General features: G+C 41.2%; 4 protein-coding genes across 20 annotated transcripts; 2 read left to right on the top strand and 2 right to left on the bottom strand.

Annotated features, from left to right (window-relative positions):
- Nucleotides 1-3,001: 3,001 nt before the first annotated feature.
- Nucleotides 3,002-31,786, bottom strand: LOC112931422 (uncharacterized). 8 transcript variants are annotated; one of them, XM_072760239.1, is made up of 7 exons: nt 31,280-31,786; nt 30,808-30,850; nt 21,639-21,730; nt 13,443-13,640; nt 12,341-12,467; nt 11,976-12,071; nt 3,002-6,179 (listed from the first exon to the last, which is right to left on the bottom strand). In XM_072760239.1, the coding sequence occupies exons 4-7, from the start codon at nt 13,455-13,457 to the stop codon at nt 4,825-4,827; spliced, it is 1,593 nt and encodes a 530-aa protein (XP_072616340.1). In that variant the 5' UTR covers nt 13,458-13,640; nt 21,639-21,730; nt 30,808-30,850; nt 31,280-31,786; the 3' UTR covers nt 3,002-4,824. The 8 variants fall into 8 exon arrangements, with proteins under 8 accessions (XP_072616340.1, XP_072616506.1, XP_072616429.1 ...); XM_072760405.1 differs by lacking the exon at nt 21,639-21,730; XM_072760328.1 differs by lacking the exon at nt 30,808-30,850 and having other exon boundaries at nt 30,851-31,291.
- A 5,133-nt stretch (nt 31,787-36,919) lies between these two features.
- Nucleotides 36,920-47,361, bottom strand: LOC112931431 (uncharacterized). The gene is given in 4 exon segments (XM_072747306.1): nt 36,920-37,717; nt 37,719-39,415; nt 40,449-40,601; nt 46,754-47,361. Coding segments are annotated over 4 exon segments (2,076 nt in total). The 5' UTR covers nt 46,886-47,361; the 3' UTR covers nt 36,920-37,623.
- A 3,098-nt stretch (nt 47,362-50,459) lies between these two features.
- ZNF613 (zinc finger protein 613) lies at nt 50,460-81,526 on the top strand. 10 transcript variants are annotated; one of them, XM_072758885.1, is made up of 10 exons: nt 50,460-50,584; nt 57,501-57,703; nt 59,380-59,506; nt 59,787-59,879; nt 63,511-64,893; nt 67,338-67,423; nt 70,778-70,849; nt 70,954-71,112; nt 71,551-71,646; nt 77,089-77,302. In XM_072758885.1, exons 2-6 carry the CDS (start codon nt 57,692-57,694, stop codon nt 67,346-67,348), a joined length of 1,626 nt encoding a protein of 541 aa, XP_072614986.1. In that variant the 5' UTR covers nt 50,460-50,584; nt 57,501-57,691; the 3' UTR covers nt 67,349-67,423; nt 70,778-70,849; nt 70,954-71,112; nt 71,551-71,646; nt 77,089-77,302. The 10 variants fall into 10 exon arrangements, with proteins under 10 accessions (XP_072614986.1, XP_025869893.2, XP_025869892.2 ...); XM_026014108.2 differs by having other exon boundaries at nt 63,511-67,423; nt 70,778-70,852; XM_026014107.2 differs by having other exon boundaries at nt 63,511-67,423.
- A 1,463-nt stretch (nt 81,527-82,989) lies between these two features.
- Nucleotides 82,990-120,729, top strand: LOC112931430 (uncharacterized). Its single transcript, XM_026014126.2, is given in 8 exon segments — nt 82,990-83,112; nt 83,443-83,505; nt 84,923-85,111; nt 90,718-90,844; nt 92,023-92,118; nt 95,290-96,926; nt 117,861-118,696; nt 118,698-120,729. Coding segments are annotated over 6 exon segments (2,949 nt in total). The 5' UTR covers nt 82,990-83,112; nt 83,443-83,505; nt 84,923-85,096; the 3' UTR covers nt 118,936-120,729.
- The last annotated feature ends 1,124 nt before the right edge of the window (nt 120,730-121,853 follow it).

A 121,853-nucleotide genomic window follows, 5' to 3' on the forward strand; every position in this document is an offset into this window, starting at 1 on the left:
ATATATATATCTCCCTCTCTCCCTCTCCCTGTAGTTCCCTCTGCCTGTCAAATAAATTTTTAAAATCTTAAAAATATATATATCCAGGGCAGAGAAATTAGCCAAGACAATCCAGATTTCTGACTTAAAGAATGTGGAATAATAAATTTGCATTAAGTTGCTAAAAGTTCCTGAGAATTTGTTTTGGCACCAAGAGAAAACTAACATATTACTGATACTGTAAACATTATAAACTATTTATAATTAAACTTAAATACGTCATACATTATGTATCTCTATTCACCTGTATTCATTTAGGCAAACTCAATGATCTACATTTCATTATTCTACCTTTGTCTTGATGTTGCTTTTATGACTTATTTTTCCTAAATTCTGAATTTAGAAATGTGTGTATGTTTCCATTTGATAATTATTTTTATAAGCCTCTGTAAACCCATGACAATGAAGGGCAAAACACAGAAACAAGAACCCACCAGGGCCTTAGTCATTTTCTTCTGTTCTTAGGAAATGGCTATCATTTTTTAGTCTACTGTCTTTTCTGGTTCTGAACATCTGACAAAATAGCTCTGATCGAGGATAAAGGAGATATTTCAATGAAAAGCTTTTAGTTTCAACAATTACTCAACATCCCTCTTTTCATGAAGGAAGAACTCTTCTTTTTCTTTCTTCTTATTTTTTAAGAGAGAGAGCATGTGAGTGCATGGGGTGGGGTGGGCAGAGGAAGAGGGAGAATCCCAAGCAGGCTTAATGTTCAGTGTGGAGCCTGAGTCGGAGCTCAATCCCACAATCCTGTCATCATGATCTGAGCCAAAATCAAGAGCTGGATGCTCAACTGACTGAGCCAATCAGGTGCCCCATAAAGGATGAATTCTTAAATGCACAAAGCTGGAGTTAGAAAAAGGAGCCCTCAGAGAGCCAACTAATCAGCTCACACACCAAGTAGGAACTTCTAATCCTCTACCTTCATTCCTAAAACACAAAACACAGAGAAAGCCAAACCAGGAGCTACTGCTCACTTGTACAGCACCAGGCAACTATGGGATACCTTATTCTGGACTTCTTAAGGTCTGGCAGGTTCTAAATTCTAGAGAGCCAAGTTCTAGACTGGAAATCAAGACCAAGTAGGTGGAATCTGTAAACCTGTACAGACTGTTGTAGGTTCTAAAGTATGTAAATCAAATTTCTTTCTGCCTAAATCACCTCCCTGTTCATAACAATACTATTGGAAAGTTGCTTGCTTAGTCCTCAAGGCACTGCATGGCAGACATTGTTCAAGAAATTTTCTGCTCATGGTGACAGAACTGGTGAGGGGAGGTCAGGACAAGACACCCCTTAGAGGACACAGATACCCACAGTTTTTTCTGAGAACCAAGAGGGGAAGTGATGGGATAAGAGGCAGTCAAGTTCAGTAGGACCTACAACCAAATTCCTCTCCCTAGCTCCAAGATGGGGTCCATCTAGTCCCCTAGAGCAGGAGGAATGGGGACAAATGTCTCCCATAAAACAAAGTTGCTCTCTAAAGCCATCTCCTGCCCCAGCCACACAGCAGGACAAACCTACCAAGACCTGCCCTTGTCCACACTGAGCCACAGGATAAGCTTGGATTCGACCCACGGACAACCAATTCCCTCACATGCTACATAAGAGAAACCATGGATGTCTTTGATAGGGTTCTGACAGGCACTCTCTTCACCAGCCACTTGAACTCAAGCAGAATTCTCATGTGAAGAAAAATAGACAAAAGCAGATGAACTGCATGTCCCAGAACCCCTGTAGCAACCAAACAGCCAAGGACCAGCCACTCACTAGAAAAACAATGTATCCCAAACTGTCACTCTCAGAAACCTGTGGTGTGGCACACATGCCTCAGTTCTCAGAAAAACCAGAGGGCCAAGACAGAAACCAAACTACACTCTCCAACTTTAGTTGGGCCTGGGTTTCTTCCTCATGGGACCTGGTCCTCACTGATGGAAATTACCTCCTTCTGACTTCTTTTTGGGAGGCTGAACAACCTGGGATTGGTGGCTCCAGTGACTAGACTGGGCCTCATCTACTCTTTTGCTCATGTGGAGAGAAATCCCACAGTAAATTATAATTTTTATCATCTACTTGATACAACTTTCTTGAGCATACAGAATATTTGTAATAGCTGTTTTTAACATCATTTTCTGTAACCTATGCCAATTCTGGGACTCTACTGACTTTTCTTCATGTTGCAGACCTGGTTAGGTTTTGAGTAGATGCCAGACATTGTGATTTTGACATTGTTGATTTTCTTGATGGATTGCTTTCTTTTCTCTAAATACTACTGGGTATAGGTCTGGGAAGCAATTAATTTACTTGGAAACAGTTTGGTTTTGTAGTGGTTTGCATTTATGCTTTGTCAGGAGGGTTCAGAGCAGCCATTAGTCTAGAGCCAATTTGAGTGACCCACTGAGGCACTATTTTTCTGAAGTTCCATTGTGATTTTCCAAATGTTGGGCCGGGGCAGGGAGGGGGGGTCCATTCCAATGGGTGGAAACACAAATTACTTCCAACCTGTGCAAGTTCCAAGGATGGCTCTGCCTGTTCCTTTCCAGTAGTTCTTTCTCCAGCCGAGGGAGCTTCCTCACATATGTGTGATCACAACTTCAAATCATGTGGGGAATGTGCTACATCTGGGTGCAGCTCCTCTCTGTAACCTACCCCATAAATTTGAGCCACCTTAAATTCTCCAAACTCTAAACTCTCAATTCAGAGACTGCCAGAATCTGATTAGATTCTCCCTCCTATGCTGAATGGAAACTCTCTCCAGGCTGGAGGTAGTCATAAGGCTCCCTTCATTTGTTTCTTTTCTCTTGAGATAGCTATCCTGATCTCCCTATTGCCCAATGTCTGAAAACAGCCCACTCGTATTTTTTTATTATTAATAAGAGTACATAAGCATTTGTTAAAAAAATTGTTGGAATTGGCTGTGAAGAATTCTGGTACTTAGGCACATTATGGAATATGCATTCTATACTCAGAATAGGATGTTAATTTATACAATTTCAGAATAGATACAAATACATTTGGCAGCATTTGCAGCACATAAATCTCATGTTCCTTTAGGGCATTTATAAGTTATTTTCCAGTGCTGATCATTTGATTTACATATTTCAAAAGTATTCCTTGCTGGTCACATATAATGACACAAGTGTTAAGATTCCCTGATTGTAGAAAAAGTTACTTCTTGTGCACACTTCCATAAATTTAATGGCTAGGTAGGAATTTACCATAGTATGAATTCTCTGAAATCTAATGTTTTTGTAGACAGAATGGCCTCCCAAAGATGTTCATGTCCTAATCCCCAGAACCTGTAACTATGTTCCACTACACTGCAAAGGTCATTTAAAGTAAAAGATGCAATTAGGTATTCTAGGGCCATCTGACTTGTTTATAGAGTTTCACATGCTCACAGAGGAATTGTGCCTCAGGACAAATTATATGCAGAGCCTCCCCAATGCTTGATTTAGAGCTTTTGAGCTCTTAGATTTTTTATATTTTTTAAAAAGATTTTATTTATTCATGAGAGACACAGAGAGAGGGGCAGAGACACACAGGCAGAGAAAGAAGCAGGCTCCACACAGGAGCCCCATGTGGTACTCAATCCCGGGACTCGAGGATCACGCCCTGGGCCAAAGGGAGGCGCTCAACTGCTGAGCCACCCAGGTGTCCCTGAGCTCTTGATTTAGATGAGATTTTGGACTTGGATGGGATTGAGATGCTAGGAGAGAGTGAATATATTTTGCATGGGGTATGGACACAAATAATTGGATGCCAGAGAATGATCTGCAGTTGGCAGATAATACCCACCCACCCCCCAAAAAAATGTCCACATCCTAATCTCCAGGACCTGTGAATATGTCACAGTATAAGGCAAGGGGGAATTAAGGTAGTAGGCAGAGTGATTTTAAGATAAGAAGGTTATCCTGATTATCTGGGTGGGCCCAATGTAGTCATACAGGTCTGTAAATGTAGGAAAGAGGTAGACATCAGTGCCAGAGTGATGGAAGAACTGATCAGCTATTGCTGACTTTGAAGGTGGAAGGGGTCTGCAAGCCACAAATTTAGGCAGCTTCTAGCAGATGGAAGAGCAAAGGAAAACGGGTTCTCCTAGAGCATCCAAAATTAAATATAGCCCTGCCAACACCTTGTATTTAGTCCAGTGGGATACATCTCAGACTTCAGACCCCCAGAGCTGTAATACATGTGAGTTGTTTTAAACCACCAAATTTATGGTTGTTACAGCAGCCTCTTATCACATTCATCATATTCATACGTTTTTGCTACAGGATGCAATTCCTAGTCCCAAGATTTCATTTATTAGAAAAGACCCAGATTCCCAAGGTATAAAATTGTGACATATTAGTTTGGCAATAGAATTCCCAACTTAGAATTTCCATCTTTTATTGCATTCAGGGGTTTTCTCCTTCCTATAAGTTCTTCCACATTTTACTAAAAATGTTGTCCATATTTGGTGTCTCTAGAGGTGTATTTCTACATTTCTGTGATGTGATGAGGTAGAACTTATCATTGAAAACATTATCACATTCTTTCCTAATATTCTGGTCCTGTGGGAATTCTTTGATGCCAATGGAAAAGGCTTCCCTACAATAGCTGCATTTCTGCCCAGTGGGATTTCATAGATATTTAATAAGTCTGAATTCTCACAGACTTATCCTCTACCACCAGTAGAGCCATTGTATTCCTACCCAAAATGAGCTCTGACATATAATGTGTGGAATATCCTTGCTAAAGGCTTTTCTAGTATCAGATAAATTATGGTATCAGAGATTTTCTTTCCTACACAATGTCTGTAACATAGAAGACATAATTTATTACAGAAGGTGTCACATTCACTGCATTTGCAAGACTTATTCCCTGTGCAAATTCCTGACTATCTACTGAGGCCTGATTTCTTTGAAAAGGCTGCTCCACAAACATTACATTTCTATCCCCAAGGAACTCACGGAGGTTTAACAAGGGCTGAGTTCCCAAGGAAGGTATTTCCACAGGCACTGTGTTCATCTGGTTTTGTTCCTGTGCAAGTTCACTCATGTATAAAGAGCTGTGACTCCCTGATGAAGGTTTCTCCACCTTCAGTGAATTTATAGCTTTCTCTCTTGTATGAGTTTTCTTGTGTTTAATGAGGACTGACATGTGGGCAAAGGCTTTGCCACATTCACTGCACACATATGGTCTCTCTCCAGTATGAGTCCGCTGATGCTGAATGAGCTTTGACTTGCTCCTGAAAGCTTTTTTGCACTCACTGCATTCATAAGGTTTCTCTCCCGTATGAATTCTCTGATGCTTGGTCAGATCTGACTTAAAAAAGAAAGTTCTTCCACATTCACTGCATTCATAAGGCTTCTCTCCTGTGTGAAGTCTCTGATGTGCAATGAGGTATGCCTTCTGGGAAAAGGCTTTCCCACACACGCTACATCCATAGAGTTTCTCCCCAGTGTGAGATCGCTGATGTCTATTGAGCCGGCACTTTCGGCTGAATGCTTTGCCGCACTCACTGCATCCATAGGGTTTCTCTCCTGTATGAGTTCTCTGATGTACCATAAGCTGTGACTTTCTGGAGAAGGCTTTTCCACATTCATTACATTCATGGGGTTTCTCTCCAGTGTGAGTTCTCTGGTGTTCAGTGAGCTGAATCTTCCTCATGAATGTTTTCCCACATTCACTGCATCTGTGAGGCTTCTCTCCTCTTTCAGTTCTCTGATGCCTAATGAGCTGTGCCTTCCTGGAGAAGGCTTTTCCGCACTCACTGCATTCATGTGGTTTCTCTTCTGTATAAGTTTTTTGATGTTCATTGAGCTTTGATTTAGAGCTACTGGGTTTAATGCATCCACGGCATTTAATTCCAGTAACAGTTGTATCCTGCTGGATGGAGACTGATGATTTCCCACATCTACCAAACTTATCAGAATTCTCTCCTGCATATCTTCTATTCTGGGTAACAAAACCTAAGTGTGATCTCAAACTTTTATAACATGAGCCAAACTTATTGTGTCTTTGTATTAAAGGAACAAGACTTTTGCATAAATCGAAATTATTTCCAAGTGCATAACTTTGCTGACATCTTTCCAAAGTTTTACTCCTGTTTTGGTTTTCTGGGTGCCACTGCATATGGTCAATCTCCCATATTTCTTCTAGGAAAAAGAAGAATGAAAACATCCATGATAATTTTAGGGGGAAAAAAATGTAAAAAAAAAAAAAAAAAAAAAAAAAGCCATGGTTTGGGCCAGCTCTCTGTAAGATCCTAGTCTAAGAGAAATATACCCTGTGCTCTGTGAAAAAAAGACAGTATTATAAAACAGCAAAAGGAAAAACAGACTACTTCAGAAACAGCCTAGAATGAATAAATATAACTTGGGATTCTTTCCAAATAGGACCTTGCAAAATGGTGACAGAAGTAAAAATAGAACCACACTGTGATTGGAAAAGAACAAAAGAAGATGGAGGGGATGGATCCATTCATCCAACAAACACTGAATGTGCTGGTATTTGGGAATATACTACAATATGATATTTAAGCGTTAGAATAATATTAGAATATCAAAATCAGAATAAATCAATGACACTAAGGTACCTTATATAATCTGTCTCTCTGGAGCTGTCATTCTAATAAAAAGAGAGAGAGCAAGATTGAGGGGGGAAAGAGCAGATCAACAAGTAACCAAAGAAAAAAATTACAGAATGTGCAAAATGATATGTATATTGAAGGTGATAGAGCAGTGGTAGGTTAATCTTAGATAAAATAGTTATCCACGGGGATCTCTGGGTGGCTCAGCAGTTTAGCACCTGTTTTTGGCTCAGGGTATGATCCTGGAGTCCTGGAATCAAGCCCCTCATTGGGCTCCCAACATGGAGCCTGCTTCTCCCTCTGCCTGTGTCTCTGCCTTTCTCTCTCTCTGTGTATGTCTCTCATGAATAAATGAATACAATCTTTAAAAAAAAAAAAGCTATCCACGAGACAAGGAAAGTTAAGGTGACATCATAAGATAAGAATGAGCAAATGTTATGCAAATAACTTGATGAAGAACATCCTTAGAAGGAACAGCCAATGCAAAAACCCAAAGGCAGAAAAACTTAGGCATGATCAAGAAACATAAGAGAGGCTGATGTACCTGCATTGTCTTGAGCTTGAGTGAAGTGGAAATAGATAAGTTTCAAAAGGGAGGAAGAATTGAGAACATATAGATGATGTCTTCCTCTAGTCTTCCTCTAGTCTTCCTCTAGGAAGACTTTGTTAGAAATTAGATTTTAGCTAAGAGCAATGGCCATAGGCGACTGAATGTCTTTTGGCAGGAATACAATATTTTCCCAAATACCAATAATCACGTATCTGTTGTATGAAGAATGAACTGGAGAGATGAAGTTGTTGAGAGAATACACAAGAGGCCACAGCAGAGTTCAGGCAAGAAGTAACAGCATTAGCATGAATGACCATCATGGAGATGGAGAAATAGACAAGGACAATGACATAGTATAGAGAAGGGAAAGACAATGACAGGACAAAAAGATAAGGCTCAGTGTAAGAATGGATGCCAAAGGAAGAAAGAATCATCAAGAATAACTTCTTGATATGTGGCTTACACATCTCTATAGATGCTGGTGCCATTTTATACGACGAGGAAGATTAGGGAGACAGGTTTGGCACTGGTGGGGAATCAAGTGCTTCATTTTGAGGGACACATTAGGTTTTATATAATATATACGTTCAAGAACAAATATGAAGTACCTGGTTAGATCTATGAGTGTGGAGAAAGTTCCAGACTTCAGATAACATTTAAGTGGGGCTCCATGAGTGGAGCCCAATGCAAGGCTTGAACTCACAGCCCTGATATCAAGACCTGACCTGAGATCAAAAGTCAGCCACTTAACCAACTGAGCCATCCAGGCACCCTTTCAGATAACAATTTTAAGTCATGAGTTTATAAATAGTACTTAAATATCTGGACTACACAGAACCAGATGAGATAATATAGGAAGGATGGACAGAGAAAGAGGAAAGCACAGGACAAGAATTTCATGGATTCTACGTCTTAAGAGTTTTGGGAGAGGGCTATGCAAAGAGAATATGAAAATCCCATCCAGAGACATCAAAAAAAGTGTGTGTGTGGTTTTTTTAAAGATTTTATTTATTTATTCATGAGAAACACAGAGAGAAAAAGGCACAGACACAGGCAGAGGGAGAAGTAGGCTCCATGAAGAGAGCCCGATACAGAACTCGATCCCGGGGCTCCAGGATCATGCCATGGGCCAAAGGCAAGTGCCAAACCACTGAGCCACCAAGGGATTCCCCCAAACATCAAAAAAATGTTGATCAAACATATAAACAATGTGGGTTTTCGTAACAAAGGGCTAGAACTGGAAAATCAGAATGTAGGACCTACAGAATTTCATCCCAAGATCATTGAGGTAAAATATTCAACAATCATCTTGTTACTTAGTCTTTCCTTCACATTCCACCTGCACACCAAAACTAAATTTATATAAAACACCAATCACCTATTTAGAGTAATACTGTAGTCAATACTTGAATTTTCTTTGTAGAAATGATGCAACCTCATCCAGTCCAATATATCCAGACACATATATGTCCATCTAGAATTTAAAAATAGGTCTTTAGGGGCACCTGGGTAGCTCAGTCAAGCATCCAACTCTTGATTTCGCTCAAGTCATGATCTCAGGGTCATGAGCTCAAGCCCCATGTCTAGCTCCATGCTGAGTGTGGATCCTGCTTAAGATTCTCTTTCTCTCTCCCTCTCCCTCTTGCCCCAACCCTACCACCTGCATGTGTGCACATTTTCTCTATTAAAAAAAAAAGTCCTTAAGCCATTTGCCCTTGTCCTAGAGAAGAGTACAGTTTATTGACTGATGGAAACATCACCTTCTCCAATCAGTTTAATCACACTATAACTGTGTACTGTGCTGTTCAATAAAATTTTCTGCAATAATGGGAATGTTCTATATCTATGTTTTCTAATATGGTACCCACTAGCCACACTGACTATTGAGTACCTGAATGTGAGTGACTAGAGTAATGGCAGAACTGAATTTGTAATTTTACTTAATGTTAATTAAATTTATGTAGGCACATGGGGCCAGTGGCCAACACACTGGATAGCACAGGTATAGGCCATCTATATTCATATAAACCATATTCATTATTTGCCATTATAACCTATTTGATATACTCATTCCCAAAATTTCTTCTTTCAACTGATGCCACATTCTTCCTTCATCTCTCTGTTCCTACATCATCTCTGACACCAACCAATTAAGAGAATCCCCAATCAAGAACAAAACATTGACCTGCCTTATCTTCCATATATCCTAGAACTCCAAACTCAAACTTGCCATGTTTCGATGCTACTATCCCGCTATCAAGACTCAAGCAAGCTATCAAGCAAGGCTGTCTAAAAATAGCACAAAAGATAAAATAGAACTAAACTCACCCTCTACGCCAATTATTAACATAAAATCCACAGTAATCAGCCATTTCCTTTCACATAGTCTCCTAGAGGCCAATCTGTTAAGAATCTCCTACATTACCTTCCTCATTTCCATCTCCAAAAACTTTTTACTGACTCATATCATTTTTATTTGAAACTCAGCTATCTTTCTCGAAGAAATTATTTTATCAATCTTCTAAAAAGTATTTTATTCTTTCTGTAACACTTTACCAAAGTGTTTACCAAATCAATTTCTCTAATTTTGCAAAAACAGTCCCTGTCTATGCCTCATAATCAAATGCTAAAAATCTTAGGATTTTAGGCACATACATCAACCTAAGACTTTGACATTTGGAAGGGACTTCCATCCTGCATTAGACTCAAATCTTTCAGGGTGTATTAGAGTGGTCGTTCTTCAACTACAGGGATCAAAGCACAGTCTTTCCAATTTCATATGCTCAGGGCACTCTCCATATTGAGTAGAGTAGAAGCCAAATCTCAAGATGAAGCCTGTGGTCTGAAAAAGTTCCCACATAGTTTATACACACATCTCTGATTTAAACACACACACACACACACACACACACAAGAAGAAGAAAAGAAAGAAAGAAAGAAAGAAAGAAAGAAAGAAAGAAAGAAAGAAAGAAAGAAAGAAAGAAAAAATAAGACCTACTTTCAAGATGTAATGAACAGATCCAAGTGATGCTGTGAGTGATTATGTAGTCTATACACAGCAAAGAAGAGTAAGATAGAGACCTTTTCTCTATATGGAAAAAAGCCTCATATCAACCAGTAAAACAATAAAATAACATGTGATCATTACTGAGTCAATGCAGTGTAGACACAAAGTACAGAGAAATCAGAAAAGAGGGAGTTCCAAGTGTGCACTGGACTTTGTAGAGATAAAAAGAGCTCAAGGTGAAAGAAGCCAGTATCTGGCCAGAAAAATCCAACACAATCAAATGCACAGGTGCCAGTCCTCCAGCTTATTGGACATTATATTATCCACTTCCTCCTCTTTGGAATGAGTTTGTCACTTGTTTTCAGGACATTTTCTGACCCTCCTCCTACCACAGCCCAATACTTCTCACTCTACCCAGCTGGGTTCTTATCTTCTCAACCTCTAAATATATGTGGACCTCTTGTTTTTTTAACCAGTTCTTGTTCCTCCTGTTTTCTCATCAAGTTCCAGTTCCCCTTCTTTAATGCCCCATGCCCACAGAGGAATACAGCCATACAGCATTAAAAGGGACTAAATGAACACAGTCAATGTGTGTAGCAACCGCTGCAACGCAAGACCAAATGATCACAGCCTACTCAGGGGTGGGAATTGAGAGTGTACAATTTCCAAGGGCCTTTCCAAAACAACAAAATTTAACAGAAATAGCAGAGACCATCAGAAATAGTACAGAAAATTCAAGGGAAGTCACAGGTGACCAAGCACCAACATGTACTGCAGCACAGCAGAACCTAAGTAAAATGCACTTGGAGTAAAAAGATTCACTAAGAGGAAAAATGATCTCAGGTTACAACACTAAAGCTGAGGGGTAAAGGACTTCTCGGGAAAATTATTCTTGGTGCAGACAAAATATAGAATTAGAGATCAGATCAGACTACAGAAGGGGAGGTGTCAATTTGGAAATAACTGTCAGACTACAGACAGCTTAACTCTTCAAATATATATGAGTACACTCTATTATGGTGAAATCATTATGCGAGAGGAAGGAGGACTCTGCTTTTGCATACAGGAAGGAAGACATCAAAGGGCGGCTGCCCTGGGGGCTGGCAACAGACCAGGGATTACATGCAGATTAGACTTCAGCAGAAGAGGTCACTTTGGTACTCTCCAGCAGAGAAAGAAGAGTTTAGGCCTAGAGAATGAATGAAACTCTTAATATGAGAATCAAGCAGAAGATTAAAACAAAAACAAAAACAAAAAACAAACCCAGGACCAGGAAGTTGGGGAAGCAAAGACTGAATAAGTAGACAGAGGTGCCCTAAGAGTAAAGGTATGTGTAATTTTCAAATGCCTTCAGGTGAGGTGGGGTGTCAGTGAGGGATTTCAGCCCTTTTGAAAGGGGCAGGGATGTGCAGAAGATGAGGACTGTGCCAAGTGCAAAGCCGTCTGTACAGAAGAAAATCGTCAAAGAACAGGTGGTGGGAACTCTGCAGAAAAAGAAGGGGAGAAGACACACACAAGCTGGGCAGGAGGGAACCAGGTAAGAAATCTGGATCCTAGATGAAAGGCTGTAATCAGATCTAGAAATGAGAAAAAAAGAAAGACCTCATCCTTTCACAGCAGGCAAAGAACAGCCCTAATGAAGAAGAGAGATACAGAAAGGAGTTGATCAGATATCTGTGTCACCAACTGGTATAAAAAAAAAAAAAAAAGCTCCCCACACACTAATTCCAGAGTGTTAACCTTTCACTGATCAACCGGAATTTTAGTGTCCTTTCTCCCCATTTTCCTGATTTTCACTCACTCACCTGGACAGGTTTGACTATGAGCTACTCCCTCTACTGTCCATGGCAGTCCTCCTTGCTCCAACTGAAAGAGTGAATCTTGTTTGCTGGCTTGATAACCTGTAAAATGGGAAATCATGGACAACTTGGCACCAAGTACTTAAGCCTGAGGAATCTATGAAAACTGGAGAGAGGTTGTACATCATTTGTACTTCAGTAAAGTAAAATCCTTTTCCCAGGGAAGGGAGAACATCTACACTCTAGGGCCAAAGAGGAGAGTAAGAGTCTATACCCTACAATGTTTAGTCCAAACCAGGAGATATTTCAGGAATACTACAGATTTTATTGAATGAGAAAGAAAAGGCAACCGATTGTGATGCTGTCCTCACCCAGGGACACCAGGTTATTGTAGTTCTCCAACATCACGTCCCAGTACAGGTCCTTCTGAGACAGAGTCAGTAATTGCCACTCCTCCCAGGAGAAGCTCACAGCCACATCCTCAAATGATAATGATGCCTGTAACAACAAATGTCAATGCAAGCTAAGGTAGAACAGATGATGTGGAAGAGAGGAACAGGAACAGATTCTGGTCATTTTCCCATGATACATTATGCACACTGTGGGTATTTCACATACCACATACACCATGTATCTTAGTCCACTCAGATTGCTATAACAAAATACCACACACTGGGTAGCTTACAAAAAACAGAAATTTAACCAGTGATTAAGAAGGTATAAAGGGAGCATGGCTACTATCTGTACTCCAAGCTGTTATTAAAGAATGGAATTTTCAGCTGTCTTCTGCCAAATGGCAAAATTCTCCTTCATGGAGGACCACTCACAGATCAAGCACCCATTCATTCTATTAAATAATTCAGGTTTTATTCCTGGGTAAAGTGTGGACTGCTAGAAGGTTGTATCATCCAGGTGCACAGCTTTTGAAGAATTTATCCAATCGAGTTCTGCTTTGGCATTTACCCCCTTAGCTTACTCTGAGGAACACAATGAGAAAAAGCCAAAGGAAACATCCTGTGTCTTTATTACATGACTGATACTGAGGACACTGTCTACCACAAAATTTCGGTGAAGAGTGAGGAAAAGAAATTTAAGTACTAAGAGCAACAAAATTACTTTCCCTGAAGAACTGGTTTGCTTTCTCCTCATAGATAGTACACATCATGTAGCTTTTCATGTTTTTCTCGTTATTACAGGTACCAAGAAATGAGACACAAATTCAAAGCTAAGGCAGCCCACAAAGTCTTACACAGTCTTTTACCTTGGTTCCATCCTTAAGAGCTTTGTATGAATCCTATGACCTATATATTTTCCTTCCTAACCTACCCAGATTTTAAGATTATCACCTAAACTTATTTTCCAACAGATGCTGATTTTTATCAACTATGGTGTCTCATTTTATCAGACCCTGTTTTAGAGGCTTCCACAAATCCACTGGGAAACAAAGGACAAAATAGGTAAAATAAACCTTACCTGGGCATTGGTCATTTTCCTGTTCTAAAGAAAGGGCTAGCAATCCAGGATATGCTCTGTCTTCTGTCTGCTCTGGGCCTGCCTGGAGGTTATGGTCAGATATCTCAAGTCAGGCTGCTGCCAGAAATGATGATCTCCTAAGCCTGGACCTTCTCCTTCTTCCAGTACTGATAATGTCTTGTTCCCGTATCCTAGAACCTGTAGATTCAAGAGCAAATTCAACTGTAAGACTACATGCACCCAAGACTCACAGCTTTCCCTTGCCATGCTGACTCACTCTAACAAAAGGCCCTAACATTTCCTCTGCATCTTTAACACCAGGGAAGCTTTTATATCATGGGGCTGTGCTCCATAGGTAGATAAGGAATAGGCAAGAGGAATGCCTTTTTTGGGGGTGGGAAACTAGAAAAAAAGTTGGACTAGAATGGGTATGAAAGAGATGGGGGGGGGGGGGACCCAGCTCACGATCTTGTCCATTGCCAAGTTCTCATACACATCAATTTTAGGAAAGATAATATATACAAGTGGTGGTCCTGGAAACTGCCTTAAAACCACCTGTGCCCATACATTCCTAAAATTTTTGTTAATTGCACTGGAGCAATTATCCCATGTGAAAACCAAGATCTATACAAATCCTCAATACTACTCTATAAGGTACGCATTATCTCCATTTTATACACAAGTAAGCTGAGGCTTAATCAAGTGAAGTGTGTTGTCCACATAACTTCTTCCCTAAGGGGATGTTAGGTGGTGGTTCAGCGGTTTAGTGCCTGCCTTTGGCCCAGGGTGTGATCCTGGAGTCCCACAACAGGCTCCCCACAGGGAGCCTGCTTCTCCCTCTGCCTATGTCTCTGCCTCTCTCTCTCTGTGTGTCTCTCATGAATAAATAAATAAAATCTTAAAAAAAAAAAATCCCCAAGTAGCAACTGAGAATCTGAATCCACATCTGCCCGTCTTCATGATGACACATCCCTTTTCCAACAGTCTCAAAATACAATTTTCTTTTCTTGTGCATTTTAAGAACTTCATTCTGTAGCACATTATACAGTGGAGTGGCCATATGGCCAAAGTTGCAAGAATAGAACCTCTGGAACCAGTTCTTGTAATATTTGCTATGCACATCCAGCCAGCTCCTTCCACACAAGCCAGAATGCAAAGGCAGACCCATCCTTGCCTCAGCAGCAGCAGATCAGAAATCAGTATCCCCAAAGGCCAAGCCCTGGACCCATGCTAGAAACTCACACTCTGAGGACACAAACACCATGAAGTCAATTTGAATTTTGTTTCACCCTGCAAGGCAGCAAATTATTCTCAAAGACTCTCTAGCTCTCCTGAATCCTCCACACCTAGACAGCTGATCTCTGACCCATCCTCTGGTGGACTGGTAAACATGGTGAACAAGGATAACTACCCACTTCCATGTCTAATCCTGACAATGCTTTATCCCAGTCTTGGCCTTTCATCCAGTCTGAGTGCTGGCCTACAAAGGATGGTATACAGCTCAAGTGCAGAACTCCATACAGGCAGGAGAGAGGTAGGAAGAGGGGGTTAGACATGAATGAATTTACAACTGAGATCTCTAAGACTGGAGATCAAGGACTCAACCATTTCTCAGAAGCCCTTGACAGACTTTCCTTCACACTTAACGGATTAGAATTACACCAAATGTTCATGCCTAGAACACTGCAATGAAACTGAAAATGGCAATGGAACTACCCTGATTGGTAGGACTACTCTATATTTCCTACAGAACTGTGGTTAAGGTCAAGTTCCCAAATGGATGGCTGCCTAAATAAGAGATTTTCTTAACCAAAGGGGTATGGATGTCAGGTTGGCAGCTAAAAGTAGCTAATAAAATAAATTAATAGGTTAGAGGAGGAAAGCCTAAATTGATATTGAAAAAACAGCTCATAAAATTCAATATTCCTTTTGTTACAAACCTATAATAGCCTAGGAATGGAGTGGCTACTTCCTTAGGCTTATTATGGTACAATGGGAAATAGATATTTGGTTTATGTCCCAGGTTTCTGGCACACAGCTCCTAAAATCCTTGGATTCTGTGGAGTGACAAGAGTAGCTTTTATACGCCAATGAGATTATCAGTGACTGGGGATCCCCAGATAGCTTCGGGATAGGAGGAGGTTCCCAGAAAGACCAAGGCATAATTAGTGGGTTAGAACATTCAGCCTCACCCCTGGAACCTCTGGGAAGTGGAGGGAGCTGGAGATTGAGTTTAATCACTAGTGGCCTACATAATTCACAAAATCTCCTAAAGTACACAGTTAGGAGAGCTTCTGAGTTGGTAAACACTTTGAGGTGCCAGGGGTGTGTGTACCCCTACCCCTACTCCACAGGGACAGAAGCTCCTGTACTCAGGATCCTTCTGGATCTCACCCTCTTCAACTGGCTATTCATTTTTATCTCTTATAATAATTTGGTGATAGAAAATAAAGTATCTTCCTGAGTTCTGTGTACTGTTCTAGTAAATTATTAAACTTGGGGGGGTGTAGAAATCCCTGATTTATTTATTTTAAAGATTTATTTATTTGAGACAGAAAGAGTCTGCACATGTGTGAGTAGGGAGAAGGGCAAAGGAAGAGGGAGAGAGAGAGACAATCTCAAGCAGACTTCCAGCTGAATGCAGAGCCCAGCCCCAGGCTCTGTCTCACAACCCTGAGATCATGACCTGAACCAAAAGCAAGAGTCAGATGCCCAACTGACTGAGATACTGAGGTGCCCCTGAAACCCGATTTATAGCCAGCTGGTCAGAAGTACAAATGGCAACCTGAGAATTGTGACTGGCATCTGAAGCGTGGTCAGTCTTGTGAAACGAAGTCCTTAACCTGTGGGATCTGCACTAACTGCTGGTAGTTAGCATCAAAACCGAGTTGAATTTTAGAAAACCCAGGGATGCCTGGGTGACTCAGCAGTTGAGGATCCGGCTTCGATTCAGGACATGATCCTGATGTCCCACATTGGGCTCCTTGTGGGAAACTGCTTCTTCCTCTATGTCTCAGCCTCTCTCTTGGTGTCTCTCATGAATAAATAAATAAAATCTATATATAAAAAAGAATTTTAGGGGGATCCCTGGGTGGCTCAGCGGTTTGGCACCTGCCTTTGACCCAGGGCATGGTCCTAGAGTCCCAGGATCAAGTCCCACATCAGGCTCCTGGCATTGGAGCCTGCTTCTCCCTCTGCCTGTGTCTCTGCCTCTCTCTCTAAGTCTATCATGAATGAATAAATAAAATCTTAAAAAAAAAAAAAAAAAGAATTTTAGGATACCTAGTTGGTGTCCAGGGAGTTGGGAGAATTGGCTGGTATGGGGAGGACCCCCATACATGGGATGTCAATAATGTTGGGGGCGGGGAGGAACAGCCTGCTGATAAAACAAGAATAAAATCCTATGAAGTTCTTGTAAAAGGATACCTCAAGTATAACACCATTTGCATAAATTTCTTAAATGCACACAGAATAGATATTGTTTGAAGATAGATACTTAAAGTCCAAAAATCATTATAATGTAAATTTCAAGTTAGAGTTTACTTCTAGGGATGAAGAGGAACGAATGGAGTTGGGACTTGTAGTTGACACATTAGGTGGATGTCACACTTTCTTTCCAAAAGATAAGAAGACAAGAGGAAAAACATCTGAAGCAAAACAAAACCAAAGCAAAAATGTAACACTTTACATGCTCAATTGAGAGCCAATGAGATGCTGGAAGCATTTCTATGAAGCACGGAAAGGATTAATTACTACCATTCTCATTCATCACTGATCTTACTATGTCATTAGAGAAAAGAATCAAATAGCAATCATCAATATGAAAGAAAAGGCAATAAATTATCAACATTTGCACAATATTAGTGTAGATCCAGCAAACTCAAGTAATTGAAATGGACAATAGTAAAAAATAAGAGTTAGTCATGATGAACACAGTAATGTATAAACTCCTCAAATCACTAATAGAACATTGTGTGTTGATGTACTAAAATAAAAAAAGTTTAGTCAGTGGTTGAAAAATTATAACATTTCTTTACATATATTAAATACCATCAGCGTTATTATTTTTGGTGTAATTGACATATATCAGTTTCAGGTGTACAACATAACAATTCAGTATCTATATATTATGAAATAATCACCATAATAAATATGGTTAATAACTATCACCATATGGTTATAAAAATTTTTATCTGGTGATGAAGAGTTTTAAGATCTATTCTCCTAGCAACTTTCAAATATGCAGTACAGGGACACTTGGTGGCTCAGCAGTTGAGTGTCTGCCTCTGGCTTGGGGTGGGCATGATCCCAGCACCCTGGGGAGGCCGCTTCTACCTCTGCCTATGTCTCTGCCTCTCTCTGTGTCTTTCATGAATAAATAAAATATTTTTTTAAAAACCAAAAAAATATGCAATACAGTATTATTAACTATAGCCACCATTCTGTACATTACATCCCTATGACGTATTTATTCTATAAATGGAAATTTAGGTCTTTTGATTCCCTTGACTCATTTCACCTACCCCCATGCCCCAACCTCTAGCACCCACCAATCTGTTCACTATCTATAAACTTGGGTCTTTTGGTTTTGTTTCATTTTTTTTAAGATTCCCTACATATAAATGAGATAATACAATATTTGTCTTCCTCTGATTTATTTCAATTAGCATAATGCCCTCAAAGTCCATCCATACGGTTGCAAATGGAAAGGTTTCCTTCTTTCTTATGGCTGAATAATATTCGTGTGCGTGTGTATATATATATATACTGACTGAGCCACCTATCAGGTGCCCTTCTGATATATGCACTTCTAATACATGTCTAAATTCCCTCCCTTGAATGCTTTAGTTGCATTCATCAGAAGTTGACATGTAGGATTATTAAAATGCAATTCAAAACATTTCCACTGTAATATTTTTTGAATATGGATTATTTAAACTTGTATGGTATGCTTACCAAAAAAATGGAGATTTTCTAGTTTTCAGTTTGATAATGCTTTATGAGCTTAATTCCACTGTAGTCAGAGAAAATATTCTGTGTGATTTCAATACTTTGAAATTTGTTTAGACTGGATTCATGACCCATCATATACTAAGTTTTTATAGTTGTTCTATGTGCATTTGAGAAAATTGTTGAGTGGAGTGTTTTACACTGGTCAAGTTTGTTAATCATGTTCTTCTAATTGCTCAGGAGTTGGTGGTATAGTGGGCTGGTGACATGTTTTTGTAAATAATGTTTTCCTGGAACACAACCATACCGATTTGTATGCAGTCTCTAGGCTACTTTCATTTTATAATGGCAGAGTTCAGCAGGTGCAGGACTATCTGGCCTGCAAAGCCTAAAGTATTTACTTTCTCACTGCTCTTTACAGAAACCTTGCTGACCACTGTTAAACTATAGCCTTCTAGCTTTCTGTCTCCTTGTTCTTTGTTACTGAGTGAAGTGTGCTAAGAACCTCCTGTTGTGACTGGCCATTTGTCATTTCTCCTTGTATCTATCATACCCTACACTTCAGAAATTCTACTAAGTAGGGGAGCCCGGGTGGCTCAGCAGTTTAGCACCGCCTTCAGCCCAGGGAGACCCGGGATCGAGTCCTGCATCGGGCTCCCTGAGTGGAGCCTGCTTCTCCCTTTGCCTATGTCTCTGCCTCTCTCTTGCTCTCTCTGTGTCTCTCATGAATAAGTAAATAAAATCCTTAAAAAAAAAAAAAAAGGAATTCTACTAAGTATATACCCAACAGAAATTTCATCCATCAAAATGCATGTAGAAAAATATTTGTGTCAGCATTATTTATAATAGACATAAGCCAGTAACAACCAAAATGTCTATTAATAGCAGATGCATAAATAAATTAGGGTAGGGCAGCCTGGGTGGCTCAGCGGTTCAACGCTGCCTTCAGCCAGAGGCCTGATCCTGGAGACCCTGGATTGAGTCCCATGTCAGGCTCCCTGCATGGAGCCTGCTTCTCCCTCTGCCTGTGTCTCTGCCTCTCTCTCTGTGTGTGTGTGTGTCTCTCATGAATAAATACATAAAAATCTTAAAAATAAATAAATAAATAAATTTTAAAAATTGGGGTATAATCACACCAAAGAATACCATACAGCAATGAAAAGAAAATGAACTACTGCTATATGGAAAACTTAGATGAATTTCACAACAAAATACTAAGCAAAAGAAGCCAGATACAAAAGGACATGTACCCTATGATTCTATTTGCATAAAGTTCTTTTAAAGATTTTATTTATTTACTTGAGAGACAAAGAGAGAGCCAAGGGAGCAGCAGAGGGATAGAGAGAAGCAGGCTCAGCTGAGCAGGGAGCCAGATGCAGGGCTGGATCCCAGGACCGTGGGATCATGACCTGAGCCGGTCAGATGCCCAACTGACTGAGCCATCTAGGCACCCCTCCATTTGTATAAAGTTGACAGCCAGGAAAATTTAATATGATATCTTCAGATAATAATTACCTCTGGGGAGAAGGAAGGAGATTAGAATAAGGTGGAGCTCCTAGGGTACAATAGTCCATTTTCTCATTTTTTTAGGTTATACTTGAAAAATACTCTTACAGACAAGTAAGGATTGGAATGCCTAGGTGGCTCAGTGGTTGAGCATCTGTCTTTGGCTCAGGGTGTGATCCCGGGGTCTGGGTGTCGAGTCCCACATCAGGCTCCCTGTGGGGACCCTGCTTCTTCCTCTGCCTGTGTCTCTGCTTCCTCTGTCTTTCATGAATAAATAAAATCTTTAAAAAAATAAAAAGTAAGGATCAGTTTTACTTATAAATATAGAAGCAATTTTTTTAAATTTTATTATGAAAAAAGTTCAAGCCGAAGAAGAAGAAACAGTGTAATTAAACCCCATGTACAAAGAGGAGGGGTACAGGGACGGCTCAGTGGGTTAAGATGAGACTCTTGATTTCAGCTCAGGTCATGATCCTAGAGTCATGGGATTGAGCCCCATATGAGGCTCCTTGCTGAGTGGGGCCTGCTTGAGATTCTCTTTCCTTCTTCTGCCTCTGCCCCAGAGTGGAGTGGAGTGGAGTGGAGTGGAGTGGAAAGGAAAGGAAAGGAAGAAGGAAAAGAAGGAAAGAAAAGAAAGAAATCAAAGTATAATCAAACTCCTCATATCAATTATATACCTTCAATAATTATCAACTCAAACCTAATTTTTATGATCTACAACACCACTCATCTCCCTTCACCAATGGATTATTTTGAAGCAAATCTAAGACATCTTTTTATTTCTAGATGCAAAAATATTAAATAAAATATTAGCAAATGGAACCCAGCCACATATTAAAAGAACAAAACATTATGGATAAATATGGTTTTTTTCAAGGAATATAAGACAGTGGGAAATCTAGCAATCTATAAATCAAATATTAAAGACAGAGAAGAAAAATATAAATGATGGGCTTTAATGTACAGCATGATGATTACAGTTAAGACTGTATTATATAACCGAAAGCTGCCAAGAGAGTAGACCTTAAATGTTTTCACCACATAAAAAAATGATAATTGGGGAGGTGGGTGCGGAGATGGGGTAATTGGGTGATGGGCCTCCTCATTAAGGAGGAGGGCAGGTGATGTGATGAGCACTGGGTGTTATATGCAACTGATAAATTACTGAACACTACATCTGAAACTAATGATGTGCTATAAGTTGGCTAATTGGATTTAAATTTAAAAAAGAAGTAGTAATTAGGTGTGACATGATGCAAACGTTAGCTAACGTATGGTGGTAATTATTTTGCAATAAATGAGTGTATTAAATCAACATGTTGTATACCTTAAACTTACAGAACCATTATATGGCAATTATATCTCAATAAAGCCAGGGGGAAAAAATCCTTGAGAAAGAGGAACAAAACCCTGATAAATCAGTTACCAGGGCACCTGGGTAGCTCAGTGGTTGAGCGTCTGCCTTTGGCTCAGGTCGTAATCCTGGAGTCCTCGGATCAAGTCCCGCATCATGTCCCTCACAGGAAGCCTGCTTCTCCCTCTGCCTATCTATTTCTCTCTCTCATGAATAAATAAAATATTTCTTAAAAATCATAGTTACAAATTATTCAGACTATACTAGGTACCAGGGACTACACTTTGTACTTAAAGAACATTTGCTAATTTAATCTTTATAACAACTCTATGACAGTTTTGTTTTGTTTTGTTTTCACAAAGAAACTGACTCAGACATTAACCTACCCAAGTCAGAAGCAGAAGCAGATTCTTCTTACTCCACAGTTCATACACTTGCCACCTGGCCATAATTATTTGCAGATAACAAAAATAATCAACTAGAAAATATAAAGGAATCAAGGTATAAGCTAGTAGCAGTAACATTAGTAGACTGAGGTGACAAAAATAGTGTATTTTTAAAATTTTTGCTTTTGTATGAATAAAATTTTTGCATTATATGAGAACAAAAAGAGGGAGTGGCATCATACAGGAAAAACTCACACCATTTACGATTAAAACAACAATATAGACCATTTAGTTATAAACATAAACAGGTATGTCTAAAACAGTGGAAAATCACCACAACCGCTGGCCAAGGAAACAAAAACACTTGGGTTAAAGGAAATCCATCACATATTCCTGAAAGTATTGGACCTAGACCTACATCAGTTTTACCCAAATTATCATCATTAAAGATTTTATTTATTTATTCATGAGAGACACAGAGAGAGAGTCAGAGACATAGGCAGAGGGAGAAGCAGGCTCCCTCCGGGGAGCCCCATGTGGGACTCATCCCAGGACCTAGGGATCATGCCCTGAGCCGAAGGCAGACACTGAGCTACCCAGGCTTCCCCAGTTTTACCCAAATTAAGTCACCCACGCGATGGTACATAACTTCAATAGTTAAAAAAAGAAAAGAAGGCAGCCCGGGTGGCTCAGAGGTTTGGCGCCGCCTTCAGCCCAGGGCGAGATCCTGAAGTCCCAGGATTGAGTCCCACATCGGGCTCCCTGCATGGAGCCTGCTTCTCCCTCAGCCTGTGTCTCTGCCTGCCCCTCTCTCTCTTTCATGAATGAATAAATAAAATCTTAAAAAAAAAAAAAAAGGAAGAAAGACAAAAAGTTCCAAATAGTAATATAGAAATAGCTGATAGGATATTAGATTCACAATGTATAAAATTATATCAGTACCTACACAAATCATCCCAACACTAAAATTGAAATATTCTAAAATCTAACCAGGGTTATTTTCTGGACTTAGGAGTTTGACCATGTCATTACATGGGTCGGAAATAAAACTGAAAACACCTTTTCAGTAAGAATATACAGTAAACGTGGGAGCAATAGGCCCAAAACTCCCATGTTTAAAAGTCAGGATGTGACAGCATCAACAACCGAGCTCCCCAACACCGACACGACTCCCGCTTCCCTCAACCAGACACCCCAAAACGCTACTCTCCCCACGTTCTCGTCCCAAAACGGAGTCTCACACGCTCCCCCTGCACAGGGAACCCCCAAATGATCCTCCCACACAGCAACCCCCAGGGAGAATTCCCACTCGCTTCCTCAACACCGACGCCTCACGCGCTCCGGACAAAAAAACAAACAAAACCCAACGCGCTCTCCGTGGCCCCGAAACACCCCCAGAACCGACACCGACCTGGTGATAACCCCGATCTTCATCGCTGGAGACCAATCACCGTGCCACTTCCTCAAACACTTTGCTCAGCGTCTACCGCCCCCGAGTCTCACCTCAGCGGCTGACAGACCCTCAGAAGCGCAGAGGACGGCGGCCGACGAGGGCCAGCGCGCTTGTGCCAGAGATCCGGAATCTGGCGCGGGGCTCGGCCTCTGTGGCGTCATAATGCAGCGCGCGCTGCAGACTGTTAGACGGGAGCTACCGTTTCTTCGCTTACTACCTTGTGGCGGGTACCTCTCTTTTTACACCTTTTCTGGGAAGGCACTAGACGGTGAGAAGCTATTGAAAACGCTTTGGTTCACTTCATTTCTACGCCACTTTACCCATTTGGCCCTGAATCTGTAACATTCACGACGGGCGGTGCGTATACCGCTTAGCCTCTCAGACACTCAGGCCTGCCCAGATCTCTCCCCAGGACCCTCCGAGAGGGTCGCGGACTTGAAGGCACTTTGATTTAAAGGAAAGGGGGAAGCTAAGTGAGCGCGGCCCACGTAGGAGTTTGCGGAGGAGAGGGGCCCAGCCAATCCTGAGTAACAGTTGGGAGGGGAGCAGGCTGGTATCCTGGGAATGGGGGCTGCAGGGGGCCTTATGGAGAAAGCGGCGCGTGAGGCCAGGCGAGATTTTAGAGAACTCGGAAAAAGGCATTAAAGGCATTAGCCAGAGTGGACAAATAGAATTATAAAGCTCTTGGTATTGATTAGGTTCTTGTCTCAGAGTCGAAGAATGAGTCTCCCAGACAAAGGAGAGTGAGTAAAGCGATAGAAGTTTAAGGAAAGATAACAGAGAAAGCTCTCAGAAGTGACAGCAGTCACTCAACCCCCCAAGGGTTGCCACTGAGGGTTGGTAGGGTTGGTCTTTTATTGAAAGCCAATCTGGGAACGTAAATATTTTTTTAAGATTTTATTATTGTTTTAAATTATTTATTCATGAGAGACACAGAGAGGCAGAGACATAGGCAGAGGGAGAAGCAGGCTCCATGCAGGGAGCCCCATGTGGGACTCGATCCTGGACTCCAGGATCACGCCCTGGGCTGAAGGCAGGCGTTAAACGCTGAGCCACCCAGGCGTCCCTAAATAAATAAAATCTAAAATTAAATTAAATTAAAAAACAACCTCTCCCCTCTCTTCCCCTCTGCTTGTGTTCTCTCATAAATAAACAAATACTCTTAAAAAAAAAAAAAAAAGCTTGTAACTTTCAGACCTGCCCATTCTCTTGAGAAGGGAGAGGCGTTTGGAAATAGAATTAATGATCAGTCATGCCTATGTGAGGAAGCCTCCATAAAATAGCAAAAGTATAGAGTTCGGAGAGCTTCTGGGTTGCTGAACTTGTAGAGGTGCTGGGAGTAGTGCCTGGAGAAGGAATGGAAACTTGTGCGCCGTGCCACATACTTCACCCTTCACATCTCTTCCACCAGGCTGTTCATCTCTATTCTTTATCATATCCTTTTATGATAAACTGGTAATTGTGTTTCCAAATTCTGTGATCCACTCTAGCAAAATAATTGAAACTGAATTTGAACCCAAGGAAGGGTTGTAGAAAACTTCCAACTTGTAGCCAAGTCAGACAAGTTGTAAGGTGGGGACCTAATTTTCAGTTAACATCTGAATGGGGGAGTTTTGTGGGAGTAAACCCTTAACTTGGGATCTGACACTAACTCCAGATAGGTAGTGTCAGAATTGATTTGAATTGTAGGCCACCCAGCTGGTTAGAGAATTGCTTGGGAGGATGGAACTCTCCACACATCTGGCATCAGATGTGATTAAGTATGGTAGTGATGTGAGAATAAAGGAAACACAAAGGAGGGAGGGCAAGGTTCTCCCTATTCAAGAGCAACATGAAGGAAGTTACTCTCATTTTCACCTTGTGGGCTCCAACTATATTCCTACTTTATTTCAATTATTTGCAAAAGAAGGAAAGTCATTAAAATGTTCAGTCATCCTTTCACTCAACAAATCACAGATTTCTGTAATATGCAGCCATCAAATCCTCTTGCTGACCTGAGGTCATTTGCAATTTGTGTTTCAGCACTTTTTGATCAGTCACTATACTAAATGCTAGTGACATCAGAATGATGTAGTACAATTCCACTCACATAAAAATGTCTTAATAGATGTACTTACCTAAATTCAATGTATATGTATGCATATACATGCAGGCACACATAAACCTACACATAGATATAGATGTTCACATAGGTAAATACAGGAAACACACTACCACACATTTGTTAATGATGTGTCAGAGAATTAAGGGGAACAATGTATAGAGGGGTACTTTGTTTTATCATCATGTGTACTATATAATGACTCTTTTACATTGAAAATGTGACTCTGAGTCTGTGGTTCTAACACCAAATACATGGTGTCTTTTCCAATACCAATTTTCCAAGTCTCTGATTCTCCAATTATAGTGTCCTATAATTCAATCCTACCTAACACTAACTACTCAGAGTTATTAGCATCAGACTAAACAGCTTAAGGGCTCAGTTCCACAAGACTGCCTTCAGTTCAGATACCAGTCACAAGTACCAGGTCCCCAGGTTACTTCTGTCCAGTGTAGCTATAAATTTAGGGGTTCCCACAACCTCTCCTCTTGGGTTTGATAATTTGCTAGGACTCAGAGCACTAAGGAAAATGTACCTAAAATTATTATAAATTATACAAATAGACTGCCACACGAAGAGGTACACAGGTGAGGTCCAAAAAGGTCCTGAGTGTAGGAGCCTCTGTCCCTGTGGAGTTAGGGCACACCAATCTACAAGTAGGCAGATGTGCTGGCCCACTTGGAACCTCTCTGAACCCTGCTGGGTTTCTTTGGAGGTTCCATTACATAGGCATGATTGATTAACTCACTGGTTACTGGTGACAACTCAATTTCCAGCTCCTCTCCTGTCACTAGAGGTCCCAGGTGGTGGTAAAAGTTCCAATCCTCTAATGGAGGCTTGTTCTTTTTGGGGACCAGCCCCTATGCTGAAGCATTCGGGGTTTACCGGGCATCACCTCATTAGCATGAATTCAGATACGTTCAAAGGGGCTTGTTATGAAAACAGAAGACATTCCTACCACCCGCAATAACAGGGATTTAGGAGCTCTACCAGGAATCAAAGACATATATATATATATATATATATAACACAGAATATTCTATATATAGAATATATTTTATATATGTATATATTTGATATATATATATAATACAATAAGTCATTTGGGTAATTAAAGGTAATAAAACGGTGGGAGATAACAACTAGATTTTGAACACAGAAGGAAAGGCTCTATTTTCTAAGCTAAGCTGAAGTTCTAAAGCAACCTGTATGGATCCCAAGAACCCAAGCCATTACCAGACAACAGAACTTATAATTCCCTATGGTCAAATCTTTACTCAAACAACACTTCAGCCACCTGTTCACAAAGGACCTCTGAAAGCTGTACAAATCTTCCATTTTACTGGGCACCTTAGGTCTACCCAGGGGTAAATCCAGATGGCAGCAAGGCTGGGTATGCAAGTCACCAGGCTGTGGTCTCCTCAAAACCTGTGTCTACTCAATTCTACTTTATCTGATCCCACAGGGGACTCAATAATCATGTAAGAAACAGCCATGCTGGTACATCGATTAGAAGGCTGCTGAGAACACAGAGCCTACTGTCTCACCTCTGGAAAGAAACCAGTTCCTAGCTTGAGTGCCACAAAATGGTGACCTCTCCTCAGAAATTGATCTGCTTTGTCCTAAGTCAGTGCCTATAATGTAATTTATCGTGATTTTCTGGTTGTAATGCCTGTCAGATATAGATGCACACTGACGGTTTATGTCACCAACAGGATCCTGCAGAGCCATATGCTATATTCTAGCACTGGTCATGTACAAAATCTAGGAACACATTTCTGATCCCACTTTTTCCTGATTTTGAAGGTAGTCTGCTTGTCTCCAGAGCCCATTTTCCCCCAATTTATGATTTTATGTAGTTGAGCTGATTTTTTCAGGCCTCCACAAATCCATGAAGGACTCAAATTACCAATAAAACAAACCAAAAGTCACCTGGGCCTTTCATCATTTTCTTGTTTCAGGAAGTGCCCAGTAAGAGGGGCATTAAGTCTCTTCTGGATCTGCCCTTATTTTCTGTTCAAAAATCTCAGTCTTAGGACAAGGATGTCCCATGAATGGCCAAATGCAACTCCAGGAGCTTCCCTCTTGTCCTTTACTGAATCTCTTACTCCTGGGAATCCAGGACCTGTGGGGTGAAGAGCAATTTCATTTTGAATGACACACCCACTCTGGGCCCAGACACCAATACTGCTGCTGTGCACCCACCTTAAGTCAAGGCCATTATTTGTAAATATCTCTTTACTTGGTGCCCCCAAAGCCTTTATAACCTAGGGAAATAAAACATAACAATCTGAATGTGGGGGAGGTATGCCTTTTTTTTGTGAAGTAGAAGTAGCATGAATGAGAAAGGGAAGGTGGGAAAGAAAGATTAAGCTCTGGACATATTTTCCCTTAAAATCTATACCCATTTGTACTGGGTTGAATGGTGCACCCACCCCAAAAAAAGATATGTCCATGTATTAACTCCCATGAACCTGTGAATGTGACTTCATGTGGAAAAAGGGTCTTCGCAGATGTAATTAAGGATCTTGATATAAGAAAATCCAGGAGTGGGCAGCCTGGGTGGCTCAGCGGTTTAGCACCTGCCTTCAGCCCAGGGCCTGATCCTGGAGACCCGGGATTGAGTCCCGCGTCGGGCTCCCTGCATGGAACCTGCTTCTCCCTCTGCCTGTGTCTCTGCCTCTCTCTGTGTGTCTCTCATGAATAAATAAATAAAATCTTAAAAAAAAAAAAAAAAAAAAGAAAATCCAAGAGTGTCTAGATGAGCCCCAAATCCAGTAAGTGCCCCTCTATACCAGACACACAGGGAAGATGAGACCATGTGAAGATGGAGACAGAGAATAGAGACATCTTGCCATAAGTTGAGGAACACCTGGAGAATCTGTTAGAAAAGGAGAAGGAAGGGATGCCTGGGTGGCTCAGTGGTTGAGCCTCTGCCTTTGGCTTAGGTTGTGATCCTGGGGTCCTGGGATCGAGTCCCATATCAGGCTTCTCTCACAGAGCCTGTTTCTCCCTCTGCCTATGTCTGTCTGTCTCTCATGAATAAATACATAAATCTTTTTTTTTTTAAAGGATTAGGAAGTGAATGGATGTTGGGCAGATATTATGAGAAAACCCAAGACTACCCCCAGGTTCAGTGATTAAGTAGGACTCACAGGCCTCAGCATATAATTTATTACCATAAAAATATACAAAGCAAAATCAGCAAAGAAAAAAGGTCCAAATGGCAAAATCTGGAGGAAACCAGGTACCAGCTCCCACAAGTCATGTCTCTGAAGTCACACGATACACTTACTTCTCCTAGCAACAGGTTGTAACACACATGAAATGTGTTAGATTAGAAACACAGTGCCCATGGCTTTTACTGGGGAGGTTCATGTAGGCACTCACTGCCTAGCACATATCAAAATTCCAGAATCCGGGATCCCTGGGTGGCGCAGCGGTTTGGCGCCTGCCTTTGACCCAGGGCGCGATCCTGGAGACCCAGGATCGAATCCCACGTCAGGCTCCCGGTGCATGGAGCCTGTTTCTCCCTCTGCCTGTGTCTCTGCCTCTCTCTCTCTCTCTCTCTCTGACTATCATAAATAAATAAAAATTAAAAAAAAAAAATTCAAAATTCCAGAATCCAAGAGGAGAGCAAATGTTTAGGATAAACCATACTGTTTGAAAGAACAAGTTAGGCATAGTGAGCCATTCAATAGAGAATGAGGGGCAGCCCGGGGGGCTCAGCGGTTTAGCTAGCACCGCCTTCAGCCCAGGTCATGATCCTGGAGACCTGGGATCGCGTCCCATGTTGGGCTCCCTGTGTGGAGCCTGCTTCTCCCTCTGCCTGTGTCTCTGCCTCTCTCTCCTCTGTGTCTCTCCTAAATAAATAAAATCTTAAAAAAAAAAAAATAGAGAATGAGAACTCTCCCCAAATCTAAATTCCCTTGCAAGAAGGCCCTTCTAAGATGAGCTGTGTTAACACTTCTCTGCAACAGCAAGTAACCAACAGTGTCTGCTATATTAGAAAAGTCCTAGAATCACTGATGCTGAAAAAAAATTCCATAAAAATCCAATAACTTTCATATTTGGGCCCTTGGTGGATTAGGAATTTATTATTTCCATACCATGAAGAACAAAACACTACCTATAATTTTTATTATTTACTTATTTTAATTTTGAAAGATTTTATTTATATATTTATGTATTAAAGAGAGATAGTGAGGTGCACCTGGGTGGCTTAGTGGTTGAGCATCTGCCTTTGCCTCAGTCCAGGATCCCATGGTCCTGGGATCGAGTCCCACATCAGGCTCCCTGCAGGGAAGAGGCTCCCTCTGCCTATGTCTTTGCCTCTCTCTGTGTGTCTCTCATGAATAAATAAATAAAATCTTAAAAAGAAATAAAGAGAGATAGCAAGAGAAAGCATGGGGGGTGGGGAGAAAAGAAGCAGGTTCCCCACTGAGCAGGGAGCCCCACGCAGGACTGTTCCCAGAATCCTGGAGCCAAAGGCAGACACTTAACCGACTGAGCCACCCCTTTAATAATATATACATATTTTTTTAAGTAACCCCTCCACCCAATGTGGATCTCAAATTTACAACGTCAAGATCAAAAATTGCATGCTCTATGACTGAGCCAGCCAGCTGCCCCTAATATTTTAAAATTATTTTACCACCTAAAGAAAATTAGGAGAGGGCAGCCCCGGTGGCTCAGCGGTTTAGCGCCGCCTGCAGCCCAGGGTGTGATCCTGGAGACCCTTGATCAAGTCCCACGTCAGGCTCCCTGCATGAAGCCTGCTTCTCCCTCTGCTGTGTCTGCCTCTCTCTCCTCTCTCTGTATTCTCATGAATAAATAAATAAAATCTTAAAAAAAAAAAGTAAATTAGGAGAAAAGAAAAATTAGAGATTAAAGGTTAGAAAAAAAGACTATTTACAATTACAACAAAGGCCAAAAACAAACAAAAAAACGGAAAGGAGATGAGAGTTGTAAATACACCACTGAACAAATGCCAAATCCTAACATAATCGTAAGATAACTAAATATTTCAAATATTCCAAAGCCATCCAAACAGATGGGAGTATTTAATCAGATTCTAGTCACAGTGTCACGCCTTCTCTTACCTGTTTATGAATTAGTGTAGCCATTAGAAAAATTCTTTTTAAAAAAGATTATTTATTTATTTATTCATGAGAGACACAGAGAGAGGTAGAGACATAGCAGAGGGAGAAGCAGGCTCCCTGCGAGGAGCCAGATATGGGACTCGATCTCTGGACCCGGGGATCACGCCCTGAGCCAAAGTCAGTCGCTCAACCACTGAGCCACCAGGTGCCCAGAAAAATTCTTAATAAGATCATTTGTTTTATGGAAATGTTTACAATATGAAATTAATTTTAAAAAGCAGATTATCTCAATGTTTCCAGAGTTTATCTGAATTATGAAAATAAAGCAGAGAAAATAAAAGACAAAATCTGAAATATACTAACATTTGAGTAAAAATTACCTTTGGGAAATAGAATTAGGGGGCTCAAAATGCTGTTTTACTGGTGTCAGAATCTGAAAGTAAATATCCTAGTAAACTTAAAGTGAGAAGGAAAGTTTAGTTACAGTGAACTCATCTTTAACGGAATGCTTACCAGTTTAGATTCGCTTAATCCTTGATCTCCATAAAATTCTTACCTGTGGGAACGAGAGGAGAGGGTGATGTGGGGGCCTAAGGAGACTTGCAAGCTAGTCTGGAAGAGTGAAGGCTGAGGGGAAGGTAACGGTCGTCAGGTCTGTGTCACCGCCTGCTCCTCTATCACTGAGCCCCGCGTTCAGTGGAGATCACGCTTTCCTCGACAAATCACCACTCCCCTCCAGTTCTCAATCACTACGCGCCCCTGGCACGGTGACCTGCACGGACCCCAAACTCTGACCTCACGAGTCTCAGTCCTTGATCTCCACACGGCCGGAATGCCTGACCACCGCAGCCCCGCAAGCCCATCCGAGCCTCAGAGCCACGGACGCCCGTAGAGCCTTTCCCGTCCTTAACCTCCTCCTTGAAGACTCTCACACGCTACCTAGGTTTCCCCCACCCCACTGCAACCTCCATCCGCCATGTCCCACCTCTGCGAACTCGTAGGTTACCCGCCCGGCGCCGAGGTCCGGAGAACCAGCTACGGCAGCCGCGGGGGGCCGAGCGACCCCACTTCCGGCGTCTCCTCGGGCCAGGGCGTCCGCGGCGGGGCTCCTTGGATGCCCCAGTCTTAAGTCTTGGCTGCTCCGACGCCTCAACCACCTGCGTGCCGCTCTCCGGGGGGCTCCAGGCCATGCACCATCCTGTTCTCACCCCGCCCTTTCAGCTCCTACGCCGCGCTGCTCGGGGGTTACAAACAAACTGTACAGACAAACGCCAAACTGTCGGAAACGCGCGGCCCGTGAGCGCGGCCATGTTGGCGGAATGTCAGGGATCCGTACAGCGGGGAACAAGCTCCAGGAAAAGGGCGAGGGGAAGGGTCTGAACGGCTAGGATCTAGTGGTCATCCCAGCCAGCGAGGTTAGGCTTGGAAGATGTGCGTGAGGGTCACAATATAAACTCACAGCCAGAGTCTGGCAGCCCCGGTGGTGCAGCAGTTTAGCGCCGCCTGCAGCCCGGGGTGTGATCCTGGAAACCTGGGATCGGGCTCCCTGCATGGAACCTACTTCTCCCTGCTTGTGTCTCTGCCTCTATCTGAATTTAAAAAAAAAAAAAAAAATTAAATTCACAGCTAAGGCCGCCTTTTGTTCCAGGCCTGCTTGGGAAACACCAAGAGTTGAAATTTTAAAGTGTGTTCTCTGAAATAAGCGGATACAAAAGCAACTGTGAGGGGCTCCTAAGTGGCTCAGTGGGTTAAGCCACAGACTCTTGGTTTCAACTCAGATCAAGATCTCAAGGTCGTGAGATAGAGTCCTGCACCAGTCTCTGCCCTTAGCAGGGAGTCCACTTGGCGCTCTCTCCCCGCTCTGCTCCTCCCCTCTACTCTGTCTCTGTAAAATAAATCTTAAAAGAAAGGGGGGACAGCTGTGATGCTGTCTTAGCTTTAGCAATACCGTGGGAATGGTTTTGAAGAAATAACACCCAAGCATTCTAGATGGCAGTTTCACCACCTGGCTGCTGGTAACTAATGTTACTTGGAAGAGGATTCTGGAGCGTCTGCCTACTGTTTTGTCACTTTAGGTCGTGGGCGCTCTCTGCGCTCTAGTCCAGGCTGCCTCACATGCAGCGACAGGGAGCTAGGACAGAGACAAATATAGTCTTAAGCTTTTAAGTTAATATAAATCGACCACTATAACTTTATAGAAATGTCCAAAAGCTGTTAAAATTATGTAATAGTAGCTGTGAATTTTTTGAAAGGTAAATAAAATCTGAGAATACTTTCATCCACAAATTGGTCTACTTCCAATTTAAAATGCGGACCCCTGGGTGGCTTAGTGGGTTAAGTGACTTGATTTCCCTCAGGTCATGATCTGGGGAGTCTGCTTGAGAATTCTCTCTCTCCCCAACCCTCTATTCACACGCTCTCCCTCTGTGTGTCTCTTTCAAATAAATCTTTTAAAAAGTATGTATCTAGGGGCTGCCCGGTTGGTGCAGTGGTTTAGCACCGCCTTTTTGGCCCAGGGCGTGATTCTGGAGACCCAAGATCGAGTCCAGCGTCGGGCTCCCTGAATGGAGCCTGCTTCTCCCTCTGCCGGTGTCTCTGCCTTTCTGTGTCTCTCATGAATAAATAAAATCTCAAAAATATGTATCTTTGGAGGCTCCTGTCCAGCTCAGTCCATAGACCATGTGACTCTTGATCTGGGGATCCTGAATTTGAGCCCCACGTTGAGTGTAGAGATTACTTAAATTTTGAAAAAACATGTCTTTTCATGTTAATTGGCTATTCAGAGTCGCCTATTCTGTGAATATTTACCCATTGATTTTTATTCTTGTTCGTTATGTACTCTTAAGTTAAAAAAAATAATCTTGTTTTCATTCTTTGTCACTTAAGTATTGCAAATATATTCTCTCAATGTGCAGCTTTTTGCTGTTTTTGATGTATATTATACGGAATATCTAATTTTAATGTAACTAAAATTTAATGATCTTTCTCATTACAGTTTCTACCTAGTTTTCCTTTTTTCTTTTCTTTTTTTTTTTTTTTAGAGAGAGAGAGAGAGAGAGCGGGTAGGGGAGGGGGGTGAAGGACAGAGATAAAGAGAAAGAATCTTAAGCAGGTTCCATCTTCATTATGGAGCCTGTCATGAGGCTCCACCTCACAGCCTGAGCTAAAATGATCATGACCTGAGCTAAAATCAAGAGAATCCTATGCTTAACCAACTGAGCCACCTAGGCATCCCACTACCTAGTCTTTTTATCTTTTTTAAAGATTTTTATTTTATTCACGAGAGATACAGACACAGGCAGAGGGAGAAGCAGGCTCCCTGCAGGGAGCCCAATGTGGGACTTGATCCAGGGACCCCAGGATCATGCCCTAACCCAATGGCAGATGCTCAACCACTGAGCCACCCAGGAATCCCCGTAGTCTTTTTAAAGAAATCCTTCCTCAATTAAGAACATAAAGACATTCTCTTGTATCTTCTTCCAAAACTTTTTGAGTTTTGCTGTTCAAATTTAGGGCCCCAGGGGTCAGCAAACAGCACCCTATCGGCAAAATCCAACCCCTAGCCTATTTGAGCTCCCACCCCAAACCACTTTCCAACAAGAAAGTCACTGCACCTACAAGGGTTAAGTACTTCCCAACTTTCCCTTGCCATATTCAAAATATTAAAAGGTTCTCTTCAGGGAACCTCACTGGCTCAGTCAGTGGAGCATCTACATCTTAATCTTGGGGGCTATAAATTCAAGTCCCACGTTGGATATGGAGATTACTTAAAAATACAAGGGTCTCTGTAAAGGATCTCCCTACTATCAAGGTGGAAAATATGTGACTCATCTTAAGTCATCCTTGCCCACTGTCAGCCAAACCCTATTTGCAGGGAAGTAACTGCTATTAGATAACAGGGTAGGTAAAGCCTACTCTCTCCAGGTTAAATTTTAATTCTAAATCTAAACTTTTTAAAAAGTATTTATTTATTTATTCAGAGACAGAGAGGGAGAAGTAGGCTCCATGCAGGAAGCCCGACGTGGGACTCAATCCTAGGTCCCCAGGATCACACCCTGGGCTGCAGGCGGTGCTAAACCTCACTGCGCCATCAGGCCTGCCCTAAATCTAAATTTATTAATATATTTAAAGTATCTACATGGGGTGCCTGGGTGGCTCGGTTGGGTGTCTGCCTTCAGCTCAGGTCATGATCTCAGGGTCCTGGGATCGGGGCCCTGAATCTCTCCTGCCTGCTGCACCCCCTGCTTGTGCTCTGTTAAGTAAATAAACAAAATCTTAAAAAATAAAGTATCTACATGATCATGTGCGATTGAATGTTATATAAATTACCTCTTGACAAACTATGCCTATGTCTTTGCCTCTCTGTGTCTCTCATGAGTAAATGAATTCTTTAAAAAAATAATCTTTGTCTTCAAAATAGTGCTCTCGTCAACTTCCCCGGCCTTATATGCAAGACAATGGACAGCTTCTGGTCCTTCACGAACAAATCCTTTGGAAAAGCAGACAGTAGAACAGTAGTATTTATTTTGGTAACCGTTACATCATATTGTAGGTGACATTTCATAACCTCCCTTCACACCCCCAAGATTTGCAAACCTTTCCCATGTGTAAGACTTTGGTTCTTGGGTTTGGGATAGAAAGTTTATCAGTGTCCCTGGAATTAATGTTAGCTGTTCTTGGTTTCCTCTCAGGATATATTGTACTGTTAAGATGAGTACAGCAGCTAGTCTACATTGCTAATTGAAAACATGGAGGGTATCCCTGGGTGGCGCAGTGGTTTAGCGCCTGCCTTTGGCCCAGGGCGTGATCCTGGAGACCCAGGATCGAATCCCACGTCGAGCTCCCTGCATGGAGCCTGCTTCTCCCTCTGCCTATGTCTCTGCCTCTCTCTCTCTCTGTGTGTGACTATCATGAATAAATAAATAAAATCTTTAAAAAAAAAAAAGATTAAAAAAAAAAAAAAGAAAACATGGAGATGGATGCTTTACCCCTCTTTACAAAGGCTGGTTTTGGTTATGTGGCTAGTTAAGTATAAAAGACTCCTGAGTAAATTTGTGCCTTGATTTCCCTAAAATGGAGATACTTCACATAGATGTTGGTGACTTATGGTTTGGAGACAAAGACTGTTCCATGACTGATAAAGGTCCCTAGAATCTGAGCGTGCATGTCACAGAACACCTTAATATTTACCTGTGTTTTATATTTTCTCAGCTATGCTGTAGTTTTTGTTGTTATTGGAATCTTTTTTTTTTTTTAAGATTTCATTTATTTATTCATGAGAGACACAGAGAGAGGCAGAGACCTAGGCAGAGGGAGAAGTAGGCTCCATGCAGGGAGCTCGATGTGGGACTTGATCCCAGGACTTCAGGATCACACCCTGAGACAAAGGCAGGCCCTTAACCGCTGAGCCACCCAGGAGTCCCACACCTTAATGTTTACCTGTTTTAGATTTTCTCAGCTATGTTGTAGTTTTTGTCTTTATTTGAGTCTTATATAAGTCATGGAGTTGTGTTGAGGAGATTCAATCACCTTAAACTGGCTACCTGCTATCATTGCAATTCCCTCATTTTAAAAAATTTATTTACTCATGAGAGACAGAGAGAGAGAGAGAGAGACAGAGAGACAGAGACAGAGACAGAGACACAGGCAGAAGGAGAAGCAGGCTCCATGCAGGAAGTCTGATGTGGGTCTCAATCCCGGGACTCCAGGATCATGCCCTGGGCTGAAGGCAGATGCTAAACCGCTGAGCCACCCAGGGATCCCCTCAATTCCCTCATTTTAATGTAAACCAATGTGCTTGAAAAGGAAACCTACTTTTGCAAAATTAAAATCAAATTCATTGTATCTTAGAGTTTAATCTCCATTTAAGAAAATAATTTAAGACTTTCCAGCTACAGTCTAGAGAGGGATTAATAAAAAAAAATCTCTGAAGTTTCACTTTTACTCTTTGAAAGGGAAGCATACCTTGTACAGTATAGGGGAAATAGAAGATTACTTTGACTTTACGAAAAAGTTACATTGTCCAATCAAGCAGTACCAAGACCAAAGCTAGTATTTAATTTCTGTCTTCTGATATCAGGGACAATCTCTCAAACTGTTTATAGAGTTCAAAGGGGCATAAAACTTGTGAATACTCATTATCTTCAGGCCCCTAATATCTGATCAGTTTAGAAGAAACAAAATTCTTTATTACAGATACTTCAACTGTATTTCATCCAGCCTAAGATACTTTTGATTGTGTGACCCACAGTTACTTTACATACTAAGTTCTCCATTTAAATGTCAAATCAGGGGATCCTTGGGTGGCTCAGCGGTTTGGCACCTGCCTTTGGCCCAGGGCGTGGTCCTGAGGTCCTGGGATCGAGTCCCACGTCGGGCTCCCAGCATGGAGCTTGCTTCTCCCTCTGCCTGTGTCTCTGCCTCTCTTTCTCTCTCTGGTATACATAAATAAAATCCTAAAAAAAAAAAAAGATGTCAAGTCATTAACTGTATGCTACATTCAAACTTCATTGTTAACTATGTGGGGAAAAATATTCTATCTTTGAATCAATGAAAAAACATTTTACTCAGGGTCGTTCAAAATCTTCCAGGCCCATTTACAAATACCAGGAAACAGTGCAGTGGCAAGGGAGGGGATATTCAGTATTTTATTAAGATTTCTTATTAAAATAATGAACCATGTAGTTCAATTACAATTACAACTTATGTAGCACTGTAATGATATCAAGATTCAATGCAGATATTCTATTGGCAAGTTTTGTGTACATTTAAGTACATGCACTAGGGAGTCACGTTGTTTTGCTAATACATTCAATTCCCAATTATGAACAATCATTTTAATAATAAAAATAGATGTAAAACACATATTCTCATAGTTCTGATATAATTTTTGCTTTGTTTTCTGACAAATGTATTTATTTACATACTTAAAATATTCCATAATTCTGCTTAATATGTCACAATTCCAGGAAATGACATCCTTATAAAATGATAACCAAAAATATACCTCAGACTCATTATAGAATTTTTTCATCAGCGTCAATTCTGATACCAGTGTGGCTGGATTTCATGCCAACACTTCCTCACAATCAATATAGACACACACAGATGTTCCCTCCTATTTTCTTTCTGGCTACATTCAATTGACATATATGCATGAAGGTATTTCCTTCTGTCTGGCATTCTACCCAGTACCATACTCTTGTAAGGTGTGAGTCTGGGGAAAAAAAAAAAAAGTGTGTCCACATCTGTGGTCTTAAGATTTCATTCCTATGTAAACTCTGGTGTAATCAGCTATTTACTTTCAATGACAACTTTTGGATATTTACTTCATGATTTCTCTCCTCTATGAGTTTTCTGATGTAAAATGAGGCTGAATTTGTGGGAGAAAGTTTTCCAACACTCATTGCATCCATAAGGTTTCTCCCGTTTGAGTTCTTTGATGTATACTAAGATGTGATTTCTGAGTGAAAGATTTCTGACATTCGCTGCATTCATGGGGCTTCTCTCCTGTACGTGTCTTCTGATGCAAAACGAGGCTAAACTTAATAGGAAAAGTTTTCCCACATTCACTGCAACTGTAGGGTTTCTCTCCTGTATGGATTCTCTGGTGAATAATAAGGCTAAACTTGTGAGAGAAAGTTTTCCCACACTGGAGGCATTCATAAGGTTTCTCTCCTGAGTGAATTCTCTGATGAATAAGGAGATAGGACTTCCTGCTGAAGGCTTTGTGGCATTCACTGCATTCATAAGGTTTCTCTCCAGTGTGAGACCTCTGATGAATAGTGAGGTGCGACTTTTGAGTGAAAGCTTTCTGACACTGACTGCATTCATAGGGTTTCTCACCTGTATGTGTTCTTTGGTGTAGGATGAGACTAAACTTGATGGAGAATGTTTTTCCACATTCACTGCACCCACAGGGTTTCTCTCCTGTATGAGTTCTCCAGTAAGTATTGAGGAGTGACTTTACACTAAAGCCTTTCCCACATTCACTGCAATGATATGGTTTCTCTCCAGTGTGAGTTCTCTGGTGTCTAATGAGCTCAGATCTCTGGATGAAGGCTTTTCCACATTCATTGCATCCATAAGGTTTTCCCCCTGTATGAGTTTTTTGATGTAAAATGAGACTAAACTTAAGGGGGAAAGTTTTCCCACATTCATCACAACCATAGGGTTTCTCTCCTGTGTGAGATCGCTGATGAATAATGAGTTGTGACTTGTTGCTGAAGCTTTTCTCACACTCACCACATCTGTAGGGCTTGTCTCCTGTATGAATTCTTTGATGGGAAGTGAGTTGTGACTTATCGATGAAGCTTTTCTGACATACACGACATTCAAACCGTTTTTCTCCTGTGTGAGTTCTCTGATGTTTAATAAGGCATGACTTATCAGTAAAAGCTTTCTCACATTTATTGCATTCATAAGGTTTCTCTCCTGTATGGGTTCTCTGGTGTAAAATGAGATGCGATTTCTAGCTAAAGGCTTTCTCACATCTACTGCAACCACAGGGTTTCTCCCCTGTGTGTGTTTGCTGCTTAATGAGGTCTGACTTCCGGGAAAAGGCTCTCCTGCAGTCACTGCAGTTATACTGTTTCTCTCGTGTTTGAGTTTTCCAATGTTTAGTAAGCAGTGATTTGGGGATGGAAGGCTTTAAATGTTCATTATATTCATTGGATTTTTCTCCAGTATGAATTTTCTCATGCTTAGTATAAAGAAATGCTTTGTCAAACCCATTAAACTCTACTTCGTTTCTTGCATAGCTTTTATTCTGAATAATGTACTCTACATTAGGTTTCAAATGTTCCTCAAGTATGTCAAATGTATGGGATCTTTGTGCTAAAGGGACATCGAAGTTTAAGCTTAGAGACAGTATTTTTCTAAATGCAGTGTTTTTGTGGTGATTCTCCATAGTTTCAAGATTGCCTTTGTTTTCTTGGTGCCAGTCTGTATGACAATCAACATGCCAGATGTCATCTAGAAAGAAAACTAGTGAGCCACAATGACTATGTAATAGAAGGTGTGGAATCCCATAGCAAAGGCCAAGCAGAGAAGAGGAAATGAGACTGGGTATACAGTGAAAGTCTGACATTTGTAAGTAAAAGGAGAAAAAAAATGTAATAAACTACAAAATGTGGAGACAAGGGACAATTTATGAATGCAAGGTATATTAGAAAAGAGAGCTATATAAATGTGTTAATGGGATGAGGAGAAGGCAGGTAAACTGAGGATGCCAGGGAGAAAGATTAGGAGAACAAGTTCCAAGATGAACTAGAGTGGAATCTGGTCCGAATACATAACAGGAGGAAATGTATTCTTTTATTTTTATTTTTTTGAAAACTTTTTAAAAATAGGCTCCACACCCAACATGGGGCTTGAAGTCACAACTCTGAGATCAACAGTTACACACTACTAAATGAGCCAGTCAGGCACCCCCAGAAATGTATTCTTTTAAAAACCAAGCAAAACAATCCTAATATGGAGAGATTAAAAAGGAGAGTCAAGGGATGCCCGGATGGCTCAGTTGGTTAAGCGGCCAACTCTTAATCTCAGCTTGTCTTGATCGCAGGGTCATGAGTTCAAGCCCTATGTTGGGTTCCACCCTGGGTATGGAGCCTACTTTAAAAAAAAAGAAAAGCGGAGTCAACATTAATGTATGAGGGCACTTATGTCCTCTAAGTCACAGTCAGAGCTTAAAAACGTCAAGGTTTCTCCAAACAACAATAGGTGTCTCCCTGTGTCTGACCAAATAGGAATTTACTTCCATTTACACCACAGGGTTGGTTTTTCACTTACCTGGATGAATCTGACTCTGGATTTCTTCCTCTGTTATCCATGGTGTCATGTTCCAACTGGTAGAATACATCTGCTTTGGTAACTTGATACCCTACTCAAGGAAAATTATAGCGGATCCATGGACCCAAATACTTGGTCTACAAGGCCTCTGAAAAATGGGGGAGGTTATATTTAAGGGCCTGAACAATTTGCATCTTAGCCAAATAAAGCCCTTTTATTTTGGGAGTGAAAGAAAAGCCTTCTGTTAAGAGGTAAGAATGTACCGAAATCTGTGATGTATAAAACTCAAGTGCAAAAAAGTAAGGTGCTTGTAAGGCTCCACACATTTAATCACTGAGAAAGGAAAGGCAATTCATTGCCTACATTACTGTGGGAAAGCTCTGCTTACCCACTGATACTAGGTTGCTATAATTTTCCAACATCACATCTTGATACAGGTTCTTCTGAACAGGGTCCAGTAGCTGCCACTCCTCCCATGTGAAAACCACAGCCACATCCTTGAATGACAGTAACCCCTGAAATAGAATGTTCCTACTCATTTCTAAAGGGATTATTGTTGGTTAATACTATGAAATATAATATAATAATTTTTCCTATCATCAGTCATTTGCTTTCTATATAACTAGTTTTGCATTATAGTTTGTAGGAAAAACTAATTTTTATTTAAAATATCCTATTTTTGTGCTTCCAATCATTCACTGATGTACATGTTCACTCTTTCATAAAAGAGAAATAGAATAGAGCATCCTGAAATCCTTTAATCTAAGAACCATCTACAACCTATGTGAATGCACCTATATGTCAGGCACTACACTAGATACTCCTTTGTATATAAGACCCTCTCCTACCCTAAAAGAGCATACTAGTTTGCAGAGAGAGGTATACAAGTGCACTAGAGTACAATACATTTATATAGGGCAAGAAAGAAATGTATACCATGTGGGCAACAAGGTGGAGGAAAAAACTTCTAAGAGGTTGAACTTCAGATAGGCAAGGAGAGAGGTGAATGGAATTCAAGAAAGAAATAATATGAATGACAGCACAATGAAAAACTATGAGTATTTAAAACACTGCAAATATATTTCTTCCTAAGTTGTGAAATCAAATGACTGAATTTAGAGCAGGGAGAGCATATTATAAGCACTCAAAAATTTTTCTCACATTATTTTTGTTACTTAAACATTAACAGTGATAGACTTCCAAGGTACTGGGTTAAGTGCATTTAGTAAGTTACAGAGGGGCACCTGGGTGGCTCAGTGGGTTAAACATCTGCCATCAGCTCAGGTCATGATCTCAGGGTCCTGGGATTGAGCCCTGCGTTGGGCTCCCTGCTCAGTGGGGAGCCTGCTTCTCTCTCTGCCCTCCTCCCCTGCTCATTCTCTCTGTCTCAAATAAAAAAATAAAATCTTAAAAGAAATAAGTTACAGAAAAGTATATAAACTATAACCTCGAATATGATGATGGGTATTAGGTTCTGTGTGGTAAAGTGTTGACTCAGCAGGCCTGGGCTGCCCAAGCCCTGCACACTCCAAAGAAAGGCCTGTCTTTGGGAGAACCAGTTTTTGACTTGCTCCTGGGAGATGATCTCTGAACCCCTATAATATCCAGCCCAACACAGGTGTTTTCACATTCTTGAGGCCTTGGGCTAGGCTCTATTTGGGGGAGCTGGAGACTGAGTAGCTTAAGTTGGTCATGCATGCTGAATGCTTGTGTTGTCTGACTCCCACTAAAACCCTGGACACCAAGGTACATGTAAGCTTCCCTGGATGGTAACACTTCCCACTTGTTGTTACAGAGTGCTGCTGGGAGAATCAAGCCACTCCACTGGGTGAGGAAAATTAGAAGCCAGTACCTGGTCTCTCCTGGACTCTACTCTGTATCTTTGCCTTTGTTGATTTTAATCTGTATCTTTTCACTATAATAATGAATAACTACAATAGCTTTTGTTGAATCCTTTTGAGTTCTTTTAGAGAATCATAGAACCTGAGAGTGGGCCAAGGACCCCCAACTCAAATATATACAAATTCATAGTTATATATGTAAATGTTGACAGGGGAAATCAAATAGTTTTCCTCATAGTTTGAGGACGGTGAAAAAGAATTAATGGGGAACTAAAGTGTTTAGCTCTAAAAACCCCTCTACTATTTGAAACATTGGCATTGAGAATATTTTAAGTTTTACTAATATAACTGGAATTCTAAAATTTTTTGAAATATTTTGATTTTTATGAATTAAAAAAAATTTTTTAAGATTTTGACAGAGAGAGAGAGAGTTCGCATGCACAAGTAGGCAGAGAGCCCGACATGGGGCTTCATCCCAGGACCCTGGGATTATGACCTGAGCTGAAAGATGCTTAACTGACTGAGCCATCCAGGGACCCTGGGACTTTTTTAAATAGAAGAAACGGATTATGAACTGAGTGAAGAATGAGAAGACATTATGAAGGAAATATTCTAAGACTTTGCTAATAGATGTAACTTGGAAGTGTATGCTAATTAATATAAATTGGGATTTCTTAACCTCAACCCTACTGACATTTTGGGCCAGATAACTTTTTGTGGTAGAAGTCTGTACTGTGTTGTAGGATATTTAGCAGCATCCCTGGCCTCTATTTACTAGATCCCATTAACAGTTATGACAATTAAAAAATATCTCCAGACATTGTCAAATGTTCCCTGGGCAGAGAAAATAATCCTGATTTGAGAATCACTGATTCAAAGAAATGACTGAATTTTGAGGACTGTTTGTGGAAGACCAAAAGATGGTCTTAGAATCTATCCATTTTCTCAATAATCTAGGTATTATCCCTGGATAAAGTCAGACCATCAGAAACCTATGGACTTGAGCTACATTGTTTTGAAACCCTAAAGCACTCTGATCACTGATTTTGGCTTTGGTATAGCACCACTAGCTTGTCTGAGGATGGCTGAGAAATAACCAAAAGGAACTTACCACTTTACTAGTGGTTTGCTATAGAAGAAACTGATCATTAAACAATCTAATGATCTATCAAAGACATTTCTTCCTACTTACGTGACAGGAACTATCTACTTTTCTAGAGATTTCTCCTTAAGGCAAAGCAAATCAGTGATTTTTTATTGATGGTCATGTGGTAGATTATATTTCCCAATGATGACCACAATAGTATGTCCCATTCCAAAACCTTTTGCAATGTGACTTCGTTACTAACCAATCAAGCAATAGAACCTGTTCCTCACTCCTTGAATCTAGTTTGTTTTAGGAACTTGCTTGCAATGAAGAGGATGCAGCAGAAGTGATGATGCCTAACTTCCGAAGCTAAGGCAGAAAAGGCCATGTAGTTTCAGTCTGGTTTTCTTAGAATCTAGCATCGTGCTGTGAGAAGTCTAAGCCACAAAGGGAGGCTATGCATAAACACTCCATTCGAGGGCCTCAGCTCAGCCTAGTGTTTGAGTGGCGTTATCCTGGAAAACAGACACAGGAATGAAGAGTCCTTCAGATGATTCCAGTCCCCAACCTTTGAGTCTTCCCAGCTAAGGTTCCAGACACGATAGTGTGGTGATAAACTGTGCAGTAAAGGATTAATACAGCAATCTGGGTTGTCCACACCCTGCACATGCCAAGGAAAGGTTTGATTTTTACCTCTTCATAGGAAGTAACCTCTAAGTCCTTGAAATATCTTTACCTGAGAGCCTTGGGCTATGCCAGATAATTCATGTTATTGGTGTGGTTTATGGTGGGGGGCTTGCCACACCATAGTAGCTCGACTTCTGAAAGGGCTGGAGACTAAAGGTAGCCATTCATGAAGTCAGCATTGCCTATGTGACCAACTCAAATAAAAACCCTGGAAACTAAGGCTTGAATTAGCCTCCCTGATTAGCAATACTCAATGCATAGTGTTATAAGTGATTGCTGGGAAAATTCAACACTGTCAATATGACTCCACTAAAAGAAAACAAGCGGAAGCTTTTGCTTGGTATCTCCTGGATCCAGCCTTATGATCTTTCCCTGTGGCTGATTTTAATCTATATCCTTTTGCTGTAATAAACTATTATCGTGAGCATAACAATGTTTCTGAGTACTCTGAGTTCTTCTAGCAAATCACTGAACCTGAGCATGGTCCTGGGAACCCACGAACATGTAAGACTATAGGGCTCTGTCTTACTTCCTGACCCACTGAATCTATGAGAATGATAAAAATAAATGCATACCACCAGGTTACAGTGTGGCTTCTTATACAGCAATAGATAAGTGGGACAGGGAATACTAAAGACAAGTTTGTAGCTCAATTTTGTGAACTACTTAGAACTTGGGCTCTATAATTTATGTTCTAACTTAAAATCATTTGCATAAACAAAGGATTTACACATTCTCATTGTACAGGGTAGTCCTCATAAATAATGAATAAATGTATTCTTTTAATATGTGTATTGTCAAGCTTCCTTAAACCCACAGGAAAGCTTAATGGAAAATAAATATATAAATAAACTCACTTGGGACTTGGACATTTTCTGAAGCCCTTAAATATTGTCAGTAAGTTTAATATGTGCTCTGTTGTTGATTCTGGGCTCTTTTCTGAATTTCTAGTTCAAGCTCTCTGGTAAAAGATGCAGTGTTGATCTTCGTACCTTCACTTCTTTCCCTCATAGGAACTATTTTATCCCAGGAAGCCAGGACCTGGGGATTACAGAAATTGTAACTGTGAGTATAACAGATTTTTCTGAGTTGTTGGAGTCCCTATTTGTATGTGTATATATTTTTTAGATATACACAAATAGATATATATCTAAAATTTATGTTTTCTTTAGGTAGTAAGTTAATATGATAGTCTAAAGAAAAAAGTAATATGTAGTACCTGATGGCTTATTTTTCAATAAACACACAACTATTTTATAATAAAGAAACACAAACAATAAAGCTGTCATTAAATTATGTAATTTTACCAAAACTGTACTCAAAACTAAATGTGCATTTCGAGAAAGACCATTACAAAGAAATGGGGACTAGGGGAAAAAGATGCTTAACTGACTGCAATGGGGACTAGGGGAAAAAGATGCTTAACTGACTGAGCCATCCAGGGACCCTGGGACTAGGGGAAAGTCCAAGAAGAAAGTTTTAAAAGCCTAAAAAAAATCCAGAGAAACAGGTATAAATACTGAAATACTACTTGCTAATCTGTCTTGGGTATCTTCTCTGTGATCTTTAACTGTATGAAGGGTTAGCACTGTTTATCTTTTGTTATTTATTTAAACAAATGGGAAAAGAATCTCAGGTTGAGAAACTTGCTCAAATTCACATAAGAAAGTGGCAGAATAAAGGGCAGCTTGGGTGGCTCAGCAGTTTAGCACCGCCTTCAGCCCAGGGCCTGATCCTGGAGACCCAGGATGGAGTCCCACATCCAGCTCCCTGCATGGAGCCTGCTTCTCCCTCTGCCTGTGTCTCTGCCTCTCTCTTTCTCTCTCTATCATGAATAAATAAATAAAATCTTGAAAGAAAGAAAGAGAAAGAAAGAAAGAAAGAAAGAAAGAAAGAAAGAAAGAAAAAGAAAGGAAGAAAGAAGAAAGAAAGAAAGAAAGAAAGAAAGAAAGAAAGAAAGAAAGAAAGAAAGAAAGAAAGAAAATGGCAGAATATGGATAAAAACCTTAGGTCTGCCCAAATTCAAAGTCCATATTCTTTTCTCTGAGTTAAACTTACCTGCAGATGTTCTGATTACCTGGAAAACCTACAAGAATCAATTAGTAGTTACATTAGTTAATAAGAGTTCAGTAAAGAAAGAAAAGAGAAGGTGGTTTATTTTTTTTAAAAATTGGCTCTTTTATATCTACCAGAAAATAAATAAAATAACCATTGGAGACCATCAAAGACAAGAAACAAAGCTGCCCCAAGCACTGATCTCCCTACAAGTCATCCCATTCACTGACCACGCCCAAAGACCACTCAATCACTGACCCCTCCCCCAAGTACATCCCAAACACTGACCTACGCCAAGAACATCAAAAGCACTAAACTACCTACCAAAGATGTCTCAATCACTGAACCCCCACCCCTCCCAGACCCAGGAATATTCCCATCGTGGACACTGGCATTAGTAAACCCTCTCAAGGACGTCCTGATCACTGACATGTTCCAAGAATTCTTCAGTCACTGACCTTTTTCCAAGGATGCTCCAATTGCTGACATGGCCCTCACGGCTGTCCTAAGAACTAATCTTTCCCATGAGACCTTTTCAGGCATTGACACACCTTCAGAGACACCCTTATTCCTGACTTCCTTCATGAACACCCCAAACACTGACCTCCCATCATTGATCCTCAATCAGTGACTTTACCTGAAAGACGCCCCAATCACTGGCTATCCCAAGTGCATCCAAATCATTGACTCACTGACTAGGTAACACCAATCACTGACTTGCCTCCAAGACGGCCCCAGTCACCGATCCCCACAAAGTAATACCCCAAGTCCTAACACCTTTCTCCAGGCCACTCCAATCCCTGACCATCCCCAGGCCTGCACCATTGCCGACTACCCCAATCCCTCAATCATGCAATGCGTAGTCCCCCACCACACAACGGCTTGCTTCTCTCACGGACAACCCAAAGCCTCCCTTACCATAAACCCCAAATCTCCACAAACCTAGTTAAGCCTTATTCCGCTCGCAGAACGCAAAACTGAGACCCCGTAATACAACCTTCGCGCACCAGTTGGGTGGGTAGAAAGAGCCACGGTCCATCACTTGGGCTTCAGACTCACGAGAGTCTGTTCCACCTCCCGAGATCAGGTTTAACGTGTGTGGCATCCGAGTCAACAGGCAGCCAACCATCACCCCGGGGGCGTCCTTCCACAGACTAGGATTCCGTTCAGCTCTCGGTATCTTAGACAAAGGCACTACGAGAGAGTATGGCGGTGCCCTGTTGGCAGACTTACGTGGGAGCCGCCATATTGGAAGTCCGGTACAACTTTTCCGCGGAAGAGAACATTCCTTACGTCAGTTGTGAGCGACACAAAGGGCGATGCGCAGGCTCCTGTCTGCGTGGGCCAAGCCCAAAGGCAGTCGCCACCGCTTTGCTGATGATGGTACGTGCCAAGCAGTGAAAGTTTACTGTGGGCGCGGCCCTCATGAAAAATGAACAGGGCTGGCCGTAGAGGAGAGGAAGTCCTTTAAGGAGTGGAAAACACTGGAATTTATATAAAACGGTATAGGTTTCGAAAAGCCAAACTAGTACGATAAAGGCAGTAGGCCTCACTGTGGGCGTGGAGTACACTAATTTATTTTAAGGAAAAGATCTCTTCCTGCCAGGATTGGTGGTGGTGGTTAGGCAACATCTCCAAGGTGAAGGGTGAGAGGGCTAGTGGGTAAGTAGAGCTAGTAGTGAGGGAGGGGCTATGCTCTTCATCAAGGTAGGGGCTGGAGACCGGGGGGGGGGGGGGGGGGGGGGGGGGGGGGGGACTAGAAATTGTTGGTAGAGATTTCCTAACAGATTTTATCTCAACTCAAATGTTTTCACATTTTATTTATTTTTTTAAATTATTCATGAGAGACAGAGAGGCAGAGACACAGAGGGAGAAGCAGGCTCCTCGCAGGGAGCCGGATGTGGGACTCCACATCCCGGGAGTCCGGGATCCCACCCTGAGCCAAAGGCAGACGCTCAACCCCTGAGCCACCCAGGCGTCCCCTCACATTTTATTTCTAGTGAAGTAATTATTAGAATTAGAATTGAGTCAAAGAGAATGAAATATTTTCTTTTTAGTATATGTGCTGCTGAAGCGAGCAGAAAAATGAAAATTTTTAATTGGGTAGATAATTCCAGATTGTTGTCCCAAACTGGTTTTACTGATGATACATTTTACTGGCTACTATCCTTCTTAAGGAACTGGATACTTCGGGGACGCCTGGGTGGCTCAGGGGTTGAGTGTCTGCCTTTGGCTCAGGGCATGATCCCGGGCTCCTGGGATCGAGTCCCACATTGGGCTAACTGCATGGAGCCTGCTTCTCCCTCTGCCTGTGTCTCTGCCTCTCCCATGATTAAATAAATGAAATCTTAAAAACAAAAACAAAAAAACCCAACTAGATACTTAGGGGGTCTGGGTCATGATGCCAGAGTCCTGAGATCGCGCCCCAAGTAGGGTCCACTGCTCAGGGGAGAGCCTCCTTTTCCCTCTTCCTCTGTTTTCCCCCACCCCCACTTGTGTGCACCTGCGTGTGCTCTCTCTCTCTCTCTTTTTTTTAAGACTTTTATTTATTCATGAGAGAGAGAGAGAGAGAGAGAGAGAGAGGCAGAGACACAGGCAGAGGGAGAAGCAGGCTCCATGCAGGGATCGATCCCAGGTCTCCAGGATCACACCCTGGACTGAAGGCGGCGCTAAACCGCCGAGCCACAGAGTCTGCCCTAATTTCAGTATTTTTAAATAAATATGTAGGAGATGAACTGCTGCCTAATATAGTTCTGTTTTTATTTATTTATTCAAGTTATCTCTATACCCAACATGAGGATTTAACTTACAACCTGGAGATCCAGTCTCATGCTCTTCTGACTGAGCCAGCCAGGTGCCCCATGGTTCTGTTTTATTTTGCAATTCTCTTAAGCTTAGAAGTTAGTTTTGAAAGGATTTTTACTCTTTAAAGATTTTGATAGTTTAAGGAATATGGATATACTAACAGTGGATTTTTAAGTTGGGCGCTTTATCCATAGATTTATCTTGAAGGAAACTTCAAAACTGTCCTGCAAATACAATTCTCTGCACATAAGCATTTCTGTTTCCTCATTCTTCCAGTTAATTCTGGTTGGATTAGATTTGATGTTTACATTATGATGACTATGTAAATACTATTTACAGCTCAGCCACATAGTATACTATGATTATATTTCCTTTCTTGTACAATTTTTTATTCTTCCTGGAGTTGTCTTATTTATTCCTTCCAGAAATTCTGGCCTATGGTTCTTAGAAAGCCCTGCCCTTTGCACTGGCTCCACATGACTTGTGACCTCGACATTGGCTTGGGACTGTTCTCACCTTTTCTGGGCGGTAACTGTATCTCCCCACCACCTCTCCCAAAGGGAAGCTTGGTTTTTTCCAGTCACTGTTTTTCACTTCCTTGTGATTAAGTTTTGGAATATAGGTTAGGTCCAGAGCCGATGACCAAGAAATAATTTTTGAGAGGTCTTTGGTGCAAAATGGTGGTTTTATTAAAGCCTGGGGACAGGACTCATGGGCAGGAAAAGCTGCTGCCCCGGGCCTGTGAAGGGTAGCTCCCAACCTGGGAGTTAGGAGGGGTTTGAAGATAGCCTACTCTCTAAGGAATTTTGGAAGCAAGGTTTCCAGAACCTTGAGGGGGTTAGTTATTGTTGGGAAAGGTCACTTTTTCTTTTTTTTAAATTCATGAGAGACACAGAGAGAGAAAGAGACAGAGATCCAGGCAGAGGGAGAAGCACGCTCCCTGCAAGGAGCCTGATGTGGGACTCAATCCCGGATCCTGGGATCACACCCCAAGCCTAAGGCAGACACTCAACTGCTAAGCCATCCAAGCGTCCCATGGGAAAAGGTCACTTACTACTGTCTAATAAAACCTGAGTTATGAGACCCTTCAGATGTACACTGGTGGGCCATGTCCTTGGGGGATGATTGGCAATACATATCTTGGGGGTTTAGAGATAAAGGGAAATTTCTAAAGGACCTTTTATATGTTAAAGTAGACTTACAGGATCCTGGGTGTCGGGATAAGATTGCCTTTTGTCCTTAGCAAAGTATGAACATCGGGGCAGTTGAGTCCATAGAGGAATGTCCCTTTGCCTGTTTCAAGGACTTGTCAATGTGCTCTCCCGGGGTCGTGCCTTGTCCTCAGCTAGCCCTGTGTTCCCCCATCACTTGGATGGCATTATCACTCTCCCTATACCGTTACTGCTTCTCCAGATACTTTTTTGTCCTCCAAATCTTCCTCTTGGCCTCCATATCTGTCAGAAGCATTCCTAGGGTAATTTGCCCTTTGGCTTTTATGTTTGCCCTTTTTCCCCCGTTAAAAAACTTTATTTTGTATGGACACTTAACTTCTAAGATGGCTGCACCTCGTGTGTTTTCCAAATCTTTCTTCGTGTAAAGTGGATTTTCTCGCCAGCCCGCTGAGGTAGACGTATCCTACTCCATGTTTGCCTTGTGTAAGTAGGTTCAAACTTTTGAAAATCAGTGCAGTTTGTAGCGCAGGATTTAAGGTGTGAGAAATGGGAGTGTTTTCGGTAGGTTTTCATTGTTTCGAGCCTTACCTGGCTACTCTGGCCAAAACGACCACTTCGCCTTCCGTAGGTTGATTACCGAAGGGCAGCCGCCTGGCCGACCCGCTGGCCAAATGGGCGCGGACATATTGACTCCAGGAAAAGCCGGAAGTCCAAATGACTGTTCTCGGTAGAAACGCCTCTGGCCCTCGTCGGCCGCCATCCCCGGGCGCGGAGGCTGGGCATGGGCGCAGCAGGAGAATTTGCGGAAGTGCGGCTTGTAGGAGGTCGCGGTGGGGTCACTAGAAAATCAGGTCTGTGTATGGTTCGGTATCTGGAATAAGAGGAGAGGACCGAGGCGTCTGTGGGTGCCCGAGTGGGTGGAGCCTTGGGGTCTGTGGGGGAGAGGAAGCAGGTGGAAGCCGGTGCCGGTGTCTGTGTGTGCTATGCCTTTGGAGTGTGGGGGCAGTGGCTACCGATCTGTGGAGACCAACGTTTCCGAGACCGCGGTCAGGCTTTGGGTTCTGTTGTAGCGCCCAGTGATTGAGCTCTAGGGAGGGGGGTGGTTTTTGTCAGTGAAAGCGGTGTCCACTTCGGATTCGGGTTTTACTCTTGCGGCTCAATGAGGGGCAGAGGCGCACGGTCAGCGAACCCTGGTGTTTCGAGATTATTCCGGGGAGGGAGAGTAGGGCGATGATGAGTGCATGGGAAAGGTCCAGGTGTCTCAGCCCCTTGAGAGGTTTGTGAGAGCTGAAGCACACTTGGTGGGTGGGTTGAGGGTCCAGCGTTTCTTTCCCACCAATCCAAGCCCCTGGTTTGCCTTTGTCTTTGCACATCTCTTGACCCCATAGTTATGATGGGGGATTTCACACAAAGTAGTTTCAATTAAAGAGGATTTTGCCCTTTCTGCAAGTTTACTTTATGTACGCATACGCACACACAGCTGGAAATGTTTCTTTTGGGTGCCATTGTAACACAGTAAACTAACATTGCTGTTACTCCAATTCTGTTCCCCAACGGTAACATTTGTTACCTTTTTTTCATTTCCCCTTTAGTCTTCGGTTTTCTATGCTTCACAATTCCAATATTCTATTGAAACACTGGCAAAAAAAAAAAAAAAAGAAAGAAACACTGGCATAATTTGACTCTATTTAATTTCATGTTATAAATACTATATAATAAACATAAGTTTTTTCTTTAAAAATTTTTTTAAACTTTTGTAACTATATATTGTCAAGAGGCAAATCTGTGCCATTATGCATGCAATCTCAGCATTCATTTATTTTTTTTAATTTTCTCTCTCTTTTTTTAAAAGATTTTATTTATTTAATCATGAGAGATAGAGAGAGAGGCAGAGACACAGGCAGAGAGAGAGAAGCAGGCTCCATGCAGGGAACCTGACATGGGACTCCATCCCAGGTCTCCAGGATCACGCCCTGGGCAGAAGGCAGGCACCCCACCGGTGAGCCACACAGGCGTCCCTCAGCATTCATTTAGATAGAATTTGAACAGGCTTGTGTCTGAGTAATCTCTACACCTAACAAGGGGCTCAAATTCACAACCCTGAGATCAAGAGTTGCAAGCTTCACCGACTGAGTCAGCCAGGTATCCCTAAATAGAATATAAATAAATACTCAATCACCTTTGAAAACAGGTTTTTATTCTCCATTTACCCATGCACATGGTTTCCAGTCACTCCTGTCCACCTTGATCTTAATTTTTTTTGCCAGTGTGAATGGTGTTTTTAAACATTTTATTCTCTTCTTTCAATTTACTATCACAAAGAAGAAAAATTACATTAAAAATCTGCTCCTTCACTGAATCATTAATATTAAGAGTTTCCCATTCCCTGTAATTTTTTATTGTTTAAAGAATTTTAGGGCAGCCCCGGTGGCTCAGCGGTTTAGCGCCGCCTTCGGCCCAGGGTGGGATCCTAGACCCAGGATTGAGTCCCATGTCAGGCTCCCTGCATGGAGCCTGCTTCTCCCTCTGCCTATGTCTCTGCCTCTCTCTCTCTCTCTCTCTCATGAATAAATAAAATCTTTAAAAAAATTAAAAAAAAAATTTTACATTTGAACACCTATTATGCCTACCACCTAGATTTTTGTCATCATGATTTTGTTTCCTTTATTCCATATCCATATATCACTTCTCAGTCATTAATATACCCTTTTACATTAAAAATTTTTTAAAGATTTTATTTATTTATTTATTTATTTATTTATTTATTTATTTGAGAGAGATAGCACAAGCAGGGAAGAGAGAGAAAAGCAGACTCCCAGATGAGCAGGGAGCCCAATGGACTTGAGGACTTGATCTCAGGACCTGGGATCATGACCTGAGCTGGAAGCAGGTGTTTAATGGACTGAGCCACCCAGATGCCCCTCTTTTACATTTTTTAATGTTTATTTATTTATTTAAGTAATCTCTGCACCCAACATTGGGGGCTTTAACTCATGACCCCAAGATCAAGAGTTATAAGTTCTTCCAACTGAGCCAGGTACCCTGGTTTGTCTCTCCTTTTTTTTTTTACTTTGTTCATTTATTTCTTAAATTCCACATATGAATGAAATCATATAGTATTTGTCTTTCTTTGGTGGCTTATTTCACTTAGCATTATACTCTGTGGATCCATCCATATTGTTGCAAACAGGAAGGTTACGTTCTTTTTTTATGGTTGAATAATATTCCATTATATATATGATATATGCCATTATATGGCATATAATATTAAGTATATTTTATATATATTATGTAAAGTTATATATCATATAAAGTTATTTTAAATACAATATGTAATATATATGTGTATATACACCACATATTCTTTCTGTTCATCTATCGATGGACATTTAGTTTGCTTCCATAATTTGGCTGTTGTAAATAATGCTGCAGTAAACAGGGGTGCATATATCCCTTTGAATTAGTGTTTTCATATTCCTTCATATTCTTTGGGTAAATACCCAGTAGTGCAATTACTGGGTCATAATGTCATTCTATTTTTAATTTTTTAAGGAATTTCCATAATATCTTCCATAATATCTACCAGTTTGTATTCCCACCAACAGTGCGTGAGGGTTCCTGTTTTTCCACATCCTTGCCAATATTTGTTTCTTGTGTTTTTGATTTTATTATCCTGAGAGATGTGAGGTGATATCTTACCGGGTTTTCTGTGTACAAACTTTTGTGTAGATATCCTTTTACTTCTGGATATAAATCCTATGTGAAATTGTTGGTTCACATGGTAAAATATATTTAACTGTTAGAGGTACTACCAGACTATTTTCCAAAGTGGCTGCACCATTTTACATTTCCATTAGCAGTTATGAGGGTTCTATTTCCTCCACATACTCCCCAACACTTGTCATTTCCTTTTTTAAAAAAAACTATATCCATCCTAGTGAGTGTGAGCAGTATCTCAGTTGTGGTTTTGTTTTATTAAAGATTTTATTTATTTATTCATGGGAGACACAGAGAGAGACAGAGGCAGAGGCACAGGCAGAGGGAGAAGCAGGCTCCAGGCAGGGAGCCTGACGTGGGACTGCATCCCGGGTCTCTAGGATCAAGCCCTGGGCTGAAGGTGGCGCTAAACCGCTGAGCCACCTGGGCTGCCCTCAGTTGTGGTTTTGATTTGCATTTCTCTGAAGAATGATGTTGAGCATCTTTTCACGTGCTTATACTATGCATAACTTGAATATATATTTTCACTGAATATAGATTATTATCATTTCTTTAGCTTCATTGGATGTGTGTACTTTCATTCATTCAATTAATTATCTAGTAGCAGACCTAAATAATCCCTGTATATCAACTGTGCATGCTTATGCCATTATTTCCTTTGTAAAGATTCCTAGGAGTGGATTTCTTGGATTCTAGCTAAATCTCTATTGAAAGTATTCAATACTAAGTGTTAAACTATTCCCCTGCATTGAATAAGCAGTCACTCCCCACCACCACCTCCCCAAGGGGGTAGAGACAACTACCCTGACAAGACCCTGACAACTACCAACCTGCTTTCAGTTTCTGTGGATTTAGCCATTCTGGCTATTTCATATAAGTGAAGTCATACAATATATGACCTTTTGTGTCTGGCTTCTTTTACTTAGTGTAATGTTTCATGGTTGTGTACTGTGTTCTAGGGTGTTCCTTCTGTGCTTATCCAGGCCATTTCATTTATAACCCTGCCTTAATCTTCATTACCTGATTGCACTGAGTGTAGAATTCAGCCAGAGGGAAAAGTTGGGGTCTTCTCAGGTCTCTTCCAAGCAGGTGTCCTGCCCTGTGCATGTACTTGGCTTTATTAATTCCCCAGTATGCCCTACTACTTTTGAATGGCTTAAGCTCCCGAAGAAACTCTCTCCTCAGCTTTTTCTCCCAGCCTTTCAACTGTGCCTCAACTATAATCTTTTTTTTTTTTTTTTTTTTTAGTTTTTATTTATTTATTCATGAGAAACAAACAGAGAGGCAGAAACATAGGCAGAGGGAGAAGCAGGCTCCCGGGAGCCTGATGCAAGACTTGATCCCAGGACCCTGGGATCATGACCTGAGTCAAAGGCAGATGCTCAGTCACTGAGCCACCCAGGTGCCCTTCAACCATAATCTTTTGTCCCAGGCATCTATAGGTTGTTTATCTACATTGTTGTTGTTTTTAAGATTTTATGTATTTATTTATTTATAGAGTATACACTAGTGGAGGAGGAGCAGAGAGAGAGGGAGAGAATTTCAAGCAGATTGCTTGCTGAGTGCAGAGCCCAATGTGGCATACCATCCCACAACCCTGAGATCATGGCCTGAGCCAAAATCAAGAGTTGGTCACTTAATCCCCTGAGCCACCCAGGCGCCCTACCTTGCATTGTTTTGTTTTGTTTTAAAGATTTTTAATTTTTTTAAAATATTTTTAAAATTTATTCATGAGACAGAGAGAGAGAGAGAGAGAGCGGCAGGCAGAGACACAGGCAGAGGGAGAAGCAGGCTCCACACAGGGATCCCGACGTGAGAGTCAATCCCGGGACTCAATTCCGGGACTCGATCCCAGGTCTCGATCCCAGGTCTCCAGGATCATGCCCTGGGCTGAAGGCAGGTGCTAAACCGCTGAGCCACCCAGGGATCCCCAAGATTTTTAAATTTTTCATTTACTCATGAGAGACACAGAGAGAGAGGCAGAGGGAGATGCAGGATCCTGGCAGGGAGCCCGATCCTAGACTCAGTCGCCGGCCTGGGGATCATGTCCGAGCTGAAGGCAGACACTCAACCGTTGAGCTACCCAGGCATCCCCCACCTTACATTATTTTTGAGAAACACCCATTGCTTTTCTATCCTGTGTGAGGTCCAAATTAGAGGGATGAGCATGTTGCGTTAGTCCTTCAGGTAGGCCTCAGACAGATTGGAACAGATAAACACGATTCTTTGCATTTAAATAAAGTCTGCTCTACTCATTCCAGGACCAGGAACCAGAGTTCCCCACTAGGAATCCTGGCTCCTATCTCTAGCACTACTACCAGGCTTGGGAGAGGGTGGAACAAGGGCAAATAAAAATGGTACAGAACTTTCCTACCATTTTTTTTAAAGATTTTATTTATTTATTTATTCATGAGAGACACAGAGAGGCAGAGACACAGGTAGAGGGAGAAGCAGGCTCCATGCAGGGAGCCCAGCATGGGGCTTGATCCCAGGACTCCAGGATCACACCCTGAGCCAAAGGACGCTCAACCACTGAGCAACCCAGGTGCCCAAGTTACCTCTTTCTTGATTGAACCATCACTCTGCCACTTAAACCTGTGACTATTTTTCAGAGTTATGATAAAGGGTTTGTTTTGTTCTTTATTCTGACAGTTCTTACTTGCTTTGGTGTTTCTGTGGAGGTATGAACCCTTGGAACTTCCCACTCTGCCATTTTCATTCAGTGGGAGTTCCTCCTATAATGTGCATGATTGATTTGTTTTGTTTTTTAGTCATGGGTACTTTTTTGAAGGAATGAACTGCATATGCAACTTAAGTGATAGCCTCTAATTCACCTCCCTTCCCTCCCCAGACATAATGGCTTTCTTGAACTTGTTCTATATAACTCATGTTTTTATACTTTCTTTTTTTTTTTTTTAAGATTTTATTTATTTATTCATGAGAGAGAGAGAGAGAGGCAGAGACACAGGCAGAGGGAGAAGCAGGGTCCATACAGAGAGCCCAGTGTGGGACTCGATCCTGGGACTCCAGGATCATGCCCTGGACCGAAGGCAGGCGCTAAACCGCTGAGCCACCCAGGGATCCCTGTTTTTATACTTTCACTCAATGTGTATATAGCAGGAAAGAATAATCTTGTTGTATATGCTTTAATTTTTTTCTATCAGTTTGTCTTTGTTTCTTTCACATGACTTAGTGAAAATGGTTTGTTAGATGATACTTTGCTGAGCACCTTTGTCATCAAACTGAGGTATGTACAGAAACTTTCATACATGAGCACTTTTGGTCTTAAAGGAATAGATATCCAAATCCTCGCCTTTTACAAATTCTCCTTCCAAAAAGTGACCTGTTTGAGAAGCCCCTCAACCGTGGGGCATTATGCTCTGCTGATTCTCCTTTGTTGGCTTCCTTTCATGGACTCCACTTCTACTTCATAGAAGAAAGTGCTCACATACTCACAATCTGGTGTTCCATTGCTCCAGAGTACAGTAGCCTCCAGGGTTCCAAATAAAAGGACAATACAAGAGAGCCAGGAAATTTGGAGGTGACGATATGAAGAAAGACTCAGAATCTCACTGAATTTTAATCTGGGGGACAGGAGGACTGAGAACACCTGGACTTGGACCCCGAGGCTTTGTCTCCTCCAGCTTTTATTAAGAAAGCTAGCGAATAACAATCATCATGAATCTATTTGTTAGCTATAGGAATGATTAACTTTGGGAAATAGAAACAGAAAAACATGTTTACTTCAAAGGGTAAAAGAATTGTCTTGCACAATACTTTGCAATTATGCTATATGCCGTGTAAGGAGGCTATTAACTCAGGGAGGCGGAGCGGAAGAGCTATATCTGGAGAACAGTGTGGTCAAGTCAGTGTGCTGACTCAGGACCTCATGTATCCCCAGTGTGCTGGGGGTAATGAGATTCAGTTCTCAGATAAGCTCCACAGCTGGTTGCCCACAGGACAGGTGGCCTTAAAATCAGGTGGTGGCAGTAGCAGTGATGACATCTGGGTCCAGAGAAAATGTGCACTCAAAGCTAATTTACTTTTCAGCCCACAGGTCCTACTCTAGGAGCAAGATCCAACAAGTAAAGCAAGGAAGAGGTCTCAGGACCTGCATATGGTCATTTGTGGGGACACCATTGACCAGAAACGAAGATTTCAGGAATTTAGGGGAATTCAAGAAGAAACTAAGGCACAAGTCCCCATATTGGCCATTGGCCATTGTCCAATAACAGAAGAAAATGAAGGACCAGGTGACTTTGTTTTATTCTTTTTTTTGTTCTGTGATTATTTTCTGGAGGACTTGGAAACTCAATTGAATTAAATGGAAAAGTATAAATTGGTAAAGTTGACCTTGTGTAGAAATGGATTTAGATTCTAACTTCAATATTAAGGCAGATAGGATCAGGAATATATTGTTCGTAGGATCCCCACTAAATGACTAATTTTAGAACAGCGTGTTGACTGGAGCATCCTATGGGCTATACTAGCTGTCAGTTTATGTCTGATAACTCTAATGGTCATCACAACCATAGAAACACAATGATCACGGGATTATGCAGTAATGGAGGAGAAAGCAGCCTGGTTCTGCAAGGATGTCACTATATATTTTATGGCACTTAGACGTCAGGACTTTTGTTTAATGGTGCCTCTTAGACGTGATATGGTAGTGCCCTTAACTTCAGCTTTCTCCTAAATGCAAAAGAAGGTTTCTCAAAGACCTCTTTGAGAATATACCAGGAGAATTCAGTGGGCACAGTTCTTCCTGGGATCATAACAAGGTGACTGTCGGGGTTATTCTAGATCATAATAAGGTTATCTAGATCATAACAAGGGGCTGTCAGGGTTATTCTAGAAATAAAATCCAGGTGACCTAAGAAAATGGAAGGGTTTCTTGACTTTCAAAGGTCTTATATGAACAGGTGGCTAAATTGATGTTTGAGTTCAGATATGGCAGTAGGGAGTTGAAGGTACTGTTGTCTGGCATAGTTGTTGGGATCCAAAGGGCTTGCCTTCAAACTTCCCCTTATGTACGATAGTACATGCTCCTTGCTCTTGTTCAAAGCCAATTCCTACTGCCTCCTCTTTTATTATCTTTTAAAATTTACTTCTATGAAAGTGCCTGGATATATTTTAAAGGTAAAAAAATTCCAATGATTATAAAGTTCTATAGCAAAAGTAAAATTCTTCATCATGTATACATAGAGCAAATGTTTCAAATACATATATTGTAAATGTTTTTAGTTTAGCAGAATTTAATGGCTACTTATTACCGCAACTTATTTGTTGAATGATGCTTGACTGAATGATTAAAAAATATTTTGTTATATATATAAGTTCGAACGTGGATGCATTTTTCTTCTATACCAATGTAGTTTATTTAAAAACATTTTTTAAAAGATTTTATTTATTTGAGAGACAGAGACAGATCATGAGCAAGGGGTGGAGGCAGAAGGAGAGGGAGAAGCACACTCCCTGCTAAGCAGGGAACCCGACATGGGCTCAGTCCCAAGACCTGAGGTGAAGGCAGACACTTAATTGACAGCCACTCAGGCACCCTTATGTGTAGTTTACAAAAAAAAACCCAAAACATTTGGAGCACCTGCATGGCCCAGTGGGTTAAGCAGCTGACTCTTGATTTCAGCTCAAGTCATGATTTCAGGGTCGTGGGATGGAGCCCTGTGTTGGGTACTGAGCTTAGCAGGGAGTCTGCTTGAGATTCTCTGTCTCCCTCTGCACTTCCTTCCCTGCTTGCATGCTCTTTCTCTCTCTAAAATAAATGGATAAATCTTAAAAAAAAAAAAATCTGAACACCTAAGTGTATAGATGCAGCCTATGTGGTGAACATGAACAGAGCACCTTCCTTCATATTCCTTTCATTTCAATAACTAGAGAAGCACTCATATTAAACAGAACTATGTTGTTATAGGAATTGCTGACACTGGAGGATGTGGCTGTGGACTTCACCTGGGAGGAATGGCAGCTCCTGGCCCCTGCCCAGAAGAACCTGTACCGGGATGTGATGTTAGAGAACTATAGCAACTTGGTGTCAGTGGGTGAGGACCATCTCCCTTGTGTCTCTTAAAGGGTCCCCATCAGTGGCCTTTCCTCTCTCAGCTTCTGAGAGTTTGGGTGTGTCTGTGCTACTCTGAAGTATATATTCTCAGTTCCCTCTCTGGCCCCAAATTCGAGGGTATGATATACCCTTCTTAAGAGAAGACCTTTAACTTTACTGATCTGCAAATTGCATGGCTCCTAAAATACAGCAGTGTTCTGTGTTGGAAGATCACAGCTCAGTTCACAGAGCCTACCTCTTCTGTCATTTCCCACGATCAGGGTATGTGGCCAGCAAGCCAGATGCACTCTTCAGATTGGAACAAGGAGAGCCATGGGTGACAGAAGATGAAATCCACAGTCAAATCCATCCAGGTAAGAGGGAACCAACAAGGAAGGTGGCAAAGAAGTTGTATTTAGTAAGTCAGAGGTGTCACAGCTTTGAGGATGGCTGAGGACATGTGAACAGAGCTCTGGGAATCTCCCCTAGAGGGGCTCTTTCTCTTTGAGGTGCTTAGAACATTTATCTCTTTTTGGGTTCAATCCCTGTTTGTTTCATACAAGCCTCCATTAACTTTCTCTCTAGATTTCTTAGAATTCTCGGGATCCCTGGGTGGCGCAGCGGTTTAGCGCCTGCCTTTGGCCCAGGGCGTGATCCTGGAGACCCAGGATCAAATCCCACATCGGGCTCCCAGTGCATGGAGCCTGCTTCTCCCTCTGCCTATGTCTCTGCCTCTCTCTCTCTCTCTCTCTCTCTCTCTCTGTGACTATCATAAATTAAAAAAAATAAATAAATAATTAGATTTCTTAGAATTCTCAAGTATTACCACCCTTCTTTGCCTAATGCTGTGTCATCACTTGTTCCTTCTGCTTCTCTCCCTATGGAGGTCTACCTTCCACATCTTCCACATCTCTCTCCAAAGAGAATTGTTTGATTGGAGCACTGTCTTTTGACTGCTGCACCTTCCTGCCCCTTTGGATAATGTCAGTTTCCCTTCTTAACATTCACCTCCATTTTCGATTGGGAGTTAGGATTTCAGCATGTGAATTGGTTGGGGGTGGAGCATGAACATCCAGTCCACAGTACCTGCTGTTCTATATGACTTATGTCTTACATCCTGGCCGTGTAGGAAAACCTTTTGTATCTTCTTTAATCTGACACCACTGCCACATGCACAGTACTTTTGACACCACACGTTAGCAGTTTTCCTCACACCAAGCAGTTCTTTGTGACACCAGCTAGTTGTCCTACGATTTAGCTCAATTCTGACCTTATCTACATGGAGGTAGTGTCAGATCCCACAGGTTAAGGGCTCCATCACATAATTCTGCTCCCCACTTTATTTTTTATTTTTATTTTATTTTTATTTTTTATTATTATTTTTAAAATTTTTATTTATTTATGATAGTCAGAGAGAGAGAGAGAGAGAGAGGCAGAGACACAGGCAGAGGGAGAAGCAGGCTCCATGCACCGGGAGCCCGATGTGGGACTCGATCCCGTGTCTCCAGGATTGCGCCCTGGGCCAAAGGCAGGCGCCAAACTGCTGCGCCACCCAGGGATCCCTATTTTAAATTTTTCAAAAGATTTTATTTATTCATGAGAGACACACAGAGAGAGAGGCAGAGACATAGACAGAGGGAGAAGCAGGCTCCATGCAGGAAGCCCAGTGTGGGACTCGATCCTGGAACTGCAGGATCACGCCCTGAGCCAAAGGCAGATGCTCAACCGCTGAGCCACCCAGGCGCCCCAAAATCTTTTTTAAAAAATGCTAGGAATACTTTGGAAACTTAGTGGGAACAGCTTACAGTGACATAGAATGGGAGAACAGTAGCATGATATGTGGGAGACAAATAGGATAGGAGCAAAGATGATGAAGGGCAAAGAGTGCAGGTGTGAGTGTGGAAATGTGCACAGCCATGTGGAGGTGGTCAAGGAATTAGCCTAACCCCAGGCACAGAAAGGCCAAGTTTAGAAGGAATTTTGTAGGGGAACTAGTGGAGCAGGAACATGGATAAGTGGGCTAATTGTTGGAAATCTAACTTATTTCCAGGCTAACTGTTGTGGACTTTGTTAGAAACTGAGTAAAATGGTGGAGCTGTAGGTTTGATTTGTCCTTGAATATATCCCATTTTTAACTAGATGGCAGCAGTATAGCAAGTGGTACATCCAGTAGTTCTAAGAAAAGTGGAAGGCAAAGCCACCAACAGTCTTGGTTTGGGATCAGAGATGTAATCCTTTAGCACCCCTTAAATGATGGAAACCAAGACATATATGCAGAATTTTGAAAGAAGATGATTTTAGTGGCAAGCTGCGGGTTTGGGGCTTATTACATTGAAATGGGAACAGGTGAAATAGTCCATGTATACAAGTACAAAATGTGACTGAAAAAGATGACAGTCCCTAGTGTGGTATTGTGATGTAAGAAGTATAATTTGGTCTTTGGCTCTGGTTCCTGGCACAGAACATCCTACAACCCTTGTAGTTTCCTGAGTATGGGAATGTTTATTTCCCTTATTAGTACAGACAATGTTTGGTGCCCCTCTGTGGGCTTTTTAAAATCTTTGGTATTTTTGTTTTTATTTATTTATTTATTTACTTACTTATTTATAATTTTTAAATTTTTAAAAAGATTTTATTTATTTAAGAGAGAGTGAGAGAGAGCACAAGCAGGGGGAGCAGGAGAGAGAGAAGCAGGCTCCCCCTACTGAGCAGGAAGCCCAATGAGGGACTTGGTCCCAGGACCCTAGGATCATGACCTGAGCCAAAGGTAGACACTCAACCAACTGAATCACTGAGGTGCCCCAAAACTCTCAATGTTTCAGTAACTGTAACATAGTCCCATGCCTTCACCTTTTGATGTACACATTTTTGCAAGTATAAACTCATCCAGTTTTCTGTCTTTACATGATATTTATACACTGATGATTTCTACATTGTTATTTCCAGTTAAGACCTTGCTCAAGATTTATATATCCAATCAAGTTCTTCATGTCTGTACCACCTATCCAAAACCTATCTGAAGACTGGTATGCTTGTAAATACACACTCAATTTACCCTTATTCCAAACCTCAATAATAATTCCCATCTCATTACCTATCCATTGGCCCAGGTCAGACACTTCAGAATAATACTTGATTCCTCACATTTATCAATTGTCCCCACATTGAAACCATGAGTGAGTCTTGTCTTCTTTCCTGATTATGTTCTGACTTCCCTCCACCTTGCTCTCCATTGCTCCCTGAACCCAGTTTTCATTGTTTTGTACCTGCTTTTTCTATTACTTCTCACTTACTCTGTTTTTTCTAACTCGAATGTATGCTCAATGAAAATAAGGAATGTGTTTCTATATCATCATCAGCAGCACAATGCCTGGTACAGAGACATAGTTTAATAAGGATTTATGGATGTATGAATGTGTCCCACATCATTTTAAAACAAATACTCCTCTATTTCCTAGTGCTTATAGGAATTTGATTTTATTGAACCACCCAGCATGTTTTGTAAGTCACAGTTAGAAAGCAGCCAAATCCTGGGGCACCTGGGTGGTACTGTCAATTAAGTGTCCAGTTCATGGTTTTGGCTTAGGTCGTGATCTCAGGGTTGTGAGATCAAACCCCAACTTGGGCTGCATGCTTAGCATGGAGTTTGCTTGAGATTCTGTCTCTCTTTCTCCCTCTGCCCCTCCTGCTAGTGTACACACTCACTCTCTGTCTCTCTAAGATAAATAAATCTTTTTTAAAAACCAACAACAGCCAAATCTATGTTTATTCATTTTCAGTGATCTAATCTTGTTTATGCCCTGACGGTTCTTATCTTGTATTTTCTTTGCTTATGTTACTGTGTTTAACCTTTGTCTAAGTGATGACAAGCATATTTACTTGGAGTTTCTTTAAAATGAGGTAATAGCATTATCAATAAAGAGCCAGCCTACACAAAGCCATTTGTGAAATAGTTTTATTATATTCCAGCCTCATGAAAAGATTCATTCTTGTCTTCTTTCCTAGAGATCAAGAAAGATGATAGTCATCTACAGGGGCACTTGCAAAATCAAACATGTCCAAAGAGAATGAAACAAGGCCACAAACATAATGCATTTGGAAACATCATTCTTCAGAGTAAAAGTAATTTTCCTTTAAGGCAAAATTATGATATCTTTGACTTACATGGGAAAACACGGAAATCAAATTTAAGGATAGTCAACCAGAACAGAAGCTATGAAGTAAAGAACTTCATTGAGGTTAATGGAGATATGAAATCTTTCTCCCATACAAAGCATGACCAGTATTGTATTGAAATTAAATTCCCTGAATGTGGAAATTCTATGAATACAAATTCCCAATTCATCAAGCATCAAAGAACCCAAAAAATAGAGAAACCCCATGTATGTAGTGAATGTGGAAAAGGCTTCTTCAAGAAGTCTCGGCTCATGGATCATCAGAGAGTTCACACAGGAGAAAAGCCTCATGGGTGCAGTGTATGTGGGAAAGCCTTTTCCAGAAAGTCCAGGCTCACTGAACACCAGAAAACTCACATAGGAGAGAAGCGGTATGAATGTTCTGAATGTGACAAAGCATTCCCCAAGAAATCACGGCTACTCATGCATCAGAAAACTCATACAGGAGAGAAACCCTATGTGTGCAGTGAGTGTGGAAAAGGCTTCATCAAGAAATCTCGGCTCATTAATCATCAGAGAGTTCACACAGGAGAGAAGCCTCATGGATGCAATTTGTGTGACAAAGCATTCTCGAGAAAGTCCAGGCTCATTGAACACCAGAGAACTCATACAGGAGAAAAACCTTATGAATGCACTGAATGTGACAAAACATTCCGCTGGAAGTCACAGCTCAATGCCCATCAGAAGACTCATACAGGAGAGAAATCATATATATGCAGTGATTGTGGCAAAGGCTTCATTCAGAAGGGCAATCTCATTGTACATCAGCGAACACATACTGGGGAGAAGCCTTATATATGCAGTGAATGTGGGAAAGGTTTCATTCAGAAGGGCAATCTCCTTATACATCAACGAACTCACACTGGAGAGAAACCCTATGTATGCACTGAATGTGGGAAAGGCTTCAGCCAGAAGACATGCCTCATATCACATCAGCGATTTCACACTGGAAAGACTCCCTTTGTATGTACTGAGTGTGGAAAATCCTGTTCACACAAGTCTGGTCTCATTAACCACCAGAGAATTCATACAGGAGAGAAACCCTATACCTGCAGTGACTGTGGGAAGGCTTTTAGAGATAAGTCGTGCCTTAACAGACACCGGAGAACTCATACAGGAGAGAGGCCCTATGGATGTGCTGACTGTGGAAAGGCTTTCTCTCACCTGTCATGCCTTGTCTACCATAAGGGAATGTTGCATGCAAGAGAGAAAGGTGCGCATTCAGTTGGGTTGGAGAATCCTTACTCAGAGAGCCCCAGATCATCACTTTCAAATGATAGCATGCAGGAGAAAAACCCTGTTAACACAGTGTCGGTGCAGATGTCTTCTGTAGCAGCTCAGACTTCATTACACCTCCATGGGCTCCTAGCAGATAGGAACATAGTCACTGTGGGACAGCCAGGTGCCAGATGTACACCACCAGCAGATAACAGAAGTTGCACAGAGAAACCTTTTGAATGCAGTGAATGTGGTAGTACCTTCACTGATCATTTACATCATATTTTATGTCATAAAAAGCACACAGGGGTAAAGTGTGATACAATCAAGGTGGAAAACCCTTGAATAAAACCTTCCAGCTCATTATGCGGCTGGTAAGTGTATACTGAGGCAAATAGCATAAAGACCAGGAATAGTATAAAGACAAATAGTATCAAGATCAGGAAAGCCTTTCTGGAAGGATAGACCTTCCTGGTGCCTCACAGGTCACATATCATTAGTGAGCTCATAGCTGGTAGAAATATAATGACCTTGGAAAAGTCCTTCCCCAGAAATAAGACTTCGGTAAGCATCAGAGTTCACACGGGAGAGGAACTGTTGGAAGAGCTCTGAAAGCAGTGAATGTGGCAGGGTTGTCAGTGGAGCATTTTGCCTCATCAGTAGGCAGAGGAAATAATACAGAAACAAAACTCTGCACACAGCAACTGTGGAACATCTTTGGAAAACACATAAAGCAAACAAGCCCTGTGAAAATGAATATTTTAGAGATTTCTGCCACAATTCTACCATCATTTTATATCAGATAATGTACATAGTGTACATTTAGGACATACACCTTGAATCAAACTCCTAATCGATATGATGGTCATTCCTTAATTCAGTGGTTAGAGTTATAACAGTGTATCCCCTCCCTTTTCAGGGTGTGGGGGCATGAATCTTTCATTCCCACCCATGGTCATTACGCAGTTAGCTCTTGTGTTTCTCTGGTTCTAAATTTGTTGAGTTTATTTTAGGTTACTAAATACTGAAGTCTATCCTTCAAAAGGAAAGTGGATGCATTTGATTCAATAACATAACTTAGGGTGTTTGGATGTGTTTAACTTTGTAAATATCACCCAAAGGGACACCTGCTCACAACTGAAAACCTATCAGCCAGGTTTTTTCCATGGAGGATAGTTCACATCTGATCTACACACCACTCAGAAAAACTTTCATCAACTATTTCCTTTACCTGGTGCTATTCTAAGACCTACAGATGCTGACAGTGATGAACTGAACAAAAGTCCTTGCTGCCTTTGAGTTGGCTTTTTTAAAGCTGGATTATATGCATATAGCAATTTGACCCTCCAGCAAATGTAATCAAAGGATGTATATGCCTACATTAGTTGAAAAGGACATACTATAGAAGGTACAAAGTATCCTGATTATTTCGTGTTCAAGGCGCATATTATTTTTTGGAGAGGGAACAGGAAAGGATTTACTTAGTTTTACACATGTAAAATAGGATATGGGGACTTTTTAAAAAGGTTTGTATCTTATTTCTCTACCTGGATTATAAATGCCCATTTGGATAGTTTATAGATAGTCCTATATTCTGCAGCAATAGCAAAATAGAAACGGATTACATAGCTTTGAAAGATGATTGAAAATGAATGTGTGACCTAATGAATGACCTAACAGACTAATCAAGCAAACTTATTTTTGTCACCGAAGGAAAGGAATGAATGCCAAAAATCAGTATTCTCCCAAGAAACATTTTAAAAAAGAATCCTGAGTAGAGGCCCTTGACAATACAGAAGGGGCAGATCAGCAAGGGAATAAGATCCACAGAATAAGCCCAATTAATGGAAGAAAATGACGTCACTTTAAAAATGGAGGACAGTGTGTTTGGCAGGTGGAGGTGAGATTCCCTTCAGATGTCATGGAGAAGAGCCCTGAACTGTTCACAGTCTGCCATCTATGAGAGTTGCCACCATCTCTGGGATCCTGGCTCCTCTGTGATGTGATGAGACATGATGTAGCGTCATCCTCACTGTCCTGGGAAGGGGCCTGTGTCCTCTCTTCTGTACTCAGGGTTCTTCCCCTCGGTTCAATAAAGATCTATGCAGCTTAAAAACAGTCCTGCTTACAAGGGAAAACGGTGGAAATTTGCCATGAAGTGGCTGTCTCCCTATTGAGATCCAAACAGTTTTTGAGTAATTTACTACTACAGACGTTTTTTTGAGCATCTGCACTGTGCCAGGCACTGTTGTAGACATGGGATACACTGGTGAACAAAACATGCAGAATAATGGCCTCTAACAGGATGGATTCAGGACAGATGCTCTTCAAAGAATCAAATGGATTCTTCAACTCGAGCTTCAGGTCCTCTCCATTTCTTGTTTTGTGAATCTGCATGTCCCATCATGATGGTCAGTGATTTTCTACTTAAATCTACAGTCTACCCCTGAATGGGCTGCCTGGCCTGCCCTGAACCTGAGGACCAGATGCTGAATTAACTCACCTTTCCGACGCTGGCATCCCAGGTAAATAAAACATTTTCATGGAATACTTTAAGAAGACTGTCTCAGCTTACATCCTCTACTGCTTCACCTCTTCAGCTTCATAAAATGAATTTTAACAGTTACTAACTGTGCTGTTTGCTAAATGATGACCACATTGTTTTTACTTAGTATTCTGAAATGCTCCATTTCCAATTTGGTGTATTTTAGGGAACTGCTTTTGTACATTTGAAACCTTTGTCCAGGTACCATTTTCTCAGCTGTTGCACATGGTAATGAGTGTAGGTACTGAGATCAGGGTTTGGGATCTGCCTGGGTCACTCTGCCTTGTCTGGCTTAGTGTGGGTGGATATATTAGTCTTCTTGAGCTGCCATAACAAAGCACAGACCGGGTATTTTAAACAACAGACATTTGCTCACAATTCTGGAGGTGAGAGTGTGAGATCAAGGTTCATGGGGTTAGTTTCTTCCAAGGTGTCTCCTTGGCTTGTAGATGACCACCTTCAAGACCTAGTCTTCTTTGTGTCTAAATTTCTTTTTATAAGGAGACCAGTTATATTGGATTGGGGCTTCACCAGTGTGAATTTCCACTGAATTATCTCTTCATTTCTAGTAAATTATCTCTTCAAATACCCTATCTCCAAATATAGTCCCATTCTGAGGTACTAGAGAGGTTATTATCAGAACATAAAGATTGGCGGGGGTGGTGGATGATGATATTTGTCTATGAATGCCATTCAAATTTGGAAATTTATATTGGGCTGATTGATGGAGCTGGCAGATCATCAGTAAATGGTGGCATCTTTTCCAGATTTGAGGATTAATACAGGGCCATATATCAGTATCTGGGAAAGTCCATGTGTATCTGTGGTTGAGAGGCTAAAGGTTTGGAGGCACAGGACCTCTGGGTTGTTGGAATAAACCTGATGAATATTGTTTTCCCCTCAATCCTTTAAAATCCCTCTTTAGGCATATATATATATATGCATTCATATACATATTATGCACACACACAAACACATGCATTTTCTAGAAAAGCAGTAGGTCCCTAGGAGACAATGATAAGACACAGCCACCCTAGGTAACAGAGATTCCATTCCAGAGAATCCCTCTTTAGGCATATATATATATATATGCATTCATATACATATTATGCACACACACAAACACATGCATTTTCTAGAAAAGCAGTAGGTCCCTAGGAGACAATGATAAGACACAGCCACCCTAGGTAACAGAGATTCCATTGTTTTGGTTTTTTTTAAGATTTTATTTATTTATTCATGAGAAACACAGAGAGAGAGTGGGGCAGAGACATAGGCAGAGGGAGAAGCAGGCTCTATGCGGGGAGCCTGATGTAGGACTTGATCCCGGTACTCCAGGATCACACCCTGAGGGGAAGGCAGATGTACTCAACCGATAAGCCATCCAGGCATTCCCCGAATGTCTCTTAAGAATTGCATTCACTGATTTCTGCCCACAAGTATCTCTGCCTTTGGGCTGTGCACCTTTTCCTCTGATAATGTTATAAAGAGTCAGTTATGAAGTTTCTGAGGTCTCAACCAAATTGCCTGGATATCTGAGATCCAGGCTAGGGGGTGAGGGGCCCTGTGAATTTGGAGGATGCAGGAAAATTATAGAAAATGATTAAGGTTAAGGTTGTTCCTGAGTAAGATCTTTTTTATTTCATCTTTTAAAAGAGATTTTATTTATATATTAGAGAGAGAGCACAAAAGTTGGGGGGGAGGGAGAGAAAGGGAGAAGCTGAGCAGAGAACCCAATTTGGGGCTCGAATCCAGGACCCTGGAATCATGACCTGAGCCAAAGGGAGACTCTTAACCAACTGAGCCACCCAGGCACCCCCTGAGCAAGGTATTTGATTCCAAAGGCTTAGTGTGACATAATAAGAAATATATTATTTGGTCTCTGCTCCCAGTTCCTGACTCAGAGCTTCTAAAACCCTTGTAGTTTTCTGAGCAATGGTGGGGGGTAATAGAAGCATCTTACACAGAGCTGTTAAATCCCTTGAAATTTCCTGGTGATAGAAGTATCTTTTGTTCTAATAAAATGACTCTCCTGGATGTCTTCTGGATCGAGGCTGGTTACCAGAAGGACCACCACCTTTGATGAGACACTTAGAACTTTCAGGGAAGGGAGAAGGCCTAGATATTGGGTTAATAATCCGTTATTCATTTGAATCTATCGGTCAATCTGTGTATCTGTAATCATTTGAAAGTTTTGTCTTTAAAAAGCATCCATGATGGGACACCTAGGTGGCTCTCGGTTAAGCGTTTGCCTTTGGCTCAGGGCATGATCCTAGAGTCCCAGGATCGAGTCCCACATCAGGCTTCCTGCGTGGAGCCTGCTTCTCCCTCTGCCTGTGTCTCTGCTTCTCTCTCTGTCTCTCATGAATAAATAAATAAAATCTTTAAAAATTAAAATAAAATGCATTCATGAATCAAGTAGGTCATTTTTTAAAAGTAAAAGCCATATATATATTTTTTAATGGTTAATATTTATGCATATATATATTCAGCAAACAAGTGAGTTCCCTTTTATGTTTGGGGTCCCCAAGACCATCCCCAGGTTTGGTAATTTGTAAAGACTCAGAACTCAGAAAACTTGTACTCAAGGTTACATTTATTATAGAAAGGATAGAGATTAAAGCAGCAAGGGAAGAGCCACAGTGTGACAGGGTGGGAGCTGTGTGTCACATGGTGTCTGCACTTGTGGAGAGGCTGGAGGCCGAAGTCAGCCATGTGTGTGTCCTGCCCTGCTGATGTGGCCAAGCCCCAGTAGAGAGTGGACATCAAGGCTCAGGTGAGTTTTCTCTGCTAGCAGTTCCTCTTGCCTGCTGTCACAAGTTCATGCCAAGGAAGTAACACTGCCTGTGACTCCATTGTGGGAAGACAGCTCACAGCTCTGTGTTTGGAACTTTCCTGTATTCTCTGCTTTGTGCCACTTTTTTTGTCTGATGTCAACCGTATCCTTTAACTATAGCAAGCTGTAACTGAGTGTAACAGTTTTCAGTGAGTTCTGAGTCCCACTAGCAAATTATCATGGTGTTACAGAATAATCTCCCAACCTTTGGTAGCTTCGTGTTGCATTTAGGGTAATTTCTAGTCTACTAATTATCTTTTCAATGTCTCTAATGTGCTTTTTAAATATGTGTACATTTGTTTTTTGGTAGCTTCGTGTTGCATTTAGGGTAATTTCTAGTCTACTAATTATCTCTTCAATGTCTCTAATGTGCTTTTTAAATATGTGTACATTTGTTTTTTCAGAAATAGTCTTTTCCTCAAATCTGCCTACTTGAGAATTCTTGCTCTTTAGACATTTTAAAATATTTTATTCCTTATAACTTTTTTTTTTTTTTAGGGAGAGAGAATCTTAAACAGGCTCAGTGCCTGGCTCGTTCAGTTGGTAGAACATTCGACTCTTGATCTTGAGGTTGTGAGTTCAAGTTCTGCATTGGGAGTAGAGATTACTTTTTTAAAAAAATCTTAAAAAATAAATGGGAAACACTAATGTTAAAGAGGACCATGTTGTTACAGGGATTGCTGATTCTGGAGGATGTGACTGTGGACTTCACCTGGGAGGAATGGCAGCTCCTGGCTCACTGCTCAGAAGGACCTATACTGGGACGTGATTTTGGAGAACTATAGGAACCTGGTGTCAGTGGATGAGGACAGCTTCCCTGTGTCACTCAGAGGGTCCTTTTTTTCTTTTTAATTTTTATTTATTTATGGTAGTCACACACAGAGAGAGAGGCAGAAACACAGGCAGAGGGAGAAGCAGGCTCCATGCACCGGGAGCCCGGCGTGGGATTCAATCCCGGGTCTCCAGGATCGCGCCCTGGGTCAAAGGCAGGCGCTAAACCGCTGTGCCACCCAGGGATCCCGACTCAGAGGGTCCTGATCAGTGGTCTTTCCTCTGTTAACTGCTTAACGCTTCAGAGTAAATGCAGTGCTCTCAAGTGGTAGATTCTTAGATCCTTCTCTGGCTTCAGGCAAAAATATATAATGTGCCTGCTCCTGAGAGAAAAGCCTCTGGGTTGCAGATGTGAAAATTGTCAGTCCCTCAAATGTAGCATTCTCCCACCTTGACAGACCCCAGCCCATTTCAAAGCATTCTGTCTTTTCCATGAACAGGGTATCAAGCTACCAAACCAGATGTACTCTCCAAGCTGGAATGAGGGCAAGAGCTGTGGATGGCAGAAGAGGAAGTCCATAGTCGAACCCATCCAGGTGAGTGGGTGAGAACAGCAAGGTGGACAGCTGAAGAAGTCATGTTCTCATCTGTCAGGGAAGGCTCCAGGCCTATGAGCGGGTCTCAGGATGTCTTAACAGCTTCACCTCAGGGCACTTGAGTGGCTGAGTTATTTAAGTATCTACCTTTGGTTCAGGTCATGATCCCAGGGTCCTAGGATCGAGCCCCTCATTGAGTTCCTTGTCTCCTCTCCCCTTCCCCCTAGCTTGTGTGCTTTCTCTCCCTCTCTCAAATAATAAATAAAATCTTTAAAAATACTAGGGGGCCCCTGGATGGCTCAGGGGTTGAGCATCTGCCTTTGGCTCAGGTTGTGATCCTAGGGTCCTGGGATCAAGTACCACATCAGGCTCCCTGCGAGGAGCCTGCTTCTTCCACTGCCTGTGTCTCTGCCTCTCTGTGTGTCTCTCATGAATGAATAAATTTTAAAAATCTTAAAAAAAAAAAAAACAGCTGCCCCTCCTATCCTTCTTCACTTAAAAGAGCTTCTTTGTAGAGTCAAGAGGAAAATATGCCCCTTTTATTCCTCTGAGAGCTGATCTCCATTTATGTACATCTTGATTTTTTTTTGTTGTTTGGTTCTCTATTTCCTATATTTCTCAAATCTTTTTTTTTTTTAAAGGATTTATTTATTTTAGAGAGAGCATGTGAATGAGTTGGGGGTAGGGATAAAGGGAGAGAGAATCTCAAGCAGACTCTGCAATGAGTGTGAAGCCTAATGCGGGCTTGATCTCATGATCACGAGGTCATGACCTGAACTGAAACCAAGAGTCAGATGCTTAACTGTGCCACCCAGGCGCCCCAACTCAAATCTCCTTTTCTGTTCATTGTAGCAGTGTCTCTACTTCTTCCACCTCCATGCTGTGAAATCCCACCTTCCAGGTGCTACTCCAAATGTAGACCTTTGAATTTGACAGTCTTCCAACTAGTTCATCTTCCTGCTCCATTACAAACTAGTGATTTCCCTTCTTAGCGTTCAACCTTACTTTCGGTGCTGTATCCACACCATAATCTGATCTCTGTGTTTCCATGGTTTCTTAGCTTGTTGTAGACTAAATGTTTGTGCCCTCTCAATATTCAGATATTGAAATCCTAATCCTTAAGGTGATGTATTAGGTGAGGCCTTTGAGAAGTGATTAGGTTATGAAGACCCTGCCTCTTCTGCCATATGAGGTTGTAGCTGGAAGGCACTGCCTGTGAAGGAGGAGGCCTTCCAGACACTGAATCTGCTGGAACCCTGATCTGGGACCTCCCAGCCTCCAGAAAGATGAGAAGTAAATTTCTGTTGTTTTTGTTATAGCAGTTTGAATGAACTAAGACACTTCTCATTCCCCACTCTGAAATTGTCCAAAGGTTCTGTTTTCCATTTCTTGCTCTGTTCTCATTTCCTTACACCTTGCCTTCATTTTGATGAGTTAAGCTCTTTTTCTGTATAACGACTCCTACATTCACAGAAACCCTGAGTGATTTCAGAATTTTTGAGGAACTAAAATCACTTTCTCTACAAGAAAATTTCTTCCATCTTGCTCTCTCTCTCTCTCTCTCTCTCTCTCTCTTTTTTTTTTTTTAAGCTTAAGGTCTTCTAACAGTTTAGAAAAATGAGTGTCTACTCAAGGTTAAGAAAGAACAATGGGAGGGATGCCTGGGTGGCTCACTGGTTGAGTGTCTGCCTTTGGCTCAGGGTGTGATCCTGGGGTCCTAGGATCTCAAGTTCTGCATCAAGTTCCCTGCAGGGAGCCTGCTCCTCCCTCTGCCCATGTCCTTGCTTTTCTCTCTGTGTCTCTCATGAATAAATAAATAAAATCTTGAAAGAAAAAAAAAGAAGGAAGGAAGGAAAGGAAGAAAGAGAGAGATAGAGAAAGAAAAAAGAAAGAAAGAAAGAAAGAAAAGAGAAAGAAAAGAATGAAAAAGAAAGAAGAGTGGGAATTAAGAAAGAGGTCGGAAGATCTAAGAGAGGCTGATTCTCCAGAAGCAGAACAGAAATGTCTTTTGAGAAAGTAAGAGCCATGAACATTATCTGGCATTGCTGAGTCATCAAGTAAGGTATAAACTAAGGGACAGGAATGTGATCTTTACTGTTGTCTTCCCATTCTTATAGTTGTATATGTGTGTACTTTTTTTTTTTTTTACTTTGAATTCTCTTTTTGTGAAATGGTCTTTGACTACTCCTTTGTGTCTTTCTTCTATGAATTCACATTGTACTTTGTGCCCAGACCATCGAAATGCAGCCTTGAAAACACTGTATCCGTCTATTTTTTAAACATTTCTTAAATCCAAGGCTTTTGTTGAAGACTGTGTGCATAATACATGTCCAGGCCTCTTCTTCTCAGTCTCGTTGATTAGATTTTGGGCACAAGTCTGGGGATATCAATATTTAAAGTTCTCTAGAGGATGCTGTTGTGGCAGTTTACCTGGTGACTCACAGCTAAAATGCTGAATTTCAAGAGAAGCAAATACTATCTGGTAAGCAAAGATTTTTGTGGTGAATATATAACATGGATACATGAAAATCTGTATGCAATATAGGTTTTGAACACAAGATATTGTTGCTAGATTTCAAGGTTGAAGTTACATGTCATAACAACTAGTAAAGATGTGATATTGTAGAAATCTAGAGGAAATACAGCCTACAGTTATATAGAGAGCATGGGGAGTGATGGCATGATATGTGGGAGCATATCTAGATTTTAAATAAAGAAGGTAATGTGGGGTGCTTGGGTGGCTCATGTTAGCCTCCAAATCCTGATTTTGGCTCAACTCATGATCTCAGGGTCATGAGATCAAGCCCTCTGTCAGGCTCTGTGCTCAACATGGAGTCTGCTCGAGATTCTCTCTCTCTCTTTTTCCCTATGCCGCTTCCCCTACTTGTGTGTGCTCTCCCTCTCTAAATAAATAAATAAGATCTTTAAAAAAAAAAAAAAAAAGACTGGATCCCTGGGTGGCTCAGCAGTTTAGCACTTGCCTTTGGCCCGGGGTGTGATCCTGGAGTCTTGGGATCGAGTCCCATGTTGGGCTTCTTGTGTGGAGCCTGCTTCTCCCTCTGCCTGTGTCTCTGCCTCTCTCTCTCTCTCTCTCTCTCTCTCTCTCTCTCTCTCTGTGTGTGTGTCATGAATAAATAAAATCTTAAAAAAAAAGATAATGAAGGGCAAATAGTGGAGCATAAATAGTTGGAAATCTACAAGGCCATGTCCAAGACTTCCATGGATTGGTCTGAAGCCAGCCATGTAAAGGCCAATGTCAGAGAGTATTTGTGGGGGAAGTAGTGGAATGGAAATGGGTAAATGGGGTAATTAAGGCAGTATTAACTTTTATTGCCATGCTGTTTAGATTTTATCTATTAGTAATTGAATTAGTTGGGGTAGCACAATGGTAGAGGTGTTTTGTTTTGTTTTTTATATCTCTGGGTAGTCTTAATTTCTACCTGGTAGCAGCTGTATAGCAATAATAAGGAACAGCCAGAGGTTGTAGGAAAAACTGAATGGGTAGCTGGCTCGAGTCTTGGTAGAAGGAGTCAAGTGGTCCTTTAGGCTACTTAACTGATTCCAACATGGAGACATAAATGTAGAATTATGGAAGAAGATGCAGTTTGTTGCAAGATGAAGGATCACTGCATTAGGGATATCAAAATGAGAGAAAATCAGATGTGACATCTTTATAAGTACAGCATGCAGAATGTGACTGAAAAAGATGACAGTTATCATGTTTAGAAGGACATCTGCCTCTGGAGAACTCTGAGTGTCCTTCTCCCAGCCTGTTGGAAATTCCTGGTGGTCACAGTCTCTCATCTTTGCTCCTTTCTTCAAGAACATACCCTAGCTAGACTAAGAGTTGGAGTGTTGAGATAGGAGTTTCTCTCTAAATGTGTGACCAGTTTGATGATGCTATGCAGAATGAGGAAAAGGATAAATTTTAGAAACAGGATGACCACTGAAAAGTAGCACAGATATGTCAAAATCAAACTTCTGAATTGCCTCCCTGAGCCATTTGTTCATAACAAGCATTTGCTTCTGTCCTCAACCAGCATAATCAGTTTGTGTCCTTTGGTGGGATCTTCAAATCAGAAGCCTGAATATTTGAGCAACTGACATCTTGTTCCTCTGCCTCAACTTTCTTTCAATCTTCGCATTCTCTGAACATGACTTCAGCTCATGCTTTATCCTTAAATACTTATATACTGATGTTTTTCATATTGCCTATGTCCACAAAAGCTAATTCTCAGCATTTATATATTCAACTGGGTACTGGCACTTTACTGTCTAATAAAATCTAAATGTTTCTAAAAGTCCACTTATTTCCCCTACATTCTGAACTTCAGTAACATTCACCCTCTTGAACGGAGTTTCCACTTACCTCTTGACTCAAGCAAAATATTTCGGAGTAAACCTTAATTCCTCATGTTCTTTAATTTTTTTTTAATTTTTATTTATTTATGATAGAGAGAGAGAGAGAGAGAGAGAGAGAGAGAGAGAGAGGCAGAGACATAGGCAGAGGGAGAAGCAGGCTCCATGCACCGGGAGCCCGATGTGGGATTCGATCCCGGGTCTCCAGGATCGCGCCCTGGGCCAAAGGCAGGCGCCAAACCGCTGCGCCAACCAGGGATCCCAATTCCTCATGTTCTTTATCTACCTTCTCATTTTTAATTCATTGATGAGACTTGTCTTACTCCACAGTGTACCCTCATTTCCTCCACCTCTCTTCATCTCCTTTGCTCCTTCAAACCACTTATAATTTGCAGCTGCCTCCTTTTTTTCTTTGCTTATTTTATTTTCCCTAACTAGAATGTAAACTCAGTGAGAATAATATGTTTATATGCCCCCAACACGAGCACTATGGCCAGTACCTAACAGGCATTTTATCAGGATTCGTGGAATGACTGAATGCAGCCCTTCTAATTTTAGATGATGTTTTCTTTCCACCTCCTTCCCCCTCTTCCTTTTTTTTTTCTTTTTTTTTGTTCTAACAGTGTCTTTCTTTTTTTTTTTTTTTAATTTTTATTTATTTATGATAGTCACAGAGAGAGAGAGAGAGGCAGAGACATAGGCAGAGGGAGAAGCAGGCTCCATGCACCGGGAGCCTGATGTGGGACTCGATCCCAGGTCTCCAGGATCGCGCCCTGGGCCAAAGGCAAGCGCCAAACCACTGCGCCACCCAGGGATCCCTAACAGTGTCTTTCTTATTTTCTACTCCTGCATGTTTTGCAAGACACTACTTAGGAAGCAGCTGACTCTATTTATTCATTGTGAATTATCTAAGCTCATTTGTATGTTTATTGCTTTTGCCACTTGATTTTTGTGTATTATATTTTCACCAGTGCTCAAGAAATAAGAAACATTATTAAAGATTCTTTTACACTGAGATCCTGCAGGCAACACTAAAGATTGGCCAATCTATACCTGAGCATTCATTGTTCTCTTCTTTCCTAGAAGTCAAGGGAGTTGATGATCATCTGCAGTAATACTTGCATACCTGAGATTTCTAAAGACAACTAAATATGAAACGATGTGTGAACATAATGTCTTTGAAAATATTGTTCATCTGGACCAACACCGTTTTCCTTTAAGGCAAAATCATGGAAATAAAGTTTAAATTTAGTCAGTGAAAACAGAAGCTGTGGAATAAAGAACCCTGTTGAGCATGGTGGAGATGGAAAATCCTTTCTCCTTACATAATATGAGCAAATTCATACTAAAATGCCTGAAATTGGAAACTCATCAGCACGAAGGCTCCCATTTGTTAAGCATCAGGGAACTCAGAAAATTGAGAAATGCATATATGTAGTAAATGTGGGGAATCCTTCATCAGAAGTCTCAGCTCACTAAAGATGAGAGAATTCACTGGGGAGAGAAACCCCTGAATGTAGTACAAATGGAAAACACATACCACAAAGTCTAGGCTCACTGAACACCAGAAAATTCATACAGAAGAGAAACTTTATATAAGGTTAATGTGGCAAAGCATGTTATAGGAAGTCAGAAGTCATTATACATAAGAGAAATGAAAGAGGAGAGAAAACCCCTGTTGATACACTAAATGTGGCAAAGCCTTTTTCATTAAATGACATTTCATTTTATAATATCAGAAAACTCATACCTGATAGAAACCCGTCATGTGTAAGGATTGTGGAAAGGGCTTCACCCAGATTAGTTTCACTGTACATTGGTGAACTCGTACTGGTGAGAAACCTTATGTATGCAGTAAATGGGGACAAGCTTTATCCAGAAGATAGGGCTCATATGACATCAGAGAGTTCATACAAACAAGACTTCCTTTGTAGGTAGTAACTGGAAAATCCTGTCCTCAGAAGTCAGGTCTCATTAAACATCAGAAAATGCCCACAGGAGAGAAACCTCATAAGAGAAACCTCATAAGTAGTGGATGTGGGAAAACCATCATGAAGTAACAGCTCATTGTCCATTAAAGAACTCCTATAGGAGAGAGATCCTATGAATGCACTGGATGTGGGAAAGCTTTCGCCTATAAGTTTTGCCTTATTAAACATGAGACATGCACAAAGTTAGAAATACGTAGATTCTAAATGTGGAAAACCCTTCTACAGAGAGTTACAGCTTATTACATATAAGTGAAATGCTGTTAATTTGGTCACTGCAAATGCCATGTGTTGCCCCTCAGACATCATTAAATATCAGTGGGCTCCTAACAAATAGGAACATAGTCCTTTGGAGCAGACACTTGCTAGATAGATATGTGCCCTCAAGAGATAGCAGAAAACGTGCACGGGAGAATAAAAACCTTCTAACTGTAGTGAATGTGATTGTGCCTTCACTGGTCAATTAGGTCACATTTTGTCTCAAAAAAAAAAAAAAACCTATGGGAAGGAAACATATAATCAAGATATAAAAAAAACAGTGAAAAAAAATTCCAGCTCATTATATAGTTAAGTATATTTTGAGAGAACTATGAATGCAGAGATTGGAAAAGCCTGATAAATTCCATCCTATGTGTATATTTATGTGTTGATACAGAGACATAGTTTGATGTTATTTTTTTTAAAAGATTTTATTTATTTATTCATGAGAGACAGAGGCAGGCACACACAGGCAGAGGGAGAAGCAGGTTCCACGCTGGGAGCCCAATGCAGGACTCGATCCTGGGATTCCAGGATCACACCCTGAGCCAAAGGCAGATGCTAAACCACTGAGCCACCCAGGGATCCCCAGTTTGATGTTACTAATCCCAGCTTCCATTCACATTGAGTGCTCACTTTTGTCAAGTAATCTGAAATGCCTAACATCATAAGTGAAGCAAAACACTACAGTGATTATAAAGAAATAAGACTAAAAAAAGAAATAAGATAATTGGCATCTGGATGTTGCTAGGAATGAAAATCTTTGTAATTTAGAATTGATTGATAGGAAAAGGCAGTGTTTGACTAGTGGAGTTTGGGGCACATGTATCCTTTCAGTTTCCCTAGGATAGTGTGGAGGATTAATTGAAAAGTGGTATCCTTTCACAGATTTTTAGGACTTTATATTATGCAGTCACCTGAGAAACAGCCTTACGTTGGATCTCTGTTCAGTGAATATTTGTGAAGTACCTCTTTTGTACCTGGTATTATTCTATCAGCTAAGGACAGCTAAGGGGTAAACAAAACAAAATGTCTTTGTCCTTCTGGAATGAGTGTTAAGTTAGTTGAATTACATGTAAGTGGTATCTTCTTACTCCATCTAACATACTCAGGGTATGGGCAGCACAGGTGGCTCAACGGTTTAGTGCCACCTTCAGCCCAGGGCGTGATCCTGGAGTCCCCAGGATTGAATCCCACATCGGGCTCCCTGCATGGAGCCTGCTTCTCCCTCTGCTTATGTCTCTGCCTCTGCCTCTCTATGTCTCTCATGAAAAAATAAACAAAATCTTAAAAAAAAAAAACATACTCAAAGTATGTAAACTCTACATTAGATGAAATTGACATGGAATAACTGGATCATGGGGTTTGTATTTAGAATGATGTGGAGTTAGATCCTAAAAATATCTTCCCCCAAGGAGGGTAATTTGAATGGGAGACAAGGGAAACATTATTAATAATGTATAAATAACTGAATGATGAATGGATAAAGATGTGTATACACACACACAATGGCATATTAGCCATAAGGAAGAATGAAATCTTGCCATTTCAACTATGTGGATGGAATGAGAGAATATTATGCTAAGTGAAGAAGTCAGAGAAAGACAAATACCATATGAGTTCACTCATGTGGAATTTAGGAAACAAAACACGAAGTGGGGGCAGAGAGGCAAACCAATTCTTTTTTTTTTTATTTATTTATGATAGGCACACAGTGAGAGAGAGAGGCAGAGACATAGGCAGAGGGAGAAGCAGGCTCCATGCACCGGGAGCCCAACGTGGGATTCGATCCCAGGTCTCCAGGATCACGCCCTGGGCCCAAGGCAGGCGCTAAACGCTGCGCCACCCAGGGATCCTGGAAACCAATTCTTAACTAAGGAGAACAAACTTGATGGTTACTGAAGGGGAGGTGAGTGGGGAGTGGGTTAAATAGGTGATGGGCATTAAGGAGTGCATGTTATGAGCACTGGGTGTCATGAATTCTACAGCTGAAACTGATACTACACTGTATGTTAACTAAATTAGTTAATTTAAATACATTGTTATTAAAAATGTAAATAAAAACTTGGGAAGAAAAAAAATGTATAAATAATCCAGGATACAAATACATTTAAAAAAATACCTGTGTCTTTTCTCCTCACATTGATTACACATTCCTTGATAGTTTTGCACTAATTTAGTACCCATTAGCCACATGTTATTTAAATGTAAATTTTTTTAAAATCTTTTTTTTTATTTTTATTTATTTATGATAGTCACGGAGAGAGAGAGAGAGGCAGAGACACAGGCAGAGGGAGAAGCAGGCTCCATGCTGGGAGCCTGACGTGGGATTCGATCCCAGGTCTCCAGGACCGCGCCCTGGGCCAAAGGCAGGCGCAAAACCACTGCGCCACCCAGGGATCCCCTAAATGTAAATTAATTAAAATTAAAAATGTATTTCATCAGTATCAAGTATTCACATTTCAAGAGTTCAATAGTTACATGTACCTAGTGACTCCCATGTTAGACAGTATGGATATAAAATATTTCATCATCACAAAACGATCTATTGAATAGTGCTGCCTTATCAAGTCCTTTTCTATATCACCTATCCTTTGTGATATAGAAAAAAATTACATATTTATTTGGAAGATGAAGTTGATGGGCTATAAAGTTCTATCATTGCAAAGAATGAGCAATTGTAAGGTAGTTCTAAAATAACTGTACAAAAAACGTTTTGTGTACATGTGCATTAGATTAAATGTCTGCCTATAAATGGGAGAGTAGAAGAGGAATGGGATCCCCAGGATAAGTAAAGTAAAAGGCATGAGAATCTTTGTCTAAGATGGAAGAAAGCTGGAATATGAAAGGAGGTAAGATTCATCTTGGGTGTATTGGAGAAGAACCCTTGTGTTGTTCACAGCCCTATCACCTCTGAAAGTTGCCATAATTTCAAAGTTCCCATTTCCTCTGTGACCTACTTAATTGCACATGTGATTTTCCTTTTCCTTTTTTTTTTTAATTTTTATTTATTTATGATAGTCACAGAGAGAGAGAGAGAGAGGCAGAGAGACACAGGCAGAGGGAGAAGCAGGCTCCATGCACCGGGAGCCCGACGTGGGATTCGATCCCGGATCTCCAGGATCGCGCCCTGGGCCAAAGGCAGGCGCCAAACCGCTGCGCCACCCAGGGATCCCGATTTTCCTTTTTCATTCGTTCTTCCTTTTTCTGATTGGGGCTCTTGTTCTCTATCCAGAGTCTTTCTCTTGATCCAATAAAGGTATCTTGCTTAAAAACCTTGAATCCTGGTTAAAGAAGAAGAAATGGATATTTGCTATGCCGCAAATAGATATTTCTATTTCCACCGCAAACCCTGCATTATCAGTGAAATTCAACCCAACATGTATTTTTAGGCAACTAACTGGTTATCTCAACACTTGAGATTTTATTCTGTAATGCAGTCATTAGATAATTGAGAACAGGAAAATTTTCACGAAAGATTTGTTTTACTAGGATCACTTTGCCATATGAAAATGAGCTAGTACAGACGGAGGATGCAAGCAGGAACAATTTTAGTATCAGGTGGGAGACTGGGCCAGCATAGTAATGATGGAGGAGTGTGAAGATGGAGCTAACTTCGTGCTTTGACCTGTGATTACATGACTTTATCGGGTGCACGCCGAAAACTATAACGGCCAACAGGGTTGAACATAATAAACAGGTTAACCGGACCTCTTTGCCACAGCCTGTGTTCTGGAGATCTCTGGTTCCTTAGGGTGAGAGACCTCTAAGCTCAGTACTGGGGTTGGGGGAGTGAGGAGAATATGAGCTGGAGCAGGGATAAAAGTGCGTTGTAGACCTGGAAATGGCTGGAAAGATGCAGACGCACACGACTGGTAAATCAGTTCTTTGTAGTCATCTTATTTTCTACACATGAATGTTCACAAGATTGCCAGTTGCCAATATCTAAAACACTGGAAACAACCCAGAGGCAATTATGCTATGTGAATGTTGCAGGAAAAAAGTGCACACGCGACTAATTTCATGAATACACTACAGACTAATCTTTAGTGACATGGGGCTGCCTAGATGGATAAGGGGCAGAGCTGGGATGAGGCTCAACATCTGTGGCTTCAGCGCGCTTTGCGATCGCCGAACACCCCACACCAGCTCACTTTTCCAAACCCTGATCTCCCGAGACACCCTTGCTCGGGGCACCGCCAGCTCCCAACTAGTCCCGGCCGACGCACACCTGCCCCGGGCACAACCCTCCCCGGCCACAACCCTCCCCGGCCACAACGCGCCGCCTGCTTTCTAATCAAGGCTGCTTCCATTTTTTGCCCGGCTCCTGAGACTTCGCACAGAGAATCGAGACTGCAGAGCCCAGAGGTTATTTTAATTTCCCACCGAGCTGAGACGTCACTGTCACGGCCGTAGGAGCTGCGCTCCTTAGACGGGGAAGGGCTCCGGCCTTTGAAAAATTGGCGCCGTTCCCCGTCCTCTACAACGAGGAGCTCTGCCCCTTCAAAGATTATCGACCGCCATGGCATATCCGCCTTGCGGGACCTTAAGCCTCTGGACATCTCCCCATCTCCCCGTTAAGAGCTGCGGGGCCAGGAAGCGCTGGTGTTCCGGCTACATTCTCACCGTGGCGTCACCGCGCAAACGCGGCCGCCGTGCCTTCAGGACGTCAGGTGTGCAAAGATGGCGGCCTCCAGGGCGTCGAGGCGACGGCGGCGCGGACATATGACCTCATAAGGGAGAGCCGGAAACCCGTATTCGGTTCTCCATAGAAACGCGCCAGAAACGCGGCTGACCCTCGTCAGGTGTTCTCAGGAGATGAGTTTGAGTGAGGGGACTAGAGCGAAGGAAGTTTAGGGAAGTAAGTTGGGCCCTGAAGAGGTCGCTGCAGGCTCAGGAGAGATTCCAGTCCGCGTGTGGGTCTGTGGAAAAGGGTTGGGGGGAGATGGGCGGCCTCTCGGCCTCTGGGTAAGTTGTTGCTCCAGTGAGTCCGTGAAGGTAGCTCATGGGGCGGGTGTGTTTTTTGGAGGTGAGCACGGAGGAGTCGAGGTGTCTTTGGGGCCAATCGTAGGGGGCTCTGGTGTTCAGTGATTGAAAGTCTGAACAACTCAACTACCGAGAGCCCTGAGGTCAGGGTTTAGGGTCTTCTTGTAGGTGATTGACAGCTAACGGATGGTGTTTGTCAATAAAGGTGGTGTCTCGCGCGGGTACGGAAATCGTTTGGAGCTCGGGGACGGTGGAACCGTTAAGGGAGGTCAGTGTACGAGTGGAGCTGGTCTGGGTTTGGTATTGATCCAGTGGGAGTGATGGCCTGTCTTTTGTGCAGGGTTGTGTGACAACAAGCGTGGAGGCTCAGGAACCCTAACTGCTTCGTGCTCCTGGAACAGAGTTGTTGAATGTTAGCATTCCTCAAAAGCTTCAGGCCCAAATCCCTCCTCCATATGATTTTCTAATCTCTTTTGGCTCCTCACATCATTCCATCTCTTTGAACCTGCAGAAATGAAAGCTTTGGGGGAGTTGACTGATTCAGCAGATTGAAATTTTTTTTTTTAAGATTTAAAATTAATTAACCTTTTATTTAATACTCTGTTTAGCCTTCTGTAATTTTACGGTGTATTCTTTATTATTATTATTATTATTTAAAGATTTTATTTATTCATTCATTCATTCATTCATTCGAGACACAGAGAGAGAGAGGCAGAGATAGGCAAAGGGAGAAGCAGGCTCCGTGCAGGGATCACACCCTGGGCCGAAGGCAGGCGCTAAACTGCTGAGCCACCCAGGGATCCCTTTACTGTGTGTTCTTTTGGGTATTTCCTTTCAAGTTATATATATATGTAAAGGCTGCTATTTTCCCAGTATTTGTGTTTTCTGGTGTTTTATTTTTTTTTTTCATTTTTTTGAAGTTTTTTTTTTCTCTTCAATTTGTATAGCTCATATTCCTTCCCTTTTTTCCCAGGATGCGCATTGTGTCTCATATTGAAATGTTATGTAAATAGGGTGTGTAAAGACTTAAAGAGATAGAGCAGGACGCCCTGGCAGCTTAGTGGTTAAGCGGCTGCCTTCCGCTCTGGGCGGGATCCTGGTGTCCTGGAATCGAGTCTCCCATCGGGCTCCCAGCATGGAGCCTGCTTCTCCCTCTGCCTGTGTCTCTGCCTCTCTCTCTGTGTCTCTCATGAATAAATACATAAACTCGTAAAAAAAAGAGAGAGGAGAGCAATATATTAAAGGAGAAATTCACTGTTCCTCACTGTCCTAACGGCTTCATTTCTAAAATTGATCTGAAAATTACCTGCCACTGTTCTGTTCTTTTTTTTTTTTTTTTAAAGATTTTATTTATTTATTCATGAGAGACACAGAGAGAGAGAGAGAGGCAGAGGGAGAAGCAGGCCCCATGCAGGGAGCCCGATGCGGGACTCGATCCCGGGTCTCCAGAATCACGCCCTGAGCTGAAGGCAGATGCTTAACTGCTGAGCCACCCAGGCGTCCCCCACTGTTCTGTTCTGATTCTCCTTTGCCACCTCCCTTTACTTGCTCCTACACATTCAGGGTCTTCTAAGGCATGATTTCTGGGGAACCAAAAAAAGAGACACAAATTCTGGGATCATGTGTTAAGGTGTATAGCAAGAGAGAATGTAACACTGAAAGTTATTTTGCTCTTTGGCCCACAGGTCCTGACAGGAGACAAGAAATAAATGAAGAAAAAGGAGGTTCCAGAACCTAGGTAGTGCCATCTCTGGACCACTTTTGATTGGTGACTAGATTTTTAACTAGAAATTTAGAGCATATCTGGAAGAGACACAAACAGTATCTCAGTTGCTGGCTGTTTCTCAAAACAGAAGAAAATGATCAATGCCCAGGTGATTTTTGTCTTGTTTTATTCTCTTCTTTGTTCCCAGATGGATTTGTAGAGGCTTGTAAAAAATCTGTTCAATATCTAGAGAAAATAAACTTTGAATCTAACTCCAACACCATGGCAAAGTAGAATCATGAGTATAGTGTTCATGGGTGCCTGGGTGGCTGAGTTGGTTAAGTATCTGGCTCTTGATCTCAGCTCAGGTCTTGGTCTGAGAGTTATGAGTTCAAGCCCATGCCCAGCATGGAGCCCACTTCCAAAAAATAAAAAATAAAAAACCCATAGTGTTCATATGATTCCTAGTTAATGATTAATGTTGGAACAATGCATAACAGAAGGATCTTCTGGCTTACGTTAGCTGTCACACTGCATCTAATATGTGTGACAACCAACACAAGAGAATTATGTGATATGCAGTGACTGAGGAGAAAGCAGAAAAGTTCCTCTGGCACTGAGGAGTCAGGAAAAATTTTATATTATTAGAAATACTGGGGTGGACAGTGTTTTGAGCAGTAGCCTTCTAATAAAGGCAGCAGCAGACTTCCTACTGCTGTTTATTACAGAGTTCTCAGAATCTCCTGTGGGAATAGACCAAGCAAATTTAGGGAACACAATTTTTGCAGGGGACCAATGTAAGGCTCCACGAACAGGTAGCTGAACTGTCATTAAACTACAGATTTGGCTTTAGAATATTGCAAGAAATTGTGTCTGGTAAGAGCTTGAGTTATCATGTACCAGATAACTTCATGTTATCTCATAAGATGCATTATCCTTTCCCATTTTGAGATCTAATTTTTACCTACTCTTCCTTTTTTTTTTTTTTTTTTTTAAAGATTTTATTTATTCATAGACACAGAGAGAGAGAGGCAGAGACACAGGCAGAGGGAGAAGCAGGCTCCACGCAGGGAGCCCGATGTGGGACTTGATCCCGGGTCTCCAGGATCACACCCCAGGCTGCAGGCGGCGCCAAACTGCTGTGCCACTGGGGCTGCCCTTTACCTACTCTTCCTTTATTGCTTTTGTTTCCTGTAATTATACAAATGGCTCATGAGTACCTTTTTTTTTTTTTTTTTTTAAAAAAAAAGACTTATTTGTTTATTTTAGAGAAAGAGAACATGAGTGAGGGGCGGGGTCCAGGGAGAGAGAGAATCCCAAGCTGATTCCCCTCCGAGCATGGAGCCTGCTGCAGGGGCTCTATCCCACAACCCTGAGATCATGTCCAGAGTTGAAATCAAGAGTTGGATGCTCAACTGACTGAGCCACCCAGGAGCCCCTTATGAGTACCTTTTATTTATTTTTTTCTCATGAGTACCTTTTTTTCCCCCCAGAATTATATAGAGGACCCTCATATGTTTTTTGTTTTGTTTTTTGTATATTTTATATTGGAGTTTGATTTGCCAACATGTAGCATAACACCCAGTACTCATCCCGTCACGTGCCCCCCTCAGTGCCCGTCACCCATCACCCGATCCCCCCACCCACCTCCCCTTCCACTACTCCTTGTTCGTTTCCCAGAGTTAGGAGTCTCATGTTCTGTCACCTCCTCTGATATTTCCCATCATGATTACCTTTTAAAGGAAAAAAATCCTCATCGTGGAATACATGTGGGCAAAAAAGTAAATTCCTTCTTTGTGTCCCCTTTCCTTATTCCCTCGTCCCACTTTAGCAGATGTTTGGTGCGTTCTTGCTGTCACTGAACCTGTGTATGTCTGTATACATATGTCCATTTACAAATGTACTTCGTTTTTTTTGTTTTGTTTTGTTTTTAAAGATTTTATTTATTTATTCATGAGAGACACAGAGAGAGAGAGGCAGAGACACAGGCAGAGGGAGAAGAGGCTCCATGCAGGAAACCTGATGTGGGACTCGATCCTGGGTCTCCAGGATCATGCTCTGGGCTGAAGGCGGCACTAAACCACTGAGCCACCTGGGCTGCCAAAATGTATTTGGATTTATGTACATCTGTATTTTTAAACACACCTATTACGACATTTTGTGTATCAATGGAATCATATTCCAGAGAACATAATGTGTTAGCTTAAGATGGCATAATTCAAACATCTAAAGGAATAATGAGTGCAACTGATGGGTGACTGTTAACTCTATAAAATTCCATTTGTTTATAGTCATACACAACAAAATTAGTTAAACTATGTAAGGCATTTAGTGAGTGCCTCCTAAGTGATATGTGGATCATCTATGTCTGAAATCTTTGCCAGTGTTAATAATAGGACATTATTAGATTGCATAATGTTCAACAAACCCAGTGGTCCAATATTCTTTTGCCTTATTTTGAGATTGGAATCCTTTTTGTTTATTCATTGGCCAGTGGATTTTTTTTCTCTCATGAAATGCCTTTTATATTAAAAAAAATTAAGATTTATTTTATTTATTCATGAGAGATACACAGAAAGAGGCAGAAATACAGGCAGAGGGAAAAACAGGATCCCTGCAGGGAGCCCGATTCAGGATCTGATCCCAGGACCCCGGGATCACAACCTGAGCAGAAGGGAGATGCTCAACCACTGAGGCACACAGGCGTCCCCCGCCAAAATTTTTTTCTTACTGATTAATAAGTTATTTATATCCACTATATAGTGATCCTTTATTTTGTTTACAAAAAACATTTCCCAGCTTGTCACTTTTCTTTTTTGCTTTGTCCACGGTATCTTTTTCAAAACAGATATTTTAACTTTTTCCTCATACAAAATTCATTACTTATTTTCTTCCATGGATTTTGGCTTGTGACATGAACATACTTCATATTTGCCTGTATTGCCTCCATAGGTTCCTTTGTTTTATGGTTAGAACTTTAAACAGGAAAAAGGTATTTTCAAGTGTGAAATTAAGTAGGAACCTAAGTTTTAATTTTTCCTAATGGATCTCCATCTCACATGAAATAATCAATGTGTTAAGATCAACAGTGGTAAGAATTTGCAGCCTCAGGTGCCTGGGTAGCTCAGTCAATTAAGTGTCTGCCTTTGGCTCAGGTCATGATCCCAGACAGAGTCCCCCATCAGGTTCCATGCTCAGTGAGGAGTCTGCTTCTCCCTCGACCCTTTCTTTCTGCTTGTGATCTCTCTCACAAATAAATAAATGAAATCTTAAAAAAAAAAAAAAGTTTGCAGCCTCTACCAAGTCTGTTCTCCTCTCAATGTAGTAATCTCTACATGATGCAGGGATAGATTATCCCATCAGTTTTCCCCTGATATGGCAGTTCCATTGACAAATAGGTCTCAGTTCATTTCCTGGTGGCATTTGGGTGTAGGCTGCATGACCATAGGATCAGGACACTGAAGATGTTCCACACTCCTAAACTGTTTTTATTCATAGCACTTCTGACACCAAATGTTTATATTTTCCTCACACCTACTAATTCTGCAACTCTGTGAACACAAACTGTGTGTTCTACAATTCAGCTCAACTTTGACATTCCCTACCTGCAGCTAGCATCAGATCCCATAAGTGAGGGCTTGGTTCCATGAGACTGCCCTCACTTTAGGTGCCAGCCAAAAGTCCCAGGTTGTCACTTATATTTGTGGTGACTAGCTGTAAATTTGATGGATCCCACAACTCCCTTTCGGGTTTGGTAACATGCTAGAAAAATTCGCAGAGCTCAGGAAAGCACTTTACACACATTTACTGTTTTTTAAAATAAAGGCTATAACTCAGGAATACCCAAATGGGGAGATGCACACGACAAGAAATGGGGAGAGGGGTGATGACGTCCTCCCTCAATCACCCTGCCAGCACCTCAGTGTGTTCACCAAACTGGAAATTCTCCAAACCTTTTTTTAAGATTTTATTTATTTATTCACAAGAGATACAGAGAGAGAGGCAGAGACATAGGCAAAGGGAGAAACTGGCGTCCCTCCAAACCTATTGTTTAGGGGGTTTTATGATAGTTTTATTATACAGGCACAGGTTGTGATTTAATTCAACCTGCAGTCCCTCTTCCTTCCCTGGATGTTGGGGAATCTTTCAGGTCTCCCATCCTGAAGCTATGTAAAGGCCTCCAGCCTCTAGTTGTCATATGAGGATACAGAAGACACTCATCACTCCAGAGATTGCAACAGTTTTAGGAACTGTGTGGCAGGAACTAGGGACAAAGACCAAATATATATTTATCACAACATTTTCTGGCTTCTACCATTTTTATTTCACTAAATTTTGTCTTAAGGTGGTAATGAGTCTCCTCTTTCTGGTTGTTTTCATAATCTGTTCTATAGTTTCAGTGATGAGTCTAGAAACAGACTTCCTGTTTGGTTTTGCTTGTGTTACTAAGACTGTTACAGGATGTTTAGTCAGTTCTAAAGTTTTCTCCATTCTGAGATCTTCACATCGCCTCTCTGATTGTCTATAATCACTTCCAAAAACATATAGATACATATAGACCTTATTCTATTCTCATTATTTTTTTTTTAAGATTTTATTTATTTGTTCATGAGAGGCACAGGAAGAGGCAGAGACATAGGCAGAGGGAGAAGCAGGCTCTCCAAAGGGAACCTGATGCAGGACTCAATCCCAGGACCCAGGATCACAACCCAAGCCAAACGCAGATACTCAATCATTGAGCCAGCCAGGTGCTTCTATTCTCATTCTTTATTAACTCTCCTTTATATTTTCTATCTCTTGTGTGTCTGGTTCATTTTTTGGTTATTTTTTAAAATTCATATTCCAGTTCACTAATTATCTCTTAAGTATATCTAATATGATGTTAACCTTTAGTATAAAAATAAGAAACATACATTGGTTTCTGCCTCTAGTTTCTAACACAGGCTTCTAAAATCCTTGTAATTCTATAAGTGAAAAGAGTACTAGAGGCATCTTTTGTTCGAATATTTGGTCTTTGACCTCATCTGTAACAAAATTCCTAAATCCCTTGGAATTTCCTGGGTGATAGGACCATCTCTTGTTTTAATGGCATGACTCTGGGTGGGCTCCAAGGGGACTGGTCACCAGAAAGACCTATGATCAGAAGTGTGGGGTTTTCAGCTGTATCCCCATTATCCAGAGAGGGGAGAGGGGCTGGAAATGGGGTTCATGACCAACCATGCCTATGTGATGGAGCCTCCATAAAATCCCAAAGGTGTGTGGTTTGGAGAGCTTCTGGCTTGGTGGACATGGGTGCTGGGAGGGTGACACGCCCCTTGTGCCTCACCCTATGTGTCCCTTTGATCTGGATGAGATCTGTGTCCTTTATCATATCCTTTTTATAATAAACTAGTATGCAGTAAGTAAACTGAGGTCTCTGAGCCACCCAAGCAAATTAATCAAACCCAAGGAGGGAGTCATTGGAACCTCCAGTCTGTAGCCAGTTAGTCAGAAGCACAGGTGACAACATGGACTTGGATTGGTGTCTGAAGTGAGGGCAGGGGAAGTCTGTGGGACTGAACCCTTAACCTGTGAAAAGTGACACTACAGAATTGAGCTGAATTGTATGCCACCCAGCTAGTGTCAGAGAATTGCTTTTGAAAATCCAAAAACATCACCTATACATCAGAATTTGTCTCAGCATTGTAATTACTATTAATATAACAATTTCCTTTATATTCCTTATGAATCAATGAAAGAAAAACACTCATATTAAATAGGACTCTGTTATTACAGGAATCACTGACACTGGAGGATGTGGCTGTGGACTTCACCTGGGAGGAGTGGCAGCTCCTGGCCCCTGCCGAGAAGAACCTGTATCGGGACGTGATGTTGGAGAACTATAGGAATCTGGTGTCAGTGGGTGAGGACAGCTTCCCTGTGTCACTCAAAGGATGCCCAGTCAATAGCCTTTCCTTTCTCAGCTGCTTACACTTCAGAGTCACTGCATTTCTCTGTATGTGCTTGGCAATTTCTCAGTGCCTCCTCTGGCACAGAATAAAAGGGTCTAATGTACGAGGAGCTGCTCTTACTACCAACATAAATAGTGCCAAACATGTGGGGTTTTTCTACACCAACAACCAGTTCTCCAGCTCTTCAGGTATCAGTGAGGTATCCTGCAATTCATTTTAGTTCTGACACTACCTAGAGTTAGCATCAGACTCCAAAGGTTTAAGGGCTCAGTACCACAGGACTGCTCTCTCTTCAGATGCCAGTTGCAAGTATTGGGTAGCCAATACCCAGGGTAACCACACTTCATTCTAGCTATAAATTGGGCATTCTGGTAACCCCCTTGAGGTATGGTATTTGGCTGGAACAGCTCACAGAGCTGAGGAAAGCACTTTACTTAAGATTACCATTTTATTATGAAGAATAAAACTCAGGTACAGCAGAAAGGAAGAGATGTATAAGGCAAGGTATGAAGGGAGGGGTGTAGACCTTCCATGACCCTCTAGGTATGCCACCCTCCTAGCACTTCAGGTGTGTTCACCAACCTGGAAACTCCCATCCTGGTGGTTTAGGACGTTTCATGGAGGTTTCTTTATATAGGCATGATTGCTTAAATCATGATTAACTCAATCTCCGGTGGCAGGGGGAGAGGGTTGGAGCTGAAGGTTTCAGCCTTCTGTCCTGCTGAGTTCTTTCTGGCAACGAGCCCCCATGCTAAAGCTCTATACGGGCCTCTGCCACCAGACATTAGTTTACAGAAAGACATTCATTCACTCTGGAGAGTCCAAGGGTATTAGAAGTTCTGTCAGGAACTGGAACTTAGACCAAATATTATAATAGAAGATATGCATATCATGGCTGTCACTTAGGAAATTACAAGGGCCTTAGGAGCTCTGTGCAGGAACCAGGTACAAAGACCAAATATATATCATTATGTTACAGTATCCTATATGCCCTTTCCTGAGAGAGAAGCTTCTGCTTTGTAGATGTGAAAACTGTCTCAGTCCCTCAAATGTAGCATTCTCCCATCTTGACAGACCCTACCTAGCCCAGTTTAATGAGTCTAAGAGTTCTGTCTTTTCCAATGAGCAGGATATCAAGCCAGAAAACCAGATGTACTCTCCAAGCTGGAACAGGGAGAAGAACCGTGGGCAAAACAGAAGGAAGTCCTCCATGGAACCCGGCCAGGTGAGTGAGAACTGGCAAGCCAGGTAACTGTGGAAGTCATCCTTGGTCAGTGAGAGTTGAATTCTTGGGTCATATGGAGTCCAGGAAGGGTCCAGACATGGTATTTCCAGACGCATGGTCAGCATTACCTCCTCCCAGCCTTGGTGTGTGACAATATGCAAAGAGTATCGCCAACCAGGGGAACTCACTTGAGCCTTTGGTGTCCAGTGTTTTTACTGGGGCTTCATCTCACATTGCTTTCATGGCTGAACTTTAATTTCTAGCCCTGCCAGAAATCAGGCTAATCCTATAGTTTCCAGTTTCTCTGAATGTCTGGATGTTGGAATGGACATGGCATGGCCCAAAGTCTCCATCATAAATCACGTTGTTAGAATATCCAGTGGCCAGCGCCCCCAGGCAAACAAAGGCACTTCTATCAGGTAGGACATTCTGAGGGCCTAGAGATCACTTCCCTGGAGCCAGTGGCAAGGGCCAGGCCTCTCTCTGGATTAAATTTTAATGGAAGGTAACTATGAAAATGAACAATAAAGGAATTAATGTAGAAATAAAGAGGAAATAGAGTTTATGTTTGTACCATATCAGAATCGAATGACAGCACGATATATACAGAGTACATCTACATTTTGAATTAGGAAGATGCCAACATTAATTAGGAATGAAAGCATGAAATAGGAAATATGCAAGGCATGGTGTTGACTATTCAGAGTGGCTTGAAGCTGGCTGGTTGAAAACAGCATTAGAAAGTGTCTACAGGGGATCCCTGGGTGGCGCAACGGTTTGGCGCCTGCCTTTGGCCCAGGGCGCGATCCTGGAGACCCGGGATCGAATCCCACGTCGGGCTCCCGGTGCATGGAGCCTGCTTCTCCCTCTGCCTGTGTCTCTGCCTCTCTCTCTGTCTGTGACTATCATAAATACAAAAAAAAAAAAAAAAAAAAAAAAAGTGTCTACAGGAGAAGCAGTGTAGTAGACACATGGATAAATAGGAGTTTTCATGATAATGTACACTTTTATTGACAGGATGACGAGTCACACATCTGATGTGTGAGTAATTGAGGTAGCATGGTGGAGGGTTGTGCTTGGTTTTGTATTTTTTTGTAGCTCTAGGTTGTATGACCTTAAATATATATTTTTTAAATTTTATTTTATTTATTTATGATAGGCACACAGTGAGAGAGAGAGAGAGGCAGAGACACAGGCAGAGGGAGAAGCAGGCTCCATGCACCGGGAGCCTGACGTGGGATTCGATCCCGAGTCTCCAGGATCGCGCCCTGGGCCAAAGGCAGGCGCCAAACCGCTGCGCCACCCAGGGATCCCCGGTTGTATGACCTTTCACCTGGACAGTGGTATTGTAGCAATAGTAAGGAATAGCTAGATGTTCTAAGAAAAATTGAAGGTAAAGCTGACACTCCTTGGTCTTCGAGGAGGAAGTTCATCCTCTAGTATAACCAAGACACAAATGTAGAACTACTGAACTAGATGCTGCTGGTGGCAAGTGAGGAAACAGCATATCAGGGACACTAAAATGGTAAAAGCTTGGGGATGGTTTCTCTACTGAATGCAGATTGTGATCAACATGACAGTATCCATATGCAGGAGCATATTAGCTTCTGAAGATGGCTACATGGTACGCTGGCCAGCTGCAAAATTTCCTACCAATCATGGTCGGCTTAGTCAGTATGAATGGAACATATGAGAACATGACACAGCTGGACTAAGGTTGGGATGTTGTCCACTAAATCTGATTGATGTTTGTGGAAAGTTAGTTTGATGGTCTACAGAAAGGCAAATTTAGGAACAGGATTATTCCGCAAGAGTCTGTCTCAGCTCACTTTAATCTGAAGACCTTACTTTCTTACTTGCTAGGTAACAAATGCACCTTTATATATTTATTCTGTGCACCTCAATTTGCAAATTTCCCCAATATCTCTAGTCAGAATTTGGGTTCTCTAAGAATCCCCAGACTAAATATTGGAATGTCTAAAACCTTCTTCTGTGCCTTAATCATCTTCCATTCTCTGTGTCCTCCCAACATTTCTCCAGTCTTCTTTTCTTGATAACAGGTATATATTATTTCCACACTGCTATCTCCATCTATACCTCCAACCAGATCTTGTAGTCTGTACTACATTATCTTATAATAATCCTCTCAAAGTTTATATTCTGCAACACAGACTTTTCCCTGTACATCCTGGATTTCAGTAATATTCCTCATCTCCATTCGACATGCCTCTACCTACCCAGTGGCTCAAGCCATGTAGGTAGCAGGGAAATCTTGATGCCTCATTTTTTATTAATCACTCTCCATTGAACTCATCATTTAACTGTCTTTTCTTGATGCAAATATATCCTAATTCCCTCCACTTTCAGTCTCCATTGCTCCTTCAATCAGATTTCACAATATCCAACCCCCTTCTTTTTTCTTTTTTTCTTCATTTGATTTTCCTTAACTGTTTATATATTCCAAACACCAGCATACTGCCTTGTACACAGGAGCTATTCAGTAAACAGTTTGGAGTAAACAAATGCAACCCTTATAGTTCTGGGTAGTAGTCTCTTTTACCTTTATGATCTGGTATCTTTCTAAGTACTATGGAATGGTGTTCCTGCAACCCTGTCATTTGCTGCCAAAAATGACTTGTGCATGTTTTACTATCTCTGCATATTTTGTGAGTTCCTAGTTAGAAAGCAGCAAATCTATATACATTGTCAACTGTGTAATTTTATTTATACTTACTGCTTTTGCCTTTTGGTTTATTTATATTATGGTTTTTACCAACATATAAGAGATAAGGAACTTTTATTTATTTTTTGGGGGGGGAGGCGGGGCTGCGAGTCTGGCTCGCGAGCAGGAACTTTTATTTTTTAAAAAGATTTTATTTATTCATGAGAGATACAGAGAGAGAGGCAGAGACATAGGCAGAGGGAGAAGCATAGGAAGCCTGATGCAGGACTTGATTCCAGGACCCCAGGATCATGACCTGGGCTGAAGGTAGATGCTCAGCCACTGAGCCATGTAGGTTCCCCATAAGGAACATTTATATATGGCATTTCATTTATACTATTATCATAGAGTTGTCACTAAAATATCATTTTTAGGAAACACCAAAGAATTTTTTAAAGTTTTATGCAAAATAAGATTATAAAAGGATTCATTGTTCTCTTCTTTTCTAGAAACTAGCAAAGTTGATAATCACCTGCAGGGTCATTGGGAAAATCCAAGAATGCCAAAATTAGGTATGGAACCATACCACAAACACAATGCATTTGGAAATACTGTTCCTCAAAGCAAAAGTCAGTTTCCTTTCAGGCAAAATCATATGTTTGAGTTCTGTATAAAAACTTTGAAATCAAATTTAAGTTTAGTCAATCAAAGCAGAAGCTATGAAATTAAAAACTCTACTAAATTCAGTGGAGATGAGAAATTATTTCTGCATGATAAGCATGAAGATTTTCATTCTGCTGTTAAATTCCCTGTAAGTGCAAAACCAATTAGCAATAAGTCCCGAGTCATTAAGCATCAGAGAACTCATGAAATAGAGAAACCTCATGTATGTAGTGAATGTGGAAAAGCCTTCATTAAGAAGTCTCAACTCACAGATCATCACAGAGTTCATACGGGAGAGAAACCTTATGGATGCAATATTTGTGCGAAGGTATTCTCCAGAAAGTCCAGGCTCAATGAACATCAGAGAATTCATAAAAGAGAGAAATCCTTTATATGCAATGATTGTGGAAAAGTCTTCACCATGAAGAGCCGTCTAATTGAACACCAGCGAACTCACACTGGAGAGAAACCCTATGTATGCAGCGAATGTGGAAAAGGTTTCCCAGGGAAGCGTAATCTCATTGTACATCAGCGAAATCATACTGGAGAGAAATGCTATGTATGCAGTGAATGTGGAAAAGGCTTCACTGGAAAAAGCATGCTCATCATACACCAGCGAACTCATACAGGAGAGAAGCCCTACATCTGCAGTGAATGTGGGAAAGGCTTCACTACGAAGCACTATGTCATCATACATCAACGAAATCACACAGGAGAGAAACCCTATATATGCAATGAATGTGGGAAAGGTTTCACAATGAAGAGTCGACTGATTGAACACCAGCGAACTCATACAGGAGAGAAACCCTATGTATGTGATGAATGTGGAAAAGGATTTCCCAGGAAGAGTAATCTCATTGTACATCAGAGAAATCATACGGTAGAGAAATCCTACATATGCAGTGAATGTGGAAAAGGTTTCACCGTGAAGAGCATGCTCATCATACACCAACGAACTCATACTGGAGAGAAACCCTACATCTGCAGTGAATGTGGGAAAGGCTTTCCCTTGAAGAGTCGCCTGGTCGTACATCAGCGAACACATACTGGAGAGAAACCCTATAAATGCAGTGAATGTGGGAAAGGTTTCATTGTGAATAGTGGACTGATGTTACATCAGCGAACTCACACAGGAGAGAAACCCTATATATGCAATAAATGTGGAAAAGGTTTTGCCTTTAAGAGCAACCTTGTGGTACATCAGCGAACTCATACTGGAGAGAAACCCTTTACGTGCAGTGATTGTGGAAAAGGCTTCACCATGAAACGCTATTTAATCGTACATCAACAAATCCATACAGGAGAGAAATCCTACATATGCAATGAATGTGGTAAAGGCTTTGCTATGGAAACTGAGCTCATTTTACATCAGCAAATTCATACTGGAGAGAAACCGTATGCATGCAATGAATGTGGCAAAGGCTTCACTGTGAAAAGCCGACTAATCATTCATCAGCGAACTCATACAGGAGAGAAACCTTTTATATGCAGTGACTGTGGAAAAGGCTTCTCCTCAAAGAGAAATCTTATTGTACATCAGAGGACTCATAATGGAAACAAACCCTAATGACACAATGAATATGGTCACACCCTCAGGAGGAAAATATGCCTTGTCCAACATAAGAAATTTCACACAGGATTGACTTCCTTTATTTGTACTTACTGTGGAAAATCCTGTTCATTACCCACCAGGGAATGTATGCAGGAGAAAAACTGTATGTATGCAGATTATGTGAGAAAGCCTTTAATGCCAAGTCAGCACCCATTGTACATCAAAGAATTCATAGAATAGAAAGATTCTATGGATTCAATAATGGGGGTCCACCTTTCTCTCATTTGTCAAGCCTTGTTTATACACACAATAAATGTGTAAGTCAAGGCACATAATCTTTTGCAGAGAATCTGAACTCATGACATACAAGTGAACTCCTGCAGGGTACACACCATGATAGTTCAGTAAACTCATAAGATATCAGTTTGCTCCAAGGATACCTGAATATAGTCAGTATAGATTAATTAGCCTGTTGCTAGGTTTTAACCCTTGGAAAATTATGGAATCTGCATAGGAGTGATGTTTAATGAATGCAGAGAATGTGCTAGTGCCTTCAGTGATCAATTACCTCACATTGTATGTCAAAATAGGAAAAAAGTACCCTTATATGTTCAATGCAGAAAAGTCCTGAGGAAACATTTCTAGGTAATTACATATCTGAAAAGTATATATTAAGATGAATTCTTATGGATGGAGAGAGTAGAAAAGCCTCCTATGGGAATAAAGACCCTGTCTCATCAGTGATCAAAATAGATCACCAGTGAGCTTACACACAGTTGCAATGTGATGATTGTGGGAGAGCCTTTGCCTAGAAGCAAAACTTCAATAATTGTGTGATATTCATGTTGAAGGAAAATGGCAGTAAATATGGCAGGATTTTAGCAATACATTCTGCCTCATCATTTCTCATGAATTCATACAGGAAAAAAAAACCTCATGAACACACTAAATGGGGAGAAAATAACAAAATATCAGAAATTTTGAAGGAAAGAAACCTCAAGAAAATGATGCATACCTGAGTATTTCATCACAAGTCTAAACTATACCTGATGTCCATTTTGGGACAGGATACCTTGAGCCATATTCTCAGTGATGCCATAATTTTAAAGTAGGCTGTTCTCAACACTGATTAAAGTTTCATGCAGGGGTGTTCTGTGTCCAACTTGTGTCATTATATTATTGGCACTTGCATTACTTAGGTCCTAAAGTCATCTCTTTCAGCCAAAAGAAAAAGGAATATATTTATAAAATGTAATTTAACATATTTGGGTGTATTTATTCAATTTATAAGTAGTGTTAAGTAGTTTACAAAAATAACATGATTTTTCTAAATTTTTTTGAAATAATTTTAGACTCACAAAATATATGAAGTATACAAACTTCCTGAGTACTTGTACTTAGCTTCTTCATTGACATTATCTTACATAACCTTAATACACAATCAAAACGAATGAAATGACATTGGTACGATGCTGTTAAGTAAACTATAGACCTTATTTGGTTTTCACTAGTTTATGCATGCATTTATGTGAGGTTTTGTTTTGTTTTTTAGTGTAGAGTAGTAAGAAACTTTACCACATATGTAGATTCCTGTAAATCCCACCACAATCAGGATGCAGAATTGTGCCAACACAAAAACATCCATGTGCTGCCCCTTTATAATCACATTCTCCCCCACAACCCTGACCCATAGCAACCACTAACCAGTACTCCATCACTCTGATTTAATCATTTCAAGGATTCTGTTAAAATGGAATAATACAGTGTAACCTTTGGGATAGGCTTTATTTCATGCAGCAAATTGCCCTTAAGAGTCATTCAATTTGTTGGGCATATAAATAGTTTTAGTTTTTGTTACTGAGTAGTAGTCTTTTGTTATGAATGTACCATAATTTCTCTGTTCGATGTTGATGGACTTTGGGTTGTTTCTAGTGTTTCACTGTTATGAATAAAGATGCTATGAATCCAGTTTTGAGTGAACATAAGTTTTCGCAAATACCCATGTTAAGTTTGTGTTTTTAACTTTATAAGAAATTGCCAGGGATCCCTGGGTGGCGCAGCGGTTTGGCGCCTGCCTTTGGCCCAGGGCGCGATCCTGGAGACCCGGGATCGAATCCCACGTCAGGCTCCCGGTGCATGGAGCCTGCTTCTCCCTCTGCCTATGTCTCTGCCCCCCCCCCTCTCTCTGTATGACTACATAAATAAATAATAAAAAATAATTAAAAAAAAAAAAGAAATTGCCAAACTTTTCCAGAATAGCCATACTAATTTACATTCCCGCCAACAGCGTATGGATGCTCCCATGGTTCTAGCACTTGGCAGTCATATTTGATCCTAGATGTCCTATCAGGTGTGTGCAGCATATAATGGTGGTATTAACTTATTTTTCCCTAACAGCAAGTGATGCTTAACACCCTTTAAAATCTTTTAAAATATTTTATTTATTTATTCATGAGAGACACAGAGAGAGGCAGAGACCTAGGCAGAGGGAGAAGCAGGCTCCATGCAGGGAGCCCGATATGAGACTCAATCTCGGGACTCTGAGATAACACCCTGAGCTGAAGGCAGACACTCAACCGCTAAGCCACCCAGACATCCCATTAAATATAATTTTAAAAACTCAAGAATAGCCTGTTATTTTTGAGGATATACTTACTTTTTAAAAAAGATTTTATTTATTCATGAGAGACACAGAGAGAAGGCAGACACATAGACAGGGAGAAGCTGGCTCCATGCAGGGAGCCCAATGTGGGACTTCATCCTGGAACACCAGGATCACATCCTGGGCCAAAGGCAGATGCTCAACTGCTGAGCCACCCATGCATCCCTGTATTAACCTTTTTCATTTCCTCTTCTTCATTTGCCATGTTTCATGTTTCCTTCTGTCATTTCCTTTTTGTTAGAATTTCCTTTATCAATTCTTTTTGAGCAGGTCTGATAACATATCTTAGTTTTCCTAGCAAAAGGCCTGTTGTTCTTTTTTTTTTTTTTTCTTGTTCTCTCATTATCCAGTTATTTCCCTTAATATAAGAATATGGGGGAGGCTGGGTGGCTCAATCACTTAAGCCTCCGACTCTTGGTTTCAGCTCAGGTCAGGGGACTGAGCCTCATATTATGCTCTGTGCTCAGTTCAGAGTCTGCTCCAGATTCTCTCTCCCTCCCCTTCTACCAACCTACCCCCTCACGTTTGTGTGCATACATAACTCTCTCAAGAAAATCTTTAAGATAGGGGGATATACAATCCAATTTACAAATCCTACTTGTGGCCCCCCAAAAATTGCCATGCAGTGTTATGGCAGAATTCAATTCCCAACTTCACGTTGAGTAACTCATTCCTTTAAAAATATTTTTTAAAAAAATAAAAATATTTTTTGAGCGTCTGCACTGTGCTAGGCACCATTGTAATCACTGGGGACACATCAAAGAATGAAACAGGCCAAGTTATGGCCTTTATAGAGCATATGGTTTAGTGAAGATGACTGAGTAAAATAAGTACATATAGAAAGTTAAGTGCTATGAAGAAATAGGAAGCCTAGTATGTGGGTTGTAGTAGAGGAGCTATTTTAGTACAAGTTTTCAAGGAAGGCTTTTCTGAGCAGATGTAATTTGACCTAAGACCTAAATGTACTGAGGGTTACCAGCAAGCATAATACTTGTAAGCCAGGAACACTCCAAATCTGTTTCTAAGTGTTTTCTCTGGGCTTCCTGCCTCAGGATTCTCTGAGAAGTTTGTAAAAGATGCAAATTCTTGAGTCGCACCCCAGACCTCCTAAACCAGAACCTCTAGTATTGGGGCCCAAGACCCTGCATTTATAAAATGATCTTTGTGATCTATACTTAAACTTTAACATCTCTGCCCTAAATCCTGGATTAGTGCACCTTTCACCACCCCCACATTGTAACAGGATGGATTCTCAGTAGACCCTCTCTACAGTAAAGAATCAGATATGAGTGCTCTACCAACCAGGCCCCAGATCCCCTCCACTTCTTATCCTTCAGTGAATTTATACATCCTGCCATGGCAAGGTCAATCAGCTTATTCCTGAAACCAGACAGGCAAGGTTCCAGAATGGGCTGCCCAGCCTCCCCTAAGCTCTCTGGACCAGATGCTGAATTCACTTTTCAAAGCTTGACATCCCAGGTGAATGAGGTTTAATCCCTGAAGGGAATATAAATATAATACTCTTACTAGTGGGGATCCCTGGGTGGCTCAGCAGTTTAACATGTGCCTTCAGCCCAGGGCATGGTCCTGGAGTCCTTGGATCGAGTCCTATATCGGGTTCCCTGCGTGGAGCCTGCTTCTCCCTCTGAGTCTCTGCCTCTCTTTCTGTGTCTCTCATGAATAAATAAAATCTTTAAAAAAAATTAAAAAGTTAATTAGAAAACATTTAATTAGAAAACATATAAATCATTGAAGAATTTTTTTAAAGATTTTATTTATTCATGAGAGACACAGAAAGAGAGGCAGAGACTCAGGCAGAGGGAGAAGCAGGCTCCACGCAGGGAGCCCAACGCAGGACGCCCAACGCAGGACGCAGGACCGATACCCAGTCTCCAGGATCAAACCCCGGGCTGAAGGCAGTGCTAAACCGCTGAGCCACCGGGGCTGCCCAGAGTTTAGCATTGTTAACAATATATTCTCCCCAAATTTTCAAATATATTTAAGTATATTTCATGAAAGAAAAATGAGACTAGTTTTTAATATTTACAATGCTGTGAATATCTACATCATTAAATATTCTAAAACTCAGGCACCCCCGGTGGCTCAGCGGTTTAGCGCCGCCCTTCAGCCCAGGGCCTGATCCTGGAGACCTGGGATGGAGTTCCATGTCGGGGTCCCTGCATGGAGCCTGCTTCTCCCTCTGCCTGTGTCTCTGCCTCTCTTTCTCTCTGTCTCTCATGAATAAAGAAATCTTTAAAAGAAATTCTAAAACTTTTCTAAAATTGACATTTTTATAATACTAAAGTAATATAGAACTATGACACAAAGATTTAGAAACAATGGAGAATTGCAAAAATTGGGAATGTGAAAACTGACACTTCTAGAAGTACAAACTCTGAAGTAATCCAAACTAAATGTTTATTTAACCAATCACAAATGAACAGGCAAATGTTTCTGATGTGTTCCCATAATAGGAGTTATATTTATATTACCCTGCAGATTTTTTCTTCTTGAGAATAGTTATCTTTCCTTATTTATACTGATGCTTGTAGTATATTCTTTTCAATTGCTATGTACTGTTTTGCTAAGTGAATGTTCCATAATTTACCAAAGTATTTGTCTATCACTGTACATTTAGATTTTTTACCATTTCGTTTTTATTTTTGTTTAAATTCGATTTGCCGGGCAGCCCCGGTGGCTCAGAGGTTTGGCGCCGCCTTCAGCCCAGGGCCTGATCCTGGAGACCCGGGATCCAGTCCCACGGCAGGCTCCCTGCATGGAGCCTGCTTCTCCCTCTGCCTGTCTGCCTCTCTGTCTCTCACGCATAAATAAAAGTCTTTAAAAAAAAATTCGATTTGCCAACATAAAGTATAACACCCAGTGCTCATCCCATGAATAAGGTTGTTTTTTTCTTCCGTTTTAATTACAAAGGCCAAAATGGCTAATATTAAGAAAAAATTTTAGGGACGCCTGGGTGGCTGCCTTCCGCTCAGGTCGTGATCCCGGGGTATGGGATTGAGTCCTGCACTGGGCTCTTGCCAAAAGCCTGCTTCTCTCTCTGCCTGTCTCTGCCTGTCTCTCATGAATAAATAAATCTTTAAGAAAAAAAAAATTTACTAACTTGCAATTAGAATTTCCAAGTCAAAGAGAACGAAAAATTTAAATTGATTCAGGTTGTCTTCTCAAAAGGGAGTAACTACTTAAATCCTCTATTACTAAACCTCCCGGGCCTAAATAATAAAAATTTAAAGTGTGCTCGCTTTTAAAAATTTGGGTAAATACGCCGAGTATAATTATATTATCTCGGGCAGCCCGGGTGACTCAGCGGTTTAGCGCCTCCTTCAGCCCAGGGCCTGATCCGTCAAGTCCCGGGATCGAGTCCCGTGTCAGGCTCCCTGCATGGAGTCTGCCTCTCTATCTCTCTGTGTCTCTCATGAATAAAATCTTTAAAAAATAATTACATTATCTCGTAATTTCATATTCTCCAATAACCACAGTCATCATTTATTTTTGGAAGAAAAACACACTTGTGCCCTTCACTTCATCCCTTCCCCCTAGAGGTAGGAGCTCTTTCCGGGGGATTAGCATCTCTTTAGGAAGTTCTGCTCTATCGGCTTCGCCTCTTCAGTGGCGGTCTTCCTTCTACACGACAAGGGTCTTATACGCTCCACACACAACCGCCCTCTCCCTAAACCTAAGACGTTAAGCAGCGGTTGCCTGTCCTGTGACGTCTCAGCTTCCACAAAAGTCGGCCGCGGCCTGAAGCCGTCCCAGCCGTACGGACACCTGCCATCCTCTAAGATGGCCGCGCCCTCGGTGCTCCAGGCTTAACGTCTGCGCTGGGCAGGGCACAAAGGGCGCCGCCATCTTTCTTCCCTCGGCCGATAAACGTGCCTGGTGGCTTTGATAGACACCAACTTCTGAAGTCTTACCCAGTTAGCATAGCTTTATTGGTCATCCCTCGCAGCGAGGAGGTAAAAACACTAGCGGGGCCAGTTATGATTTCGATTTCCTTACAAAGCCGCTATAGCCCCCACCGGGGTGGGGCGTGGCCTGTACGTCATAGAGCAGGGCCCGCCATCCGAGTTCCAAAATCCCGCAGCGCGCCAAGGGCCTCGCGGGATTCGCTGGTCTCGGTGGATCCGAGTCCCTAGGTGCTGCGAGGAAGCGCATCCGGACAGGAAGTGGCTATGGACGTTGGGGGCTTTTCGTCGCTGCGTTCAGCCTCTGTGGAGGTTCGGATTCAGGTGAGTCAGGTTCCGGGCTTGGCTCTCGGCCTGTGGGGTCCGTGAAACGGGAGCGTGTGTGAAGGACCGCAGTTGGGATTTTATTTGGATTCAACCATTAAGGAATCTGGGGAGCGTGATGGGGCTTTGGGAGTCAGTGATGAAAAGTCTGAAGACATCGCGACTGAGAGGCCCACTTTGTTAGTGTTTGAAGTCCACGTGGGTCGCTCTGCCCCTGGGACTTGGTGGTTGAGAAGTGGGGTGGAAGTATATGTGTGAATTTGCCCAGCTTCCGTGTGTTAGGGGAGCCTAGGTTGGAGATGTCCCTATTGGTTTCTTCAGCCTGTTGTGGGTATGGCATTTTTAATACAGGACTCACTCTAAGAGGCTCCTGGTGGGCGCTCTCCGTGTTCGAGGAGATCCAGGGCCCCTGGAGAATCGGAGGGTTCGGGCTCAAGCCTTGAATGCTGGAAACAGACCTGAGGCTGCATTTTCTCCAGTTAATCCAAACCCAGCTCTCTCCTTCAAGTCCATCCTTACGGACCTTCCTGAAAACTTTGTCTCCCAACATCTCTCTTCGCACTGTCCCCACAAAATTGTGTTCTGAGTGAGCTAGTGACACATTGACTTTTTTTTTTTTTTTTAAGATTTTATTTACTTATTCATGGGAGACAGAGAAAGAGAAAGGCAGAGACACAGGCAGAGGGAGAAGGAGGCTCCTCGCAGGGATCACGCCCTGAGCCGAAGGCGAACGTCCGACTGCTGAGCCACCCAGGTGTCCGGACATATTTACTCTTAAAAGATGTAGCTTTTGTTCTTCTTGCCTCAAATTAAATATAGTCATGGATATTTTCTTTTAGGGTCATTCTAAGTAAAAGCATCTCCTCTACCCTATATTCTGTACCATAGTGAGAACCTTTCCCCCCTCACATTTAGGATCATCTGTATATCTGTATATATAAGGAAAATTGCATAAGGAAAATTGATTGTATCATGTCCTTTCATATCCTCAACATATTTGCATAGGAGATGATACTTATACAGTTTTAATCATTGCAGTAATACCAACACAGGGTGGTGAGCCATTGCCATAGTGTCTGAGTCAAAAAAATTTTTTAAAGATTTTATTTATTCATGAGAGACACAGGGAAGAGGCAAAGACATAGGCAGAGGAGGGGAACCTGATAAGGGACTTGATCCCAGGACCCTGGATCACTACCTGAGCCAAAGGCAGACTACTCAACCACCGAGCCACCCAGGCATTCCTGAATCAAACATATTAATATAAGTGGTAATGACGTGAAATTCAAAAGTATTGTTACAGTTTTAGTAGTTTTATGGAGGTTTAATTTACATACCATAAAATTGACTAAGTATTTGCAGTTCAGTGATTTTAACTGAATTTCTAGAGTTGTGCAAATCCATGAGCAAATCCAATTTCAAGACACTCCAATTTTAAAACATTGCCATCACCTGGAAAAGTTTTCCTTTTTTTTTTAATTTTAAAGATTTTATTTATTTATTCATGAGAAATAAAGGGAGAGGCAGAGACACAGGCAGAGGGAGAAGCAGGCTCCTCGCAGGGAGCTGCACGCAGGACTCCATCCCAGAACCCCGGGATCACACCCTGAGCCAAAGACAGACGCTCAACCTGGGCTGAGCCACCCAGACGTCCCTGTTTTCTTGGTCCTCTGTACACTCAGTCTCCATTCCTACCCCCAGCCACACACAACCACTGATCATCTCCTAGAGTCTGTTAATTTGCAACTTCTAGACATTTCATATAAACAGAATCATATATGTAGTCTTTTATTGCCTTTTTCATTAGCATTGTATTTTGGTGTATGTTATAATTATCACTAGATTTTTCCCTTTTTTTGCAATTAATTTATTGAGGTAAAATTGACATACAATAAGCTACAGATATTTAAACCATACCATTTGGGGATCCCTGGGTGGCTCAGTGGTTTGGCGCCTGCCTTTGGCCCAGGGCGTGATCCTGGAGTCCCCAGATCGAGTTCCGCTTCGGGCTCCCGGCATGGAGCCTGCATCTCCCTCTGCCTGTGTCTCTGCCTCTCTTTCTCTCTCTCTGTGTCTATCATCAATCAATCAATCAGTCTTAAAAAAAAATAATAAACCATACCATTTGGTAAATTTGACATATATACTCAGGATAGTGTCCCCACATCATGAAGATCATGAACATACCCCTCACAGGCAAATTTTCTGTGTTCCTTTTTAATCCATCCCTCATATTTCCCCTTCCCTCCCAAGTAACTGCTGATCTGTTTTCACTACTGTAGGCTAGTTTATATTTTTTAAAGTTTTATTGAAATGGACTACAGGATGTACTTGTTTTTATTATGATTTGATTCATTCAGCATGAGTATTTTGAGATAACATTCTTCTTTTTTAAGATTTTATTTATTTACTCATGAGAAACGCAGAGAGAGAGAGAGAGAGAGAGAGAGGCAGGCAGAGACACAGGCAGAGGGAGAAGCAGGCTCCACTTAGGGAGCACGACGCGGGACTTGATCCTGGAACTCCGGGATCACGCCCTGGGCTGAAGACCACGCTAAACCGCCGAGCCACCCAGGTTTCCCTTGAGATAACATTCTTGTGTGTATCAGTAGTTCCTTTTTCCCCCTTATTCCTGAATGATCCATTGGATGTATATAATGCTTTTTGTTTAGCTAAACTTGTTACTTTTTTTTTTAATTTTTATTTATTATTTATGATAGTCACACAGAGAGAGAGAGAGAGAGAGAGAGGCAGAGACACAGGCAGAGGGAGAAGCAGGCTCCATGCACCGGGAGCCCGACGTGGGATTCCATCCCGGGTCTCCAGGATCGCGCCCTGGGCCAAAGGCAGGCGCCAAACCGCTGCACCACCCAGGGATCCCTAAACTTGTTACTTTTCTGTTTGTTTTCTGTGTACAAGATTATGTTGTCTTAACAAGTATAGCTGTATTCTGCATTTCTAATCCGGATGCCTTTAAGTTTTAGTTATTTAATTATTTGTTACCTATTGAACTGAGTAGAACCTGTATTATAACTTTTTTTTTTTTAATTTATTTATGATAGAGAGAGAGAGAGAGAGAGAGGCAGAGACATAGGCAGAGGGAGAAGCAGGCTCCATGCACCGGGAGCCCGACGTGGGACTCGATCCCGGGTCTCCAGGATCGCGCCCTGGGCCAAAGGCAGGCGCCAAACCGCTGCGCCACCCAGGGACCCCCTAGAACCTGTATTATAATAATGGATAGAAGGGGTGATCGCAGCCACTTTTGCCTTTTTTTTTTTTTTTTTTTAAGATTTTATGCATTTATTCGTGAGAGACATGGAGGCAGAGATACAGGCAGAGAGAGAATCAGGCTCCCTGCAGGGGACTTGATCATGACCTGAGCCAAAGGCAGGCACTCAACCACTGAGCCACCCAGGTGCCCCTTTTGCCTTGTTCTTAATTCTAGGAGAAAAATATTCAGAATTCTATCAAGTCTGATACTAGTTTTGTTTTTTTGTGGATGCCCTGTATCAGTTTGAATAAGATCCCTCTGTTCTTAGTTTTTCAAGAGTTTTAATCATGAATGGTGATGTGACATGTGGTTACATACTTTTTCTATATCTCTTCAGAACATGTGGGTTTTATACTTTATTATATTAATTTGGAGTGTTATATTTATTTATTTTCACATGATAAAACCAAACTGGCATTCCTGGGATAAATCCCCCTTAGTCATTGTAATTCCTTTTTATATTATCCTAGATTTGTTCTGCTAATTTTTTTTTTTCTTTAAAAAAAATCCGTTCGATGAAGAGCACCTGGGTGGCTCAGTCAATTAAGCGTCTTCCTTCAGCTCAGGTCATGATCCCAGAGTCCTGGGATTGAGCCCTGCATGGGCTCCTGCTCAGCGGGGAGTCTGCTTCTCCCTCTGCTCCTCATCTCGCTCATGCTCTCCCTGTCTCACTCTCTCAAATAAAATCTTTTTTTTTTTTTTTAATAAATTCTCATTCATTGACAAACAGTTCAGTGTTGGTTTCAGGAATGGAGTTCAGTGATTCATCCTTTACATATAACAGCCAGTGCTCATTATAATAAATGCCCCCCTTAATACTCATCACCTGTCTATCCCATTCCCCATCCACCTCCCTCCATCAACTCTTAGTTTGTTCTGACATGATTTGTTTCCTTCTCTCTCCTTTTTTTCCCCTCTCATATATTCTTCCATTTTGTTTCTTAAATTCCACGAGTGAAATCATACTTGCCTTTCTCTGATTGACTTACACCGCTTATTGTTTTAGTAATATGTTAACAGTTTTTCATCTATATTCCTGAAAGAGATTGATCTGTAATTTTCTTTTTCTGTGATGCCTTTGTCTGGCTTTGATGTTTTGGTGATAGTGACACCATGGAATGAATACATCTAGGCATAGGCTTTTCTTTGTGAGACAGTTTTTTTAAAAAAAGTAGGCTCCATGCCCAGCACAGAGCCCAACATGGGGCTTGATCTCATGACCCTGAGGTTAAGACCTAAGGTGAAATCGAGTCGATCACTTAACTGACTGAGCCACCCAGGCACCCCTGTGAGACAGTTTTTAATTACTAATTCAATTTTTTGTTACATGTCTATTTGGATTTTTTTAGAAGTGTCTTTTCTTTCTTTCTTTCTTTCTTTCTTTTTTATTTATTTATTTATTTATTTATTTATGATAGTCACAGAGAGAGAGAGAGGCAGAGACACAGGCAGAGGGAGAAGCAGCCTCCATGCACTGGGAGCCCGATGTGGGACTCGATCCCGGGTCTCCAGGATCGCGCCCTGGGTCAAAGGCAGGCGCTAAACCACTGCGCCACCCAGGGATCCCCTCTTTCTTTCTTTCTTTCTTTCTTTCTTTCTTTCTTTCTTTCTTTCTTTCTTTCTTCCTCTCTTCCTCTCTTTCTTTCCCTTCCTTCCTTTATTCCTTCCTTCTCTGTCTTTTCTTTTCTTTTCTTTTCTTTTCTTTTCTTTTCTTTTCTTTTCTTTTCTTTTCTGTCTTTCTTTCTTTCTCTCTCTCTCTTCCTCTCTTCCTTTCTTTCCCTTCCTTCCTTCCTTTTTTCCTTCCTTCCTTCCTTCCTTCTCTTTCTTTTCTTTTTTTTCTTTCTTTCTTCCTGACAGAGAGATGCAGAGACATAGGCAGAGGGAGAAGCAGGCTCCATGCAGAAAGCCAGATGCAGGACTTGATTCCAGGACTCTAGGATCACGCCCTGAGCCGAAGGCAGATGCTCAACTGCTGGGCCACCTAGGCATCCCTAGAACTGTTTTTCTGTCACTTTTGTTATTTGACTCTTTCCAGGCATTTGTCCATTTCATCTAAATTATTTATTATTAATTTATTTTTACATTTTTATTTGTTTTTAATCCATGGTTACTCAGAAACATGCTAGTTAATTTCCAAATGTTTATATATTTCCTGAATTCATTCTACAGTGAATATCTAATTCAGTTCTATTATGGTTGGAAAATATATTTGAAACGTATTGACATTTGCTTTATATCTTATATTATCTTTTCTGGAGGATGTTTCAGGTACCTTTGAAGAGAATGTATATTTTGTTGCTGTTGAATGTGGCATCAAATAATTGTTGGCTGATTGTGGTGTTCAAGTCTTAAATATCTCTGCTGGTTTTCTGTTTTTTTTTTTTTTTTTTAATTATTTTTTTAAGTTGTTGACAGTGGGATTTTGAAGTTTTCTATTTCTATCTTCAGTTCTGTCAGTTTTTGTGTCTTGTGATTCTGCTATTAGATATATATAGATTTATAATTTATAGCTTCCTCATTTATATACTTTTTTTTATCTTATTGCCAACCAGAGAAAATTCACATAAGCCTTGGTGCTAGGGTTTTAGTAGAGTTAATGTACACACACGACTGCCTGTATGGCTGACCTTAGTCTCCTCCAGCCCCTCCAGAGGCATGGCTGATACCACCTGGTCCAAGGCCCTTCACCATAAATCACTTTATTAGAATAGACTACCTGACTGCCTTGCATGGCCCAAGATTCCCAGGTGAGCATAGACACTCTTAATTAGGCAGGATATTCCATGGACTTAGAAGTTTCCTCCTTGGAACTAAGGGCAAAAGCTAAACCTCTGTTGGGCAAGGTTAATCATTTAGTGCACAAAGTGGGATAAGACTGTCCTTATGGTTTGCTTTGTTCATTAGTCTTCACATTGAAGTGTGCGTACCCATGGAGTGTATAAAGACTTTCAAAGCAATTCATGAGGACACATGCTTTTTTTTTTTGTTTTTTTTTTTTGTTTTTTTTTTTTTAATATTTTATTTATTTACTCATAGAGACAGAGAGAGAGAGGCAGAGACACAAGCAGAGGGAGAAGCAGGCCCCATGCAGGGAGCCCGACGTGGGACCTGATCCAGGGTCTCCAGGATCACGCCCTGGGCTGCAGGCGGCGCTAAACCGCTGCGCCACCGGGGCTGCCTAGGACACATGCTTTTTAAAGACACAATGTCCGGATCTTTGGAACCTTCTGTATGTCCTTTTTTTTTTTTTTTTTTTTTAAATGATGGTTTTTATTACAACAGTTTTTTTTTTTTTTTTTTTTTTTTTTTATGATAGTCACACACACACAGAGAGAGAGAGAGAGAGAGAGAGAGAGAGGCAGAGACACAGGCAGAGGGAGAAGCAGGTTCCATGTACCAGGAGCCCGACGTGGGATTCAATCCCGGGTCTCCAGGATCACGCCCTGGGCCAAAGGCAGGCGCCAAACGCTGCACCACCCAGGGATCCCCCTTCCGTATGTCCTAAATGGATGTGCCTTATTAGCCATCTGCCTCTGAGGCATCATGCTCTGCTGCTTTTGCTTTTCTACTATCTATCTATCTATCTATCTATCTATCTAAGATTTACTTATTTTTTCATGAGAGATAGAGAGGCAGAGACACAGGCAAAGGGAGAAGCAGGCTCTATGCAGGGAGCCCCATGTGGGACTCGATCCTGGATCCCGGGATCATACCCTGAGCTAAAGCCAGACACTCAACCACTGAGCCACCCAGGTTCCCCCTCCTCCCCTTTAATAGCCATGCCACTTCTACTTCACAGACGAAAGTCATACCTTTCACACATTCAGAACCCTGCCTTATTGCCCCAAGTGTGAAAGCTTTGGGGGCACCAAATAAAGGAATAATTGGAAATACTGAGGTTTATTAAGGTAAGTGCATAGCAGCAGTGAAACACCTGGGCCAAGAGGGAATGTACACTCAAAGTCACTTTGCTTTTTAGCCCGCAGGTTCCAGGTCTCCAAGAGCAAGAGTGATCGAGTGAAGGAATGAGGGAAGAAAGAATACTAGGACTTGGAAATCATTGCTTCTAGGAACAACTTCAAGTGGACACCAAGATTTCTGACTTCAAGAAAAGTCAGATGCAGAAGAGACAAGAAACTGCATAGATGCAGAAGAGACAAGAAACAGAATCCATGTCACTGTTTCATGAGCACAGAAGATGATCAAGGCCCAGGTGATTTTCATTTGTGTGCACTTTTCCTGCGTTTTCTGACAGCTTGTGGTAACTTGAAACAAATCAGTTCACCACTTTTGTATGAATTGAAATAATTGGATTTAGGGAGAAATTAAATTAGACTTTAAATTCAAAAGCAAGGCAAAGTGATATCAGGAATATATTACTCATAGCAGTCATCCTGAAGGACTAACATTGATTGGGACACAGTGTGTGACTGTGGTACATCCTGGGGGTTATGTTACCTGTCACTTTGTGTCTGATATCTCTAACAAACATCACAACCAGAGAGACATGAAAAGCTATGTGATCGGCACTGGCTGTAGGAGGAAGGCAGACCAGTTTCTTGGAGGATTCAGTAATTTATACCACTTAGGTCTCAGGAAATTTCTTTGGTGGATTTTCTCAGGATTGTGAGATTGAGCCCCATGTCAGACTCTGTACTGTGTGGATCCTGCTTAAGATTCTCTCTCCCGGATACCCCTGGTGGCTTAGCGGTTTAGTGCTGCCTTCAGCCCAGGGTGTGATCCTGGAGACCTGGGATCGAGTCCCATGTCTGGCTCCCTGCATGGAGCCTGCTTGTCTCTCTGAGTGTGTCTCTGCTTCTGTGTGCCTCTCATGAATGAATAAAGAAATAAAATATTTAAAAATAATAATAACAAATAAAACAAAATTTAAAAAAAAAAATTCTCTCTCCCTCTCCTTCTGCCTGCACTGGGTCCCTGGACCCTGGTTCACTTTCTGTCAAAAGAAAAGTCCATGAGTTCATAGTCATACTCAACAAACAAATATTTTTGTTATTACAAACCATAAGAATGAACTGCCTGGTTAATGGCTCTTTCTTTTCTTTTTTTCCCTTTTTCTTTGTTTTTTTTTTCAAGATTTTATTTATTTGACAGAGAGAGAGAGCCAGAGAGCACAAGTGGAGGGAAATGGCAGAGGGAAAAAGAGAAACAGACTCCCTGCTGAATAGGGAGCCTGATGTGGGGCTTGATCCCAGGATTGAAGCCAGACTCTTAACTGCATGAACTATCCATGTGCCCCATTAATGGTTTTTTCTAAAATTGTATGTGTTTGTTCAGAGTGGTGACAGAGAAATCGGTTGTGGGGTCTAGTCACATTTCACATTCTAATGTGCCAACTCATGGTTTTAAACATGTTTAAAAATGTTGGTTTTGGAGTCTGGGTGACTGCACACTTCATTTAGCCATCATACCCCTGAATTTTCTCATGTGTAGAATGGGGTTAATGACGGTGGCACTCACATCATAAAGTAGGGTCTAAAATGAATTACTCTAGGCAAAGCATCTAGAAGACGGTCTGGTTGACAGAAAGTGTTATATAAGAACATCCAGTGCCCACAGCTTCCCAACACTTGTTATTATATTATCAAATTGCATATTTTCAGAGTCTGTATGAGCCAATATTCTTTTGCCTTTTTTTATTTTGCATTTTCCCAATCACTTGTGAGGTTCAGATTCCTGTCCCTTTGTTGCTTTTTTGGATTATTTTCTTCTGTGATATGCCATCCTCCTTCTTGGCTCATTTAAAAAAAAATTTTTTTTTGTCTTATTTGTAATTGTTGATCTTGTGGTATATTGATCTTTTATTTTTAAAATTTTTTATCTTATTTTAAGATTTTTATTTATTTATTCATGAGAGCCAGAGAGGCAAATACATAGGTAGAGGGAGAAGCAGGCTCCCTGGGAGCCTGATGCAGAACTCCATCCCAGGACCTTAAGCCAAAGGCAGACTCTCAACCACTGAGCCACCCAGGTGCCCCATATTGATCTTTTATGTGTTGCAGATATTTTTCTAGAATCTTATCTTTTAGCTTTTCTTCTTAATATCTTTTTCCATGCAAATGTTTTATTTTTGATTCAAATTCAAATTTGTTAGTCTTTTTCTTTATGGCTTTTTACTTGAACCATAAATATTCCATATTTTCTTCTTTCTTAAGTTCTTTTTTTAAAAGTTTATGTCCTATATTATCTATTGATGTTATAGAATAATAACACATATATGCCTATATCTATATAATAACATAGGTGCCTGAAAAATTACTCCAAAACTTAACAACTTCGAACAAGAAATATTTTTTATCTCATACTTTCTGTGGGTCAGTAATTTCAGCATGACAGCATGTATTGATTTTATTCACGACACTTCTAACACCAAATGAGGTTTTTTCCTCCTGATACCAAGTATGTGATCTCTTCCAATACCACTTTTCCAGCCCTCTGATACTGACTACCTGCAGTTAGCATCAGATTACACAGGTTTAAGGGTACAGACCTGCAAGAATGCCCCCACTTCAGATACCAATCTCAAGGCTTGGTCTCCTGTACTGATGGGCTCTAAGTCATGGTTTCTGTGGTCCTTTTCTCAGGACAGAGTATGGGAATATGCCACTTTTCTAGCAGCTGGATATGCTCACCAACTTAGAAGCTTGCTGAACCTGTGGTTTTGGGGGTTTTATGGAGGTTTCATTTCTTAGGCATGATTGACTAACTCGTTTACTGTTGAGTGACTGAATTTAGGAAGTGGGGCTAAGTTCCAATCTTGTAATCACATTGTTTGTTTCTCTGGCAACCAGCCCCCATTCTGCAGTTGTATGGGGACCTGGGCTAACAGTCATCTCATTAGCCCACAAACAACTCATCACTGTGGAGATCCTAAGATTTTCGAAGTTCTTTGTACTAGGAACTGGGACCAAAAACCAAATATATATCTTTTGTCATATCACTACTGGGTACTTGGTTTCACAGTCTCTCATACTATAATCAAGACTATAATCAAGTTGTAAGTCAGGGTGGCATCTGATTTGGAGGCTCGAGTGGGGAAGGATGCACTTCTAAGCTCACTTACTGAGTTGTTCACAGGATTCATTTCTAGAAGGGCTGATGAGATCCTCATCTGATGAGTTCCTACCTGTCTGCTCATGTAAGATTCTTACTTATTACTTTCTTGCCACATGGGCTTTCTCATCATGCCACTTGTTTTATCAGAGTCGTCAGAGGATGGATTCTGTTAGCAAGGTGGAAGTCAGATGTAGTCTAATTGTAAAAGTGCAGTGTAGTCACTTTTGCTGTATTTTCTTTAGAAACAATTCCTGAGGCCAGGCCATGCTCAAGGGCAGGGCACTTGATAAAGGGACATGAATATCTGGTGTGTAATAAGGAATTTGGCTGACCTTTGTCTCTGATTCCTGAGAGGTACCTTTAAACCCTTGGAAGTACCTGTGTGACAGGAGTGTCTTTGTTTTTCATCATGGGCCACGGGGACTACACTTTATGCTAATGAGTTGATTCATGTAGGCCCTGAATACTTTGTGCAAATGAGGTATCTCAAGATGGGACTATCCATGTGAGAAAGACCAACCATGTGATTAGAGGGTTGTGGCTTTGAACAGGTGACCTTGAGGAAGGGTAAGGATCTGGAGATTGAGTTCAGCAATGTGATCTGTGTTTCAGTAAATCATGTGTAAATAATGAAGCCTCAATATAAACTCTGGACACTGAGAATTTGGTGAGCATCCTTAGTTTGCAGTATTCTTGAGTATTGTCAGCGTTGTGGCTGGGAGTAGATGCTGTTCACAGTTCACAAGAAGTCATGTGTTTTAGTACCAAATGGGTTTCATGGCTGGCCATTTTGGCACAAAAAATCAGGACTTTCAAGATAATACTGCATTCTTTTCTGAATTCTGTTGTTTCTGTGGTGGTTGATCTGGCTTTTTGTTTCTAGATGCTTTTATAGTTTCCCTTTGCATTTAATATACTATAGTTTTAGTCTAATGTGTTGAGGTGTATAGTTGTGAGTTTTTCAGCTTTGGGTCTTTAGATACTGTTTCTCCATTACTCTATCTTTTTGAGAAACTATAAGCAGGTATACATTAGATCTTTTTAACACTGTATGTTTATTAACCTCTTCCTTAGGTTTTCCTTCTCTTCTATGCTGCATTTTTTTTTTTTTTAATTTAGTCCTGAGAGAGAGAGAGAGAGGCAGAGACAGAGACACAGGCAGAGGGAGAAGTAGGTTCTATGCAGTGAACCTGATGTGGGACTCAATCTCGGGTCTCCAGGATCAGGCCCTGGGCTGAAGGTGGCGCTAAGCCGCTGAGCCACCAGGGCTGCCCAGTGCTGCATTTTTTAGAATTCCTTCAGTTATATTCCAGTTCACTACAGTGTACTTTAATCTGCTGTTTTCCTGTCCACCAGTATATGTATAGATATATATGTTTAACAATTAGAATTTTGGTTTTTTTTCTCCCAAGTTTTCCTAACCAACTTTAACGGTCTTTTTTGTGTTAGGTATACCTTGTATGGTTTCTCTTATTCTTTTACACTTATTGAAAACATTATCTCATGAATTCTGAATGTGGAGGCTGGTCGTGGTTGATTCTTATGCTGGCTATGAAGTTTTGATGTGAAAAGCAGAAATATTTTGTTTGTCCTGATGTTTTTTGCCTATTTTTAGTATTTGGAAATGGTGCTAAAATATTTGCAAAGAAAGGATTTTGCTTCTACAAAAATGCTGGGTAAAAAAAAAAAAAAAAAGATTCATTTATTTATTTATTTTAGAGAGAGAGCATGGCGGGTGCAGGAGCAGAGGGAGAGAGATTCCTCAAGCAGACTCCCAGCTGAGCACAGAACTCCATCTCAGGACCAAGGTCATTACCTGAGCCAAAATCAAGAGCCGACCCCTCAGCTGACTGAGCCACCCAGGCACCCTGCTTCTACTAAAATGTGTTTAAGAAAAGTATATAGATGAGGCTATATAATGGTTAGAACAACCTCCCTCGTGCTTCTTCCCTGTTAATAAAAGTGATTCACATCTTATTAAACAGGACCATATTATTACAGGAATTGCTGACACTGGAGGATGTGGCTGTGGACTTCACCTGGGAGGAGTGGCAGCTCCTGGGCCCCGCCCAGAAGAACCTGTACCGGGACGTGATGTTGGAGAACTATAGCAACCTGGTGTCAGTGGGTGAGGACAGCTTCCCTGTGTCACTTAGAGGTGCCTAATCACTGGCTTTTCCTCTATCACTTGATGAAATCTTTGCAATCATTGTGGTCTTCAGAAGAGTCTCCTATCTTGGCCCTAAATAAAGGGGGATAATCTTTTCTATCCTGAAAGAGAACCTTTACTTTGCATGTGAGAAATTATTTTGTCTCTAAAATGTAATATTTTCTCATCTTAACCTATTATACCCAAGTCTTTTGTTGTTTCTTATGAATAGGGTGTCAGGCTACCAAACCAGATGCATTGTCCAAGTTGGAACACAGAGATGAGCCATGGATAACAGAGGATGAAATCCAGAGTAGAACCCATCCAGGTGAGTGAGTGAGAACCAGCAAGGGGAGTGACTGAAAAAGTTATATTCTAGTCATTAAGAGAAAGTGTCATAGCTGTGAATGTGTCAGGATACCTTAATAGCTCCTCCACATATTCCTTTCCCCAGATGAGAACTTTCTTTGTATTTAACTTTGAATATGCTCCTATCTCTTCTTGAGTCTGATACTTACTTCATCTTACATCTTTATCATTTTCTTTTAAACTGGAATCATAGTCAGTAGTAAAGAGCCACTTCCACATCATCTTTAAAATACTTTTATTCCAAGGGCGGTTGGGTAGCTCAGTGGTTGAGCATCTACCTTTGACTCGGGTCATGATCCCGAGGTCCTAGGATCAAGTCTGCATCAGGCTCCCTGCTTCTCCCTCTCCCTATGTTACTGCCTCTCTCTCTCTGTCTCTCTCTCTGTCTCTCATGAATAAATAACTAAAACCTTAAACACTTATTCCATGCCATCTTCTTGAGAGAATTTGTTATTCTCTTTTCCTAGGATTTGGGAAGCTTGATAGTCATTTCCAAGAGGACTCTCAAAACCACAGATTTCTGAAGAGCACACAACGATATGGGGAACAGTGTACATTTAGAAATACTGTTCATCTGAGCAAAATAAATTTTGCCATAACACAAAATCATGTGTTTGACTTAAGCAGAAAAGCTTTGAAATCAAGTTTGAGTTTAGTTAACGAGAAGAGAAAATATGAAATAAAGAAGGCCCCTGAGTTTAATGGAGATGAGAAATCTTTTCTTCATGGTAATCACGAACATTTGTATTCTGGAATGCAATTCCTTGAAAATGCAAAACATATCAGCACTAAATTCCAAGTCCTTAAGCATCAGAAGACTCATAAAATAGAGAAACCCCATACATGCATGGAAGGTGAGAAAACCTGCATTAGGAAGTCTCAGCTCATTTACCATGAGAGCAGTCATAGAGGAGAAAAACCCCACGGGTGTGATCCATGTGGTAGATCCTTCTCCAGAAATATCATGTTCACTAAACATCAGAAAACTCCTACGCAAGATAAAGTCTGTATAACCAATGAATACAGAAAAGGCTCTAGTGTGAAGAGGAGTCTCACTGTGCCTCAGCAAACCCAAACAGCAGAGACATCCTACACATGCAGTGAGTGTGGAAAAGGCTTCACCATGAAGCGCTATCTGATTGCCCATCAGCGAACTCATAGTGGAGAGAAACCGTATGTGTGCAGCGAATGTGGAAAAGGCTTCACTGTAAAGAGCAATCTCATTGTGCATCAGCGAACTCATACAGGGGAGAAACCCTATATATGCACTGAATGTGGAAAAGGCTTCACGATGAAGCGCTATCTTGTTGTACATCAACGAACTCATACTGGAGAGAAACCCTATGTATGTAGTGAATGTGGAAAAGGCTTTACTGTGAAGAGTAATCTCATCGTACATCAGCGATCTCATACTGGGGAAAAATCTTACATGTGTAGTGAATGTGGAAAAGGCTTCACCACAAAGCGCACCCTCATTATACATCAGCGAACTCACACAGGAGAGAAGTCTTACTTATGTAGTCAGTGTGGAAAAGGCTTCACCACAAAGCGTACCCTGATTATACATCAGCGGACTCACACAGGAGAGAAACCCTATGAATGCAGTGAGTGTGGTAAAGCCTTCAGCCAGAAGATATGCCTCATACAACATGAGAGATGTCATACAGGAAAGACTCCATTTGTGTGTACTGAGTGTGGAAAGTCGTATTCTCACAAATATGGTCTCATTACCCATCAGAGAATTCACACGGGAGAGAAACCCTATGAGTGCAATGAATGTGGAAAAGCCTTTACCACAAAGTCAGTACTCAACGTCCATCAAAGAACTCATACAGGAGAGAGACCATATGGATGTAGTGATTGTGAGAAAGCCTTCTCCCACTTGTCAAACCTTGTTAAACATAAGAAAATGCACACAAAAGAAATGAGTAGATTCAGTCAGGTTGGAAGTTCTTTTAACACAGAGTCGCAGCTCATTACTTATGAGTGAACTCCTACAAAACAGTATCCCTGTGAATGTGATGACTGTGGCAACCAAGGCTTCATTAACCATCAGTGCTTCCAGGAGATTGGAATGTGATCATAGTACTGCCGGTTGTCAGATGTGTACCCTGCAGAGATTACTTGTCCAGGAGGTAAATCCGGTGGCTACAGTGAAAGTGGTTTAGTGCCTTTAGTGATCCTTACCTCATATTTTCTGTCAGTGAAAACATGTTTGAAAAACTGATGCATTCAACATGGAAATGCATTGAGCAAAACTTTCTAGCTTTATTATATTCTGAAAAGTGTGTACTGATACAAATTCTGTGAATGCGGATACTAGGAAGGCCTTCAGTGGGAAGGTAGACTTTATTATCAGGGATCGTCCTAAATCATCAGTGAGCTTATTGTTCATAGAAATATGATTTTTTAAAAAATGATGATCATAGGAAAGCTTTTATCCAGAAAGAAGACCTCTGTGTCAGAATTCACACTGGAGAAAAACTTTTATGGCAGGATGTCAGTGATACATTCTGCTTTGTTTTGTCAGGAAATGATACAGAAATTAAAACTTCATGAACATGCTAACTGGAGAGTACCTGTAGTCAAATATCCGAGAACTCATGAAGGAATTAAGTCCTGTGAAAGTGGTAAATGTTGGGAGTGCTTTTAATGTTACAAGTCAGACCTCATTAGAAATCAGATAATTCACCTGATGTACATTTTCAAATGATACTTGAAACCTTCATCTAGTGTCTTTTTCAGTAATTCCATAATTTTAAAAAGTAGTCTGCTTCCTCATCACTGATTAATATTTATTATTACATACAATGCAGAGTATTGTGTGGAGTGTTCTAGGACTACCCTGTATTATATGATTTTTTTTACCTTTCCTTGGCTCTAAACTTAATTGTAAATTCAGCATATTGAGGTAGTTTAAAAGGAAACTGAACGTTTTAAATTTATAAAATAATAGGTATTTGTACTTAACTAAGTTTATAAATATGACCAAATATTTTATAAAACCACCTTCCAATTTATTTTTATAAAATGTTTAATTTGGAATCATTTTAACTTATAAGAAACTACAAAATAGTCCAGAGATCCTTGGTATCCTTTACCTAATGTCTCCCAATAAAAACATTTATATAAACCACATCTTATTTTTGAATCCAGGAAAATGACATTGGTAACATACCATTAGCTAGACCCTTAACCTTATTTGGATTTCATTAGATTTTCATGTGTTTTTTTTTTAATATTGTAATTCTAAGTTTTATTACATATACCACAACTATGATACAAAGCTGTAATCAACAGACTCCCTCATTATACTTTTTTATGCTCATACCCTTTATGCAAACCTACCTCTCATAACCACTTACCTGTTTGCTATCAGTATAATTGTATAATTTTATGAATGTTATAAAAATCATTTTTACAATTGAATTTTATATATTTTGTGTTGTATTTATATAATCTTATAATTTTTCCATAAAAGTTATTACAATATTGACTATATACAAATTTATAGTTTTTTATTAATAGGAAGTATAGGGACACCTGCGTGGCTCAGTGGTTAAGCACCTGGCTTTGGCCCAGGACGTGATCCTAGGGTCCCGGGATCAAGTCCCACATCAGGCTCCCTGCATGGAGCCTGCCTCTTTCTCTATGTCTCTGCCTCTCTCTCTCTGTGTCTCTCATAAATAAATAAATTTTTAAAAAGTAGGAGGTATGTAAGCTCTTCATGTTTTTGTCATTTGGCAACTTGCTGTGAAGACTTACATGAGTTGGAGGATGGTTGTTTTATTTTTATTAAGTAATAACATACTGGATGACCAGTTTGTATACCCCTTCACTCTTGGAAGAGATTTCCTGGTTTCGGCTATTGTAAAGATGGTATGAAATCTGCATACAGGGTTTTGTGTGAACATAAATTTTCATTTCTCTACAATAAATATTCAGGCGTATGATTGTTGGAATCTATGGTAAGTTGTGTTTAGCCTTAAAAGAAACTACTTTCTTCCAGTGTGATTGCACTCTTTTACATTCTCACTAGCAGTATATGAAATATTGTTCTGTATCCTCTCCAGCACTTGGTATTCAGTACAATTGACACCTTAACAATGTGAGAGTTAGGGGCACCAACCCCCATGCAGTTGAGAATCCACATACATATACTGTAACTACTCTTGACTGGAAGCCTTACCAATAGCACAAACAATCGACAAAAACATATTTTGTACATTATATGTGCTATATACTAAAAGATAAAAGATATGTATACTAAAAGATAAGGAAAAGAAAATTATTATTTTTTTTTTAAGATTTATTTAATTATTTATGATAGACATAGAGAAAGAGAGGCAGAGACACAGGAGGAGGGAGAAGCAGGCTCCTTGCCGGGACCCCGACGCGGGACTCGATCCCAGGACGCCAGGATCGCGCCCTGGGCCAAAGGCACGCTAAACCGCTGAGCCACCCAGGGATTCCCAAAAGAAAATGTTATTAAGAAAATCAGACTTCTGGGGAAGAAAGATAAAGACCATATGGTTTCATGTCATATGTGGAATTAAGAAACAGAACAAATGAATAAAGACCAAAAACAACCCAAACTCTTAAATATAGAGAACAAAAATGGATGGTTACAAGTGGAGGTCGGTGGGAGAAGGAGAGGAAAAAGGGATTAAGAGTATGCTTAATGTGGGTGCTTGAGTGGCTCAGTTGGTTAAGCAACTGCCTTTGGCTAAGGTCATAATCCTAGGGTCCTAGGATGGATGGGGCTCTCTGCTCAGCAGGGAGCCTGCTTCTTCCTCTCCCTCTCCTTGTTCATGCTGTCTCTCAAAATCTTTATTATTTTTACTTTTTTTAGATTTTATTTATTCATGAGAGACACAGAGCAAGGCAGAGACACAGACAGAGGGAGAAGCAGGCTCCATGCAGGTAGCCTGACAACTCGATCCTGGGTCTCCGGGATCAGGCCCTGCACTGAAGGTGGTGCTAAACTGCTGAGCCACCCGGGCTGCCCTCAAAATCGTTTTTAAAAATTTACACTTGGGTGGGACACCTGGGTGGCTCAGTGGTTTAGCGCCTGCTTTCGGCCCAG

This window comes from Vulpes vulpes, chromosome 1 (genome assembly GCF_048418805.1).
Source record: "Vulpes vulpes isolate BD-2025 chromosome 1, VulVul3, whole genome shotgun sequence".
NCBI lineage: Eukaryota > Metazoa > Chordata > Mammalia > Carnivora > Canidae > Vulpes > Vulpes vulpes.

Bases quoted from the DNA above. Each gene is read 5' to 3' on its own strand.
- ZNF613 (XM_072758593.1), top strand. The intron at 59,507-59,786 runs GTGAGGACCATC...TCCCACGATCAG, and splicing joins TAGCAACTTGGTGTCAGTGG to GGTATGTGGCCAGCAAGCCA. The intron at 59,880-63,510 runs GTAAGAGGGAAC...CTTCTTTCCTAG, and splicing joins CCACAGTCAAATCCATCCAG to AGATCAAGAAAGATGATAGT.
- LOC112931422 (XM_072760440.1), bottom strand. The intron at 12,072-12,340 runs GTGAGGACAGCA...CCCATTTTACAG, and splicing joins CAATAACCTGGTGTCCCTGG to GTTATCAAGCCAGCAAACAA. The intron at 6,180-11,975 runs GTGAGTGAGTGA...TCTTTTTCCTAG, and splicing joins TCATAGTCAAACCTGTCCAG to AAGAAATATGGGAGATTGAC.